General features: G+C 37.5%; 4 protein-coding genes across 11 annotated transcripts in view; 3 read left to right on the top strand and 1 right to left on the bottom strand.

Moving 5' to 3' along the window:
* PLEKHB2 (pleckstrin homology domain containing B2) overlaps positions 1-9,985 on the top strand; it is a 21,653-nt gene extending 11,668 nt beyond the window's left edge. The window contains exons 1-8 of one of the 2 annotated variants that reach the window (XM_072407750.1): positions 1,357-1,450; positions 3,737-3,784; positions 5,354-5,506; positions 5,786-5,888; positions 6,530-6,569; positions 7,542-7,622; positions 9,063-9,162; positions 9,521-9,985. In XM_072407750.1, the coding sequence (XP_072263851.1) occupies positions 1,390-1,450; positions 3,737-3,784; positions 5,354-5,506; positions 5,786-5,888; positions 6,530-6,569; positions 7,542-7,622; positions 9,063-9,162; positions 9,521-9,648 (714 nt within the window). In that variant the 5' untranslated portion in view covers positions 1,357-1,389 and the 3' untranslated portion in view covers positions 9,649-9,985. Of the gene's footprint in view, positions 1-1,356; positions 1,451-3,736; positions 3,785-5,353; positions 5,507-5,785; positions 5,889-6,529; positions 6,570-7,541; positions 7,623-9,062; positions 9,163-9,520 lie in introns of those variants that run through there. The other variant, XM_072407751.1, reaches the window with a different exon arrangement.
* Positions 9,986-15,502: 5,517 nt separating this feature from the next.
* LOC140328278 (claudin-15-like) lies at positions 15,503-39,873 on the top strand. 2 transcript variants are annotated; one of them, XM_072407748.1, is made up of 6 exons: positions 15,503-15,651; positions 16,713-16,955; positions 29,993-30,157; positions 37,338-37,419; positions 39,015-39,128; positions 39,536-39,873. In XM_072407748.1, the coding sequence occupies exons 2-6, from the start codon at positions 16,736-16,738 to the stop codon at positions 39,630-39,632; spliced, it is 678 nt and encodes a 225-aa protein (XP_072263849.1). In that variant the 5' UTR covers positions 15,503-15,651; positions 16,713-16,735; the 3' UTR covers positions 39,633-39,873. The 2 variants fall into 2 exon arrangements, with proteins under 2 accessions (XP_072263849.1, XP_072263850.1); XM_072407749.1 differs by lacking the exons at positions 15,503-15,651; positions 16,713-16,955 and adding an exon at positions 27,402-27,753.
* Positions 39,874-47,619: 7,746 nt separating this feature from the next.
* Positions 47,620-66,094, top strand: ANKMY1 (ankyrin repeat and MYND domain containing 1). 6 transcript variants are annotated; one of them, XM_072407742.1, is made up of 17 exons: positions 47,620-47,702; positions 48,731-49,140; positions 50,042-50,188; positions 50,555-51,024; positions 52,187-52,403; positions 53,754-53,918; positions 54,657-54,832; positions 55,255-55,426; positions 57,708-57,848; positions 59,339-59,494; positions 60,646-60,753; positions 61,331-61,462; positions 63,845-63,958; positions 64,096-64,249; positions 64,935-65,013; positions 65,098-65,252; positions 65,909-66,094. In XM_072407742.1, exons 2-17 carry the CDS (start codon positions 48,787-48,789, stop codon positions 66,061-66,063), a joined length of 2,895 nt encoding a protein of 964 aa, XP_072263843.1. In that variant the 5' UTR covers positions 47,620-47,702; positions 48,731-48,786; the 3' UTR covers positions 66,064-66,094. The 6 variants fall into 6 exon arrangements, with proteins under 6 accessions (XP_072263843.1, XP_072263844.1, XP_072263845.1 ...); XM_072407743.1 differs by having other exon boundaries at positions 47,634-47,702; positions 48,734-49,140; XM_072407744.1 differs by having other exon boundaries at positions 47,686-47,820; positions 64,935-65,001.
* A 3,506-nt stretch (positions 66,095-69,600) lies between these two features.
* Positions 69,601-119,671, bottom strand: GPC1 (glypican 1). Its single transcript, XM_072407747.1, has 9 exons — positions 118,869-119,671; positions 83,003-83,161; positions 79,425-79,819; positions 76,148-76,313; positions 75,706-75,836; positions 74,240-74,359; positions 73,383-73,516; positions 72,368-72,543; positions 69,601-71,841 (listed from the first exon to the last, which is right to left on the bottom strand). The coding sequence occupies exons 1-9, from the start codon at positions 119,032-119,034 to the stop codon at positions 71,624-71,626; spliced, it is 1,665 nt and encodes a 554-aa protein (XP_072263848.1). The 5' UTR covers positions 119,035-119,671; the 3' UTR covers positions 69,601-71,623.
* Between the last annotated feature and the right edge of the window lie 23,742 nt (positions 119,672-143,413).

Below are 143,413 nucleotides of genomic sequence, written 5' to 3'. Positions count from 1 at the left end.
AAAACACTTTCCAGCCTCTCACAAGGCTAAAAGCTGTCAGCAAAGTTCAGTGTTACCACTACAATGTGTAAATACCCATAAATCATGCAGAGACTTTCTATGCTTTCTTTGCATGGTTTATGGGTATCTACGGTACACATTGTAGTGAAAGAAGAGGCTGGAGAGTGTTTTACACTTTGACACATTACGGTAAATGTTATTGCTAAATAGCAGAAAGTCTCCGCATACGATATACCGGTATGAAGTTTGTAGATTTGGAAAGTTACCGGTATAGTATGATGGGAGAATAGGGAACTTCTGCTGTGCTTACAGTGGCGCTGTGTGACGTAGCGGTGTGACGTCCAAGCAGGGCATCCAGCGGAGGGCGGAGTTTACTGGTGGGCGGAGATCTACTGTACGCCTACCCAGTAATCAATCACGGCATCCAACGGAGGGCGGAGTTTAACCGGGCACGGAGGAATGATCGGGCACGGAGTCTGCAGCCGGCAAGGAGTGAGGGTTACGGTATGCTCACCGCAGTGGAGCATTTACCGTACACCGCAGCTGGGCTGACATGGAGGCATGGCTGCAGCGGGGGCATGGAGGCTAATGAATCACAGAGCGGGGCAGACACTCTGGGCACGGAGGAATGGACAGTGGCTGCAGCAAGCACAGAGAGACCACACAGAGCCGGGCAAGTAAGAAACTTTTTTTTTCCAGCATATGTGTAGGCTATATTTGGACCATAAGACGCAGGGACTTTTTTCCCCCACTTCTGGGGGAAAAAAAGTGCGTCTTATGGTCCGAAAAATACGGTAGTTATTTTGTAGTTTCACTGTCAAATGACTTTTCTACATGCAAGACAAAGTTGTATCTATGACAATGTCATCATTCTACAAATATATAATCATTGATGATGTCATTATTCTAAATAAACATACTACTCACCAATTATAAAGGATATCATTTTGAAGAAAATTTATATGTATATGCATGAGGGTCTAAAAACAACCCAGGCAGGCAAATTAGAAAAGCAGGAAATATTTGTAATTGCTGAAGCTGTATAGCTGTTCTATGTCAGATAAGCTTTGGTATTAAAATATAGGGGTAAAGAGCTCACTTACAAAAGGGTTAAAATTCCATGTACAGGCAATACGTAAATATATACTTTCAGAATTTGTTCTTGTTAAAATATAAGTTTCAGTGTAATTCATTGTATTACATCAACTATCATGTGATGATAAAGAGTTACCCATGGAACAACAGAGCCCAAGGGTGGCAACTCTGTTATGTAAACTCTCAGCCCAACAACATGACTGTAAATACCTGATTCCTAATTGTCAGAATATTTCAAGCACCTCAATTCTGCAGTCATATTTGTGGATTCTACAAAACCGCAGACGCTTGAATATGACCACCAATATGGCAAAAGGGGACCCCGATTTTGCTCTGAGTCAGAAAATGAAAAAGGGTATGTATATAGCAGCTTCAGTTGGATTAGGGTGGTTCAAGAACGATGTAATCCTTATCCACATATAGATGTATTCAGACAATAAATTATCTATTTTGATAATATAATTGGATACTTATATATCGTTCTTGTGGTCACAACTGCATCTGGTGGATTGTTCTGCAATTATATTGCAACTTAGGTAGTTGGGTACCAGAATAGATTTAATCAATGGCTTGCCTGAGATGTCGAGTTTGAAACGTTACCTTTGATCAGCGAGCTTTTACAAAATCTTCACAAAGATCCAATTTTTATATATATATATATATATATATATATATATATATATATATATATATGCAGAACTGTTCACCAAAGGTCTGAGATAAATCACACAAAGGAAGGGCCGCAGGACTACTTCTAATATGAAATAATTTAAGCAATATTTTACAATACAATTCATTCTCATAGATATCTCATTGGACAATGAAAATTGAAAATCTATCACCTGTGTATGTTACTGATGAACAACAGACGTCATTTTATCCGAATCAGTTTGCAAAACCAGGATCCGTGGGAACATTGGATTTCCCTTCCTGGATACCTTTTTTACGAGGTATATAAGTTGTGAGATATATATATATATATATATATATATATATATATATCACAAGTGCTGACTACTGGTGGATTTGACCATTTCAGGCTTAGACAACAACTAGCATGCATAGGAATGTCTTAAAAGGAAACTCCACTCCTTTATAAACATTCTGGATAATTACATATTGGAACCACGAGAATTATTATTATACATTTGTACAAACTGTTTTTATTACCTCGTTTTTCCATCATGCTTGTACCTTCTGCTGTGCAAATTTTACCATAAAGGAGGTATAGAAACAAATGTAATTCTGTACTTTGGTGAACATTCTATATTTACCTGTTGACTACAACTAAGGCATAAAACCAAACTTTAACAAAACCAGTAGGACCAAAAGCATGTTCAGCTTTAAAGTGTAACTCGTACACTAACATTTATAAGAATTTAGCTAAGTCTTCTTCTTCTACACAGAAAGCAAAGCTCTTACACTGCGGCTACTGGGTGAGGGATAGGCTTTTTTACTTGGGCTGTAGCTGTTTAGAAAGAAATCAAATTATTGGGCAATAAATGCTGTTTTGGTGCACCCAGAATGTATTTGGTGGATCTCAACTAAGAATTTATTTGGTCTATATTCTAGCATAATTTAGAAAATTTTTATATTGATTTTTTTATACATTCTAATCTTAGTTCTAATCATCAGAAAATGTTTTATAGTGTATAGCTAGCTTTACAGGTCTTGTCCATGCTCTAAGCACTGGGCAGCCAAATCCAGGTATTTACTGCTTGTAATAAAGACAAATGTTTATATGTATATATTTAAAGAGAGAGAGATTTATTTTAGATCTGCCTAGATTTTAAGTGAAAGAGAAAACTGAAATTGTACTTATTTCTTGTGTTCAAAGTATTATTGATTAATGTGATTTTACTGTACAATAATAATAATCTCTAATATACAGATTCATTGTATTATGTAAAAGAAATGCAGATGATGCATTTTGTTTCATAAACTTGTGAGCTGTAGCTTTGCCTTACCTAGCAACAAATTCTCTGCCCCAGCAGTCACTTATCTCAAGGGACAGCTATGTTTTTCATTGCCTTTATACAATGTGTATGGATATTTTTTTATGAAGAATTGCAAAAAATGCTGATGTGCAGAGAACATTTTCCATAGTAAACAATGGCAATTCAGTTTACTGGAGTAGAAACATGACATTTGTTTGCTAATATTTACTGCACTTTTTTCTTTGGCTTATAAAAGGTTGTCCTTAGACAATGTTAGTGACATATGACTATGGTATGGACATTAGATTGTGAACCCCATTGAGGGACAGTTAGTGACATGACTATGGACTTTGTACAGCGCTGCGTAATATGTCTGCACTATAATAATACTGTCTAATTATAAAATCAACATATACTTTGTGACTGCAAAAAAATCTTTAGACTTCGAAAATGACCTCATTAAAGTCACCTCCAAACTGGGGTGATGTTGTAATTTCTTGCCTCAGTGATAGGCAGTCACCAGGAGCAATGGTGTTAGATCTGATCTCTGTAACAGGGTGTTAGACTGAATTAAACATGTGACAGAAATGCTCACCTTTCCCCTGTCTATCAATAGAATCTAGACTATAGTTCTACTTTTAGATATTGATAATGTCATTGTATGGCATGAGAACACATTTCAATACTCTTCTTTTTGTTTTTAGAAGCTGAAGATATGGCTTATGTAAAAAGTGGATGGCTGCTTCGACAAAGTAAGTACAATATGCAATATGTATCCTTTACTATTAACAATTTTTTGTAAAGTGTATTTCAAGGCAAAAATAAAAAATTGCAGTACATCTATGCAATACATGTGCATTTTCCTCTGTTAAATCCCCTTCTTTTGCACTAATCTTACAGATTGATCAAAATGCTTAAAGTAATATATTAGTGATCATTTCTGTCCTGTGGTGAGCCAAAGCGTTTAGTCCGCCTTCACCCAGCCACTTAAATGGGAGAAGTTTTTGCACAGCTGCTAGTGGCGCAGTTCCTAAAAGTGACATGTCACTTTTGGCCACGTTGAACTACACCACCAGAAATCAGATTTGCATGTGGCTGCGGGTGAGCTGCTAACCATGTGATCCCATTTTTTTAACCTTAGAGCAAAGGTCCCCAACCCCTGGCCGTCTGACCGGTGGGCAGCGGCTCTGGGCTCTGCACCGGCTGGAGCTGCGGACATCGTCTCCAGTACACATCACAGGCTCAGGGCGGTGGGAAGGTTGTGTCTCTGGTGGCTTCTGGGATCATGACATCACTCTGGGGGAAGTTTCTTGAGTGACACACGGCTCCCTGCGCATCTCAGTCCGCAGTCCATGCACTTAGTGGTCTGCGTGCTCCAAAAGGTTGGGGACCACTGCCTTAGAGAATATCATTTAAGCACAGCTTAAATCCTGTTCTTCTGTTTTGAAACCCACCAGACTAACTGTCAGGGCCACGTGTCTTCTTTCACAAAAAAGATGGTGCAACTGACAACTGACACTGAAAGTTATATACAACATGCAGCATACAACTGCTTATTATCACAGATTTGCTAAAATAGATATTACTAGATTTTTTTTTTAAGAATTTAGAAATAGGCTCACTGTTACTAGTACAGCTAGTAGTACATTCAGTTGTACTTGCTGAAGACGTAATGTTGTAAATATCTGTTATTGTATATGGAAGAATTTCAACCTGTGTGGCATGGTTGGCGCAGTGGCTAGCACTGTTGCCTTTGCTAGGTCGCAGGTTCAAATCAGGGCATGGCATTAGTTTTTATGTTCTCCTTATGTTTGTATGGGTTTCCTCCCATATCCCAAAAACATGCAAATAGTTTATTTAGCTTTCTCACATAATTGTCTCTACACTGTGTTACTAACATATGACTATGGTTGGGACCCCCTTTGAGGGACAGTTAGGGACATGACATTGGACTGTGCTGAATTGTATGTCAGTGCTATGAAAGTACAATAAAATAATAGTAACCAGTTCCATGAAATGTGCATTTCCATCACCAATCTATTTCTCACATTTTACACCTTTATTATCAATTTGTTCAATAAACCTAAAAATGTTTTGCCCCTGCCTGGAGTATACCAAACTAATCTTAACAGAAATGAAGACACCACTGTCCATGAGTGTCAAAACATCTTTAACATTACATAACAGGTCATATTGAATATGACTAAGTACTATTACCTATACTAAGACCTGGATAAGTGAGAACATTTATTTAGGTAGAATTTATAAACAATCAATTTAAAATGTATAAGCTAATCACTGTATGTTGTTTTTCTCATAAGGCACAATTTTAAAAAGATGGAAGAAGAATTGGTTTGATCTTTGGACAAATGGATATTTGATTTACTATAGTGACCAAGAGAGAGAAGACTTGGAAGATAAAATTCTTATGCAGTTAGACTGCATGGACATTCGTGTGGGAAATGCCTGCAAAGGTACAAATATTTTTTTTCATTTTAATTTTCAGAAGCTTGCTTAAAAAAATGTTTTTGTACAAATATCAGTCATCACTCTGGAGAACTTTATTCCGACTTCTCGTGGATTGTGTGGCTCGCCTTCTTTATAAACTTGTGCCTGATAACACGAAACACTGCTTCACACTCAGATGTACAATGAGTGTGTACAGAAGCCCTAAACCTGTGATTGCACTTAGACATATTATCAGAAATTCATTGTGTGGGTTAATTTATTGCATCTTTTTTTTCCTGCTGCAGATATCAATTTGCCAGAAGGAAGGTCAAAGGACTGCTGCATACAGATTATCTGTCATGAAGGAAAGGTCATAAACCTAATTGCAGAAAATACAGATGACTGCTTGTATGTATATATACATATTTTATTGAAATTATAATGTTGTAAATATCTTTTATTATCCATTTCACTAATAATCTATACCTAATTTTTGAGGTTTATTTTACACTCTAATTATTACCTACCTGCAAAAACTATTACAATGCTCCTTCAATTAAAAAAAAAAAGCTCAACTTATCTCTTTTTCAGTAAGAAAATCATAATTGCAAAGAAGTGAACCCTTACTGGAAGGGGGGTTATATATAGTCAAGGCATAGCCCTGGCATGGTAGGCATCGTAATCATGTCATTGAGGTTAATTTTTCCTGCTGTCATAAAGCACTACATTGTGGCCAAGGACCCATCCCAGCCAGCTGGGAAATACAAACTTATCTTTTTCAATATGTATCTGAGTCACACAGATAGAAGCAATGTGTCTATATACACATTTCACAGTTTGTTGTGCATTAAGGGAAGTGCAAATGAAAGCTGTTTAATGCCAATCTGTTCTGCGAGTGATTATCAGTGCCAGTATGGCCAGATCAGAAACTTGTAGTTTTATATCTCTTCTACATTCCAGGGAATTGGATAAAATGTATTCTCTATCAGGGGTTTGTTGAATATACTTGTAACATGTTAGCAGATTTGACTGTGAATTACCTTTTTCAGGGCCTGGGAAACAGCTCTTCGGGATGCCAGAACAAAAACAGTAAGTACTGCATCTATGTATCACATTGAATGTATTCAGGGTCTGTGTTGGGTTATTTGATTTCTTGACATTTGAATATATACATTACTTGTATTCCTTTTATAAATGTTTATCTATTTTAGAAATGCTAATTCATTTTACCAATAGTAAAAAATCAACTTATGCCACATCCTTATTACTAAACAGCGTCAAAACCAAACCAAAAAGTTGTTTTTGGGACTTTTTAGGCATGTTTCTACATAATGGTTACAATGAACATTCACCAATAAAATTCTAAAATTCCATTTATTTAAAACAATTAAAATCTATAAGATTCACATCATTTTTGTGTTTAGCACATTATGTACATTTCCACACTGTCTCTTTATACTGTTGTTCTACGTGTTTCGCAGAACAATGTCCACTTCCTAAGGAACACAGAGACAACTGTCTCTAACATCTGACAACTGTCAGACTAACATCTGAACACAAGTGTCTAATGGTTTCAATTGCTCCTGAAAGCTCTAGCAAACATACTTTCCACAATGTTTTAGTTCCTAACTTTATTAGTAGTTTTCTAATAGGAACTCCATTATCCTACCCTTCACTGCATGGGTGTCAGCTAAATAGGGAGTGGTTCAGAGCTGTATTTTAAAAAAGATATGATCAGTGGAGCTACTAGAATACTATCTGAGTAGTATCCATGCTACTTTTTTTTGCACTAACAGTTAAATTGCCAGGAAGAACTTTTGTGGGTTCTATCCCTACTTCTTCTTTGGTCCAATTGGAAACAATGTAATTATACCATTCATTAAAAAAAGCTGGCTGCTGACAATTGTCTGTGTGTGGTTGCACTTTACCTACTACTTGTTGCCTCTTGAAAGGTCAGTGTATACTATAAGTGGATTTTATTATAAACAAAATTTTGATGTAATTACTGTTTTCAGGGACAGTTACATTATTGTAACACTTACTTTATCTTTTCATTCATAGAATATTCTGCCCCCACCAATGATGTATGATGAAGGTATTCTTGGTCCTGTTCCTCCCTATTCTCAGTTTGATGCTCCTCCTGTAAGTGTTTAATACTTTTATTATACACCCATCCTGTTTTTCTTTTATTTTTTGACATGCTCCTAAGTAATCCTAATATTCATTTTTTAATGTGAGGGTTTTTTGATAAAAACGTTATATATTGTTAAGGTTGTACAGGCCTGTGCTATGATAAAGGCTGGTAAGAGAGTCTTGCCATTGATTCAAATATTCTTTACATTAATTATAGGAATATGAATTAACCAATCCTGATTCTACATGCTTTATTTAAAAGATGCCAAGTACTAACTGTTCAGTAAGAATCAGTACAATAATGTGCACCAGAAATCTTTTATGTTTTGTAAGCAACAAAAAATATATCAATAACTTAAAGGATGTTCAAACTCAAAAAGAAAAATGTAATACAGTGCAGGTTATCATTCTATAGATGTGGTGGCTGCATCCCTTTCATTCTTTAGTCTAAGAACTTTTTTTCCTAGTGCATAAAACTTTACAGATTCTTTACAGAATTCCAGTGTATTTAAATCTTCTTGTGTTCTGAACTGAAAAATCAAACCATCCCCATCAGTTGTTCCAGCTACTTTTTAGGAAAAGGGAACACTTCCCTATGTGTTTTACAAGGGAACACTTCCCTATGTGATGAAGATCAGGAGCGCAGAAGGTGTTAGTAGGCCCAATTTGGAAAGCATCTTAATAATATTAATATGGCTCCCTTCGAAGAGTGAGTATAGCCTCCTATGGTTATAAAGTGTTTCAGTGGCAAGATAACCAGGTGAAAATAAAGAAACCTAAATCTACAATATGTTATAATTTTATTTCTGGGTTTAGGTATGCTCTTTTCACTGCCCAAACACAAGCATGTACATCTACACTAGTAGAATGAACACACAGCTGTCATATAAAAAATTCCTCCCTCCTAGAATATCATGTAGAAGTTGTCTTTTGCATGTTGCATACACACTCTTACCTGGGTCATATGTATTATATATATATATATATATATATATATATATATATGCACCCTGCTAGCCTGGATAATTTACAAATTCTGCTAGAATGTGCAATAATCCTTCAAAAAGTATTGTGTTTCTGAAATTATACAAATGACTCTAGATAAAGCACATGATTGGTAGAATGAATGCAGTTTTCCAGCACTTCGTTCAATACTCTAAAGCTGGAAATTAGCCATACAGCTACAGTTTTTCACATAGTTTGCATAGTATGCATGTGTTAGGATGGTTTTGGATGGATGTGTTAGGAAGGTGTTTGCTGTTTTTGTAGTCACATTCCCCACATTGATGGTGGGCTTTATATGGTGCCAGGCCTCAACATGAGCACTATTTGGTCCATACACAAAGGTTGCCAGTGTAAAGCTATTTTATTGAGTAGTAGTAGCAGTATATGAAAATATTTTCAGTGAATTGAAAAACCTAAACATATTATTCTTCCATTTTTATTTAGCCTTATGGATATGATCAATATCCCAGCGCTTACCCAGTTCAAGGGTCACAGGTTATCTATACCAGAGATGGACAAGCTTATACTGCATATCCAGTACAAGGTAAGGATTCATGCATTTTAACATTGTTCTTACTAGTATTATAAATATATAAATATATTGAACATTTAAATGAGTTTTGTAGTCTGATGCTCTGATCTATTTTTTTACTTGTTAGTTAGTTATTATATAATCACAACACATTTTGGGTCACAAATCCTGTACAAGCATGCAAAAAATAAAAATTAAAGCTAAATTAGAACTCCAAATTTTCATTCCTGCTCAAGATCAGTGACTCAAAGTTATACAGTAACAGAATTAGAAGACAGACCGGGCAATTAGCACTTTCAGAAGTAGCTTTAAATATTAGTTTCCTTTCATGTTTATGTATGCTGAAAACAGTTTTTTTTTACTTGTACAGGTCCTGGGACCACCAATCATGTCATCATCCGAGAGAGATACTATGACAATGATGGGGACATGGCAATGGGAATGCTGGCAGGAGCAGCTACAGGAATGGCGCTGGGGTCCCTGTTCTGGGGATTTTAAACAGCTTCTAAGTTTCAAAAGCACTATTTAAATGCACTAAATGTATTTTATATAAAAACTAATGTACTAGGTCTCCAAAGGGAGTTATGAATTTAATTTAGATGGAAAAAATTACATTTTTCTATAAGATGTCCATGTGACTGGTTAGAATTTATTGTAGATGATTTACGGATGTGTTCAATGCAGCAAATTATGAGGTAATATTCATATTTGGAAAACCTTTTAAAGCTTTAATAAGTGATTTCTTCAATTTGCTATTTGTTTATAACTGGGTTATAATAAAATGTAGTTGTAGATAAACTGGTTCAATTTTATAAAGCAAAATCTGAACAATTAACTTAAATGTGTTAAATTTTTATTTATACTAACTGTAGTGTTTTAGAATATGGTGACAAGAGGTCTAACTTTTTATCAGGACAATCAGAAAATAATCAAACTACAAAATATGCTTAGACAGAAACTGCTTTCTTTAACTGGAATTTTTATTGGACCTCAGTTCACGCCAAATCCAAATCATTTCCAGATTGATTTACAAAGGGTTTAAACTTGACTGGTGAAACATGTCAGTAGAAATATAACTTTTCATGTTTTGTAGGTCATAAATCAGTGGTATTAGTTTACTACGGGACAACAAAGTAAAATATCCCCTTGCATGTAATTTTTCGCTTAGCTTAGTTACAGAGGTGAATCTCTTCATGGTATTTATCTAATCATGTACATAGAAAAATACTTTTACATTGCTTTTTAGATTTCCTTGCATGTGATTGGGTTTTTCTCGCAACATGAATTTTAATTGTATTTATAAAGTTATGTGAATTATCCCTTGCAAGTTAACAGCCAATGTTTTCTTTAGTGAATCAACCATACCGTGTTGTCAGCTCATGTGAAGAAGGTAGAAGCTTACTGGGGTTCCGGCAAAACAGCTATTTTTCCGGATTTACAGTTTCTGTATATCTAAACATGTCAAGAATATGTTTTGTTTGCACTGTAAAGTGGAACTGAACTTTAAAAGGAAAATGTTCTACATTACACTGAAATATACTAGGGGATAGGGTTGCAGTCACTATAAACACATAGGCAATAATTAATCCTGGGTGATCAAAGCCTGAAAAAAAGGTCAGCAGTATTACATTGCAGAGAGAACCAATAAACCTGACTGATTTGCCTGACAGTAATGCTGAGGTCAATATATCATTGTTAGGTTTATATTGATCTAGCGTAGCACATAGTAAACGTTCCTGTGGTGTGACATAAAAGAGAAACCTAAAAACATACATAATGAAAGTCCATTGTCTGAAAAATATACTATAGTGCAATAGATACCCATATAGTATGCAAAACATACTATAGTGCAATACAATTTACCCAGAATATATTGGTGCTTGAAGAGAAAATCTATTCTATTCCCTGAGATACTGGGTCTGCCTAACACAGTGGTAGAACTGTCATCATCTGGGTCATACTATATTGTCAGCATTCAGATGGCAATGGCCATTCAAATAAGACATACATCTGCTTCAACATAAAGAACAGAGCAGATCTTATCCTAGACATTCTTTTTTTCTCTCCATGTTTTATATATACCAACCAGAATACCAAGAGATCATTTGCAATCCATTATAAAAACATGTTTGATATTGATCTGCATTATGATTGATTTCGCTATTATGTTCACCATTATGAAAAAAGTGTCTGAGATGAATATTCAACTCGAACATTTCATCTTTAATTATTGTATTGTGATCATTAGGATATCGATCGTGGCACAAAAAGTGGATTCAATTACAATATGATGGATATGATGGATAACTAAGAAGCAAAAAAACAAACAAAGAAAAACAAAAAGAACTGCCATACCTGTAAATTTTAACAAACATTCTGGTGATCCGGTATTGTTTCTATAGGCTACTACTTAACCGCAATAGATGAGAAACCATGCTTTTTGGCAATGCAGCACACCTCAATTGATGTTATGTGCATTAGGGTGCACTGCATTGCGTTGTGCATTACTGGGCAATGCACTGGGGTGACCTATCTATAAATGACACCACAATACGCAAAGTGCAGGAATGCTGCCATGCATTGAGAAAACATGCTAGGATAGATCAATAAATAGTCTAGTGAATATTGGCAGCAATGAAATTTAGAGTTGTCTCATAAGACTGTGACTTTCGTGTATGTAAAGGTCAAATGAAACAATATAGATTATATAATTTGCATGTGAACTGTTTGCTCATTGTTTCAGGTTATAGCATTATAGAAAACATTGTAACTAAAATAAATACAATTTACCTTTGCATGTTAATGTAATATATGAAGCTTGAACAATACAATGTACAGCTGTGCATATATGTCAGTTAGAACGATTCCTTAATCTGTAAGGACAGAACAATGACAGCGGACATATTCTTAAAGGTGAAGATGTGCAGAGGCTGTCATTGCCAACCTGATAGTTGATGTTATTTCGGTCTGTCAAACTGATCCAAATTCTTCAGTACCTCCAAATATGCAAACTACTGAACTTCCTATTTCATCTCCAGAAGGCTCAACTCTTATCATTCATGATACTCAAATAGCTCTCATTTAGCATCATAAATGTGAATGGTAAAATCTCATCTCCGGTGTTAACTGTCAAAAAACACAACACAAGATGATGACATTGTTTATGTTGTGAGGGATCACTAAACAACTGACCAGGAAATACAGCTACCATTTGTCTGGAGGAAGATGCAGCAGGGTGTCTCCCGCTTGTCCTCCCCTCTCTCTTCTTTGTGGAACAGGACAAAATTTTGTGCACAGCACTCATTTATCTGTCACTGGAAACAATCACGAAACATAATTTCCAGCAACATAGATTTGACGAGTGCACATAGTTTAACTGTGGCTGGATCAAGGAAGGTGTCAGTGTGTGTTTAGAGAAATAAAAAGAGATAGCGAGGCTTCATGCAGGCTGTGCTGGGAGAGCCTACAGATCAAAGCAGACTAAAAACTGCTCAATCCCAGCCAGGGGGCCGAGTTTGGTGTTGCTTTACTGGATTGGGCTGACACAGATCCCCTTCAAGGGTATCCCTCAGTGCTTTGTGTTACTGTAAAAGAAGAAAGAGGACATCGGCACTATTTTTTACAAGCTGTACATTTCAGTCTGTCCTGTACAATTGGTGCCTGGACGTGGATAATTTCCAAGAGACAATGTGCTTAAGAAGTAACTCTCTTAGGAGCCAGCTTTCTTAAAGAGACAATGTCCCCAGCAGAATACAAATCAATTTCTTTTGGACACTACCCATGCTGCAATAAAAGAGCACAAAAAGATTATGCTGCAGCTATAGAGACATATATAGGTTTTCGCTGAATAATTTTCGCAGGTATGAGACACTTCTGTTGAGCATACAACAGAGAATTAGCCCTGAGAAAATGTGGAAGCATTTTATATGATATCTAAGAAAGTAAATAAATGGGAGGCTTAGTGGGCTGAGTTTGTCACTCTCTTTCTAATAATAATCCACCCCCCAAAAAGATATCTTAATTTAAACAATATTGGGGCCCAGCAATACCCAAAAGGTAAAGGGGGAATCCTGGCCTGACTCGGGTTAACTCTGGATGTAAGGACACAATGGGCCTGATTTATTAAAGATCTTCAAATCTGGAGACAATACACTTTCATCAGTGAAGCTGGGTGATCAAACAAACCAGGTACAGATCTGGTCCAGGATTGAAAACATTTGCTAACAAATAAATTACTTCTAGGGAATCCATTCCAGGTTTGCTGTATCACCCAGCTTCATTGGTGAACGTTTATCCTCTCCAGCCTTGGAGAGCTTTAATAAATCAGGGCCAATATGTCTACACCTTAGACTTTAACAGGCTGGTAAGGTCTTGAATGTGTGACATTATACATTAGCCCAGAGCTATAAAGCCCCGGAATTACAACATATTACTACCGTTATCACTATTTGTTAGCCCAAAAAAGTGATAAAGGTTACCCTAGACAATAATGTGTTTGCTGTGCCACCACAAATACAATGTTGTGCCAGGATTGGCCAATACCCAAGGACATAGATCAGCTTGTGTCTCTGTTGGAACTCTATCTGAAAATTGAGGACTTTCCAGAGGGGCCGGCCTCCAGGTGCTCAATGACTACTCTAGGTTTCAAGTGCAAAAGGGAGCTATTTTTGCACTTATTGTACACACAGTAATCATTTTAATGGAATAAAGATTAAAGAAAATCAAATAGTCCCAGTGTTGAGAAAAACAATATTGATCTGTCAAGGTTTTCTAAATGTATTGCTCCTTTTGTTCCCTACATATACACATTTTGGACTGTTGTACACTGCCCTAAAGATTCCACACTGATCTAGACAAAAAATGCCAATTCTGGAAACTGTCATCTGATGTCTGCGGTCAGCTTTATAGTAACCTTTTAAAAACTGTGCTCCGATGAACAATATTTCCTGAGGCAGATGAAAAGCCCAATTGTTATTGATTTGATAGCATGTTTCAGATAACCTGAAATAGCAACAATGTATTCCCTGCAGAAGACTTGCAATCAATAGATGGAAAACTAGCTGATGTATAACACATCCAATCAGTGTGACAGCCAGAAAAACCAATAACTGTCTTTGTCACCTCTAGCAAAATTCACTCTATTTTTCCTGGCGACTGGTGGCATATCTCACATAATTGACACCTGGGGTGTATTCAACTTCCCCATCTCATATTCTCTTCTTGCAAATATTTTCAGTAGTTGTTGTGAAACTAAATAGTGCTAATTACAGGCAGGACAAAGCTGAAAGTTAGTAAAAAGAATAAATAAAAGTGAAGGTTTAACAGTGACAGAAAAGAAGGAAATGATCTAAAACCTCAGTAAAATAAAATCTAAGGACTCTATTTTAAAAGCAGTGAAACTAACATTCACTATACAATGGACTGCTAACTTCATAAGGGAAACAACCTGCTGTTATAAGCCATCTGCAAAAGGACTGTAGAGTGTTTCCTGTGATCATTGTAAAGAGATGACTTTACAGTAAAAGAAATACAGAGCAACATAAAAACTGATTTTTAAAGGACATGCACATAGTATAGGCATTGGTACACATTAAATTTAAACAGTATCTGCTTATTTATTTAAACACCTACTTACTTACAACATAAAACTGGACAAAAAAGGTTAGTAAATATGCTTACTTTACCCAACTTCCATCCTGCAGGGAGTGATGTTACCCTCTACCTAACAAGATATTCGGCGATGTTGAATACTTCAAATCTTGTGAAAAAACACTCCAGCAGAGTAAGAGATTTGGAACAATCAATATTCCCTGGGATGTCACCAGAAGAATGAAGAAGACATCACTCATATCTTGTAGATGTTCCTTCCTATGCAAGTGGATACAAAAATGACAAAAAAATGTTAGGATCTCTTCTTCACTAACCAGAAAGGGTTTTGGTTTGTTGCCCTATCATATTTGTCACCCATGCAGGCTTCATAGTAAGAAAACTGTAATTTTGGTCAATCTGTGGTCATAAGTGCAGCACTAATTGGCCTAGGGGGAAGAATCATTAAAAATAACAATAGTACATGAGCATAATAAATGGCAGTATTACCAATCATTTTCTGTATATAAGTTATTGAGACCAACAACTGCAGAATGAATCAGTAAAGTCTGGGTAACAGTTCTGCTAATAGCTTCTGTGGACTTTATTGACCTGCTAAACCCAAACCCCTTATTTTAAGTAGGAATATTATACAACTATTATATTACAACTTTGAAACAATGGCTAGACATATCCTAAACTAGGCTATATGGTATTTGTGACAAAGATGTGTTCTCTGTGCATTTAGTTGGTGCAGGGAAACTGTAAAGTACACTGACATAGAGGTCTCTGATGTTTAACCCTGAACCGCTCTGATGCAAAACAAAGTTTGTACAACAGACATTCTGTAACTGCTGGATGGTAGCAAAGTCCTGGTTTGGCCATCAGGGAGCAAGGATATCAATCCCGAAACTGGTAAATTAAATTTTTATCTATATCTACATTTTTTAATGTGTTTTTTTTAGTATGGGATGCATCATTTAACTATTGTGGATAGAAAGGATTAAAGTTTATCTTGTAGTAAGGAATGGACCTGTGTTCTTTAACTTTTATAAAGCTAATGATAATGGACGAGTCTTCTTCTCCATAGCATAATGATTATAATATATTATATTTAGCATATTCATTATATTAAATAGGGAAATATTCCAGTGTGTAATATTGTTAGATCTTTGCAGAGTAGTTAGGTAGAACATTGTCAATATGTGACAGAATAACTAATTTAAGTAATTTACTCACCCCTTAAAAAATCAATAAACCTGTAACAAATCTGTGCTGCTTTATACAGTACACAGATTGTTCATATCTGTCAAAATATCAGACATGTTTTTAGTCTATAAGAATAAAGACCACTGAAATATTTAAAAATACGTTTCAGAGTTTCCATCATGTTCTATAGAGTTATATGTGTTATCACAAATTTCCCTTTTTATTCAGCAGAAATATATTCTGTAGCTTAAAGATAGGAATCATTTATGTTTTTTTTTATTTCATGTATGATACACTATATATATATATATATATATATATATACACATACATACACAGAGACAGAGAACGAGAGAGAGAGGGGTAGGCATGGTTCATGTGAAATGTTCATGAGTTCATGTGAAACTGAACATGAGTTAATTTAAAAAGTACTGGTAAATGTTAGTAAATAAGGTAAAGCTGTGTTCACTATGAATAACTGACTAATCACTAGCTATCTCCAAGCAAACTTTTTGTAAAGTTTTGAAAAGAAACAGGAAAGGTGAGACCCACTGTTAGATTTTTATTTCAGTCTGTGTTCCCATTGTGGAGATTCACCACTACATTTGTACTGGTGACCACTGTCATGGAGAAACAAAGTATTTGTGAATCCAAAAAGTTAGAGCTGCCCTTGGAAGAAGAGGTAAGGGCACATTGTTTGGTAAAATGTAGACAGTAAACTGTTTAAGAGGAGAATTTCCTTCATTGGTGTCCATGTGTTTATTTAGGCACAAGATACATACAGCTCATCATGACCAGAACTCCATTCCAAGTCTGTGCTTTGCTCCTTGCTATGGGAGGGATGACCTGCGTCCTTGTATCCACCGTATCCACCAGATGGAAAGTTTCCAGTTCTACCGCTTCCATCATCACCTCCACCTCTGTATTCGAGGGGCTCTGGATGAACTGTGTGGGTACCTCTACGGGCTCTGTGCAGTGTAAGAAGTTCTCGTCACTCTTTAGTCTGGCCAGTAAGTAGTTTTTATTTTTTGTAATATTACAGAAATGTAATATGTGTATACTAAATTCTTGTACTGCAACTGTGCTAGAATCATTATAAAGTAATACCAGATTGCCAATCTATATTTGAAACCAAAGGTTTAGAACTATGGCTTGAAATGATGGAGGGGGCTGTTCTGGGTACTTCAAAGTAATCATATTCGCTAGGAAGCTCCAGAATACATTGCAAATCAATAGGAAAATGTTGAAGTAAGCATTTCAAATACTTTATTTTTTCTGTGCCTGCCTGTCTAAATGGTGGTACACAGGGCTTCATTGCACTTACGCTTCCTACTTTTTTTTCCTGTGAACTTTTACTACAGTATATTGGGAATAGAATCTAGCCTTCCCAGTAAAACTATACTCATTTTAAGATCAACCTCAAATCCTAAAGGCTTTACATTTATGGTCCATTTCTAGCTGTGCATTATGGGAATGCACATATGGACGCATATGTTACCACACTGTATGCTAACACAGGTTATGTACATTATTATTATTATTATTATTAATAAACAAGATTTATATAGCGCCAACATATTACGCAGCACTGTACATTAAATACATTATCCAACACTGATGAGTTGCTGCTCACTACAATGCATGCTCGTGCAGAATTGTGTGTTGTGGTGTGCTGAATTTGAAAAAAAATATTACATGGATGATTCTTTTTGTTCATTCTGGTGCCTTATTATGTAATGTGTTACAATGAGTTGTGTTAGGACCCTAACACAACGAATGTTAACATGGTATACAATGTGCAATATTTTGCATGAATTGATGCAATGCACCAGGAAAAACAGTTGTGAATGGGCCCTTATAGACAGGAAGAGCACATGCTGAATCATTTAAACTGAGTGCTAAGTGAAAAGAACAGCCTTCAGTATAAAGGCATCATCAGTCCTAGTTCAAGCAACAAATTATTTCCATAGTGTGCCTTAACACATCATAATCCTTCAATAAATAAGACATTGTAAATTCAGCGAAGGACATTGGTTAGGATTTGTGTAATCTGACCTCCAGGAAAAGCAGTAAACAATGAGATAACAGTCTAGGATATCTTGTCTGCAAAATGAATATATGATGAGTATATATATATATATTATAAAATGTATCTTTCTCTATGAATTTGGAATGTTCTCGTTGTGCTGCAAAGAAATATGTATTTTTGTAATAGGTGACTAAAAAGCAGCACATAATTCAGGATAATTTATTTTAAATAATTGCCCATACAATAGGAGAGAAGAAACCAGCAAAATATTACCAGAAATGATATGCAGGGAGAAAAGTTGTGCTGTCCCCTTACATTGATGGTAAATATAGATATGCCCTCTTACATCAGTGGCCAGTGTAAATTCAAGATCAGTTTGCCACTGCTAACCAAACCCCATAGCACAAAAGGAGCCCTGATTAAAAAAAACTGCATTAGTGTCTGTTGTATAAAGTATTCCTCTTCCCACCAGTAACAACATTATAGCAATAACATTCAGTTCTAATTAAGCCCTTAGGTATGAATTTTAGGCTCTGAATTATTAACCACCTTTATACCTTAATACATATATTGCTACATTAATACCCTTGTTGCTATGAAATTGTGCCATTCCCTAAGCCACAATTTTGTATGATGTTGTGGTCAATTAAACTACGGCTAACTAAGCCATAGAAGGCTAATTAATGACATATAAAGAATAACTTTCCATAAAATAAAAAATGTGTCTGTTGACTGATTTTATTACAAAGATACTGGCTTTTCCAAATGAGGTTCTTGTATGTGAATATGTGATAATATGCGTTGGTGTGACAGATATTGTGGAGTGGGCGCAGTATCGGTGTGTCACTGTCTATGTGGCTTAGTTAATTAATCGTTCTACTGAACCTTTGGTCAATCTCCAGGCATTATGAGTCATGTGACCCCATGATAAAATACACGGTGACAGAGACTGTTTACTCAGGGATTAGATCAGTCCTACTATATATCAATATTCTGTCAAACATTAATTGCTTCTTTGTGCTGTTTGTTTTGTAAGATTAGGAGGATTATAGTTTACCAATCAGGTGCAGGTATTTTTAAACCTAATACCGAAAGTCTTTAAATTTTGTGCTTTTTTTGCTGCTTGTTTTTTTTTTTCAGTTTTCATAAACATGCAAATGAGGTCAACTTTATGGAAATAATTCTATTGTTTTTCTTTTCTGTTCTGAATCATTACCAGTATCATGCTGAACTAGAAACTAGGTACAAAAATAAAGAACTGAATGCTAGAGAGGTAGAAATGGGAAGAGAAGATAAAACAAAAGAGGAGGTATTTTGAGGAGTGGGGGAAGTAAAGAGTCAACAAAAATGCAGAGAGGGAGAGAGATAGGCCAGGTTACATAGTTACATAGTTACATAGTAGGTTAGATTGAAAAAAGACATAAGTCCATCAAGTTCAACCACTAGGGAAATAAACTTATCCAAGATATAAACCCTATAAGACATAGTTGGTCCAGAGGAAGGCAAAAAAAACCCTGGTACAATTTGCTTCAACAGCGGAAAAAAATTCCTTTCTTATTCCATGAGGCAATTGGATGTTCCCTGGATCATCAGTCAGTTATTTTTACTTTAAAGCCTTAACCACCTGGGCGTTACACTGATGTCTAGATTTCTGTACCAAAAGCGTTACAGGTTTTCATGAACTTTTTTTTTTTTAAATTGTAGACCTGTAACTTACAGAAATATGCCTGAATAGGGGTCTAGTAGATATAATGAATATAAAAAATGTTTGAAACACACAATCATGTAAAAAAAAAAAAAAAAATTACTTTTAATAAAAAAAAATAAATTAAATTAAAAAAATACTGAAAATGCGATAATTCGGTATACTGTATAGTAATATATTTTTCTAAAACACCTCCCTAGTGTCCGTCACATACCTATAGACAAAACCACATAAATATATTTTCTATTATTTTGTATTGGATTGGATACAGGAGTTTGTATTCAATCCAATACTGAAAATGCGATAATTCGGTATACTGTATAGTAATATATTTTTCTAAAACACCTCCCTAGTGTCCGTCACATACCTATAGACAAAACCAAATAAATATATTTTCTATTATTTTGTATTGGATTGGATACAGGAGTTTGTATTCAATCCAATACTGAAAATGCGATAATTCGGTATTCTGTATAGTAATATATTTTTCTAAAACACCTCCCTAGTGTCCGTCACATACCTATAGACAAAACCAAATAAATATATTTTCTATTATTTTGTATTGGATTGGATACAGGAGTTTGTATCCAATCCAATACAAAATGAATGAATGAGTTTCAATTTGAATTTTCCGCACACAAGCGCCGATGTCATCGCGCACGCACGCACGCACAGGAAGCCGGCTTTTTTTTTCCTCCGCCGGCCGGCTTTTTTTTTCCTCCGCCGGCTGGCTTCTTGTTTCAGAGAGCACCCGGCGCTGGAAGGAGAACGACGCGGGACGATCAGCGGGACCAGGTAAGAAGCCGGCCGGCATCTTGTGGTCCGCCAGCCGGCATCTTACCGGTCCCGCTGGTATAGGAGACGGCACCCGACGCTGGAGAGGGAGATCAACGCTGGAGGACGACGCTGGAACACGGACCCCACAGCGGGACCAGGTAAGTGAGATTTTAATATAGTGAGAAAAGTACGGGGTTAACGATAATTGCAACTTTTTTTTGCATGGAAAAGTACGGGCTTAACGGTTGGGAGGTTAATACCCAGTTATATTCTGTGCTTCTAGAAAAACATCCAGCTTTTTCTTTAATCAATCTATAGTAGTTTGCTGAAACTACTTCCTGAGGGAGCTGATTCCACATTTTCACCGACCTTACAGTGAAGAATCCCTTCCTTATCCGGAGCTTAAACTTCTTTTCCTCCAGACGCAAAGAGTGCCCTCTTGTTCTTTGTAATGATCTCCAAGTGAATAATGGGGAAGAGAGTTCTCTATATGAACCATTTATATATTTATACAGGGTGATCATATCCCCCCTTATACGTCTCTTCTCAAGGGAGAATAGATTCAGTTCAGCTAATCTCTCCTCATAGCTGAGCTCCTCCATTCCTTTTAATAATTTAGTTGTCCTTCTCTGCACTCTCTCCAATTCCACAATGTCCTTTTTGTGAACTGGTGCAAAAACCGGACCGTATATTCCAGGTGTGGTCTGACCAATGCTTTGTACAGGGGCAGGATTATGTCTCCATCTCTGCAGTCTATTCCTCTTTTAATACAAGAAAGTATTTTGCTAGCTTTTGATATTGCAGGTTGTTCATACCATTTGCATCTGTCTGCCTTTCTGTGAATGTATTGTATTGAATCTTACTACTCTTTGTTGCTGGTTTTATGATTTGGCCAACCCAATAAAAAATATTATGAGACATAATGGGTCTGATTTAATAAAGCTCTCCAAGGCTGGGTGATCCAGTAAACCTAGAATGCATCTAGTCCAGGATTGAAAACATTACTATATCGAATTACTTATAGGAAATCTATTCCACGTTTGCTGGATCACCCAGCTTCACAGATGAAAGTGTATCCTCCCCAGCCTTGGGGAGCTTTATTAAATCAGACCCAAATGGTCTAAATCATTGTCTTCCTAGACGTTAAAGCTACATTCCAATCTGTAGCAATTTATATTCCGTGTACTCTTACATGCTGCTATTTTAGCTGGATGACACATACAGTTAGTTCTTCATAAACCCTCATTCACATGGATGACTGTGTTTATAGGGTTGTTGGTCTTCTACCAAGTTACCCCTAAAGATAAGTTCTTACCCAAACCTAGCCCCCCTGTAGATATTGCAGTTATAAAGGTAGAAAACCTTGTGCAGATGCAGTTGTTTTGTCTGGGATGACCTACCCATTTCAAACCACAGGTAGGAAAAACAGAAAGAAATTACAGAGATACATAAAAAATCACATTGGTTACAGGATTTAGTTAATATTTAAATGAATGCATACTTTTGTTAATAAATTATAATAGATTTAGAAACTAAAATGTGTCCATTGCACAGTCGGTCACCTAATTTGTAGCAATTACCCAACAGCATTGTGAACTTTAAAATATAAATTCTCTGAATGTCCCCTGGAAATCAAATCCATTAGCTCCAAGTACAGAATGCTTAAAGGCAATATGTACACATAATTAGAAAAATGCTATTACTCAGGAATGAAGAGGTCTGAAAGTATGGCCCTACGCCTACGTATAGCATTTAGCACAAAGTACAACAGGTTTTTTACAAACCTATTCTGTTATATTTAATAGATCTGGTTCCTCAGTGAGAATTCTATAATCTAACAGTATTTCCCTATAGGTTGCCATCAAACAAAAATCTATATGTTATCTAAGTTTTCTGCTAAAGAAGAATTTTAGTCTGCAGCAATTTATATTTTTATAATTACCCCTGCATGTTATGTAGTTTTCTTCACCAATTTTGATTTGCAGTTTTCTACCTTAAAAACGTCATCTTTCTGTGCAATGGCCAATCAGAGTATACCTGTCTAATGCGGAAAGTATGTAATATTAGAAATTTTTTAAAACTGTATTTATAAACATATATTACGCAGCACTGTACACGAAATAAGGGTTGCAAATGACAAGCAAATGATAGACAGATACAAATAATGACACAGCAGAAGGAAAGGACCCTGCCAGAGTAGTGAGGGTTTAGGAGACAAATGAAGATGGATAGGCAAGTTTTATCAGATGGGTTTCAGAAACCTGACAGCTATCCATGATGAGATGGCTCACAGACAGTAAGAAATGTTATCCAGGACAGGGGTGAACAGATAGATTTGAGTGTCATGAGCATACAGATGGTACTGTAAGCCAAAGGAGGATATGAGACTACTGAGAGGAGGTGTACAGAGAAAAGAGGACCGGTCCAAGGACTGACCCTTGGGGAACACCAACAGGGAGGAGAGTGGGAGAGGCACTGAAAAAAATTTGAAAGAAGGAAGCATAAAACACAAACCAAGAGAGAGCAGTGTCACTGACATCATTGATATAGTGAGGAAAGATCTAGGAGAAGAAGGAGGGAAAAGTTGCCATTAGCTCTAATGAGGTCATTGGCCACTTTTATAGGAGCTGTTTTAGAATGTACAGAGTTAGTTGGCTTTTTACCAGGCACCTAAAAAAAATACAAAATTGCAAAAATTATATGGAAGAAAACACTTTACAAATTGAAAAATAAGCCAAGTGTTTTGTTATGGCACTAAGTGGCTTACATTCCACACTGTTCACTTCTAAAGTTCTGCAACTTTTACAACCAAGTATATAACCTATGGGTCCCAACCAATCCAATTTTGAATTCCAAGATCTGAGGAAATGCTATTCAGATTTATCTTAGGTTATCTGAGTCAGGTTTGCAATCCATTACACCAGAGGAACAGGGCTTAAGGTGCGTACACACTTCCAATTTTTATCGTTCCAATCGAACGACGAACGATCGATTGGGCAAAAAATCGTTCGTAAAAAAGTAACCAACGACGCCGACGAACGAGGAAAGTCGCTGGAAACGAACGACCGGACCGACGGATCGGATTGGACGACGATCGTTGAACATCGTTCGTGTGTACGGTCGTTCGTTGATCGTCCATGTTCAGAGCATGCGTGATGAACGAACGTCCGTTCACTTTCCTGTCGTGCACATAGTTCCTCTATCGCTTAAACGATCGTATCTATTGTGTGTACAATATCTACGAACGATCGTGTCGTTAACTCTATGTGCAGGATCGGTGCTATACGATCGTTCATATATATCGTGCATGAACGTTCGACGTTCGTTTTCCAACGATAATAATTGGAAGTGTGTATGTAGCTTTATGGAGACACCTTTATCTCCCAACAATATAGAATGTAGAATTAGCAACCAAAATACCAGACCAATGGGCTCCTATCTAATATTCTGAACACAACATTTACTATTGCTATTACAAATGCTGTGGAAATGTCTATGCTATGCAAGGCATACACTATTCTATTTTCTCTCAATATAATTTTAAATGGATGTAATATATTGCAATTATGATTGATTTATATAGAGCCTTTGGATTGACTGCAAGTATTTGATCAATTGAACACAAGTTCAATTATTGAATGGTTTAACAATTTTTTAAATCTTTTAACTGATTGAAATATCAATTGTGCTTTCAATTTCCATACCATGGTTAACTATTGGACAAATAAAGCCTATAAGCCCTATAAGTAAGTACACTCGAGGCTGTTCCCTTTCTTTGTCATATCTTAATTCTTAACCTGCAAACTCTGACTCTGATCTCTACTCCATCAGACCCTACTTTCTTCAGCCATATCCACCCTATGTTTTAATCCTTTTTTTAGGCTAAAAAAAAATCAAATCCAACCTAAACAACAGAGGTAGGGGGAAATGGATTTACAGAAAGTGCTCTTTATTATGCTGCATCCTATCTCACCAGGGTATTAGAGTGGTGCTGTCCAAACACCAACACCGATGATGGAAAAAGGGAATCATTCCTGTACCTGGTCTTCACTGATATTCCTCCTATTACCTCCATGTTTAAAATCTCACCCAACCATTGGGGTAGCAGTCCATTTTTGTAAGATATAATTGTGCACCACTGAGTTGCCTTCCTTACCCTCTCCCTTAACACTTTTTATTGTAGATACAGCCTACAGGCCTGGTGAAACTGTTTCAAAACTGATACAATGCTAAATTTGTCGCATAGCGTTTATAGGGGAAAAAAAACATTCACAAGATTAGTTTACTGACCAATCTCTCTCATAAATATTGGAGCTTTAACTCCTACAAGTTCTTTAATCTGCCCCTAGATTACAGGATATCTGGTGCACACTTACATACTTTGAAGAACAATAAACGGTAAGACCTCTCGCTAAGTTAATAGAGAAACTTTTGACTAATCGGAAAAAGAAAGCATATTGTATTTCACAAACAAATCCTTGAAAGAAAAAAGTTTCCCACTATTGGCCATGCAGCTCCAACTTAACCAACTCTCCATCCTTATCCATATAAACCAATCCAATATGGTAGAACTGGGACAGATTAATAGCAGCTTATCTTCTTTATATGACATGTATCTCCTATTTATAACTACAATAATCTGATTAATGCTTTCAAGGCAAATATCCCACTCCTATGGTTACAAACCAATCCATTTGATAACCTAATATATTTATATATACCTCTATATATAATAAAAAATATACCTCTATATTGTCCATCTGGTTATTTTTTCTACTTTTTTAGATTTCTTAAGAAGGTCCCTATGCTAGAACTACTATGATCACTCATTTCTCTTATCCCACTTTCAGCCCCTCAATCTCTCCCCTCTGTTCTTCTAAAGCTACTGTTCCCAACTTTCTTTAATGATACTGTCCGCTGATAGGGTATCCGCCCTGCTCAGTTAGCAGTTAGGGTCACAAAAAAAAATCACTAAAATTTCCCTTTTAATATTCATGTATTTATCTTGACCTAAATCATTTCTAGTGTTTTTGGTACATTCAGTCTTACTACTTCTGAAAATGGTATTTCCTGCATTGCGCATTGATATCTAAACCACTAGCATTGAAAAAAAGTTCACGTTTCTAAAACCTTTTGTAAAAGCAAATATTTCTTAGTTTCAATTATTTGCAGAAACTGTTGACAAATAGGAAATATTCAGCATTATCAAGTTGGACTGATATGAGTACTTAAGATTATATTAATAATTTCAACTTGCACAACATTTGATCCGGGAAAAAAGGACCCTACGGCATTCTCTGAAGCATAAAAATGCTGTAAGAAAGTGTAAGTTTTTGAGCAGCGGGACTACAAAGAAGAAGCAATAAGCCTGCACTTGGCAGAGAAAACACCATTACTAAAGTAGGTTTAGCCCAAAGTTCCAGACAGCAGAAGAAAGGATTATTGGCATTATTTTTCGGTCCCTGTTGCTATCCCCCTAGCCTCTGGGATTCCTTTGTTATATATTAAATGTGGTTTGTAAAACAAAGACTGTATATGGTATGATATCTGGGGGAACCAGGATCAGTGAGTGCATTACACATCCCACAGGCGTACACTCTAATAGAATAATTTTATTTTATTTAAACTCAAAATAGCTTCCTTCAGCATACAGAAAAATAAACTTAGTTTTTTCTTCAGAAGTATGGTAACAAAACATGGTCAGCAAACTAAACTAAGTCCAAACTGGCAACAGTCGCTCACATTAACATTCCAAAACACAACCAAAGGTTTGCAGTCCCTATTACAGTGGTGCTTTTCGCTTTGGTCCCAGAGACTTAGCCCCAAAATATTGCTGTCTGGTTAGCACACCTGAATACTCATTTTCCCTCAGGGCTCTGCCCGTCTTTTTTTCCTGAGCCACACCAGGTTCCAACTCCTAATTTAGAAACACAATCCCTTTTATTATGTCTGGCAGGTGTTTCAGCGGCATCTCCAAATCCTGGCTTAATTCCCATATTTTTAGGAAATTTAAAATAAAAGCTACTACAGATCTCATCCAAAACCATGACACCATATAGCACCAGCATAGCATTTTAAATGGCAACGTGTTTGTTGCACAGGAGCACACCTCATACACACTTTTAGTACAGTGCACCACATAGAAAAATAACTGGTACAAGTTTATTGTGGTACATTGGCAACACAAATAAATGAATAGGCTGCCTTATCGCAGTGCATGTTCACACAAAGCATAAGACACATGAAATTTGGCCCAAGATGCATATATTTGCCTGGCCCTTTGTAGTTTTCCTGGCAAGATTTGTTTATTTGTAAGACAAGACAATCATATAAAAGCCCTAAGGTTGTACCCATGTAAGTTTGACCCCTATGTAATACCTTGTCCCGCTCACTCCTTCAGTAAATACCAAAAAGGCTATTACGGATAGATATCAGTAAATTTGTGGTGATGAGCTGCACACACAAACTCAATACAGAACATAAAAAGAACAGGTTCCTGTTGTTTTCTGCACAGGCATTCATAGAAGATCATTTGTTTCCATAATGTTGTCTGTGACTAATGTAACTGACTTTTTATTGATTGCCTGCATACCATTCACTTATTGTTGGTGGCGCCTTACTTTTTGCATTATTATTCAAAATAAAGCACAGTGTGTGGGTAAAAAAACTTCTAAAGCAGTATAAATGGGAATTATAATAAAAGCCCCAGAGAAAGAGGACTTTGACAAAAAAGAAGGCCTGTGACTATGTAATTGAGACAGTCTAACACACAGCTCAAGCTGGAGAGATAAGAGTAACTTTCCAGCTATCACCGTCTAAAGCAATAAACTCCACAATGGGAGAGGCATTTAGGATGGGCCATCACTGAGCGCGTTTAAGAATATCTGTCATATTAATGATCTGCATGGCAGTCTTCCTTATCACCTACTGTAGTGCCAGAGCAAAGAGCAAAGGTTTTATTTAACAGGAATATCCGCAATGGGAAGTTGATTCTTTCATTTGAGACAACCATAGCGCATTTGTTGTCGTAATTTTTTTTACATTTTTTGTTTTTCTGGATCATTCAAATCAATTGCAAAAATGTCTACAGCTTTTGAACTGGTTGGATTTTTAATGGGAATGGCTGGAAGTTTGGTTTCTGGAATTTGTTTGGCAACTGAGAGATGGAAAGTCTCCACGGTGAGCGGCAGTGTGATCACCACATCTATCTTGTATGAGAATCTATGGAAGAGCTGTGCTACAGCGAGCACCGGTGTGACCAACTGCAAAAACTTCGATTCACTACTGGCCCTGTCTCGTGAGTTCATTATACCGAGAGGGAAATTTGGTGAACTTACCAATTTCCTGTAATTTACCTTGTGGTCTATTGTATTTCTGGGTGTGGGTTTGCTGTTTTCTACCATCCTACATTTTTACTTTGGGATTTCAAAATTGAATACATCTAAAAGCAGAACTTCTTGTTTATGCTCAGCAACCAATGAAATCATAAAATAATTCTATTCTTTAGTTTTGAAAATGAATGGAAGAATGGCTGCTTTTAGAACTCATAGAGGCAGAACTTCTTGAGGACAGTTTAATCAATAGTGTATTTTGTGCTTTGGGGGTAAAGTACAGATGGGATATCTACTCAAAGTTGCCTTAAGAGAAAATGAAATTTGCCATTCTAGATCCCTCCCTTTGAAAATGCTAATTGCCTGGATGTCAAGTCGATTCTGTGACATTAATACTTTGATTAATGGAATTGGAAAATTTGTTGGGTACTGACATTTCCCTGACTCTCCTGAACTGCATATTTATTTATAGCTCAGTAATTCAAAAATTTTGAGACAGTAAGGTCACTAGCATTGTAAGAAGGGGGTCTAAATAGGCAAGTTTGCACAATTCTAATTGTTTAATACCAGGGGGTTAACACCCTGTTGGATATGACCTCACAACCGCACCCTGACAATGGGCAACAAGCAATTAAGCACCTAAATTTACTGTAGTCAGTGTAAAGTACGTGGCAGAACCTTCAAATATTCTCAGTTATGTACCACAGCGAACTTTCTAAAGCAGGGTTCTTTTAACGTTTGCCAATGGTTCCTTGACCAGTAGTGGGGCTAAACTGGCCATCAGTGTAAGAGGAAGGGGCAACTGACATCCATTGACATCCAATGTGTGAGATCCTATAAATGTAGGTAGACAATACATTGACCTCTATTGCAAGAAGGGACTTTCCTATTGACCACTAATGCAAAAGGACATTTTACCACCAATATAGGAGGGTAGTACTGGCTAATAATATAAAGGTGATATTCCACTACTGACCCCCAATGTAAGGGGGGCTGCACAACTTACTTATAAAAAGGGGTAGTATATTGATCTCCAATGTAGGGTGGCTCTGTCTCACAAATCATGGTGGAACATTTCTACTGGTCATTGGTGAATAAGGGGGAATCTTACATTTTACCAGCAGTGTACTGTGACAACCACTAATTGCTGGGTAACATAATGTGCCATGAGCTGTTAATATGATAAGTTTTACCTAGAGTTTCTGAAAAGATTTTAATGTTTTTTCCAAAGGTAAAAAGTCTGAAAAATGCTGTTTTAAAGCATGTTTTAAACCCCAAATCCTGGAGTGCCCCCACGTTGACACGTGGAACTTTCACTTCTCTCTCTTTCTTAAGAGATAAAGCGAGCAAAAAGGTAGAAAAGATTGCTCAACTGCCATTGTTTTGGGGTGGTGCCAGGACATTCTGCAGGAAGTGACACCACCCCTTCCTAATCATTGCAATATGATAAACAAAATGGAGTATTTATCAGAACATAGTAAATATTAAAATAATTTATAGTTTTGTTTAAAAAAATTAGGGTGAATATGGATACACAAATATGGTAATTTGTATAAACAATTGGCCATTTCTTTGGTAACAATCTTCTAGTAGGATTCTCCACTACACTTTAATATACAGATATGACTGTTCTCAGTCCTTAAAGTCAGACAAACTCTCTCCATGTACAGAATATATAATTGCAGCTGTATATTTGCAGCTTTTTGGGATCCAGGCCCGGAGTGTCTTAGAAGCAATGGGTGAGCCAGACACTCCATCCCCTTTTCCAGGCCAAATGAAGATGGCTCTGATGCGCCTGGCCACACCATACAAATACAAGCTGATTGTAGTAGCATCCCTGTCAGTGTTTTATGGTTTGTCCCAGCATATGTTCTTTGTCTGCAAAACTTGGTCTGACAAAAAAAAGGCATGTGAAATGCTGAATACATTTATTACATGTACAGTTCCCAGGATCACAGAATATTGTACATATTGTATGGAAAAGGAGGGGACCTGTAAGTGAAAGTGAAACTTTTCCCTGCCAGACAGAGCTGTAAAAACTTTAGGATCAGGCAGAAGTACACAGTTTTAAACAGGTAAAAAAGCTCTATGCATTCCATCTACATATTTAGTTGTGTGCCTGGATTCTAGCTTTATGGTAAAAATTAATATCTTACTATTTCTAGCCCATGGACAAAATAAATCTTCTCATGTCTATGTTTGCAGCTTATGTCCAGGCTTGTCGAGCTTTGATGATCATCTCTCTCATCCTGGGCCTTTTCGCTTGTTTAATCTCTCTGTTTGGACTAAAGTGCACCAAATTTGGAAGCAGCGATGAACACACCAAGGGGAAGATTGCTCTGTCTGGAGGGCTGATTTTCATCATAGCAGGTACCTGATATACTACCTAAAATTACCCCTATACACTCTCAAATAATGCTTTTCATTCAATACAGTCAAGAGGTTCACAGAAAAAAACATTTGATGTTAAAATGTTTTATGTCCTAATAATAATACATTTCTTCCTGGTGTTCCTAAAAATCTGTGTTTATCTAAAAACCTTCTATCCTTTGCAAAGAAATGCATATCTTACTGCCTTTGGCTACAACTCAGCTCAGAATGTTTTTATTTGTATTTGTAGCCACCCCATTGCACTGCAGAGAGCTGAGACTGCAAATGTAAACACCCCGATTCATGATTCACAATGCAAGGAATCATGGGACATGTAGTTTTCTAATATGCAGACTTGTGACTTTTATTATTTTTTAGTGTATTCTAACTTACTAGGAATAAGTATCGTTATTGTGGTATGACTCACTACACATAAGTAAAGTGTACAATATGTAAATACTGACAATGAATTTCTCTTATTGAAAGGGACATCGCCTGTCCTTTCTTCAATAAAGGACCTGCCTGATTGCAAGTTTATGAATAAAGGGTTTGGTTCTTCTTTAAGGCAGCTTTAAATAAATAAATGTGCTACCAGTGCACCTTATTATGCCTACAATCACACATGCAATGTACTGGATTGTGACACGCAAGCATGTTGTCTTAGTAAATCAAGCAAAATTAATGCACAAAACACAGAAATGTGAAATGGTTATTCTGACCCAGATCAAGCCTTGGCTTCCATCTTTTTTTCAATAGTTTTTTTTATGAGCAGAAGTTATACTTCAGCACAGTAGGGGCTTAATTGACTGTCCAGGGCAATTTCTTTACAGTCCACCCTAGTCAAAGCTTTCTTTGCTCTCCATAAGCTCCATGTGCTTGGTTTTATACAGAATATACAGAGTATACAGAAAAGGTTTCTTTGAGATGTGACAATAGCCCAGAGAAATAGCGGATACTTCGGGGTTGTAATAGATGCTTTAACATGTCTAACTAATGAATGGAATATAGCTGGAAGCACAATGTCCTAAACCTCTTCCAGTGATCGCAATAACCTTCATAACCTCGGGCTGTAGCTGCTGCTGGTAGTTACTCAGCTCTGCTACTTTTCTGTTCACCCCAGAAGAATATAGTCTGAACCAAAAGTTCTCAATCATCAGTATGTGATAGTTATTACAGTTCATTGCAGTGAAAATGACTCCTAAACTAAATACATAAGTTCTCTCATACTTACATAAGTCGTACTATTAACAGCTAAAATATGTAATGTTCATTATGTGTTTATATGGTGTACAAAACTAATACTGCAAAAATGTTTGCCGCTTGTCTGGTTGTATCCTACCATATGCATTTAAAGCCAAGGCAAGAACTTTGGGCCTTTTTTTTTAAAGCGCTCCAAGACTGGAGAAAATAGACAATTATTGGAGAACCTAGGTGGTCCAGAAAAGCTGTAATGGATTTGCTATTATTTGGCAAATGTTTTCAATCCTGGGCCAGATTCATTCCAGATTTGCAGGATCACCCATGTTCTCCAATACTTGCCTATCTTGCCTATAGTCTTGGAGGGCTTTAATAAATCAGGCCCAATATCCCTAATAGGATTATTTAAAGGAAGAGTATTGTGTATTTTCAGGATCCCATATTTTCAGTACATATTGCAATGCTTACTTGGAAGTGGCTGTCATATAGAGATTTACCACTAGAGGGAGATCTGGATTCCTCTGTAATGAGTCTAACATGCTGAATACCAGTCACATACAGATGGTTTTATTTCCCATCAGGCGGACCTGTCCAGTTTATGAACATTAAAAAAAGCAATAAGGCTTTGTTCAGCATTATAAAGCAGAAAGCAAAGGCAGATTCATATGAATCTGAAAACTTTTTTTTAATTCTTTTTCCTCCTGAATAGAATGTCTTCTGTTTAAATCAGGCATGGGCAAACCACAGGCCCAATCGGTGTATTTCTGCGGCCCGTTTGGTGGTCCGCGGCTCTGGCCGGTGCCACCATCAGATCGGCAATGGAAGAGTTAGCGGGGTTATGTCTTACTTACCTCACATGTTCAGTCCATAGCAGTCCATAGCAGATGAAAAAGCTAGTGGAATTAGGCTTGTGACGTTATTGTGGAATTGAAGAATTGAAGGATTGAAAGCTTAAAGTAGGTTTATGAGTGTTATCTCCCTTCTAGCCCTACATAATGAATATTTGCATGGTATTTTTTTTTACTAAATGATGAATGGAAAGCTCAGATTAAGCTAATGCACTGCTGCTCACTTCAATACTCCATACATAGGCTTGCATTGTGCTGCACGGTACCACAAGTGCATTGGGTGCTATTAGAAACAAATCAGAACCAAGCATAAATCGGAGGAATAGAGTGCCACTATTAAAGTTTCTCATGATTTTGGAAAGTTTGCCAATGTCGGGATTAGATTTATTTTAAATCCTACCTAATGAGTATTTGTTTGAGTCAAAGCAGAAGTAGGAGCGATTAACATGCAAATCATGCCATAATTCTAAGCTGCAGCTGGATCTGTGAAATAATGTTTGTGTTACTAATAGTTATGTGCAAACTCTGAATGATTAATGAAGGTAAATGATGGCAGAAAATGACAGGACAAAACAGTTTTCCTATTAAGAGGCTGAGAATTTGTAATGAAGCTGCAGCCAAAGTTATTGTCAGTTTTGGTTTTCCACAGAAAACAGTGTATGTGAGTAGAGCTCCCCCCATCAATACAGATGCAGCACTTGGGGATTATACTTGTGTATGGAGCTGGCAGCAGGAGATCAGGCTTATTCTCTAAAACAGTGCTATGAAGTCCAGTACAAGATTTCTTTGTATTTTCTTTAAGTCCAATACAAAGAAATCTTTATATAATATAAATATAATATATATATAGTTATATTATATATTATACATGCTACTGTACAGTTATATTACAGGTTTTAGTATTTTTTTGCACTCTTGTTTTAACAGATTTTTTTTTATTTAAAGTTTATTATTAAATTTAAAAATATTGGACACATTTCAGAGAATTATGCCTAGGATTTATATTATAATCATTTATATATATTTATGTATTGCTACCTGACAAGGGACAAAATCTTGTCCGGCCCCTGGTTCAAATTTTGGAACCCATTGTGGCCCCTAAATCAAAAAGTTTGCCCCCCCCCAATTTTAAATTAATGGGCATGAATTCAGTTTTCCAAATGTTATACATACCAGACAAAACATATCTTAGTATGTCCTTTAAAAGAAACTTTGCTTTTAATGTTTCACCCTCAATTAATGTTTTAAAGTTAAAATGCCAAAAAAGATCTAAAGACTTTGTCTGACAATCACAGGCAAACTGAGTCAATGGGCCTGATTTATTAAAGCTCTCCAAGGCTGGAAAGGATACACTTTTATCAGTAATCCTGGGTGATACAGAAAAGCTGAAATGGCAAAAGTCATTTGTTAGCAAATGTTTTTATTCCTGGACCAGATTCAATCCAGTTTTGCTGGATCACCCAGCCTTGGAGAGCTTTAATAAATCAGGGCCTTTGATGGAAAATGCCCCAATGATCAAGTTTGAAATAAACAAAATTCTCTTTAGGTTTTATTATCACCATATAAACAATAATATACAGTATGTTAAACTGGTGCACCACATTTATTGACATTTTTCCCCATCTCTAACACAAAGGGCCTAATTTATTAAAGCACATCTAGACTAGAAAATATATCCTGTCATGGGAGAACCTGGGTGATCAAGCAAACCTGAAAACTAATAGCAAATTATTTTCAAGAAATCCATTTTAGCTTTGTTAGGATCACCCATGATAATCTATTCTTGAAGAGCTTTATTAATCAGGCCCACAGAAACAGTATATAGGTGTAAAAAAATCCTTGATGTCTTCTCTTTTCCGATAACTAAAATATGTCTGACCTGTGTAGTCATTGGACCATAATACATTCTATCTAGTTGTCATTCACCCACCCGCATACCCCCAAGTTTGGAAGATGAGAAAGACTTTAGGGCATGATGTGCACTGGTGTACCATACTCGGAATGGACACTAATATAGGGCTATGTGGTATCTGAATTGTCCCCAGTGATATCTTTGTAGCTACTGGATCAGCTTGGGTGAGCTTTGAGACCGAGGGTCAAGTGGTAACAACAAGAAAAAACGCCAGTGGTTGGCTGGCCAACAAATATCGTCTATCCATGAAGCATGTCTTATGTCCTTTGAATCTCAACAATCTGGCAGAATATGAATCATAGAAAGCAGCAATTTGTTTATCTGTCACTTCAGTCACTGGAATGATCATGAAAGATTTCCAGCAACATAAATTGAGTGTGTGTTCACAGCCTTAGTCCCAAAGTACCGTCATTTGTTTAAAAACATAACTCCCCCTATTTCACAGTTAGTGCCGGAAGTAGACACATTGCATATCCTGTTCAGAGAAGGAACTGTTCATGTGTGAAATAAAATGTTTTATACTTGCAGTCATTTCATTTGTCACTAATTGTTATCTTGGTTTGTTTGCACTGCAATTAGAATATTATCTTGTATATCAAAGGACCTACGTCCAGCACATTTCCACTCAGTCCCCGTAAAAAAAGTTGAACCCTTTCAGGTACTGTTTTTTTTTTTTAAATAATGTTGGAAATCTATAGAAACAGAGGAGAAATTTCTACTTTAAGCAGGCCCTAGGGAACACATCCAGTGTATATTTTTATTTGTATATATATATATATATATATATATATATAACTATATAGATAGATATATATATATATGTGTGTCCTATGCTGACCTGGAATATTTCCTTTAGAGTTACCTGTATCTCTCAGTAGAAGTTTCATTCATTCTTTCGTTCATTCATTCATTCATGTATTCCATTTGATGAAGCATTTCACTTAATTTCATATAGCATTAGCTTAGGAAATCAAATTAGCGTTGAAGGATTAAACACTGTGCGCATGCTGCAGTATTGCTCTTTCATAGCTTCTAAAGTTTAGTTGTTTTATAAAACAAACTTTCTGATTTTGCTGTGGGAAATCCATTCCTAGGTCTGTTAGAAAGGTATAATAAAGTAAAGGTAATTTATTGTTGCTGTAGGTCTGTCTATCACTCAGGCAGCAGACCCGGCTCCTGGATATGTGTCTGCTCCTTGCTGTATGCAGGTCTCACAATTTATTCTTCTCTGGTCTTCTGGCTATAAATTGCAGATTATACAAAGAAAGACATTTCAGGAAAGCAGAGGCATTGCTAAAGTTCTGAATGATTTTTAAGTGGTGCATTGCAATCAATGCCAGGTAGACCGGTATGAGTAATGTTTAATAAATAAATCATATTCCTTTTAGATCTAAAGTCTATACATTTCTATGCAGCCTTCCTGTCAGTATTCATTTCAGAAAATGCTTATGCCACAAACTGATTTTTACCAGAAGACTGTGGATGTACCAGAAGGTAGCAACCCTTCCGTGATAAGGGGTACAGAACATATCTGTAGAAAAAAATACTTAGCTTAGATTACCAGAGTCAGACATAGCTAGACTGATGTGAATTAAAGGGAAATTATAGTATATGGTCATAAACTACACCTTTTCATTTCCCCCCCCCTGTTTGATGTTATATTAACATTCCTAAATGTTTTCTGTTGGATATTTTGTTCAGTCTTTCATATGCACACAGTGTTTTGAAAAATGTGCTAATTTTTGCAATTTGTTCTTCAATTAGTTAGGTAAAATTATAAATGTTAAGGTGGATCTGAAGCCACAGTCTCCACAATAGGAATTAATAAAAAGCAACAAACGCACAATCATATAAAAGTAATATATACTGTATATATATATATATATATATATATACAGTATATATTTTTATTTATATAAAAACATTTTTATTTTGCAAAATGTTCAATAGTTCAGTCCATCTGTATAGAGGTTGCTGGTGGTTTTCACTATTTCTGATTGAGCAGCTGCATTGTCAGCATTCTACTTATAAGAAAACTACATGTCCCATAATTCCTTGCATTGTGCTTCGTGGATGGGGGTGTTTACACTTGTAGTCTCAGCTCTACACTATGGAGTTGCTACAAAATAAGACATTCCAAATGAAGCAGTAAATGTAGCCACAGGCCTTAAACATACAGTATACTGTTCTCTAAAAATGGTATAACATGGAGATTAGCTAAACAATTGTTTTTAGAGTAACAAATTATTTAGACATAAATACGATTTATATTTTGTTTTCAGTGCGACTTTAGACTTAAAGTTTATGTCCGCTTAAAACCTGGTTACCAGAAAAGGGAAATTAGGTTAAATCTGTATCAGATATACAAACAAAAACAAAATTGTAACTTCCAACTTTTTAAACAATATTACTGCCATCATTTCAAACAGAAAGCGCCTAGGCTGCTCCAGATCCACATGTTTTAATGGGAGTAATTGATTCAAACCAGGGAATGTTTGAGGGAATGTGATTCCCTGTTTTATAGAAAGAGCCCTAATTTGGCTATGTATGAAATATTGTAAATAATGTTGGACATGTGTATACAGTACATGCATTCATTTACAAATATCATCAGACACAAAAATGGACATTTGTGGAGGAAAGTGGAACCAATGCATAAAGGTCTATAGGATAGGGGCTACATTGTAAGTAAAGTTACACCTTTAGTTACCTTTAGCACTGTGTTATTGCTTTCATGAGTTTATGCACTGTAACAACATTTATTTCCATTGTAAGTTTAATAAATTATTCAGCAAGATATTGTATTGATGATGGGAGAGTCCCTGACAAATATCTTTTCCAGCACATGCCAATATATGATAAGGTCTGGACTTCGCTGACTAATCCATGTGTAAAAATTATATTCCATGCTCCCTAAACCACTCTTTTACAGTTTAAGTCAGATGAATTATGAATCCTGGAATATGCTTGTGTCTATGATGAAAAAAAAAAATCCACCAATTAAAAAACCCGATCATGCAGTTTTTTCAGGTTGTCAGTGGTTGTCAGCATATATTGCTGAACCTAAACCTGACATATGACTGACTGGCATGGCTAAATTGGAAGCTAAGTGAGCATTGGAAGACAAATAGATCCCATTACTGGCTCTTATAATGTGTTTAGTAAATACTACTGTGCATATTTTATATTCAGCATATGTAACATTATGTTTCTGCACTCATAGGGCTCTCCTGCTTAGTGGCGGTATCCTGGTATGCAGCCACTATCACCCAAGAATTTTTTAATCCTCTCTATGGTGGAATAAAGTAAGTGATTTCTAGTTTACAATGCTTTTGTATGTATCCTCGGTTTTTAAACAAGGTAACAATGTTCAATTTGTCTCCAAGAGATATCCCAGAGGTCCAAGGGACTTTTTAGGCAATACATTTTTCTAATACTCTATTGATAATTCTCATTAAAAATACATTTGTTATTGTAACTTCATAAAGCACAGTATGATGTGGCAATCCAATATAAAAATACAATCCACATGTTCATATGTACTCAACGCGTTTCACAGATATCTTCTCTGCTTCCTCAGGACTGAACAAGAATATATTCATATTCTAAACAACATTAATTTATTTGTTAAATATTTAGAAAATTGTACATTAACACTATATAACAATATATTATTAATAATATAATTTGAAAAAAGTAATTAATAATTTCTCTGTTATGAAAGATACAAAAGGATTGAAAATTCTGATGCATAATTATCAATAAAACAGCCAGGCAACCAACATTTGCTGCAAGGCGCAAAGTCTAAGCAGTAACCAGGTTTTCTGCAGAGACTCTGATGGTGAGGATGTTGCGCTGCTGGTTACTGCCAGGTTGAAGTACTTGGGCACAACAAGGTGGGCAATACACGGTACCAAATCACAAAGCAGAAGGATAGTCGGGGAGAGCCGGGGTCGAGGCAGGCAGCAAGCAAGAGAGGTCAGGTCACACGCCAGGGGTCAGATGCCAGGGATCCAGGAGACAAACACTAGTGGCACAGGGGCCACTGCGGGCACAGGGAACACAGCCGACACTGGGAGCAACAGGAGGCACAGGTGACACAGGAATATCCACAGATAGACAGGAACACTGGAACAGCACAGGGAAGTTGGCTGGGAACTAACAGACTGAACAACGAGGGGTTAACGCAGGAGCTGGACAGAGCAAACACTGAATTAGGCACCAGGTGAACAGGAATTAGCTTAACAGAACTACGGGCTCGGCACAATGGAGACACGTTGCACGAACACTGAGTGCAGTGTGTGAGCTAGCTAAATACCCAGGGCTGGTCAAGAGGCTATTTTCTGATTGGCCAGTGGATTGGACAGAATTGATAAAGCTTGGAAACAGAGGCATGCCCAGCATCAGAACTGCCTGCATACGCAGGAGAGAAGCGTCTGCGCTTTAGTGAGGAAGAGGTAAGTGTGACAGAGAATGTACAAACTCCTTGCAGGTGGAGTCCTGGCCGGGGTTTGAACCTGTGACCTAGGGCTGAAAAGGCAAAAGTGATGACCACTGAGTCACTGTGCTGCTCCTCAGATGAAAGATGTTGCCCCTGTGAGATGAGAGATGTTTGTTTCCCTGCCAACCATTGTCTTAGATACAGAATGTGATGGGATGTCTGAAATTGTCATCAGAACAGGAGTAGAGTGGACATTTTCCAAAGTGGTTACTAATAAGTGAAGGGAATTCCGCCTAATGAATGAGGGAACAAAGACAACAAAAAAGAGCCAAAAAAAAAAAAGGAGTTTTAAGCAATCCATACTACATCTAAGACCAAAACATTTAGAAAACAGTTGCAAGATCTAATAGATCCACCATTGTAAGTTATGTCTTAATAATGGATGTTTTATCATCTTAGATATGAGCTTGGTCCTGCTCTGTATATTGGATGGGCTGGTTCTCTTCTAGCAATTCTCGGAGGTTCTTTTCTGTGTTGTTCATTCAGAAAAAAGAAAAAACCTGCCAAGAAAGGGTATGTATCATTTATCACAGATAAGTATGGAGTGACTTTAAATGGATGGAATTTTAGAGCAGCGTATAAATTAAGTAAAACTCATTGATAGTGCTTGGAAGGTCCAATGAGATGCTTGAGATGGTGAACCTGATTGCAGCTTCACCAGGGGTTTTTAAGTTTATCTGTTGATCAAAGAGTCTCTTTCCTTATGCATTATGAATAATTAACAGGCGGCAGGCAGTGTATCTCACACCCAAAATGCCTTGACCAAGACTTGAGTTGGTGTCTGTAAGGGTTGTTAGACATCAGAGTTATTATGACATATGCAATAGCAGCTCCTGTTACAAATACACCTGCAGAAAGTCATGACTTTGGTGATGATGGTTAGGTACTACTGGAACTATTTCATGACTTTCTTTTTTCAGAGTCTACAAATACAACTACCCAGAAGCACCAGACAATGAATTCACCCAATTCAAAGAGAGGAAGGATACTGCTTCAACTGGAAGAGCTTACGTTTAAACTAGAATCCAGACTGACTTTATACTTTAAACATTTTAATGTATGTTTTTTTGTTATCCTGTTAAGCAGCATAAAAAAGTGTGTTCTGTGTACATAAAATAGGCAGAAATAAGGAGCAATATCCAAGAAAAACGCAACGTGAATTACAAATAGGTTTTTGTATAAATTGTCTTTGCTTGCCTTATGTGTTTAGTAGAGTGTAATGTTTTTGGGACCAATAAAAACATTGGTGAAAAAATGATATTGTTTAAGATTATGTACTGTTGAATATTATCTGTAAATGTCATATTTTCTATTGGGAAACTTAATTTTAAATTTCTCGGGGCTCAGATGGAGTAACAATACCATGTTCAAAACCCCGATCCATGAGTTGGTGGCATTCTGTGACTTCTAAAGAACTCTGTTTGATGGAGCGCTTCACTTTTAGTGATGAAAATAAGGGGGTCTATTAATGATTCTGATATTCCCTGAAGCATATAGACCTAGAAGTTTCACCACCAGAGAATGTCAGATTCACTGCTTTATAAATAGACTCCAAAGTGTAGCTAAGTCAAACTAATGTGGTACATTATAGGCATTATAGGCACAAGATCACAACTGAATCACAGACAAATACCAAAAGAAAAAACCTTAAACATTTTCTCAACCAAAATAAATAAAATTCATTGAGTTGTAGTTCACCATTCATTAACTTGAGTGAGTATTTTTCTATTATCTTTTCTATTAACTAGATAATGTATTTGGGGATAAGCATGACTGTGCTATCACTTTATATCTGGAGTGTACCCATGTCCACATGGTTCTCATCCGATAATTGGCTCAGGGACGATATCGGACGGGAATTTGGCATGTGTACAGCGCCCGTGTAATATTTGTCGCTGGAAAGTATCTTTCACGATCCTTTCCAACGATTAGCACTGCACGATGCATGAACGACTGCTGTACATACAGCACCATTCTGCTCTATGAAGAGGGGAGGGGGAGAGCGACAGAGCGGCACCCGCTGTGCTCTATCCGCTTTACTTCCATTAAGATCATTTGTCGCCCATCGTCCGTGGATCCTCCAGGACAGTTGTTCGGACGATGGGCGAAAAATGATCTTAATGGAAGCAAAGCAGAGAGAGCAGAGCGGGTACAGCACTCGTTCATGCATCGCGCAGTGCTAGTAGTTGGAAAGGATCGTAAAGGATCCTTTCCAACCACAATTATTGCACGTGTGTATGAAGCTTTACTAATATAGTTATTATTGCTAATAAAGAGGCCACCAGCCACTGGCTTAGACCTTACCTAAAATTCGCCATAACTGCACCTGCAATTCTAGAGAATTATGTATGGGACTTCTACATTGGAGACCCTGTATTTAATGTAGAGTTGCCGTTGTGTGTTATGGAGACAGTTACAAGTCAAAAAGGAAAGAGATGAAAGAATTCTAACAAATTCCAACAAATGTTACATTGCAAGTAACTGGGATTTCTGTTTTTACAGTCACACCCTAAATCGTGATTAAAACTATATTGCAGCACAGCGGTATATTATTGTGTAATGTACAAACTATCCTGAGAGATATATCTACTCCATCTTACCGTTACTGTTTAACTGCTGATAAAATGTGTCCTTGAACAATGGTTTATTAACAAGCAATATAAATATATAGCATGTTTCCAAGTCCTGAATTTACCTTTATGCTTTAGGCGTGGCTGAATACAAAATGGTCCATTCGATTTAATGACTCACAGAACCATGAAGCACAATGACTTATGGTGGACAAATTTTATTATTTTGCCCCAGTTCCTGTTAAATAAACAATGTTCTACTGATTTTCAGTGCTCTTCACACTTTGTGCAAAGGCTAAGATTATCCAAGTGATCAAGTATTGTACAATTTAATCTTAATCTTTGCTGCACCCATATCTGTATGAACATTTAAAAGCTTGTTCTAGTTATGCCTACTAAACTCCAGTGTTTGTTTTTACCTATTGTGCTTCCTTCTTTTGAAATATACAGGTTTGGTTAAAGCAATATCTGATGAGCCTGCAATCAAAGTGCTTTTTCAGTCACTTTCTATTATTCTGCATTGTCACTCGTCACATTTGCATCTGCCGGAGGCTATAATTATATGTGCCAACACATATTGTACAGGTCTGCTCCTCAATAGTCAACGTTAGTAAACCTACTCTGAGTATTTACCTGTTGCAGCTACATGTACATAGATGGGAATAGGCTAAAAGAAGACATAGATTGGTAGTAAAAAGATGTATGCAGCATATTCTACAATGAAAAAAATGGCCAATATGCTCAGTGCTTTAAAAAACTAAATGTCACAGCTGGGTTTGACATCTATTTTAAAACAGTAAGCTTGAAAATCATTTCACATCTCCAATGCAATTTTTGGCTTACCAAACAAATAAAAAACACCATTTAAATGTTGTCAGTTTTTTTTTATTGTTGCAAATACGTCAATGTATAAAGGGTAAATATTAAAAGGTTCTGGCCTCCATTTCATTTGTTCCAGAACATAACTGTATGTGAAAAATCACATTTCATGCAATGTCAATAGCTCCTGTCCCTGAATTTGACAGGTCATTTTTTTATTTCCTTTTTTTGGAAATAATGTTCAAGGGGAGACCTAAATTTGCTATTTTTTATCACTCTGTAGCATAGCAGTATTGTCCTGTTGACATCTACATATTTTCTAAAGTATACTCATTTATAATATGACATATTGGGCCACACAGTATTTCTGTATTTACTGATTTCTTTGAAGGGATTTTTCATATGATTCCAACTGGGACCAGAATCCGGCATTGGGCTCTATCGATGGTCTTACTCGTTTAACCATCTGCAGAACAGAAAATAAATTGTAATAAAATAAAATGTATTAACATAAGACTCATTTTATTAAACTTTTACAGTGCTCCCTATATCAAGTGCTGTTCATATCAAGACTCAATACCGGTCATGGAAATTCCAAATATAAGTTTTCAGTAGAACTACTGAAGTACAAAACCAAATTTGGCTGGAACATTCAAACCATTCAAAAAATATTTTACATATATTTAGATTATTAGACTAAAGTAATAATCTCAAAGTACACTTTTCTTATAAATGTATGCTAGATCATCAGGGTAGCAAATTAAGTTTAGAAACCTTGCAATGATTGTGGGTCATATTGAATTGTATACTGTAAGTTTTTTTATTTAACTCATGGCCTGTAACTAGTTAAATGGTGATTAATCTGAATGCTAAATTAGCAACACCTAGAGAATTCTCCACCTAGAAGTGTGTGGGATGAGCATTCTTTGGCAGCCTTAGTTCTTTATTAGAGGGAAGATAGCAGTCACCACCCACTGGAAAGATAATAATATTCAGCTTTTACATAAAGCAATTTTTGAAAACTTTTTTTCAAGCAAGTCACTTTAACTTTAACATAACCCTAACTGTAAACCAAACCAGTAAAATAAACTAATAAATGAACATAAATGTATATGTATAGATAGTAATAGTCAATCTCATATCATATGATAACAAAAATAAAATATTTAAAATCAAATTTCTGGTTAAAAAAAATAATATGTATTATTTTTGGTAACTTGGGTTTAGTAACACTTAAACATGATCCTAACCTCTAATATAGTGTGAACAAAGACATTTTTTTTCTAGTTTTTGATATAGTAGAGGGGGATCAGAATTTTCACTAGGCTTTTACTGCTATTCAGAGATTTACCCTAACTTCCTGTCCTGTGTTTAATACAATCCCATATTGGGGAATATCATCATTTGTCACCTAAAAAAACAGTGATTACACCATGCTTGCCTCATTGACATCATATCTATCAGTTTACAAAAATAATTTTCAGCACAAGATGTTTTGACTTCTTTCCCTTAGCCCAAGTTAAGTTATATTACCAGAATGCCTAATAGAAAAAACAGACCCGTAATACCTATAGAAATTAAGTCATGTACTCATACTGACTAAAGAAAAGTTTCATTTTACTCCATGAAACACCATACATAATTGTTACTTTTCCTCCTACCACTCCAGTCCACAACCAGTGGACCAAGCGTCCATGATTTATAGGGGTTTGTAAGATTTATAGGGGGTCTGCAAACCTGATACTTGGGCATCCAGAACTATTTTACAATGCCCACAATTACTGGTTGTAGTTGCAGCAAATCAATGTGGCAGGGGATTGAGTAGAAGGTAAAGGAGCCAAACAGTAAACCAATGACTATTTTTACTATTGGTAATACAGTATGTCGATTCATCTTGTAAAACAACACATTTGTAAGGTTATGGGGATACTAACAACAACTAACATTAGCAAAAAAATAAAACAGACTGGAGCTGGTTTTCAATATTATTAAAAAGTTGGATTTACACTCTCTGCGTCCTTAGGCTAAATGTCTTGTTTGGTTCTGACTTTGCCCAGTCACCTGGCTAACCTAAATGAACCTCTTCACTGTATGCAATGTTATTTCCAGCCATCTATACCTGTAGATAATACACACTCATCTTTTTAATCGTCTGTACCAGCAAGCTTTGATGCTCCTAAATTATTCATTTAACCAACTACTCCGGTAGTATCAGTTTCTTTGGGTCTCCACAGCTCCCACTCATTCCTTCCTCTGACCTCCACTCAATATTGGAGACGGCAGAGACATGGAGGTCATCAAAAAGAACAGAAGGTCCTTCTATAAATGTAGGTTTACATGCTATAGCCTGCTGATGCTAGGAGTAGAGAGGTAGAGTAGAGAAAGATTCTGTCCCACTAGTATTTCACTTTCAGTTTCAAAGAACTCAACTGGATTTTACTGGCGTGCAGGGTGGTAGTCTGGCACCTTTCATTTGACACTACAATGCAATATGTGTAATGCCCATAGCAGATCTGCAGATTCCTGGGCAACAGCCCATGTTGAGACTGGTTGGCAATGTATACTTTTATTGTATTTGAAAGACATTTTTATTATCAAATTGCTCATCAGAAAAAGAGAATAGCTCAGAAGCAGGGCCAGGTTTATGGTAAGGCATACTGACCAATTACCAGGGCCTCAATCTTCTTTGGGCATCCAAATAACATAAAGTAAGTGCTACAGGGAGCTGTAATGTGGAGCCCTACTTCTGATTTGCCAGAGCCCTATTTTTCTAAAACCATTCCTGTTGAGAAGGTAAAAGCTTTGGAGTGATCTAAGTAAAAAAAATTATACCTGTCATTCAAAAAAAGATGGGGAAAGGTAGTTTCTTTTTTTGCTGATAATAATGCAAACATAGCTGTATGGTTAATGGACTCCAAAGAATAAATTCACATGCAAACAAAAGACAAATACATGTCACTGTTATACCTGAAAAGCTTCCATCAGAGTCATGTTTTTACATCTCATCAGGTAGGCAATACAGATTGTAGCTGATCGACTTCGTCCATGTTTACAATAGACCAGACACTTCCCCCCACTGCGAATAGTGCTGTCTATCAGATCCGTACAATGGTCAAAATGTTTGGACAGGTTCTGCAGTGGGTGGTCGAAGACAGGAATCCGAAGAGTGTGGAGATCATGGTCTGGGAATGGCTGCCTTTTGGAAATGTTGATGCAACACGTCACTCCCTCTGTTATAAGAAGTTCCTTCTTGCAGGCAGCTCTAGCATTGCTTATCAGTAGGGAATCTATAACTTTACAGAGTTCAGACATATCACCTAAAGTCTACATATAGCTAGTTCTGTACTGGGCAGCACAGGAACTTGGGAAAAGTTCATTCCTGACATCTGCAGCAGGCTTATACTACAAGCACAGCCTCTGCCCTAGCCAGATCTTCTGTGGTTATTTTAGGATCTGAGCCTCTGACAAGATGTCCCTGTCGTGAGGAAAGCTTTCCTTGTTAGTTACTTGTTAGAAGCCATTGGCTCCATTCAAAAAGCTTTACACAAGGATAAGGATCTTTATTTTCAATTTTTTTTTGGACTCAGCTAAAAAGCACACCATATTTTTAAAATAGGATTCTTCATTCTCATGTTTTAGCTTTATGAGTTGGGATTATAGCCCATCATACCATTGTGTTTCAGTAACACATTCCTACCAGTGCTTTACTGCTGTGCATGGTAGTAAATCAAGCTTGTTGTAATACATTACAATACCACTAAATATATTTAATATCATCCCAATGCATGTACAGAATGCAGCGTTAAAGAGCATTAATGTGGTATGTTTGCATTATGCTGTGTTACTTTCAGTAATGTAGGTTTGTAAAGCAAATTTGGGCAGTGATTTCCCTTAATTGCAACAATATTCAACAAATGTTTCCTTTTTTACTTAAGAAAAAGTTGCTTTAATTAGTAAACAAGTTCTACGAAAGACAAACGTGGGGCAGATACAAAATGTATTTGTCTGTGAAGGTTTTCATTTTACTGGATCAATATATATCTAGTAGTAATTTAGTCCTATTCAACTGGACTTTGGACATTGATGAAGCACCTTGGAAGGCTGCAAAACGTTGTCAACATTATAAGAACAAGGCCAGCTGTGAAAGTACTACATTTAGATAAACTATATTCATACACTATACCAATACATAAAAGTTTTTCATTTATTCAAATTATCTTATTTTAAAGTGAACCCACCAACTCTGCGTCAACCAATGGCAGAATTATGGAAAATTTAAATCTACTGTCCATACATGGACTATATGTACATTGTTGTGAAATATTGGTCAGATATTATAAAGGCTTGTCCCCACTCTCTCAAAGACGACTCAAAATGAAGGATGTTGTCATCCACACAGGAGTTACGATTGCCACCTGACTGGTACTATACTGGCCTACCTGATAAAAGTTAGACTTGTTGCCAATGTTATTAATAGGAAAAAAATAAGGCTGGTATATTTATCTGAGATAAGGTGACAAGCACAGTTGATGTGTTGTGTTGGGGCACCCCAATGCTGCTACTTTGGCTGCGATGTGTGGACAATCTGTTTTTGGGGTGCTCTTAAGAATGAATGGTAACCCAGTGCACCAATGTTTGTGCTTTGCCTCCCTTTGTGTTAACACAACACACTAGCAGGAATAGACCAATGAATGTGTATGTATTTACTAAATACAATGTTTTCCTAGAAACTGTGCTTATGTGAACAAAGAAAGCAATATTACATAGATTTGAGTCCCAGGCATCAGTTTTGGAGCCGTTTCACACAGGTGATTTGTTTGCAGCATCCTTTTTTTTCAATGGGAGTTATTTTTTGGGGGGAATTCAGATTTCACGGACAGGTGCATGTTGATATGGAGTTGATCGTATGACCTGCATTCGACCTGTATAGAGATACAAAACCAATATGAAATAAATAAAAGTTTGCTGACACAGGTTAAAGGCATTTATGTATATATACTATAAATAGGGCAGCACGGTAGTTCAGGGGTAAATGCTCTGGCTTTTGCAGCAGGGGTGTGGTCGTAAAAAAAAGGGAGGCACGCAAGTGTACAGGGAGAGCCTATATGGAGGTGTTAATCGATGCTGGCAACCTTGCTAGAAAAAAATTGAGAGCATGCGTGGGCACCTCTAACTACTTCTTTGCAGTGCTAGGTCCCAGGTTCAAATCTCGGGTTTGTATGTTCTCCATGTCTGCATGGGTTTCCTCTGGGTACTCCGGTTTCCTCCAACATACTAAAAACATGCAGTTAGGTTAACTGGCTTCCCCCCAGAATTGTTGTGTAATATGTCAGCGCTATATAAATAATATGTAATAATAATAATACACTATAATTTACCAAAGCAATCAAGTCTTAAAATAAAATCACACTATTATACTATAAATAGTTATCTGGGTGACATATGAAAAGTTATTTACAGGACTAATCAGAATATAAAGAACACAGTAAAAACTGACTTTTCCCAAATCAAAGATGGATGCCAGCTGTAAGTTACGTCACTCTTCTTTTCCGGCTTCCATGGAGACGCGTCTATCCGTGGTCACGTGCTGTACTATCAGCCAGTCGCATTATAATATCGCGTGTCTCTATGGAAACAGGACAACGAACTGAGAATCTTGGGTTGGAGTTTTCCTAGGAAGTGGGCGAACAGTAGCAAGGTAACACGTGTGCCCACCGGTATCACCCGCTCCGGGTGCGAGCATAGCCAGAACTGAGCGGAGTTTAATGGAGTAATGTAATGTGGTCACATTACTGTGTGATAGAATGTATACTGAAGTATGTTGTCCTGCTGCTACATATATATATTGTATGTGTTCATATGTAATGTATAGAAATAATGTATCTATAAAAAATATATATATGTGCCACCCCATACAAAGTTTGGCTTGAAGATCCAGAAAAAATACATCAATGGCCTCTATTTATAGCAGTGAAACTGACATTCTCTCATACATTATTATTATTATTATTAATAAACAGTATTTATATAGCGCCAACATATTACGCAGCGATTTACATTAAATACATTCCCTAGTGTGAATAAATTATTGCCATAGAAACACACAGACCTGGAAGATTCCCACCAGGCAATGTTTGTGGGAATGTCAGATTCCCTTGTTTGTTATTGAATACAAATACATTTTCTGCTCCATCATGTCCCTTCAAAGGCTGGGTACACACGTGCAATGGTTCTCCTACGATATTCGGCTCAGGCCTGATAGTGGATGAGAAACTAGTGTGTGTACAGCGCTCGTCCATCGTCCGAACGAACGTCCTGGCGGATCCACGGACGATGGAAGACAAACGGTTGTAATGGAAGTGAAGGGGAGAGAGCACGCTGCTCTTTCATTCTTCCCCTCTCCATAGAGCAGAACAGTGCTGTATGTACATCGCTCGTTCATGCATCATGTAGTTGTTGGAAAGGATTGTGAAAGATTCCTTCCAAGGACAGTTATTGTTTGTGTGTACATAGCCTAACCTCAGCAATGACCCCATGCTCAGTAGACCGGAAGCACTGTCAGGGTTTATCATACAGACAGCAGGAAATCTATAACTGTCTACAGATCATATCTGGGAATTATACTGAAGGATAAATCTGTTCTATTCGTCTCCATGCAGTTACAGCCTACTAATAAAGTGATATCTGAATGTCTGATCTAAGTAATGGAATGTTTTGCTTCTTCAGCAGCCTTCTGATTTGGCCCAATAATGTCACCCAGAGGTGTTTGACAAGACAGAGACATGTCTGATCCCGATACGCTGGTATTACCCAATGATTCAAATCCACATGAAGGACTGGAGGAGTCAGATGCAAACTGTAAACAACAGGAAACCCCATGCAGGCAATGTGTTCAATGTGAATCACACCAAGAGACACATGAGGATGAATCAGAAAACAATAATGGAGCTCAAGATCTGGATAGAGAAGAGGTAGTAAGCCCAGATCCTCAGCCAGGTCATGATAACTTAACATTACCATGGGATGCAAAGGAAGATGTGGAAACCCAGCAATGGTCTGATGGCTCCAGCTACAGAGGAAATCTTACTATGAACATGAAGCTGGGGGTTGGTGAATTCAGATGGGCCAATGGAGAGGTGCGTGGCTGCTGTCTAAAATAAAAAATTGGCTAATGAAAATCCTGAGTTCCCAGAACTTTTAATGTTTCATTACAATCATGAAGCAGCTTGGAAAGCAAAGAAACTTCTTCAACATTACAACAGATCCAGTTGAATGCGACTAATACTAGAAAAATACAATAGTTCCCAACTAGATATCATTTGGTGGGGACAGCTTCTGTTTTAAATCCAAATTTATGTGTTGCTTTCTCTGCCTAAAATGTCACATTTTACGCCCTATGTACAGACCTGTATATGGATACAAACATAGTGGAGAGAGAATCTCGTTCATGTGAGCTTACAATCTAAAGCAGCAATCTAGGGTTCCTCTAGAGGTTTCTAAGTTCTTCAAAGTTTCCCTTTGCCTTTAATATAGGAGGCTTTATTTCCCACTGACCCCAAAAATTGTTTTAGTTGGGATTCCTTGAGACCTGAAAATGATTTTAGGGGTAAAAAGTTTGAAAAAAAGCTAATTTGCAGGGTTGTGTCTACACTTACTTTGCCACTGTGTCTATGGAGGGAGCCATGGTTGTCACACAGAATTAGTAACTTGGAAAGAGAAGATTCCATTTGCTGTTTTTTCAGTTCACAAAAAGTGACATGGCCACTGTGTTTTGAAGAAATTAATAGGGTTTTTTTCTGCAAATAGAAGCACTAGTTATTTTCAGCACTAGCTGAAAAACAATGAATCCTTTTTTATAGATATATGAGAGAGTTAAAATGAAAAATACCAAATGGAAAGCTATCAGCCCACCTATACTTGCACAGAACTTGGATATCAGTTTTGAGCAGAATTGAAAACTGTTTTAAACATTTAGAACTAAGTAATGAAACATAACTTATTGCCTGCTTGTCATATTATTTTTATTATTTATTTCAGAGTTATATTGGTGAGTTTTACAAAGATCATCACCATGGCAAGGGGGTGTACTCCTGGCCTGATGGCTCCAGATTCACCGGCTCATTTTACCTTAGCCGTAAAGAAGGTTATGGGACCATGGCATTTCCTGATGGCAAACGTTACCAGGTAAATGTGTCATTATTTTGTAAAATTTCTAACTGTAGCCATTAGACTGCTGGATATATATATTATTTTACAAAGAATATTTATTTAATTTGTATTTATATAACACTGACATATTACGCAGCACTTAACAGTCTATAGTCATGTCACTAGCTGAAGGGGCTCACAATCTAATGTCCCTGCCATAGTTATATGACAAATATCAAAGTCTAATGCCAGTTTTAGATTGACCTACAATACAGATGGACCTACATACCCAGTAAAAAAAATCAGATTTGCCTTTCATCATCTGGGGGTTCCTATGAAGTGTTGATCTCTTATGTGAAGCTCGACATCATCTCATGAGTTTTTTTACTTTCCTGCCAACAGGGTCTCTACAAGTCAGATGTGCGCTACGGACCTGGCTTTGAGACTTACAGCGATGGATGCCAGGATGTTGGCATCTGGAAGGGACAACACTTATTCAGGCTGTGCATTGTTCTACCTGGCTCTATCTCCATCCTTTCTTTCCCACAGTTTAATCAGTCTCAGCATCTAAATAAAAGAAATGGTAATGAAGATCATGATTCTGTTACTAAGGAGGAGCTTGGGAAGGCTGAGGACCCGTTTCTGTTTAGCTATAAGTTACTGCTATTAGAGGACAGTTTCACCCTTCCTGAGAAGATTTTTTCTTATTCTTCTGACACTGATCACCTTCCTATCACTCCTACACTACATCTAGAGTTTGATCAACACTTTTACAGGGACAGAGAGCAGCAAGAGATTGTCAATGATGTACCTGATAATGTGCAGCCTAACAATGGAATGAGGGAGATTTATCTGCATGTTAATAAGCACAGGTTAGTAAAAAGTGTATTGGATACATGCAATGCACCTTATTCTGTACGTGTGTTGGTCTGTGGCCAAATACAGAGCTGTAATATTTGTTGATCCACCATTGCAATGACTAACTTTATTAGGACTAATGTACAGAAACTGGTTGCAGCAACCCAAATATGCTGCATTGTCCTTTTTTTTTTTTAAATCTTTATTATGGCTGTTCATCATATATGGAGGTAGTTGGAGCAGCAAACTGCCCATTGATGCTACATGCAGCATCTGAAAAACACACAACACAAATACAAGCAAACTTATTTTTAAAAAAAAACATTTGTTTCAAAAATAACCATATTTTAAGGGCAGTTGAAAATGGTGTACAGCAGTTAACTGCAGTGGTATATCTTTAGGAATACAGATAGTCTAAATTTGGCCTTAAGAGAGCTGTATCTCAGCACAGAGGTAAGAGTAGTTAATTTATTACATTTAACTCCTATAGTCTTTTTATAGATAATACCTGGAGCTCTCCTTTAACTTGGCCAGTCATGTTACATACAATTGTACAACTTGATACACTCATAAAATTGTGTAGTACTATCAGAAGATTCATTAAAATGAAATTTGCTTGGTATAGACATAAGTCTAAAAGCCACATTTGATAGGGCACTTGCTTTTCTATAGTACATGTGTGCTTTCTTCTGTAAACTCATAAAAAGTGGATAAAATTGCGTGAAGAGGTGATTGGATACAATGGACCTGATTTATTGAAGCTCTCGAAGGCTGGAGAGGATAAACTTTCATCGGTGAAGCTGGGTGATCCAATAAACCTGGAATGGCATTCTTCAATGTAATTTGATATTTGCTCGGAAATGTTTTGAATCTAGGACCAGATTCATTCCAGTTTTTTTTGGATCACAAACTTCACTGATAAAAGTGTATCCTCTCCAGCCTTGGAGAGCTTTAACAAATCAGGCCCATTGTATCCAATCACCTCTTCACACAATTCCAGGTCCAATATGGCATTTTAATATTTGTAAAACTCAAAGAGCCAGCCCACTGTTTGCATTAGGACAGAGGCTTTTCGAGGCGCGAACTTAGGCAGGTAGTGCTGTTTCCAGGAAGTCATGTACCCTTCCAAATTTTTCTAAAATAAAAGTTTTCATTTTTTTGTTTTTATTTTGATAGACACAGGCCAGAGCACTTGAAATGGGAAATGATTTCTGTTATGAATGGAGACAGATACAAGTTTGGTCCAGCGGGTCCACGTGAGCGGGTAGCAGAGCAACTGATTGTGGCAGCTGGACAGGGAGATTGTGATACCATTTCTACAATCTTGAGACATGATCTGGCCCATGTGGATGTGTCTGACAAGTGTGGGATGAATGCTCTGCAGGCTGCAGCGGTACGTAACAAAGTGAATTCAGTTGTATTCATTCTAGAAGTGTTCAAGTATGTGATGTGGAGGATGTAGGGGGTATTTTCAAGTGACTGATTACATACGAGATTATTTTTGCAAAGATCCCAAATCTTCCAGCTGTATGAGTGACTTCACTTAAAGATCTGTCCATCAAAAATCCAGAATTCTTCAGCGTACATCAACCAGAGTGACTCCTCTCGGAAAATGTCAGAGAGGGTCAGTGATTCTGTCTTCTTTGTTGACGTGGCAGTGCGATGGAGCCACAGCACATTGCTCTCAGAGAATTGCCACCTTCAAGAAGTGTCTGAACAAGGACATCCATAAAGGTTTACCAGCAAAAAAATAAAAGCTGTGCAATTTAAAAGAAATAAAAAGTTTTCAAATGACGTTAACATGATAATGATTATGTAAAATTTTAGTGGTTGGGTTTGCATATAATTTTGTGTTCAAAGAAAAACTTCATGTAAAGATTAGCGAATAGCTAATCTTCCGATTTTGGAGCCAAAATGATGAAGCTAAATGTTTTCAGCCTGATTATTATTATTATATAGGATTTATATAGCACCAACAAATTACGCAGTGCTATACACCAAATAGGGGTTGCAAATGACAGACAGATACAGACTTTAGCAGGAACTAAATCCTGGGCTTCAGATAAAGTGTTAACTAAATTCAACAAAATGCAAAGTGATCCAACACTGAATTCTTTAATTACATAAAGTTGCTACAAAGTCATTTACATTTAGTGCAAGCAACAATGCAGCTTACAATAAAGCATAGTAAACCCTTTTTTTAAAAAAAAATTGCAGTACGTCAGGTTTTTTTATTGCAGAAGAGACAAGCTATGTTGCTTTTGCAATAAAAAAAACCTTACCTGCCTGATCACAATTTTAAAAATATATTTACCTGTCGTAGTTCTGTGAGTGAAACCTACCAATCATGTGCAGTGTGTGCATTTACTGTTCTGCCCTGCATATAGTGTATAGTACCATCTGTTTTCTGTTAAAAATAGGCCCATAGGTAGAGAAAAGAGAGAATGAGGTTGACAGGCAGGGAAATAGCACCTTCTTACTGAATTAGGTAATCACAGAACCCCTATTTCTATCATGACAGGTTCAGCTTAAGAAAATCAGAAGATCAATCTTTGTTTGTCATAATGGTCTATTGCTGCATGAGGTTTTCACACCATCTATCATGAAAGTAATGGAAATGTTGTACATATAGATTTGGATTATAAACGTCCCTTTTATTCACACAGTGGGACAATAACTCATTTCTGACAAGTAATATATAGTGATATACCATGATATATTATAATAACAAATTCTGTTTCAGGTAAATGGCCATAATAACGTCATTAACCTTCTGCTTGACAATGGAGCGGATGTTAATAAGAACAATGATGAAGGATTGTCAGCTTTGTCCTTGTGTCTGATGATTTTCTACAGCTCCAAACCATTCTGGCCAAATGTGGCTGAACGAAACCCACCTGTGATAAAGGTTGGTATTATTCTGCATATTCATATCCATACACTACTTATATTTCAGCTGGGAACCTGTGTGACTTATCAGCCTTTCAGTAAGATCAGTAAAGAGGATTCAAGCAATATTCGAGAATCATTTCCATCTGTTTTCAGGGATTTCATGACATATTATGCAAGTATATAGAGCATACTTGCACATGCTGACTGCTGTTTAATCTACAGTATTGTATTTTCCCCAATTTTCTTCGGGATGCTGTATCCTTATTATTTAGTCATTGGGTAACCAGTGATGATGTCCCTACATCTTTTCTCCCCGCTTCATTCTTGGTGTCCTGCATATGCCAGGTATGAGCTGGGAGTGTACATTGCATAAAAGATGTGTCACAGTGCGATTACATGGTGCAAGGATAAAGAGACTTTTTTTTTTGGAGGAAGACATATGTAGCTGTGAAAAGGGTCCACTGACACTCACTCATATTGCCAATGTTGAGAATTTAAGAGGATTTGCTGAGATATGCAATGTTGGATAAAAACCTTACACGAAGAGGAAAAGAGACCACAACAATAGTAGATAGATCTTGCTGTTGGTGTATGCAAGACTAGAAATAGGATTCAGTTGGCTGATTGTGCTTACTTAATTCCACATGTTACCTAAATTTTACATTTGGAAGGGCTGTCTTTTAAGTAAAGGCAGTTGTGTAGATTGAATTTCTGTAACAATTTGTGCAATCTAATTTATTCTGTACAAGTACAGGAAGAATTAGGTGATTTCACATCGAGTATTAATGGAAGAGAAGGCAGTGCTGGCCATAAGAAGGAAGTAAAGCTGGAAGTCAGCAGGCATACAGTTTTGGAGACATGTCCTGACATTCATCATAATCAGACTGGCCCTGGACTGGAAGCATTGGATTCCACCTCTGGTTTCTGCAAGTATGGCTATCAATTGCTTGACCTCTTTTATATTTCTGCATGCGTCTGACACACCTTGCAACCCTTATTCTGATCAAACATAATTTCAAGTCTGTACATTTATTGCACAGCGGGAATACAGTGAGATTAGCCATACATGTTATTGCATTTATATGGTCACATGAAAGCCTATGGGCATTAATATGAAATGTTGGGAGTTTTGTTACTGGAAACTTTATTAACCAAAATGCCAACAATAATACCTTAATAATTATTATTAATTACATTTCCCTGTTTATCCAATGCATGTTTGACTAACACAGATGATCCCAGGTGACCAGTGATTTCAGGTTAAGTACATATAGCACATTTATAGTTTCAGGTACACATGATTTTTTCAAGTTTTTTTTTTCAAGGTAATAACAATGTTATCATTTATCTAGGGATAAAAACCTAAGATCTACCATCAACCTTCTTCTCCTGCGTGGTGCTGACCCAGATATGTGCTCTATCCCCATGCACCCTCTATTCTTTGCAGTCAGAGCTGCAGATGTTGAAACTGTACAGTTACTGTTGGAATGTGGAGCAAGCACTGATGTCCGTCTGTTGACACCGGTAACTCTGTCAGCTTAATATTGTTCCATACCAGACTCTGTATAACAAACAACTTCCTATAAAACATTCACTTTCTGGAACTAACATGATTAGCTGGGGAATGCTATTAGTACAAAGTTAAATAGAATGATAGCAGCGATCAGGCTTCCACATAATCACATGTAGGCATGCACTGTAATTTCCTTTTCTAATTACATTGTGTGGATTTAGCTGCCAGCTTCATGAATCCTAGATCAATGCATGTCACAGTGGACAGAAAAATGACTTTGTCTTCGTTAGCCATGGAATATAACTCATGTCGCTATCATAATAATGGATTTCATTAATTTTCTTAGAGGACCAAAGGTTTTATCACTTGGTTCTGTCTTTCACATTGAAAGAGCATTTGGACAAGCAGCATGTAGTAATAAGGGTAAAAGCTTGAAAAAAATGAATGCCTCATCACCCCCTTATTTTTCTCATTAGATTTGTCAATAGAAGTGGAGGCCTCAGATGTAGGCAAACCTGTTTGCTCACAGCCTGATCAGCGATCATGTCTTTTATCAGCCTCTGAAAGTTGTCATGTATGCACTAGACCTGGCCATAGAGAATGGCTGCTCCTTTGTCTTAGATGGTCATAGTTTTGGGCTCAAACAGAGCTGATAGGTTGGTGGAATGAGGGAGATGAATCCTTGCTTTTACTCTGTATTTGTGTGTAAATAGAAGTATAAACTATTGAGCTCTATAAACAACCTCTTTTCTTTTACAGAGCAGCTAAAAATAGACAGAAAATCCTGACAAGAGTTAGAAAGAACACTCTTAGGCTGGACATACAAATGTTCATATAAGTAAATAAATAAATATATTTATATGCACAGTCACGTGAAAAAGAAACATCCTCTTTTTAAATTCTAAAGTTTTGCATTTCAGAACATAGTGAAAAAAGTCATCTGGTCCTATAATTATTAATATTACACAGTATATATATATCACCAACATATAATGCGGGGCTGTACAAAGTCCATAGTCATATCACTACCTGTGCCTTAAAGGGGCTCACAATCTTATGTCCCAACCATAATCATATGCCATTACCACAGTCTATGGTCAACTTTAGAGGCAGTCAGTTAACCTAACTGCATGTTTTTGGAATGTGGGAGAAAACTAGAGTACCTGGAAACCCACACAAACACAGGGAGAACCTGCAAATTCCATGCTGATGGTGTCCTTGTTGAGATTTGACCTTGGACCCAGCGATGCAAAGGCTAAGTGCTAAGCTCTGAGCCACTGTGCTTCCCCTATAATTTGGTAAATACAACCTCAACAACAACACATGACATATTACACCATGTCATTATTTATTTAATGCAGAATGAAACCGGAAAAAAAAAATCATACTTGCCTTTTATTCTGCAGATCGCACTGGAGAAGTCCTCGAACTGGTCCCACGCTGTCCTGGAATTCATCTTCTTCTGGCTACGTCACCCAATCTCAAACTGCTCAGGTGTGAGATCGGGTGACATAGCTTGCTGTAAAGGGGAAAAAAAGAGTGCCAATCTCATTGCGCATGCATGAGATCGGCATCTCTTTCCCCACAATTTAGAAAAATGCCCCTTCTTCGCATGACATCGATTACCTTGACTTTTTACTGCTAAAGGTGATTTTACAAGCTGTCAAATCATGGGTGTATTTAAGATTTCCAAACATGGCTTCTTTATTTTGGTTTCATTTTTGTTTTTCATAATACATATTCACAATCTGGAATCTGTTGTGTGTTTTTTTAAATCTGAGTTTAGATTTAAAGAACCAGATGATTTTCTATTATGTTCTGGTAAAACCTTGGAATTAAAAGATGGTTTATTTCTCCTTCACATGACTATATATTATGATTAAAAATATATAGTTTTAGTTCTGAAAAAAACATATAGATAGATATATATGGGGACATAGATGCTTTGAGTGCTTGAATCTCTCAGCGGCTGATGGAATTTTGAATATTATGCTTAGTAATCAGACAGGGAGCATTCTAAACACCTCTTTGTTCTAGAAATGAATATGTAAAGAAAAGGCAGCAATACTTCAAATATTCCAGTACACATTGCTTAGTTGGTGCAGCAGAAATGAAAAGAGAATGTGATTTCTTCATTGTTTTATTTTTCTCTCACCACTGTAATCTGAGACTGTTTCTTATTGCAATAGTCATTTCTAATTGACTACACAAAAAATTTGATTGACTAGTGTGTTTTCATGAGGCTTGCATTGTTTTCTGAGTGGTAATTTGATTGCATGCTTTATTTCATAGTATGGCTCCCTGACTCCTCTCCACATAGCAGCAGCGTTGCCAGCAGCTGAGGGAACTCGGATCACAGAGATTCTACTATTTGCTGCCTCAGATCCCAATGCCAGCGCCGAAGATGAGGACTATGTGTATGATCCCGACAGGGTACAGTATATCAGCTACACTTATCCTCACAGGGACATCTAATTAGTGTGCAGGAGATAAATATAGAGCAAAGACACATGTCTGTCTGTCATGAAGATGACAGAGCACAGCTGAGCCGCTCCTCGCAAAATGTAGTGTCTTCGTTCCTGAAAGTACTTGAAGCAAGGAACACTGATGAGTGTCACATAGGCACCGTTAGTTGACAGCGGATATAAGGGGCTGTTTGTAACACGGGCAGTTTCTATTCATTCCTGTTTAATTTACATTTTACAGTGCACATCTGTAGAAATGATCCTAATGGTAGCTTTTCGTAAAACAGGCCAACTTGGAAATCAGATACTTCTCTGCCTTCTTCTGTTAACTATTCTTCTAAAGTGTGGGCTATGTACTACCCGTAGTTTGCCCCCTCATTTTGGGTGGTACATTTGCAAGGCTTGGCATCTGAATGAAAAATGACAAAGACAAAGAATGTAAACAATACTGTTATACATTTTATTTGTCTGTGCTAAATCTACTATCTGGTAACTGTCAGAGAAGTTAAACTTGTTTTTGGTGTAATTTAAAATCTTTTTTGTAGGGATGTTTTTCGGGCACAATGAATTTAATCAATTGAATTGTTGATGGATGTCTATGAGTGTGAAGGTTTCTGACATGGGAACTGAGCCAAAAAAGCAAGGGATTCAGGTTGTAGGCATAGGCTAGAACATAGCTGGTATATTAAAGACAAGTGGTACCTATCTGTAATACCTTTTATATGAACAGTAAATTAAATGATCGCAGCAGGCACTCAGACATAAAAGAATTGCAATGGTGACATACAACTAATTGAATTTGAGAAAAACTATTCAATGAAATCTTATGACTTTCTAATACACACCAGGGGAAAATGTCTGAGCTATTTAAACAATCCATTTTAGTTTATCTGTTCCGGGTGAAACATAAAAACCTATTATTAGGATGGTTTGTGGGAGCAATAAAATAATTTTACCTTTCTTCAATTGTTCCTAAAATAACATCACTGTAATTAAAATATTATTGTGGGGTACATAACTCGGTTTCCATATAATATACAAAAAATAAACAATATTTGTAACTGTAATAACTTTTTTTTTACTCTATTAACACAGCGGTTTACTTTGTTGTAAAGAATAGACATCCCTTTAGAACAGTGCTTTGGTTAGACATCACTACTTACAGAGCTTTGGTAGGACTTCACTGCATTTGGGTTTTGTGGCCATACTTACTGCCTTGCATTGGTGAAATAGAATCCAGGGCAATAAAATGGTTTAGGTTCTAAAGCTCAAAGTAATATCTTGTACTTTATATGTGTAGAAATTAAGTGGATAAACAGAAAGGACAGCATGACTGTGGCATGTTCATTTGCTCAGCTAATAATACCCCCTTCCCCCACAAACATATTCTTTAATTATCTCTGCACTGAGTTTCTAGGTGTTCCCCATGGACATAAATTGTATTATGTATATTCACAGGGGGAGATCCCTGGATCTGTTATAGGATTTTCTATGAAAGGCTGCCTTGACTTAGGACTTCCTCTGTATAACTATTATGAGAAAAGCCCCCATGTCCCAGAAGAGGGCGGCCGCACCCCTTTGCACGTGGCCTGTGAAAGAGAAGACAACTACAAGGTAAGTGGAAAGTGTATAGGGAGACAGGGTAAAAGGTTCTCTAAATAAACATTTATTCAGATCTAAAGCTGCGTACATACGTGCAATTTTTGTTGTTGGAAAGGATCTTTCATGATCCTTTCCAACGACAAAGGACTACACGATGCATGAACAAATGCTGTACATACAGCACTGTTCTGCTCCATGGAGAGGGGAGGGGGAGAACGACGGAGCGGCACCCTGCTGCGCGCTCTCCCCCTTCCCTTGCATTAGGATCGCTCGTTGTTCATCGTTCGTGGATCCGCCAGGACGGATCCACAGACGATGAACGACACCGACTGTACACACACCAGATTCTCCCCCGATATCTGGCCGATGCCGATTATCGGGCGAGAAAAATCTGACGTGTGTAAGCAGCTTTACATTCAGGTCTGTGCTGTAATGGTAGGGACCACTCTCAATAGATTGATAAGAACTGTGCTTTAAAGCTGGTGACCAAGGACTCTATTATCTAATAGTCAGCTAGGGATGGCCAGCAGCATGGCGATGCAGAAGAACCAGGGATCCACTGGGATGCTATGTTCAAATTATGATAGGCTTCTATGACATGATCATGAATAGGACCCTTCTTTATTTCAGTGTCTGATCCGATAATTGTGCTGTAAACATGCCTAAAAAGGGTTAAATTCTGCTTTCTCTAAATCAGTCATCCTGGGTTACAACCATTATGCATTATAGTATTGAAGGATCTGCCATAGATCATGCCATTTCTCTGATAAGTGCGGAATTGTTTTATAAGATATATACAGCCCCAGAGAATATAAAAGCAAAATCTAGCTCTAATTACAGCATTTTATGCTTTTATGTGCTATCGATTTGAACCAAAAGGAATGAATACATAGAGCTGTTCCAAATATTAACTGTAAAGGTTAAGGTTATTTGTAGTCCTCATGGAAGGTTTTGGTTAATGTCAGATTTACTGCCTTATAAAAAGAGTCTATTGTGATTGTGTAAAGTGCTAAGCTGTTATAGGTGAGTCCTCAGTAATGGCATTGAGATTGTGTTTTGACATGAGGTCTGATTGGCTACACTATTTTCATTATAATTATTATTAATTATATTTCTTTATTACATAAGCCCACAGTAATAATATGTCTTTATTTTACTTTAAGCTTGCCAAGGATACAATTTCTTTACTTCTGTCTCACAATGCTAACCTCAACACCATCTGGAGTGGGCACTCCCCTCTCTCCTTGGCCATTGCCAGTGGAAATGATATGGTAAGATGCTTTTAAAATAAAAATCTAATACATTTTATTAGTGTCCTTGTACTTTTAAACACAATGGTCCTTTTCATTTTATTTTTGTAGGTTGGTTGTATTTCAAACTTTTTTCCCCATTGTTTGACTGACACAGAATATTGGAGGACACAACATGTTTAATTTTTTAGATATATGTGACAAAGATATAATGTTAATAACCCATTCAGTTTGTGCTTTTACTGTGCATGATTTAATTTTCTTTCTGTGTATGTATGCATGTCTTATCAGCCAATGGTTCTCTTACCCCTCTGCAACTATCTTATATTTAGTTGGCAAAGAGTACACTTTTTGGAGATTCTAATGACATACCAAAAACCCATAGTGCTAGGGCTGGAAGGCTTTTTTTCAAGTAAGACATACTCAAAATAATTGTGATTTGCTTGTGGTGCGTTTAGTATATTGCATCCAAACAAGGTCTTCACACCTGGCATATGCTTTGGGACTTTATGTGCAATTCTGCAGCATGTAAACTATCCTTTAATTTCATTTTATCAGTCAATGTGTTGACAATGTGGTGTTTGCTGCCCGTTTCTAGGCTGTTAAGGAACTGTTAGCAAATGGTGCAGATCCCAACCTGGCTCTGAGCAGAGGAGTGGGCAGTGCTCTGTGTGCAGCTGTGAATACTGCATATGAAAAGAAGAGGACTCTTCCTGCAAGGATTGCATTGGTAGGACCACATAATAATTTAAGAAATCTTTTCAGTGTAAAACCATTGTTATTGTTGCCATCACTCACTTTTTACTTTGTTTTACAAATGATCTTTACTTTTTTTTTGTGTGCATTTAGGACCCTACTACATCATTTAACTATCTGTATAAAAACTAAATACACTACTATTACCTCCTTGCAGAAATCAGCATTTTTTTGGTACTACATATTTTTCATGTATCTTCTATTACCAGATTTGTCAGCAATCTAGTTTCCTTGTTCCTGAAGGCTGGCTCATGTCTTGATTTATAGTTTTCATTTAAGAATATTCCCAAGGTCATTTAATGTAATTGAGCTAGTCAGTAATTAGTTCACTAATGCTGAGACAGGAAGGTATTTAATACATTGTCTGTGTGGGACTATTAAAGGTACTATGCATATGCTCAAACATTAGAATTATAATGCATTTGTAGGGGATCTTAATCAAAATTAGATGACTGGTAAATGCTGACACACTTAATATATAAAAGAAAACTTTTCTCTGAAAATGTCATACTTGCAGACATGATACCAAAACATTATCTGACCTTGCAGCTGAATAATATACTCCCAAGTTGGTTAGTTTTTTTTTACTATTACCATAAAATATGGGAACTGCATGTCATGTAAGTACCAGTAATACACAGCAAAGACAAGTGTGCAAACAAGTCAGTGGATTATTTATCAGTGAGTGTCTTATAGTGACAGTATATGTATCAAATATGGACCTAAACAAAGACATCTATCCTCCAGATCTGTACTTATATGTCAGTTACTATGTTTCATCAAGTAGAATGCTAAAGTGTGCTTAGGGCATAGTAAAGATTCGTAGCCAAATTATTGCTCGCCATGTTAGCAAGGTTCATAAGCAATATTACACATTAAAAAAGCATCTCTCACAGTGGTTCCTAACACTGCAGAATAACCTTCCATTTACTGAATTAGTACTGGCGTATTTTGTTTAGCGTTATAAGTGAAAGCACAAGTAACTTCTGTAAATTATTTTGCAATAATTCAGATTTTTACCTATTCATTGAAATAATCTTATTCACAAACAGAAATTTCCTAGTGTCATGGAATAGTGTCCTGTCATTCTTGTAGAGAAATTTCCTTTTTTTTCCAAGTCATACAATGATCACTTTGCCTGGCATGTCATTCTTTTAATTACCATTACACAGCTCCTCCATGGCAGCCTATGACATTTTTAAAGAGCTGCACTGCTTACCACAGACTGACATTTTTTAAGTGTGGTGATGATACAGTCATGTTCCTTTTACTTTTCACAAACCTTTTCCTATTATTCCTGCATGGGGGAAAATTGAGACTTGCAGATACATATGTGTAGGGAAAATATTTCAGCTGTCAAAATGACAGCAAGTAATAATGACAGGTCATACAGAGTGCACATACAGTGTAGCCAGTAAAAAGATACATTTTATTGAAAACAAGGTAGCACAGTATATAGGGGCATACCTATGAATCATGGGGCTAACACATTTTGATGGAGCCCTTATGCTAACCCTATCACTGCTTGCGGTGTAAAAAATGCCAATATATGCCATTGATTCTAACATAAGGACAAGGCAATAGGATTGCTGTCAGAAAAATCAGAGCAATACAAGAGACCAGTTGTATGGATAAAAGTTGGAGTAGCAATAATAACATCCATATCACCTTTACATCAGCTGTGCTAAAAGGTTTAATCCAAAGGTAGACTCTAGGATTTTTGCCTTCATTAGGCATCCAGGGTAGTTTCTAAAAGTACACTACTAATACAGCTAAGCAAATATGTCTTAATGCACAGAAGGGGATCTGTGAGTAGTGATGATTTTCAGCCCTTATGTACCAGAAATGTACAGTTTAGTTTTATATACCAGCCTACCCCAAAACAGTTTTGTGGGCTGCTATGGCTATTGTTATGTCACTGGAATTATAGCGAGTGGAGGTTCTGAAGTGTACTAAGCCTTCTTAGCATCCTAGGTTTGACAAATTTCGAAATTGATTCTTCAACAAATGCATTGTGACAATACCATTGAGAAAATGTTTTTTTGGGCTGTTCCTACTTTTAATTGACTTAGTAACATTAGTATAGATGAGAGATGCACAGCTCTTTTTTTCTCTGTTTACAGCAAGGCACTTAGGGAAAAAAAGACAACTCAGAACTTAAAGACTCCCAGAAATGTCCTATAGCACCACATTTGGGATCCTGACGTGTAGGAGTTTTTAGCTAGGGTCTAATCAAGTGTTATGTTATATAGGGATAAAGGACATAAGTGATCTTGAGTTTTGTCTGTAGCTTTACAGTTAATGATCACACATACAAATGTTCCCATCTCTTATGATACATAATTGTCTCCCATAGGTAGACAGACTCATTAAAGCTGGAGCCAATATTTTGATGCCGATCCTTTTAGGAGAAGGGAAGAGGACTGCACTGGGTACAGCTACAGACTATGCCTATTACAAGTATTTCCAGGTAGAGTGTATCTAAATTTCTAAGGTAGTGATCATACTGCAGAATGAGAGAACATATATTCCTACAGAATGGCACAGGTGGTATAAAATTGATATGTGTGAAAACATTCAAGCCTCAAGATCAGTTGTATATTGCAGGATAAGAAGATAGCACACACACCATACCATGCATTATCACCAGAGGAGAGGGACATTTTTAATGCTCGAAAACAGCTCTTGGAGCACCTGGGAAAACTCACTAGAGAGGCTGTTAAAGCAAAAGAACAAGAATGGTCAAAGGATGGCATAGTCCGTAAGTACACATCTGTAAAGCAATCAGATTTTGAAATGCTTTACTTCTTTAAGAGGATTATTTTATCTCTAACAGAATTGTCCGAGGGTTACTTGATTACTGGCAATTTCCAAGAAAACGGTACAACCTATACTCATGTCTTTTTTCCCCTATTGGTAATGGGACGGGAGTGCGGTTTCTGCAAATGACAGTGGTGTTAGGACATAAATATATATGTGTATATATATTCTGTATATAGAAAGAATGTAAGCACCACGACACAAGTATTTGGACAGGAAGTGAAGGGTAAGTAGGACACAGACAGCAATAAAATACCATTAATTATAAAAGATTACAATTTTTAGATTTTTATTTAGTTCAGTGTCCCAGTGTCAACTGAAGTAAAATGTCCTTCAACATTTAAAGGAAAAGGTCCTAAATGTAGACCCTGACAGCAGAAAAACCTGTGAAGTCTAAGTATTCTTCATGGAACCAATGTTAACCAACACAGTTTTGGTTGAAGATTAATTTAAATTTGCATGTTGCTAGATGTGGCAGAACTGTGTTATGGTTATGTACAGTGTTTATGCTGTATTGACAATGTACTTTTTTATTTTTTTTATAGATAGTTGTAGTGATATAATGTGCCAAGAACAGGTCTCTTTAGAGGTGATTATATTTGTGTGTAATGAAAGTATTTTTTCAGGTAGCTCTGATGCACACAGAGATCAAGAGAGAAAAGTGAAATCACATGAAGCTTTAGAAGGACACATGTATGTACCCAAGTGAGCAATCTGATTTTCTGTGAATTTAATTGCATATGCCATTTTTTTGTTAGGTTTTGACACATTTTATATTTGTGTGTTTAGAAAAAAGTTTTTCAAATACTGTTATCAGTGTGGCCGTTCTGTTGGAGTCAAGCTGACCCCTTGTTTGCGCTGTTACTCTATATACACATGTAGCAAACAATGCAAGAACAGATCGTGGACTGAACGACATAAAGATGAATGCCTTCAGCTTTCAGGTAAACAGCAGCAGTAGTTTTGCCAAATATTGCAGAAAAATAAACAGGTTGGATTTTGAACCTATTTTGTTTTCAGATTGATTTGCCGCTTAAGAACCAAAGTTTTGATAAACCCTATTCACTCCTTCAAATGACAACTGCATTATGTTCACAAACTTTTAAAACAGTAATGTGATTTTATATGGCCATTTTAGAAATAAGTACTTACCTACAATGTTCTTTAAAGAAGATTTGGGAAACAAAACGTCCCCCACCTCTGTGCTGGCATCATCCAATACTTCAACCTTAACTCAATCCCCACAGCTGGCCAAAGGGTTGCTGGAATATACTGACAATAGCTAGTAGTGGTGAGACTTTCACAATATATAGCACACGTCATATACAATATATAGCAGTGGGCCTGCCAATTTACTACTGCACTACATTATAGGACAGCGGAGGGGGAGGGGGGGATTTCCTACATATGGTGTCCCTCAATATCCAGAAGCATTGGATCCAATTGGTAGGCAGAATACGTGGCTAATAGGGTGCAATGGAATGTGCCTAGTGCAAAATGGGCATAGATTTGGGTTTTATGTTTATTGGTAGGTTTGCTTCAAAGGGTTCTCTGTTGCCAATAATATGCAATTTAAAATATATTTCCTTACTCTTTGCAGGAAATCTCAGCAGAAAGATGGTTTCAGCCCGAGGTAGGAGGAGCAGTCCTACAAAGAGCCTGCAAATGGACAGAGAATCTTCAAGTCATGGCTTCAGACCTCAAACTTATGGGCACAGTGTACCAGCCACCAGTGAGAACTATAGCTTTAATTAACATGAATTTAATAAACAATATTGTGACATTGTTTTATTTACATTTTATTTCTTGTGCTTTAAGCCTAACTAAACACAGCTCAGATCTCCTAAAAACATTCCAGATGTAGCAAAACAAAACATCCTGTAGAAAAGGTTGTTACATGTCAGCATCATTTTACAGAACTGTAACTGTGAGGTTTTGCACAATTCTTATTTTGATACACCTCTTTTTGAGAGACATCAGACATCAGAGCTGCCATTGTTACCATCCTAAAATTCTAGTTACCTGGTTATGTTGACTTCTTCCATACTTGAGTCACTGCTCAGAAGGAAGAATGGAGATTAGGAAAGCACTTTGTTGAGGTCAGTGAGTATGGATGAGCTGCACCTATCAGCAGAAACAATTGAACCTGCAGCTGAAACTGCTTTTCCACACTCAGTCGAATGGAGTGTATGCAGAAGGTCACCATGACAGGTAAATTAGATCATCGGAAAAGACCAGCAATTGCAGCCTCACATTGCTCTTATGTCAGCTTTCCTTTCTATACAGTTCTTTTGGTTTTATTTCTTTATTGGTGATGGTAATAATAAAAATGCTGGGAGCCTGATAATATATTGAGTATGTGCAGTAGATCTCTAGGTCCGCTATACATTAAAACCCATTTCCTGATTTATTGCTTCTCTGTGTAGCTTTGCCACTTTAGAATGCTCCTCTGGGTTATTTCTGCTCTGACTTGTTCCATATATTAGAAGTGAAAATATTATGGCAAGGTTTCTTCAATTTATAAATATTATAAACTTTGTTTTCTTGCCAAAAATGTTGCCAAGAATTTTCAGTACCATTAAGTGGCATATTCCTTTACTTCCAATAAAGGAAAGCTAGACTTAAAGCACTATACTCCAGGCAGTACATTTTTTTTATTTCAATTTTTTTCAATCAATGTGCTATTCAGCATTACTTTGACATTTGGTGTATTCCAATGTTTGTTAATAATACCATAACAGCACATGTTTTTCAGACACTGTACTTGGTAAGTCATGTGACATATCTTATACAATATTTTATGTGCATTTTATATTATGAAAAACACATTCTGGAAAAAATGCTTTTTTATTGGTTTACAATTCACAATGATCAGTTATTTGTGTCATGCCAAGGACTGTAAATTCCCTAGAGTGACTGTGGCATAAACTGCCCCTTGGTCCAGAGGCCTAACGAGTAACAGCAGGGTCTACTTATCTACCACCTTAATTTTCACATTACTCAAATCTGTACGGGAAATTGTCTCTTTTCTCATCTGTCATCTCTGCCTAAACCCTTTGGCAGGTGTAGAACAACTGAAAATGCCAAATTACATATCTTTGTTAAGAATTTTCCTCTCAAGCACACAACACAGTTGAACCTACTACTTGAAGTTGTGAGTGGTAAAAGTTTATATTTTGCAGTGGGGACCTAAGGTTTTAGACAGGCCTCGATACACTTAAGTTCTAGCAGCCTATGTGAACGTTTCAGGGACCCAAAAGCACATAAGACCCAGCAATGTCTGGTTACAAATAATGTATTTATAATTCAGGAAACCTTTGCATAATTGCTGAAAGGCACTCCATGCTCCCTATTTCTAATAGAAGTGCCTTTAGGATGGCGTTTAAAGAAGCTGCAGGTCCCCTATTTGTTTTAAGCATTACACATAGTTACAAACCTGCCACTGGCCCTAAATGCAGCATACCAGAAGTAGTGCATAGCGATCAGGTATTATTAGCAAAACCCTGACCTGATCTCTCCTGTGTCATGCAGTTTGTGCACTCATGTAAGCTGTGTGTTCGCTCCACTGCTTTCTTAAGAGAGCACACACAGCAGAATTAGAGTTATTGATCCCTCTGAGACATTTGTTTGTTTCTACACTTCAAAAATGCTGAGTAGCAGAATTAAGCAGTAAAGCTTATTTTCCAGATCACCAGCCAGGTGTGGCAACTCATTCTGAACAATTCACTGGTGATCCTCTGAAGAAAACATTAGAGAATAGAGCTGATATTCTGTGTACAAAGGACCTTTAGGATACCTACAAAAATACTGTGGTAAAAGCAAAACTACTATTCCTCCCCTTTGCACACTCACTTTTCCATGTAGTGGGTCACTCATGGTACCCACAGAAATAATTTTAATTATAATATTTTTGTTCAATACATCTCCTGTGTAACTATTAGATCACAACACTGTGCTTTTAAAGCAGAAGTTATTTATAAGACCTCAATTCCATCAGAAATCATTATTACTTATTCCCAATCAGTGCCCAAATGTGCATTAAGAAATGCTGAATTATAGCAACCTTTTTTTTTTATCTGGCAGAAGGCTGTTTCAGGCTTCCTAGCTCTAATCAGTGAAGAAAAGGGATCCATAGCTTCTTTGAAGCAGGGCTTTGGAAACAAAAACCTGGATTAAGGTATGGGGACTATGAGGGACAAAAACTACTACATTAACACAATTAAGTACAACCAAGGGGAATCAAGCATAAGAGGATGGTTAAACCAACAATAAATCCCCCATTCTTTACAAACACACCAGAAATATACTACATGTAAACTATTGTGATGCTTTAGCAACATAGGAGAAATCTATTTTATAGAAATCACCAATAAAAATACACCAATAATGTCATGTTATATACCGTTTCCTAATTCTTTGTGAGCTGCTACAGTTGCGCATTTAGTGTTGCACATCCCTCCATCATAGATGCAATGGGTTCACTGCACAATTAAACTGTTCTGTGTTTAATGGATACTATGGTTGCTTTGAACCCAGATAAGCAGGGCATATCCTGATACATTTCTAGGTACAAGCCCAACGTTCTTTTGAACATTAATTTGACTTATCTAGCACTATAGTGACTTTTTAAAACCAAAATAGTGCTATCCACGCCCTGCTGTCATTACTAAAATCCAGAGCAGGGTGTGGAGACTAAATTGTCTGTAGAAGTGACCTATGGATATAATTTCAGAGGACACTCATGTGACAAGTACTCTCCTCCTGCCCCCTTTTATTTTTTAATTTATTACAATTAAAACATTGCAGCAGATGGAACACTTGTAAATCATACCACTGTGCTTTTATAATGCATTTGGTTTATATTTTTATTCAACAAGAGTGTTCTATTGTATTAGCTATAGAAAGCATTAGTAATAGTAAGACGGTAAATCATATTTTTGTTGGCTAATGGAATCTATTTTAGGGTTTTTAAAATTTTCTTTAATGAGAGTATTGTAATAGCCATAGAAAGCATCAGCAAAAGGAAGAAGGTAAACCATCTTTTTGTTGGCTAACGGATCTATTTTAGGGTGCAGTATCTTGAAAACACAAGATATTATTTCATACAAATAACTGAAAATGTACATATACACGCACATACACATGTACGTCGAACATTAAAAAAAATACTCTGTTCTGCTTTAAATGCGAGTACAATAGTTGATGTGCCAAGAAATCCCATTCAACCCCCATCAAACCCACTGCCAGCAGGCTGTAAAGGTCAATAACAAACATGAAGACAGACATGCTACCTATTTGTAAAGCATAAAAATGCCTGTTTATTAGGATTATATTACATTTTTTTTCGATAGTTTGAATCAGTGATATGTTTGGTTAAATCAGAACAAATCACAAAAGGATTTTTATGTCAACAAGCAAATGTACACGTTGGTCCTAGACCAGAGAAATCCCTACATTTCTCCAGATCTGTTTAATACAAAAGAGTCCAAATTAACCCAGTTTAGCAACAGAATGCAGCAAATATCGGTAACCCCTATGTCACCAGAAAACAAAAATATGCAGACCTTTATCTGCCTTATGTCTTGTGTCAGCAAATTCATATATCACAAGTGGAAATATGGGCAAAATTAAAGCTGAGGTCTGGGTAAAAATATTTACCCTTGCAGTGTTCCCCTTCCTACTGAAAAGGTTAAGTTCTATCAACCCTGAAAAGGGTTGATAGATTAGGAGTAAAACATCCCTATTCTGCGCTACCCAACCCTCAGGTCTGTGGGCAAGGCAATGGCATCACCTTTTACAATGCACCTGCATTGAAGAGGTCAGACCGGTGGCTCAGTGAGGCGTATGAGGTGGTTGGGGGGATCGGTCTTGTGAAGAGGAAGAAAACACCAGCTGTTGGGGGAGTGAGGGATAAGGTATGTTTTACTCCCAAATATCTAACCCTAGGCAAAACAAGCAAGAGTGGGGGATCCAATGCAAGTGTAAAAATGATTTTACCCACAGTTCAGATTAAAGTCTTTTTATTCTTTGTTGATCCTGCCTGTAGATCTGTTATTTTCCATGTTTGTTCTGCAATAAAATCCCACAGTAGTGCTGCCACCCCATGGACAGGGTAACCTTAGATGGACATAGTTTTAGATGGAAAAACACCATAAAGCCCAGTGTACAGCAACAGGTGTTTTCTCTTTTCTTTTGGTTTAAACCATATGAATAAAAGCTGACGAGTACAATAAGGTTACAAGCTGACAAGTGTAATAAGGTTACTCCTGTAACTCCAGCTTTTGCAGGGCAGATTGGCTCATTGAAGAAAGTGAAAAAATAACGACAGGTAACAAACGGTTAAGAGGGGAGCTCAGGAAAACAAAACTAAATGCAATTTATATATATGTATTTTTATTTTGCCCATAGTTCCACTTAACCATAAAACAAATAAAGGTTTGTACAGTCAACCTATGAATTAGTTATTAGTGTAAGTAAAGCTGCGTGATTTCTCAGTAGTAGTAGCAAAATACGTTTTACATCGCCTCCCTTGAGCTGCCTTTGCGGCCAATCACTGAGCTCATCTCTTGTCAGTCCCGCCTCTAACTATGATACAAATTAAGCTGGGGAGGGAGGAAACTGCAGACCATTGGCTGCAGCCTATGAAGCACAAGTAGCCAATAGCGAGTGAGGAGCAGAACAAGCTCAGTCTGATTTACAGTTTTGTGATGCAGATGACTACAATACTGAATAAGTAAGCAAGCGCTCTTTTCTGTTTCCACAAAGATCTTGTTTGCAGTCTATTTACCCATTGTACTACGACAACCTCTTAAATAGACTAAACAATATCTGTGGTGACAACAAGATAGCTTCTCATGCCTCTCTTTTGCTGCCTGGTGACAGAAATAAAGAGAATCTTTCTTTATATAGAAACATAAAGAAAACTGCATCCATTCTCTGTATCTGTCAATTCTACAGGCAGACAAAATGTTTTCTCACTAATAAATATCTGACATTTTTCCATGTGTTTTATCTTTTAGAGAAGAGACATATTAGTGAGGCATTATGCCACTTATAACAATATTGTGCTATTGATTGAAGAATAAAAAAACAGCCCTATAAGGTTTATCTGTACCGAAAATAAAATAGACACAATTACAAAAAATGTACAGTTATGGAGACATTGTGAGCCTGTAGAAGAACACAGTGGTATAGAGGCCTCATCTCTTGCACGTCTCCCTTTCCATTGTCATCTACATCCAAACTGAGAAGGTCAAGTTTTTTTTGGGCAGGGTGAAGTAAACAGCATTCCCTTTTATACCAAAATTCACATATGTTACCATCGGGCAGAAAGTGCCACCATCAAAGCCATGGCAAGCAAGAGGAGGTTCCAAGAGTGAACATAACCACTGTTCCCTGTGTTTTCTGATGATTTGGAATTGTGATTTATATGTGTTTGGGTGTGCACTACGGTGGCATCTCCTGAAGAAGCCGTTTTGACGCAGACGCTGTCTGTGCAGCCATCTCCACTCCCTGATCCGCTGATATCATCACCTGCAAAAATACCATAGTGATTAGTAATGGGTATCCTGGCTTTTTTACCCTATGTGATCTCTATGGCGCTCTTTAAATAAACCAATGAGCCTGCAGCTGTGTTTACGCATGTGTAAGATCACCATGTGGGTATCATTGTTGCTTGGGAGAGATGGCGCTGCCTATGCTGGTATTACCTCCACCTAAATAGTTAAATGTCAGAAGGAAGAGATCATTTTGCTTTTACTTAGAAGCAGTCTAGGCCATGTCAACCTTGAACTTACTACTGAGCTTCATATCTAAGGAACGTTCCAAACACAGTAAACATTTTCCTAATAAAATAAAACCACCAGCTACATCTAAAAGTAATACAGGAGGTGACTATTCTGCATTAGGATGACATGGCATATCCACCTTCTGATAATTTTATTGGTCTGCTGTAGAACAAATCTATTTTTATTTAAATCAGCCAAACAAGTTGGAAGAATTTTTGCTTTTCTAAAGAGCTCAGTGAAATGTGGGCTGTCATTTCACAATCTGTACTTACTTGTGTCCTGGAAGTCCACATCATTTCCATTGTAGGCATTGCGGAGACGGTTTGTCATGATTTTAAGCTGCATGATCTGCTGACGGATGGTCATATCAGGCTTGGTAATATCCACGTCAATCTCAGGATTATTTATTTGGTTGGCAAGGCCGCTGCCCATGCGTTCTGGCATGTACCTTAAGGCAAAACAAAACTGCACTATAATCTGTCTTGTACAAACAATGTTTTATCCAAAGACAAGAAAACTAGTGAAAATGAATTCTCAAACTGGTATATCCAGATTTGAATAAGAATTATGACATTAAAATAATAAAAAATAAAACCATGCTGCTCCACTAATCGTTCATTAATTCACCAAGGTGAATAGTCATACTAAGTTTTTCAATGACAATCATCCAGTGTGTGTACATAAATTGTGTGCAATTTTAAGTGTGTGCTTAAAATTGCACAACGTAATTTTTTGTAGCAACCAGGTTTATAAGTAAATAGAAAATGTATAGAAGCAAAGTGGTAAATATAATATTTGTTTAATGGACCAAATGCGCATGCACACCCCATTACAGCATATTTCCTCTTAGCTCTGAATGCAGCCAGTTATAGGGGCAATTAGATGTTAGATGCCAGACCCACTATATCTGCATTACAGTGGAAATCTTGGAATCACACGAGTAAGGGCAGGACCAGGATATCCAGGTTTGAATCAGAACTATTGCATTATAATTGAAGGATGATTCAGATCACTTGGGGGATGTAAAGACATTTCATTTTTTATCATTGAGGTTTCTGTATCACAGCGTTTGTGGATAATAATTGGTGTGTGTGGCCCACTGAATATTTTACCATACCATAGCTGGAGCATGGAGATATTTCGGTTAAAATGCAAAACTGCAAAAATGTTGTACACGTGTCTTACTGTAAAAACATTAATGCTAAAGGCCCTCAGACATGTTACTCAGCTTGTCTGTACACATCATGACAATGTTATTTTCCATCTGCTAGAGACAAAAAGATATACCTAGCACGGGCCATTCCATTCCAGCACTTGTCTTCATTGCCTTGGCCAGCGATAGTCTTTTCATTGCAGAACAGATTTGGTAAAGATATCCAGTAATCCTGAATGTCAGTGAGTGTTGCTTTTACATCTAATACCTATAAGAAGAGCATGGGATGGTAACACAAAGTCTTTGATCTACTGACATTATAGTGCACAAATATCTATCTATTCTATTGATATATTTGGCTCAGGTATTTTCTCCTGCTCTATGTTAAGAAATCATAATGCATTCTTCTTTCCACTTTAGTCTGGTACATAATGGTCCATTACTGTCATTTATAAGTCTGGGCTTACATCAGTTGCAAAGCAGTCCTATTGTCAGGCATATATGTCTCTAAGGAGAAGCTGTATAAATATATGGGTTGTCATTGTGAAACTGTACTTCTATACAATATGCAACTCCTAACATGCAAGCCTTTCTGTTCTTACTGAAGCTAAAGAATGAGCATGACAGTCATGTGCTTTGCCATTGCTGACTTCTTTCAAAAATGCTAGATGTCTTCCATGCTCATTTTCCAGCTTCACTGTAGACTAATATATATGCAGGTTGGGTGTTGTGGAGGGAAAACAAATTTAAAATACACATTTAGATGACCATGATTCTGACCTTTATTAACAGCATTTCTATCTCTAGCAAGGCATTAAAGCCTGTAGTATAGATATTTATTATGTCCTGACTGCAGCTAATAATTTAATTAAACGTCTGGTACAGGGCCCTGATGGGAAATGCCAATGACCTCCACATAGGAATAGCCCAATATTACTTTTTAAAAATCAGGATGTATTGAGAATTTTTCTCCAGCTCTATTATTACTCACCAGGTTTTCCATGCTGGGCACTGTAGATTTATCTTCTTGAATAGCTTTTCCTTTTCTCCTTTTCTCCTCTACTTTGGGAGTCTTGCCACCCTTTTTGGGGTTTCCACAGCTTTTAAACACCTGCATAAATAAAAAGAATTCCTATAACCAAATACTTAATACATTATACAAATAAAAACACAGCTAAGGTTCAAGGTTTTACATATATATCCTGTATCTATTGCAATATATAAAAAATATATGTTTAGGAAATGCCATGCAAACTGTTTTATCCCAAAACCTGACAACTGATCTACAACTGCTTGATAAGGGTAACTGGAATAAATCCACACTTGTTCTGCAATGTCATAGACAGTGTGAATGTCTTACTAAAGCTAAAGCCCTGTAAAGCTCCAGGTTTCTGTTGTTGGAAAGTACTGTTCCCAGTGACAGTGAAATGAGTGCTATACGCATGGCACTGTTCTGTCCCATGATGAGAGATAGGCAAAACAAGGACAAGTAGGAGTCACCTAACTACAGCTTAGATGTTCAATAATTCACCAAGGTGAATTTAATGCTGTAGACATGCTAGATTTTTGCCAAAGACACTTGCAAGCTTTCATCACCAGCATGTGGGCCAAATGTGCATTCACACAACATTACAGATTATGTCCTCTTAGCTCTGAATGCAGCCAGTTATAGGAGCAATTAGATGTTAGATGCCAGAATAAAATTCCCACCATTGCTGCATTGCAGTGGAAATCTTGAGTTCACATTAGGACGGGCAGGACCAGGACTTGTAGTCACATAAAAATAATGATGAGCAAAATTGTAGAACCTCAATCTGGAAATCGGGAAACCAGCATGTGCTGTTCTGGATATGTGCATACATACAGCCTCCAACATAATTGCCCTTATAAATGCCTTTGAGTCCAGTTGCACTTTAAAGGGACCCTGTCACTTTCACCCAAATAGTTAAACAATGACGTGCCAGTACAAAATGTCCACGCCTACAATCCTATCTGCAGATCTATTGCTGGCAGAAGAATATTTTGTATGTGACACTTTCAGGGATGTCAGATACCTGATCTACCACTGTAGTGATTTAGGAACCAGAAGAAAGAACTACACTGCTGAGTGAGAGACCAGGTATCTGTAGTGTGTGGCATGTAGTAGCTTCTTTAGTTGTGGTATGGAGTGAAGTTCAGTAGTCCAAGCAGCCAGACAAGAAAAGAATTGCCTGCATTCTGTCAAAAGTCCCTGCTCTAATTGATGTGATGTTGAGTTCATTCTCAGTAATCTATTCACATGCAAAACAATTATAAAAATATGGTTGCTAATGCATACCACAAGATATTTCACAAATGTAAATGGGTAGACCCATTTGTGTAGCAAAAGTTTCCATTTTCCTGGAATTTACATATAGAGTACCTTCAGTGACTGTGTTATACTGCCTGATACAGGCTCAGTACGTTGCCTGAAAATACCTTGTTGGTTATCAAATCCTTGTTCTCCTGCATGTAGATTATGGCATCGGAAATCTTTGTATGGATGGTTCCCACAATGTATTCCACTCCAGCAGCTCCATTAAACTTGCCAGCAACTAGCAATAAGGACTCTGAAAAATCACAAGAAGAGATAACAATATTTGTATAGACTGTATGACATAACAGCATAGCATCACCATATTTTTTTTTATCAAAATAGCCCACTCAAAGTTTTATCTTTCATTGTCATATGTTCTGAAATAAGTTTGTTATTCATTCTAACTATATGCTATTCATTATAGTCTACAGCTCTAGTTTAGGCTGGAATCATGCTTCTATATCTTTGTCTAGGTCTGTGAGTCAGAAAACACTGAAGCCAACCGGTAATAATAAAAATGCTTAGCTCCATCTGTGAACAGGGAATCATGTGTTTTTTACCCACCAATTAGATTTCTCCATTCAGAGTCCAAATCTGCCTGATTTGCCAGACATCCCTGCATGACGTTCAAGCAGTAGTTATCACACAGCTTTGTGGTGGCATGGCCCCGGCACAATGGACAATACATGAGTTTCATGACTTCTCTTGTGCACTCTTTGCTCATAGGAACCTGGGAAAGAGAGGAAACTTCATAACAGTTGTTTTGTTTTCATTAACACACACAATATGTTGTGGGGAAGCTGCATTAGTCACAGTCTCCTATTTTGATAGATCGGCGCACATTTGGTCTTAGGCACAAATGGGTCCAATTGGTTCTTGGTTGGACATAAATAGTTCTTTTCCTTTCTTTCTCTCCCACTTTTTGGTGTTGTGTTTCTGTCTGGTAACCTCCCCGTTGGACCCAATCAGTGCCGTTTCTTGGTTGTTTTTTTGTTGCAATTAGAAGCTTATCTCCTGCTCTTCTACATCAAAGACTAACATTGGGGAGCTGAATGTGGCACACTTCTGGTCAGCTAAGCCATTGAGGAAAAGTAAAGAAATATCAGTTTACCCCATTTTTTAGAAAAATCATTCTGTTCCTAGAAATAATGATGCTATTACAAATCCTACTAGACTGTAAGCTCTTCGGGGCAGGGTCCTCTCCTCCTGTATCACTGTCTGTTTTAGTCTGTCATTTGCAACCTCTATTTAATGTACAGCGCTGCGTAATATGTTGGCGCTATATAAATCCTGTTTATTATTATTAATAATAATAATAATAATATTAATAATAATAATAATCATCAAATAGGGAGAAATACTGACTTTTTTTTGTTTTAAAGAGTATATTTTTGGCTTTAAGACTGATAAATTGCAAGCATAGATAAGATCCATAACAGGAAGGAATAGGAGAGGTCTAGGAGATAAAAGTGCAACTAGATTGTAAAAGAGATTGTGCATCAGTCTGTAATGTCTTACAATGAGTAAGGCGAGGTACACACGAGCAATAATTATCGTTTGAAAATGAACGATCAATGATTATTCCCAATTATTTTGAACAATCGTATTGTGCACAATTCTGTACATGCTGTAACTATACGATCATTCAAATATAATCCGCCAATAATGTACACACTAGATACGATCGTTTGAACGATGCATGAAGTGACATGTACAGGTGAAAGTGTATCACAGAACAATCCACAATCACTGAACGACCGTACACACAATACTGTGGATTACGAACGATCGTCGCCCAATCAGATCTGCTGGGACGGTCGTTCGTTTCCAGCGAGATTCCTCATTCATCTGCGTCAGTGACCAGTCGTTGTGCACTTTTTTTGTTAATTATTGAACGATCTGTCATGGATCATTCGTTTCCAATGACAATTATTGCACGCAGCCTAAGTCTATGTATGGAAGGGTAGGGTTCGAAAAAGCCTGATATGCTTAAGTTATCATTTTGAAATGTATTCTCGATCCAGTTAGTTGAGGGACTGACAAAAGATCATGGGAGCGAAAGGAGGGGGAGTTCAGAACACTATAATTCCCTACTTAGCCTCCATCACCAACACACATTTACCAATTAGGAGAAATGTAATTTTTAAGCCAGCAGGTGGCTGCAGAAAGCTGTTTTTTTAATGGACAAAAAGCTTATTACTATCGACTTGGCCTAACTTAATACAAGCCAGAAATGCCACATTAGATTAGGCTGACTTGCATTGCAGAGGATGCTGCATTTTGTCAAAAAGCCTTGTTAACTCCTCAGAGTGGTTCTTGTTACCTGTCACACTGTCAAGACATCATAACACACAAGGCTTAAATAACATATAATTTGGTGATGAACTGACAAATATCCAGGAACCGTTCTACAGCCAGGGCTGGTGTCGTCATTACTGGGAATATGAACAATAAGGCTGTGATGATCATTTTTATCTAAGCTTTATGTACATGCAGGTAAGTTACTATTTTCCCTAAATTCTTATATTACTTGAGGACCCCACCAAGGAAATCTCCATTCCACTGTACCTTGTTTTACCCTTCATATTCTTTGAATTTTCACCTAGAAAACTCCTATTCTCTGCTTGCATAATCAGTAATAGAAAAGGGAAATATGGAAAAGAATATACATATATATACATTATACAGTACATACAATATACAGTATATACCTATAGACTTCTATGTGGCCGTTTCTCCTGTATCGGGAAGGACAGTGTAGATATCACTAGGGGTCTACTGTGCAGGCATAGGCAGGAGAGAAAGAATATTTTGCCCAGAAGAGCTAAAGATTCAAGCTGTAGTTTATCTGGTGTGGAGAATGAGGGTTACTTTAGATCAGCAAGGGGCAAAATTGATTACTTTTCTCCCTATGAAAATAAAGTTGTCTTTTAAAGGATATGCAATACATATTATGATTATTTAGTAGGTTTTGTATTATATTTCACATCCATCCAAGTCCAACTAGAAGTGTATTAGAACATCCTACACTTGACATATCCATCTTATTACATATTAATATCATAAATTACAGCAGATTGATTCTAAATGTAAGCTTGTCTCAAACCTAGGCAATAAAACTAATTACATAAAATTGAGGTTGCCGTCAGTGAAAATACATGTCAAAATAATCATTAGATCCATAGATAAAGGCAGCTGGAATTAAATGCAAATTTCAAATGTAAAAGTGTAATCTGCACCCAGCTCCCTTTCATCTTTCCTGTCTTCCAGTTGGTCATTGAAAGGTAATATACAGCCATATAGATCTACAGACCCTTCTGAGGGTAACATCTGCCATTTTGCATCATAGGCTATGTTTGTGGAGAGCGCTGGAATCTGCTAATATGGCAGGCAGAAGGCTGGGGCCAAGTCACTTGTATTACCTATGGTCCTCCTGCAGAACCCAATATTTAGGAGGATCTCACTATCTTGGTAGTAAGCAGGGATTTGCTTCCTTATGTTAGCAAGTACATTGAGCAGTGTCATCACCCAATCTCACTACAGACATACAGCTCCAAGGATGTTATTTCCTAAATCAATGTTGATATTTCTAAATTTCCCCCATAACTTTCCTATAAACTGTGCTTTGAAAAGAAATATTTTTACAGTAATTAAACATGCAATAGGTTAGCATTTTTTATTTTTATGGTCACTTTTGATTTGTGACTGTATGAACCAGGGATCCAGTCGGTTTGTTTTGCAGCATTGATTAACATGTTGGAGCTAAATAAATACTGTTTATTATTAATAATAAATAATATTAATAATAACTATTATAATAATGACAATTGTGGTTACATACCTGGGTGACTTTCTTGACAATATCTGCAGCAGCTGCTAGTCCCTGGACAAAGGAACGGGCGGCAATAAATGCCCTGGTGGCCTTTAGTTTCATTTCCCGTGGAATGTCCCCGAATGGCTTAAGCTGGTCATAATGCTTCGCCAAGCAGTCCATATACTCATAGGAAAAAGTGACCTGTGGATTCTGTGACTTGAACACACGCTCCAGCAGATGGCTCCAGAACTCCGTTAATGCCTCCTCCAAGTTAACCCCAGAGCCACGGTAATACTGACGCAGCTCCGAATACAAGTCTTTAAATATCTTCCCATCGTTCTGACTATACAGCTCCCCGTATCGGCCAGGGAAAGTGTCCACGAGAGTCTGCTCCGACTTATTTAACAGGTCCTGGAAGTATCCTGAGAATGATAGAAAAGGGGCTTACAATATATTATAGGAAGAAACCTTATATATATTATCCAGCCACAAAATAATATTTGGGGTATACTGAACAATAGCCACTGATATCTTACCATTATAATATTATCCAGCCACAAAATACTATTTGGGGTATACTGAACAATAGCCACTGATATCTTACCACTTTACACCATACACTCTAACTTAAGACTTCCTCTTCATTATAACCATTGGGCCCCATACACATTGTATTAAAATGGAGTGTTTAGTGCACAACTCTGTCACCTACTTAATGCTTTCTTGGCAGGAAGGGTATACTAGGCAAATGGATCCACACATCCTTTATGAAATGTACTATATTTGCTGTACACTATGGCCCTGATTTATTAAAGTTCTCCACGGCTGGGAAGATACACTTTCATCAGTGAAGCTGGGTGATCCAGCAAACCTGGAATTGATCTGGTACAGAATTGAAAACATTTGCTAACAAATAGCTAATGACTTTTAGGAAATTCATTCCAGGTTTGCTGGATGACTCAGCTTCACTGATGAAAGTGTATTCTCTCCAGCCTTGGAGAACTTTAATAGGTCAGGACCTATGTAACAATTCAGAGCCATTAAAGAGACTTGCTGAGACTCTGTGTTGGGCAAACAGGGCATCTGTCCTAAATCCCAACCACCAGGGTTCTGGTAACTGGATGCTACTCTTGACGATTTCCTCTACCATGTCTGTTTTCTGAAATAAACCTGTAAACATTTTCACAAGGCACAGTGAAAATAGACTTGCCTACAGTTACAGGAACTCTACTTTAAAGCTGCACGGTTGAACTACCGCCTTTGCATGGTTGTATGCGCTGCCTATTAAAAAAGTTTTAGAAGCTGGAGCAATTCAGAGTCTAGTTAATTTCCCAAGAAGCAAGACAATCAGCAATATCTAGCCCTTTCCTCCCCAGCAATACTGTACCTGGTCTGCCCCTTTCATTCATTGGATTTCAGTATAAATTGAAGAATAAAGTGTGAATAAATCAGAATAAAGTGAGAACTACCATATATTTCTATTTTCAAGGATCAAAGCACCCTACTCACCCCTCCCACCAGAATGATGTCTCTAGGTCTACTATCAGGTGTATAATGAAAACAGAAAGGTTTAGGTAATTATTTTATTGGCATGTTGATAAGAGGCAGAAAGGTGGAATAATTAAGCTTGCATTTATCAAATCAGGATTCAGATTAAACTTTAATGTTAGGATTTTAGGCACCAGATGACAACAGTCACTTCTTATTGCTGGTATACTAGAGGCACATTGTGTTTTAGCTCCAGATACAGCACTTGTTTGCTCTTTGTTTAATGTGAGAATTTTAAGGATTGCAAAGTAAAGACAAAGCACAGTGCTGCTCTTTTGTTGTTACCAAATTACTTGCCCGACCTCAATAATAAATAAATTACTTTTATGTGAACACTCCAGTAATCACACTTTCACTCACTTTGTTAGTTACAAAAGTTTAGTTCTTGTTTTCTAATAATAGTTTTACTATATATTAGAAATGATACAATAGAATACGACTGAACAGGGGAGGAATTTGTGTTTTAACCCTCATGGATCACTAATTGTACAGCTTCCTATCTAGTTCAGTTTTTGCAGCTGCCATCTTTTTGTGAAGAAATGTTTATTGTTAGCTGAATGTCTAATATTTACATTTACGTGTAATTACAGTGTCATTAAAGAGGAACTACTGCTTTTATAACATAGCTATTAGAAAGTTCATCATAATGAAATAATCTGATAAAATGTAAGTAAGCCTATTAAAAAAACATTATTCTATGTATAAGGTATAATTCAATATATAAATGGAGCAGATAGTTTTTCACATTATATCTGCAGGCTTTTTTTCCTGTACTGCTGAAAAATGTTTGTGCTTTGCTTATCCTCGTACGTCATTGCAAATTTACTAGACAGGATCTGTGTGAATAAAGAAACACTCTCCATATTCTCTAATGTTGTAAAACACAATTCTTCTGTTGGCCAGTCAACTGGAGCTCTTTGCCTAATCTAGGGTTACTTAAGTGAGAATTCAGACATGTTATTTTATATAAGGAAAGAAGAAGGTACATTTTTTTTTACTCAAAACAGTGATTTCACATCATTGGAATACTTAAATGTCCTCTGTTGGGCCATATGAAGAGTAAATTTTGTTAACAGGTCAGCTTTATTTAACAAATAATATGTTCAGCAAGTTGTCAGCCCCACATTTTTACTGTCAATTTCTTGTCTTGCATGTTTATAGTATGGCTGTTTAAAAAAAAGTGCTTTCCTAATGTCAAAGACATAGTGGGTGTCAAATATATTTCTTCATGGCAGGCACATACAAGGATTTGGAGTGATGGAGATTGTATGGCCATGAAGAGATTACATTGCTCATCTGAGACCTGGGACAAATAGTGAGGTATAACTGTCTGCATCTCTAGTCTGTATATTCACAAGTTGGAGAAAAAGAGTAGAAAAAGATGTTTCTGAGTACACTTAAATATCATTTGTTCTTGCATTTATTAATAACATTGTACAACCCTCTACTACTATAAGGGTATCAATGTGGAATCTTTTAGTATTAATTAAAAAGTAGTCCCTTGCTACAATGATTAGTTAGGCGATAGCCACAAAATATCTACAATGACGACCTCTTATTTGCATGGGCAAACTACGGCCTGCGAGTCATATATGGCCCAATATGGATGTTTCTCTGGCCTTTTGGGTGGTCTGCAGCTCTGGCCAGTGCCACCCTGAGCAGGGTCAGGAGAAGGACCACGCTGTGGGGAGGGTCGTACCGGTCAAAGCCGTGAATAACGACCCCCGGATTTGAACCTGCGATGGGAGAGTGGGCAGGCTGTGATACTGCACACAACCCACCCACTCTCCCAACTCAGGCTCAAATCTGCGATGGGAGAGTAGGCGAGATTATGCCATCATGACGTCATGGTCAGTGGCGTCACAATGGCATAACCCCACCCACTCCCCCATCAGCCCAGCTCCTCTGTCAAATTTTATTTCAGATTGTGGCCCCTGACTAAAAAGTTTGCCCACCCCTGCTTTAGGGCCACTCCTGAATATACAGTATTTATTTTATTGTACCATCTGGTGAACACAATAATATAAACATGCATGCATATTGATAAAAGCTCTTACTATCAAAGTTCCTGTTCTGTGATATGAGCAGGCCTTGGACCGACAGGCTGGAGTCTCGCAATGAGTTGTCAAATTCCATTTTGCTAATATTGGCGAAATTTTCCTCCATCTCCGAAGTACAGCAGGTGTAGCCTTGTGGACAGATCCTCAGATGCTCACCTGCAAGACATGACATGAACATGACAACATGTCTACCAAAACATGATATATGTATCCATTAACAGAGCAGCCCTAGAGCACAAACTACATAATACCACACCCATGAACAAAGACCCACATTGTCATCCTACCCATTAAACATTAAATTGTTTCCTGAACATCACCACACATGACAAAAAATGTCATTAGCCAGCAAGTACTAATATATTAAATGGTCAACAGTTTGTGGACTTCAAATGAGTTTAGGTGCACAATACCATGTATAATAAAATTGACGATGCTGGTGTGGAGGAAGCTGAGCCCTGACCTCAAACCTTACTAAACAACATGAAAGTATGAATGAAAGCAGGGTCTTTGTCCAGCACCAGTAACCTAACCTCAAAAATTATTTTTCATCTCAAAATGAAGTAGCAGTAAAGGTGTGATGGTCAGATTATGGTCATATTACAATATATATATATATATATATATTATTATTATTATTAATAAACAGGATTTATATAGCGCCAACATATTATGCAGCGCTGTACATTAAATAGGGATTGCACATGACAGACTAATACAGACAGTGATACAGGAGGAGAGAACCCTGCCCTGAAGAGCTTACAATCTAGTAGGTGGGGGAATTTCACACACGATATATATATATATATATATATATATATATATATATATATATATATATACACACACGGGATTTCGGGTATGTTATTTTAATTAGAGATGTCTGCTGATGTGAAAGAAATATCCAGCTTAAAGCATTGAAGCTTGTTTTGCACATTGTTCTGAAATAATGAATCATGAAATAATTGGTGTAACCACAAGGCATAGCTGATCCTCTTGTTATTATCATACACAATCAGGCATAGTTGATCATTTTGTATGTATTTTTTCTTGTACTGTGTCCCATACACATATTTAAAGGTTCATATAATTTACCCAACATACCTGAGCTGTATATACAGACAGTAGCATGTGTTAAAACATCAAATGCATTTTAAACATTTCAAAAAGAAATCTGCAGTAATTGACCCAAGTTCACCCAAGGGTTGTGAACAGATTTACCTTAATTAAATGTTAAAATTGCCATCTATGTGGGACCTTACTGGAAAAACTAGCAAAAAAATTGGCACCAAAATAATGGATAAACAGTCAAAACGATAATAATTGTAACCCCAGGATACTATAGTCCTAGTACTGTGATTACTTTGTCAGTGAGCCATGCTGGGTTGCACATCCAATCTTGTTGTAATCCTAGTTTGCTGAAATCACCGTTTGAAAAGAACCTGGCAGGCAGTCTCTGGTGCCAGCAATTTGCGTTGGAAGAAGAGCTCAAGACAGTTGGGTTTGGACCTGAGCCAGAGAAAGAAATGGTGACAGGCTCTCTTTACAGCCTGCAAAAGTGATAATGAGGTACAAGTCTTTCATTTAATTGCTATTTTATGTTTTTGCTACAATAATTGTGTGCTGCATGATTTCCAGTTCTAGACGTTAGTATCAGTTCTAGTATGTTCAGTGTCAGTCAGTTTATAAATACAAATTCGGCACCTTTTATTTTTCTTATTCAAGCATTTTGTTCCATTGAGGATTTCTAAACTAGTTACTAACATTGAATAATACATTGTGAAAAAAGCAATGGATGTACAAATTACATCAAAGCATGGTGCTTGCACATTACTGGTCAGCACAAGTCAATACTGATCCATGTTAGGCTACACGTCAATAAATGCTTTAAATATTTTTTTTTGCATCAACACAAATATTTGATACGTTTTATGGAATGAGCCCAATACAGAGATAACCAGAGCGCTTTGATATGGCTCCAGCCAGCGAATGTGTCAGCTGGAGTTTTCCATGGTGCTGAAACTCTTAACACTTGAAGGGTTAGAGTAAAATGATTTTTCTCAACTTCTTTTTGTATATTACATTTAGCTAAATTTAGGCACATAAGCTATGCTGGTATCTCCATGGAAGAAGACAGTAGTATAAGTAATATTAGTCCATATGACCATTGGCATCAATTGAAGGTGAACCCAGAGAAGTTCTGCCAAAAGGGTCCCTCTTTATAGAACTAAACCCAGTGCTGATGGACCCTTATCCCGCCACATCTTTTACATATTTATATAGGCAATAAGTAGATTGAATTATTCACGATATCTTCTATGGCAGGCCTTTTTTTATATTTCCTCCAATAGAAACCGTCTGCTCAACAGTGAAGGGTAATCTGAACAGAACAGTGACCTTAAACACATAATAAACTGTATAATATACAGGCACACTTATACCCCCATCCAATTGTCACTGTGCTGACTTGGGGGTGGAAGCACAAGCATGAAGAAGAGACAAAGTAGAGGTAAAGTTTGGCAAAAACCACTCAAAGGGACTAAATTATACAAAGGAACAGCCCTATGTCTCCTATTTAGTCTACACCTTTTGAGGGAATCTACGTAATGCTGAAGCTATTATTAATATGATGGAAAGCCCAACGGCTTGTAGGAATAACATCCCTTAGTATTTAGGAATTATGTAACTGGAAACAAATACATACTAAGGAATACGGGAATCTAAATTTTAGCAGATTGTTTTGTTTTGCTGCTAATCCCAGCCAACGTCTGAGGTTCGTGAATTAGTTCATGCATCTCCAGCAGATTATAAACGTTACTACTTGTTGGTTTGCTGAAGTACTTATAGAAGTCATAGATGCCTTTAAAGTGGGCTACACCATTCCCAACGCACAGCTGACAACGTGGCTAGCACTCTTGCCTTCACGGCACCAGGTCCTGGGTTTGAGTCTGGGCCAGAACACGATGCGCAAAGAGGTTGTATGTTCTTCATGTGTTTACATGGATTTCTTCTGGGTACACCAGTTTCTTCCCACATCCCAAAATGACCTTGGACTGTGGTTATGACATATGACTATGGTAGGGGCATTAGATTGTAAGCTCCTTGGAGGGACAGCTAGTAATATGACTATGGACTTTGTAAAGCGTAGCATATGATGGAACAATATACATCCAAGCTACATAGAAGTGCCTTAAAAACTTATCTAATAGCGGTTTCACATGCATTTGCTCATTTTGCAGAATGTCTTATTAGCATGCAAATTTTGACTTTTTTTCAGAAGTCAGAAGCTAAGCCCCCAAATTCAGCCAAGACCCCAGGCAGCTCATTTATTCCTGTTGATCTGTAGAAGTCAGTCGGTCGTAGAACAGAATTAGGAGACTTTCACATGAAGGCTGTGCCTAACTTTACCTTTTATGGTGGCATCAAACTGTGGCAACTTGGTCTCTGGGGATAATTTTTCATAAATATAAAATTTGGGAAAATTATCATCAAAACTAATAAGGTGGTTCAAATACAACGGTTACCATCCTTTAACAAAAGACATCCATGTGCATGAGTTTGGAAAGCAAACCTCCCAGGTGAGGCCGAAGTTGGAAAGAACTCCTTTCTTTGTTCTTTTGGCTAAAAGACTGCAATCGTCTTGTCTTCTGAATCAAGGATTCCCTGGCAGGTAAGTGTTAACACGCTGGTTATTAGAAGCACACATACTCTCTGTTTAATTAAATCCACCCACAGAGATGTGTTGATTTTAATTTCCCTTTAGACAGTTTTTCATCACCAGACACTGTTTTTCTCTGACATTACAATATTTCTTTGTCCATTAATAGAATCAGATCCAATGCAGCCTCTAAAAATTTATCAAGGACAATTATCTTTGAGACAGTTCATTGTGCTCTTTGATCTAACAGAATATCATGTCTTCCGTCAGCTGCTGTACGGTAACTCAGCACAATATTATTACACTAGAAGTTTATTAAATCCTAATGAAATGTGAGGTCAGAGTTTCAAGGAAACTGGTTTCTTAAAGTGCAGAACTTCATCGTAGACGAGAGCTGGATGACCCATTTGTTTGACATTTACGCACTTACGATTAAATCTGAAAGCCTCTTTGATTCCTGCCCTAGCTTTACAGATATGTATGCGTATCACTGTCTGTGGAAGTTCAGATTCCTTTTTATCTATGATGAGCACAGTTTCTGTTGGAAGGAAAACCACAGTTACTCATTCTAAATTACCACTTATGAGCCAGTACATAGGTACATGGTGCAAGAAGGTGCAGGATCAAAGCACAAAGTTACAACAGGCCTAATTTTGTATTTTTTATATCTTGTCTGTGTATGAAAAGGTAAACCGAACAACAGCACTGAAGGTGGAAAGAGATGAGACTTGTGAAGAGGAACTGCAAGACTTTTGCTGAAGTAAAACCATCACCAGAACTCAGATCCTCCGATTGACTATGGGATTGTACAGTTTATCAGTCGTTCTGCTTATGGAAATTTTGGTGGTGAAAAATTCCCGTTTGATCCCAATCCTAAATTAAGGTACTGCACAAAAGCTACTGTCAGCATTGGCCATAAATTGTGATGGGTTACGGTGCTGTAGAGAGCTGTTCAGAAATAGGCAAATCCATAGCTTTCAGGAAACCTGTCAAGAGGTTTTAAGTGTTTTCTAAGTGGATGAAATACATTTTGGAAGCATTTAGGAGAATAAATTATGTTTCTGTTTTTGCTTTACTCCTCCATTTCCTGTGCAAAACAAATGCAATGCTTGAAAAAAAAAAGGGATTTTTGGGATTAGCTTAAGCACAGCAAACACTTGTAAAAACTGCCTGTAAGTACAAAGAAAGTTGATTTTGTCCATCAAACCAAATAATTAATAAATAAATGAATAACACTAAATTCTTGGGACATTTTACTTATTGGATTGGTATTAGATTGCCTCCAATACCCATTCTACTCTTTCTCTCCTTATGCAGTATGTATATATTGCTTCCTTTTCCAGAAAAACAGATTTGCTGCCTTGACTCCCAAAAGCTCTCATACACACTGGGCCTGATTTAATAAAGATAGACTGTCATGGGAGAACTTGGGTGATACAAAAAAGCTGCAATGGATATTGTCCAGAATTTAACATTTTCCAAGAACAAATAATTTTTAAGAAATCTATTCCAGTTTTGTTGGATCACTCAGATTCTCCTGTAAAAGTCTATCTTTTAGTAAAAATAGTAAAAATGTAAAAATGATCTTGGGAAACACAGTTCCGGGAGAATGCCTACATTATTAGAAATTGACTTACCAGAAGATGTCCTTGCGAGAGAATAATGAAAATAAATAATAAATATAATAAATAAAGGAGAGGAGGATGGTTTGGGAATAAATATTGGTCATAACATAACAAAACATAGAACAAACTACAGCCTGCCTGAGAAAAAAACGTACCGGATCCATAAAACTGTATATCAGATGCTAAGCAAAAGAACTTTATATACATTTAGAATACATTAATACCAGTTAGTACTAATCTAGAAGAAAAACTTTATCTGTAATAACAGGCAAAATTGGCACAATTAAGTATTCCATTATTCTTAACGTTTTAACCCAAATTACACGAGCAACAACTAACCATGCAAATTAAGATGTTTGAGGAGCATTGCAGTCTACCATCTCATATCTGCTTCATTAAACATGCAATTAATCCCATTACTGCTTATAAATGATAAATGCATTCAAAGTAAAACTAAAGAAAATCTATTTTAGAATGCAAATCTACTTATTATCTGCAGCATCAACATAAAATCCAACAGTAAGGCAATGGGAAGAGGAGGCTGACTGTGTCCTCCATGTGATCTATCATTTACATTCTTCTTCGGAAGATGCTTCATGAATACTAATGAAGAACAAATGGGGGGCTGGTAAATAATAAATATGTGTTGGTTGTTCTTATACATGGTTGATCAAACAAGCATCCCAGATCATTTCTATACATTCTTTTTATGTCTACACTTTTGATAAACCGTTTATTTTTCTAGTATGTAAACTTTACATATTTAAATAAATTCTAGGTATTCTTTCACTTTAATTCTGTTCTCTCAGTAAAAATTATGTGCACAGAAAGTTATTTAATTTTATTTATTGCAGAAAAGACACAGGATGTTCCTTCTGCACTAAAACATACCTACCTGCTTATACCTTCTGTTTGCGTGCTTAGCTCAGCCTATGGGCTGGCAGCACTGAATGATCCCCTGCAAGCGTACGCAGAAGTTACACCTTCCACCCTGGCCAAGAGATGACCAAATATCAGGAAACAAGGAATAAAAAGAAGATGGCGGCACTGTTGGAACAGGGGCAGGGGAGTGTATTCAAATTGTGATATTAGCAGCTATGTTTATTTTATTGCATAAAAAGAGACCTGGCCTGACACTTCTACAAAGTCACTTCCCGGTAACTTCTGCTTTCAGCATAGTAAAGTTCAGTGGTGCAGGCATCTTGACAAGGACGTAATATTTATTTATTTGCAGGGTTCATTTTTTTTTAACAGAGTAGCTTAAATACTCATTTCAGGTTAGATGTTTATTGTTAACATTTGTTTAATATTACCATTTGTGACTGCTATTTTTAATTCCCACTGATTGAAAATGAGGGTAGTTTTGGCAAAAAACTATATTCTTAGCATAGAGAATTCATCCCCTTATGTCTGTTTAAATCTTTCTTTCCAGAAGTTGTTTTCAAGCAAGTGGAATTGAATTTTTAATATAGATTTTCCCACTATAAACAGAAAATCCATAACTCCAGTGGAACAGAGAGCAATTTAAAGTGATTATCCAAGAGTAGTTTGTGTCAAGTGAGGCCAAGAAATTTTCTGCCCAAAGCTTTCTAGAACTATGCAAGAGTGTGCAATCCCACAGAATTCATACATACAATGCACCTCCTCCTTTACACAAATACACAAATTAAAGAACATCAAAACCCCAAACCAAAAACTTTAATATATTGTTGCATGACAGCTCTTAGAAGTGGTGGCTGCATACATTTTCTATTTTGGCATTTTTTTTTTTTTTTTACCTGGTGTTTCTATCAGAGAGCAGATAGGACTTCATTGTTAAGGTTTGTATACCTTTCAAGGAAAATTATTGGTTTCTATAAAAGCAATCTTCTTTAAATATAACAAACTGACGCGTTTGCCCTTTCTACTAAAAGCAGCTTTTATATATATGAGCTTGATAGCAGTTTTGTATGGATGTCCCAGTATTTTGCAATGATGACGTGTGCCCTATTAATTCATGCAAACTATGAATTTTCATGAACACTGTAAGTGATTTAAATATTTTCAAGGCAATAACTAATGTTTCTAATGTGATCTTAAATAATGAATGAGAGAGTGTGCTGTCCTGAGGGGTTCTTTTTTAAGATTTCTTAAGAGACGGAGCCTAAAATGAGTAGTCTTGTATAACAGTTGTTGTATAATGCATTATTAAAAATCATAAATGGGCCTTGGAAGCTAAGGAAAGTAAAAATAAATCTGGATAACCCTACAGTACATAAACTTATCTCTTCCTATATTTCCTAGGCAAGAGGAAACACCTTGATAGGTTTAAAATAAGGCAAAATCACACACGGACAAGTGTCATATTTCTAATTTTCAACTGGATTAATAAGATATAAAAATTCTTAAAATGACAATGACGGGAAACATGGATTCTACAACATGAATTGTTAATCTAACAAGTGAACTGGAGAACTAAAAGTGGAGGATTTGTCAGTGGAGTGAGGTGCCCACCAACAATGTAGAGTGTAAAATAATGCCAAAGAATAACCCTTAAAATAGAGTTATCCCTATAATATAAAAGTTGGCTGTCTAACTAATTCATTAGCACAGTTTAATTTAACATAAATTTTTGCCAGGCACACTTTGCTCTTCTACACTTAGAGGAGCCTGCCTGGAGGGTAAAAGTGACAAAGCAGTTCTGCAATAAGTGTTAAATCATTGACATTAACTTATCTTATGTTTTTTAGGAGTAAGGTAGCCCAGTCCATTTTCACTAGCAATGGATAATAACAGCCGTGATCCAAGTATCTAATGCCATCTGCTGAATGTTTCAGGAAGGGTAAGATACATGCAGAAAGTTCCAGTGCCCGGCAAAAAGAGATCTCAAAGTTTTTTTTAACCTAGCCAAATAATTTTGTTGTTCTGTAAAAGTGTTGGATCAATAACCAATGAAACCAAAAAGGCCAAATTGGCAGACTGTCATCCAAAGCCTACAGACACCTTCTGAGACTCTCTAATCATAGATCTTGGATCCAGGTAGCCATTTACATTCCCTTTTTTTATCACACAAGGAAAACCCTTAATGTCTTGGAATAGGAGGAACACATTGCACATATGACGTAGAAAATATCACATCCTTTCCCCGAACTCGTACTCTACATAAAAGAGCCGACTCTTTAACTTGGCTTTCTAGGACAACCACTATGCTCTTTTCACCTTGGCACAAGATCTACAAGTACATATATAATTAATTCTGCACATAATACACAAACGCAATTCTATGTGACAGTTACCTGGCTGGGCTTAATTCCAAAGGTGCTGCACAAACTGTTAATAAGGCAGAATCCCTAAGGGGCACTGAACAGAGCAGAGACAATTGTTTTGAGTCTATCAACATAAACAGAAAACAGAAGCGCTTTTAATAGCTCATCAATCAATTAAGAACACCCTGGTATCTGTAATTAACTGAGCCAAGGCAATCACAGAAACAGATCCATTACAAGTTAATATTTATGCGACAGGATAAAATGTCTCACTACACAAAAGAAGAGAAATAAAACACTGAATTGTGTTATCCACTTGTAACCACCACTACTAACTGTGTATAAATTACCTCCAGCCAATTTTGTTTTGGCCGAAGGATATTGAAACTCCAAAAACAAAAATGTAATATACTGTTGCTCATCAGTCCTTGGGTATGTTGGTAGTTTAAAGTAAGGTTGGGTTTTAAGTAAGAAGCCAATATTTCTCCCAAGGCAAAACAAACACATAGGTAGTAATGATAACAATGAAACAATGAATAGTCACAATGCTATTTTATAACGAGAAAGTGGTAATATTATTTACTATTACTATACAGTATTTATATAGTGCCACCATATTACGCAGAGCTGTACAAAGTCTATAGTCATGTCACTAGCTGTCCCTCAAGGGGGCTCAAAATCTAATGTCCTTACCATAGTCATATGTCATTATTACAGTCTAAGGTCAATTTTGGGGGGAAGCCAATAAACCTAACTGCATGTTTTTGAGCATTAATCCTTGGGTGGCATAATAGATCAGCATAATCAAGCATGCATTTCAAGTCAGGCCCATTACATGGACATACAATTCAAGGACCAGGATGATTTGTCCATCTTTGCCTAATGGCTTCATCCTGTAGTGCAAACTGATGTTGTCATTCTACTTTGCTGTTCGACTTCCCCCTTCTGTGGGCTGCAGGGTACCAACACAGTTCTGCGTATATCCCCAGTTAGCATTTTAATACCTACATATCATATACACAAGGGACATCATTTGTTGAATTATAATAAGATGGTGGTAAAGCTTTGATGGTTTATCCTCATATTTAAAAGCTTTTTAGTGTCAGTCCAAACACTGATAGCAATATGTTAACAAATGACTTAAGTTCTTCCATTCTCCCTGCCCTCTTGAACAATTGACTGTTTGTGATCATGTACCACACAGGTATATGAAAAAATTGCTAAAATATTTGGAATCATCCATATTAAACAGAACCTGGAAATTCAGATAATTAAAGTGCATCAAGACCTTTCTTTTCTGCAATACATTAGATGAATATTTAACAGATACAACAGAAGATGTGATTTTATTATACAGTGAAACTTTCCATGATGCCACAGTTGCTGCCCTAGGTAAAATATTCTCAGCCTTAAAGTTCTGTCAATCCATAAACACATATGAAGGGTTCACCACTGAATATTTGATTACTAAAGAATCTGAACGATTATCTTATCGAGATATTTATTTACAATACTGAGATTATTATTGTCCCATCCTACTGCAAATGTGCAACACTCACATCATTCATTCCTATGCTAATCTTTATTTATGGTGGATAAGAATGAATTCTTATAGCAAAGACTATAATCAACCACAGATAGAACTGCAGAATGGAGAACTTTGAAATGAGGCCAAGTGGACAAGTTCATAAGAAATGGGCAAATTATATCCATGATTTATCATGTTAAAGCTCAAAACATGAACAGAAAAGAAGCGTCAGGACTAACACATAATATGACCGCTACTTTAGGTGAGTAAAATGGACATTTTATTTGTTGGCTCTTTTGTTTTCTAAAGTCAGTAATTAGTTACAAGTGGGTTAAAGTGGATGTGAAGGAGGCCCAACATTTGCTCAAAGAATAGCGTCAGGCTAGAAACTGTCTGCTTTGGTTGCATCTCAAGCTCCATAATAAACTTTTAGAGCTCAAAACACCAGATGCATTACTGGTTCAGCCCAAGAGAGAAAGCCTTCATTTTCAATAAACCTACTGACGTCAAAGTGTTGTGCTGTGGCTAATTGGAAAGTTTCCTACATATGTCATGTTTTGGTGTGAACAAGGTCTTACTCATTATGTTAGTACAAAGAGCAATGATGGTGTTTAGCCACTAACCCATAACAATTAGAAATATCCTTACTATAGCCAGATAAATCCAATGGCCTGGAGGTTACTACACTGAACAAATCATTACTGCTCTTTGCACTGACTTGTTCGGAGCTGCCACTTAGCAATGATGTTTTTGCCCCTTTTCCAGGAGCTGAAGTCTGTCAACATCTGGAGAGCAACAGGCTAATTAAATTTGTCTTGGAAAGAGCAGCAAGACCTCTACGCAAGGACAATCTTATGACTGGGCTTCTTGCCATGCTTGGTATAGTATATGCTCCTGGGAGTGTGCATGACACGTATAAAATGTTTAGAATGTTTATGACTCATTTAAAGAAGGAGTAACAAAGTGGATCAGCCATAAGTGAGGTAGATTGACATGAGAAAAGGGTGGTGCACGCCAATTGTACCACTTTCACCAACAATGCTTTATTTTATACATTATTAATGATGCAGTTGTTAGCTATGGAGGAATGCAGGAAAAATGATTTTTACTAACTCCCCCTGACATGCTGTCTCTTGCAAAACACTTATATCGGGCTTTACAACATTGGTCACAACCTTGAATGTGCCATGAGAAGTGATCTGTCTGCATTTCTGTCGGTCTAATAATTCCCATTGCTGTTTTATATTAGGGACACCTCGCTGCTGGAGCACTGGGCCTAAGCTGGTTATACACAGGTCATTGCTAATGAGTTCTATAAATCAGAAATAATGGCGTTCAAAAATTCTGTTTCTACAAAGTTTACTGTTTTACCACTTTTATTGCTAGGGCAATTTTCTTATACATATGCTAAAATGTACAAGTTTTACAAATTCATAGTTTCTGAAAGTAACTTGTGGATAAAATATTGGTAGCTACAATTTCTATCCCGTACAATATTTGTGATACTCCTAAATCTATAATTTCAGAATATATTCAATTCCCATTTTTTTTTATAAAATAAAAGGAATTTGGTTGAGAAAATTGATGTGTCAAGGTAAATGATACTCATAATATCAAGATTAAAAATTTTGTTTCTCCTTTGGGACGGCGACAACCTAATATAGCAGAAAATGTCCAATGGTTAATTATTTATTTATTCAATAAACATCCCTGTAATTTCTTATCTTCTAAGCTTAGGCAGAGCAAGTCAAATTCAAGTCAAGTAACTTGAAAGTTTTGGGTTGTTTACCATTACTTACCTGCTTAAAAAATCCTAGTTCTTTATCACACTAATCCCATTAGCCTGATTTATTAAAGCGCTTCAAGGCTAGAGGATACACTTTCATCAGTGAAGCTGCTCGACACAGCAAACCTGGACTGAATCTGATCCAGGACTAAAAACATTTGCTAGCAAATAGCAAATGACCTTTAAGAAATCCATTCCAGGTTTCTGGATCACCCAGTTTCACCTGTGAAAACTGTATCCTCTCCAGTCTTGAGGAGCTTTAATAAATCAGGCCTATTGTCTTTACTTACTGTATGTAGGTCAGGAGTTCTGACTTTACTTGTCTCATGCTTGTTCATCCAATATTAAAGCCAGAGGCATAATTATTTGTCAGAAAAGGCAGCTTGCATATTTCACTTAGCACTGTTTTCACACTAAAACGGCACAGAATTATTATTTAACCAGTCTGATTTACCAGTTTTTTCCACTCCTCATTTTGAATATTTGCATTTTCTTTCAGCACACAGTAAAATGGAACTTGGAACAGAATTTTGTCATATAAATCTGGAACATTAAGTAATTAAAGTGTTTTTCCCCCTGGTAATGTTTCGCTTATGTTACACCCTGAGAAGTATCAGCCAGATTAGATCATTACAGTTTTACAGAACGCACAAAACATGGCATTACATCAGTTCAATAGGGCAGCTCCATAACACAAACAGGAAATGATGGCATTCATGGAGACAGTAGTCTATGATGTAGGATGAGTTAAGTGTGTAAATGTATACGAGTCAGATGTGACTGCAATGAAAGGATTATTTTAGTACATGTCTTGTGCTGATGCAAAAGAAAATTTTTGGATAGGGCATTGGATCTTCAAACTCTTGCAAAACTACACCTCTGGAAGAATCTTTTGGTGGCGTCAAATGCCTGGTCCCCAGCTACATGCTATGGTTCTTTCTAATAGCCCCTACGTCACTACAGAACACAGCTGTGACATAGAGGGTAATGGCCCCGGAGAATATTACAAATGATGCATAGGGATTGTCAAAACTAAGAAAATAAAATAGTTTAGCCAAATGTTCATTTTTGGGTTGAAAAGCTGAGCTGTATTTGTGCAGTATTTTAATGCAATGCTTTTATGCTCATTTAAATTCAGCAACCGAACCCTCCTCTCTTTTCCATCTTTTTAGAAAAGTTGAGTCATGTGTTCCAGATGGATTGAAAAGAGAAACCCAGGTTAATGATTTTTTTTTGAAGTGTGGGAATCATATATCATTACATTACCAGTGTATACAAAGCAACAAATTGTCAAAATCTTTGAGCAGACAACATGGTACTTATATAGGTTATTATCCAATGATCCACCCAGTTTTGCTTTAATTAGTTTTTGGATTACTGTTTCCTCCCTCCCCTTCTTTTTTTTAACGCTACATTATGTAAAAGTTGGTAAATGCTTTTCTTTTTTTTTCATTGGTTTAACTTTGTCTTTTCCTATTTGGATGTAAATTTCAACGTCTTTCTTATTTCTCCTTATGTGATACTCACAAAAATGATTAAAAAAAAAAATCAGCATACAAAATACATTCACCTTTTTTGGGCTAAACAAAAATGCAAACTTTCACTGGAGACCTGTTCTCACAGGTATCACAGGTCCGCATAGTAACTTTGGTGACAACACTTGGTTATCTATTTATAAAGCAGGATATTTGACATTCACTGAAACATTCCCTTGTGGAGAATCAATAATACTATTGTAAACACAAGGGCCTGAAATATTTTCCACCAGATATTGTTTCAGTCAGAATCACTGAATTATAAATAGATACTTTTGTATGGGAGATTTGCACAGGACTAAAAAAGTTGTCAGGGCTTGTTTGTGTTTTCTCTATACTTTACCTTTAAGTTACCCTCTCCCTCGGGAATTTTTATGACAGTAGCATGGGGCTGTGAAATAATCAGTAATTATAATTTGTTAAAAGGTGAAACCTAATTTTTGCCTAAATTTGTCTAATGTTGAAAATAGGGCAAGAAACAATTTCACAAAAACCTCCTGCTCACCCCTACTTACACATTAGGAGGTTTTATACCACGGACTGTGTTGGTAAGCTCCTAAATTGCTGATGCTTTATCATCTCTAACCCCTATACCATGCTCACCTTCTGGCATTTACTTTTTTGGTGATTTTTAATATACTTATAATTTTGTTCAAGGAAAATTCAACTGGGCTTTAAAGAGAACCTTTAAAGATAGACATGAGGGCTGCCATTTGTAGGTTGTTAATGTAGAATTAAATTTCCCTTTTTAGGTTGCAAAAATGGCCAAGATAGATGCCCCTTCTGCAATAATCTGTGTTACCTGCCTGATTCATTCAGGTTTATGGTGTCAAAGTGGAGGTGTGCATACGCAGGGTCAGATTTGGTTGCCAGGAAAACCCGGCATTCTCTTCTTTCATTGTGTGTGCTGGGATGAATGAATTCCCGTATGTTACGTCACCCGGCACGACCAATCAAAATGGCTGAAGATGGAAAGAAAGGAAGGAGAATGGCAGCACCTGGTGCTGGAATGCGGGTAGGTAAGCAATGCAGATGTCTTATGTCAGATATCAGTGACTGACTGGTTAAAAAAGCTAAGATCAGTCAAATCTGCAATGGAAGCCCCCATTTTTTAATTTGTTGCAATATCTCTGCAATATAATATCAATTGTAATATAACTCAACACAATTGTTGGATTCAGAAGCACATAAACTTGGCATGCCTTTACTAAAAAAGGGTATTTGATATGGCTTGTTCTTTATACAGGAAGACGGCAGTGGGGTAATGGGAGCAGCAATGTACAGTTTGTCAAAGAATCACATGTCCTTGGTTCTCTATAATGAAAGTATAAACTGTATAACCTGACAACAGTTTAGCTAAACAAGGATTGCTAACAATTACAGCTACATGTACCGGCTGCATCAACAGCATGTCCATCTAGAAGTAATCATGTGTTATTTCTATGTGTTTCTCTGCCATTCAGTGTGAACCTGCACGTTGACCTCGTTTTGTCACTAATCTCTTCCTCTTAAGTACACTTTACTCATCTAATTCACTGAACCAGCGAATACATTTCACTTTCCAGTAGGCTTGAGAGCAGAGTCCAGTGGGAAGGAAAAGTATAAATGTTCAGCAATTACCTGAAAAATACAGTATTTGAGATGCTGCAAATTGTGATCTCAAGGGATCTAGGATACTATATAATTTTCAGTCTTCTCACAGGTCTCCCAGTAATTGTATTGGATAATCTCAGGTCAGAGGTGATGAGCAAACTTTCAGTATGAGCCACAAGGTAATTTCTTCACTTGAGTTGATAGGGTAGTTATTCATGACTCAATGGACATAAAGGTCTATCTCACAACAGAGAATATCTGGAGAAAATGAATTTCAGATAATTGAGTTTTGTCAGGAAGAACTATATACAGATATGCGGAGCAAACTCCTAGGCTGACAGCTACACACACAGTTGAATTACATATATAAGAACAGGTAAGGGATGTGTAATGAGGTTCAGCTAGTCTTTTAATTCACACAATTCTGTAATAGGCTTTGTTCTTATCAGAACTTCCAAATGTCTACCCATTAAAGGCAATTGAAAAGTCAAAGGAGATTGAAACAGGTCAAATACAGGTAAGAATGAGGTCAGCTACTTGTCAAATGCATCTTCTATAAATTGTGACCTGATCCCAGCAGCATCTCATGGTAATGGTAAAAGGATGCGGTCAACCTTGGTCAAGAGCTTTGTGATTCACAGCATAATAAAATCATACTCACTCACTCACAATATCTATCCACCTATAAAAATCATGGTAGATACTGCTATCTATATAAAACATCAAACAGGGCCCCTATGCTAACCCCGCTAATCTCTCTTTCCCACTCTCTTTTTTTTTATTATTTATACCCTTCCTTGCTCCTACTTGCAGGTCTGCGTGTTCAGGGCCCCATGGATGTGCAGGTCTCAGCCAGCAGGGACCCCTGGCACAGTCCAGTCGTCAGTTCAGTAAAAGATGACAGCACATGTCCCCAGTGTACAGCCTATACTGCAAGAAGTCAACCAAGTACGGGCTTACAGGCAAGGGCTGCGCGAGCTGCTGCAGGGGCCCTGCTGGCGGAGGAGTGCCTGGGGCCCAAATGCAGCTGCACAGACTGCACCATAATATGTCCACCTCTGATCCTATCTGATGGCTATGTCCCAATATGGAAGATATTTTGCTATATTTATTCCAGTCTTGCTTCAAATTTAGCCCTTTTGGCAACCTAAACTTTAAATCACAGATAAATTGGGAGATCTTTCTTCTGCATTTCAATATTATTATCAATGCAGCTAGAAAAAGATTGCAAAATTCTGAAAACAGCATACGCCCACTGTCCAGGATTGGTGTAAAGAATTGAACCACATTTTCAACATGGAGGATCTCACTTCCCTAACAGAGCAAAATCGGTACACAAAACATGTTACCCCAACTGATTTTCTGATTTACAGATATCTACACAGTGCTCATGAGTAATTGATGGCAGGGTAAGCCACTTACATTTTTGTTCCAAGGATGGAACATCAGCTCAGACAAGCTCCCTTTCCCCATCTTCTTCCCTTTTTTTCTTCTACTCTGCCTCTGTTTTTCTCCATCTTGTCTTTTTATCTTTCTTTCACCCTTAGTATTCACCCACAGACATCCCAAGTGTACCTCATGGAGTACCACCCATATTACATCCGACCACCAGATATAGTCATCGTGCCTCTGGCATTCTTGAAATTCATACCACTATGTTTATCGTATGTTGTATTTTACTGACTCTATCGGTTTTCTTTTTTTTAATAGTAAAAGAGGGTGAAATGGAAGTCCTTATCATTGTATTTCTTTACTATGTGTATTGTAATTTTTCAAATACATTTTAAATTATAAAAGCCTGTCAATGCTGACCCCTACGGAGTTCAGAGTCTTTCAACGTTGATAATCAATCTGAATTTTCCCCTCTGTCCAGGTTTTATAGAAAGCTTATTAGGTTTTATCCAAGGTTTACCAGAAAAATGTGGAAAGATTAATATATATATATATATATATATATATATAGCAGACGTGTGAATCACAAGACAGTCGTGTCCAAGACTGGACAGTCTTCTGCTTGCTGTGCCTAGAGGAAATTCCTGTGGAATAACAAGCAGCTAAAATCTCACAGAAAGGCACTCTTTTAATGGACCAAATTATCTTCTTGTGAGATTTCAGCTGATCTCATCACCGGGTCTAAGTCTACCCAGAAGGACAGCACCCGCAGGGTCAATGATGCAGAAGATATGAGTATAGTTACATTTAGGTACATTTTTCACCAAATAAGAGAAGGTGATATGAGGCAGAGAATGTGCAAGTGGACCCTCCATGTATGTTGAAGCTTTAAACCACCAGACTGTGTTGGAGAGATCTGTGTGCGGAGTTCTGTGCCTGAACAATAGCCAAGCCTATTAAGGGGTCAGTTTCGACAGGCCACCAAGCTCCCCCAAACCTGTGTAATCAAAAATGATCCATTGTTCTTTTTGATCATGCTTATTAAAATGTAAACGGGTGTGCCCTCACTTTTTTCGGGGATCCCTGTATAGGCTTTCCCTGTGCGCTCGCCACTGATAGCCTTCATTATTACCGTGCCCCCTCTTCTTTTTTTATGACTACACCCCTGAATGTAAACTAAGTTTCTTGTCTAAAGAACCTGCCAGTAGGAGCATTTCTTGATGCAGGTTGACAACACAAAGCCACTGCCTTAAAACAAGCAGCAGAGCTTTTACAAGGTAAGCGGACAACCCTGCTGCTAGTTGTAGGGTAGATGCTTAGGCTTAGTATATATATGAACAGGTTCAATGCCAATTCTACAGTCCACTGACCAATCTGGTAATTGATCAGTACACAAATGTGTATAAGGTGTATAATATTCGATCCTATGGTAGAAAGTGATCAGAAATCTTATTAGAACTTGATCTGATCATTCCTACAAAGAAGATGATGTGTACTTACGACTAATATTTACCAACACATTCCATTCATCTGTTTGGAAACTCCATATTCTGTAGGTTGAGAATATATAATCATCACCCATGGATCCTAAGGCTTAACAACTCATTTATTAAAGCTCTCCAAGGCTGAAGAGGATACACTTTCATCAGTGAAGCTGTGTGATCCAGCAAACCTGGAAGAAATTTGCAATTTGTTAGCAAATGTTTTTAATCCTGGACCAGATCCATTCTTGGTTTGCTGGATCACCCATGTTCACTGATGAAAGTGTATCCTCTCCAGCCTTGGAGAACTCTAATAAATCAGGCCAACATCCAACAGTGTTATTATTAACTGGATTTCCAAGTAAGATAGTTTACAAATTCAAACAAAAAAGATTTTTTCAGAAAACTGTATATAGGTAGATGTGATGCAAACCTACTAAAACATTTCGGGTTAGCATAACACTTCCCATTCACAGTTAGAAGCAATGTATGTAGCTCCCTTTTAGATTCAATAAAAAGCTAAAGAACAAAGACACTTCAAAGCAAATTTTGATGCACTGCTAAGCGGCGGATATTGTCACTTCATCAGGCTATAGGAAATGCATGAACATGTATAGAATTCTGATACTGCTCCAGTGTTTAAGAAGATGAAGGGTTAAGCTGTGTATGGGAAAGATTGATGCGAATGTAAAGGGAACTGCTATCCATACTGACAGCTTTGAGAAATCTGGGTAATGCTCTTTTATTTCGAGCTATTTGTGTTAGAACGAGCAGCAACGTGTTTTGCACAGATGGAATGTCCTCCCCGCTCCTCTCAGATCCACGTCAGGGAAAAGAGAAACCTTCCCATCCAGCACACAAAGAAATGCCACATTTAATTGTACACGGCTTACTTACCAGGACTGATGCTACAACACAATGCCAATTGGAAATTTACACACAAATCAGACTGAAGAAGTGAATTTCAGAGCAAAGCGGCAGAAGAAAAATTAAAAGGAATACTCTCCAAAAAGAACTAAAGTGTAACATGGCCAGTACTAAGGCAGTAGCATTAAAGTGAACCTGTATTCATGCAAACCAATTCAGGCAAACACTTTTACTGTGGACAGGAAACAGTAACATTGGAAAGCGGGCACAATAAGGTGTCATTCCTTCCGCTTCAATAGCCATCCATGCAAAATGTCCTTGCAGTATTATGCAAATTCTGACTTACTGAAACTTACGGAGGGCATAAACCTTGGCAATGCTCAGGGGCCCCATCTATGTTCTGATGATTAGGAAGATGGCACTTTAGAGGGGCTGTGAGATGCTCCCTAGGGAAATATAAATAAATGTGTAACTTGGTGCCATTTCTCCAGGATAAATATAAAGTATAAAAATATAAAAGGTTGCTTTATAGTGCACCGGTCACTTACAGGCAACGAGATGGCATTTTGTGGGACTGGCCCCATAGAGAGATAAAAAATGTACAGATCAACAATAATAAATAAATAAATATACACGGTTGAAAACAATGTATACAAAGCAATCAAATACATTAACGTAGTAATACAAAGTATTAGAGAACATTTATAGTAACCAAAAACAAGTCCCGTAGAGAGTTTTAACAAAGTGAATGTTCACATGCCAGTCATATTTTTACAAAGAGGACTCATCAAGAGATTGCAATGGTTTCTTTTAGTGTAAAATCACATTAAAATTCTGCAGAAGGATAAAGCTGTAAAAACAGCTTTATCTGCAAAGACTGAGCTTGTGCTGTGGACTCCTGCAATTTTCATACTGTATGGCAAACGATTTAATTCAAATACTTTTATTCTTTCTCAGCTAGAATAGGGATAACTGTAATATACAGTTACATGTAGAGAGAATTGCACAAAAACTGTGGTCATATCTGCAGCAGTACTGCTTCTTGCTGTTTGAAGTAGAATGCCAGGAAAAACTAATAATTTCATAATTTCATGACCTATATTTTCTACTCACTTGTGTAACTGCAAGCATTCTCCATATGTACAATTTAAAAATCTTCTCCCCCTAAAATTATAGTAAGGTTAGCCACCCTTCTGATGAGTAACTATAGGACTTTAACAGTGCAGCACTGAAAACCAATGCAGATCAAAGGCAATCTAAGAACAGTCATCCGCACTGCATCATTAAAGTACATGGGGATCCAGAGACTTTCATTTGATGAACAACTCAAAAAAGCAACATCTTCACAAGCTCCAATGAGGTCATCCTTGTGTTTTATCCTCTTTTAAGCACGTTCAGGGTTAGACCGGCAAGCACTTTGCAAACAGTTGGAGTGCTAATTTGGCTACCAGTGCCAACCATAATAGAGACTAATAACAAGACAGAGCCTGGTACATACCTGGCATGCAAAAATAAATGTATTATTATTTTGAATAATTATACCAATAAATATATATATATATATATAGTGACACAAAGGCAGGATTGGAGGTGGAAGGGAGATATATTTGCCCAAGATTCCTCTTATGTATATATGCATATATATGGAATTCAGCTTTAGAACAAATACTTGTACTTGTTAATCTTTATGTCTATATGCACTGATAGAATTGCCTTGCAACTTTCTAGGTACACAGCAAATCAAAACATCCCAGATAAGGCTGAACACACATATTCTCTCCATATACAGTGTGATTTACTAGTTATTTAAACTAGAGATGTCTACTCCCTTCCTATTGTGTACTGCTCTCCCCACCTCTTAGATTGTAAGCCCTTTTGGGCAGGGTTCTCTCCTTCTCCTTGTTTGTATTTGTCTGTAATTTGCAACCCCTATTTAATGTATAGTGCTGTGTAATATGTTGGTGCTATATAATAAAGTTTAACAGGCAAATGCCAAATTCCCATTACAATGCACAGCTCAGAAACATTTGACAGCTGGAAGACATCATATGGCTTTTATTAATAAAACAGTCCAAACCATGGCCCTAAACACAAACTATTCATACCCTCCAAGTAAATTAACCTTACCTTCTGAAATTTGTCATTTTCATTGAATATTGTGGAGCTATATGAGCACTGACTGTAAAAAGCATCTTATACTGCTATGTAGCAAGTATCTTAGATAGAATATATTTCCTACACTGCAGCTTTGGTATTGCATAAATATATTCATACACACATACATACATAGTTAATTGCTCACATCCAGTGATTTAATATTTAAACTTCCTTACATCATAAAAATCCCCATTGATACCAGAGAAGGCCAATAATCCTTAGAAAACCTGGTCCAATTTGTATTTTCAGAAAGAATTCTTTCTGATCCCTAACAGCGGCCAGATAAATCCCTGTGTCAACATACTACATACAGAATATAGGATGAGACCAACAGGAAGAAAACATCTCATACCACCAACGTAATCCTTTCAAGATATTCCATTTTCTTCTTCTGTTATCGGTGTCAAACCACTGCGCAATATAGAAAACTCTTACATACTCTACATGCTGTAGCTAAAACACTTACTTTATTTTTTGACTTTGACTTCACAAAAATCAACAGGTAAAAGTGACATCGGATGGATTGCTCAGAGTTATGACATTGCTTTAATTGTTCCCTATTATTCAGTTGATGGTAAATTGATATATTTGCTTAGATTTTATTTTAACAACTTGAATGTGGGTCACCCTGAAAACTCACAGGCTTAAAGCTGCTCTCCAGGATAAAATAAACCATTCTCCCCACTTCCCTCTTAAAATAAATCTAAATGCCCCTTTTACCCACCTAAAACCATGAGTAGGAAACTCATTAACAGATAAAACCTGCTGGTGAAAGCTGGTACTGCACAGAGGTATAGTGGTTCTCAATTAGTAGAACTTGGTCAGGAATCACTGACAAGAGCAGTATACATTTGGGATGTCATTTGTGAGGCTACAAGAACCACAGCAGGCCACCAGGCATCCAACATTCCTGAGAGAAGGCTACATGCTAAAGACTCAGCCACCATATCTTCAAAGGATTGAGGATCAGCTGCATGAGCAGTAGGACAAATAAGTAATAACCGTTTCTTTACAGGGACTCATTAAAACAACTCTCTTTAATCTAGGGACACATTAGGTATTCCCAGGTGAATTCTTGCATACACAAGTAATATTTTTTTTAGAACTTTAACAAACTCATTCTTATCTGAATAACAATCAGGGCATTAGATGACTGCTGTATTGATCACATGCAAAGTAAAGTAAAGATCATATAGAATTTTTAAGTGCCATGTTGAAGACTTTGAACCTGAAGGTTTCTCAGCAGCTTGACACCAAATGACAGGCCACTAAATGTACAGACCCCCTCATCAGGGAATTCCTAGCCGTGCACTCCTTGGTGTGCCAGCTTTCTGCTCTCTTGTCCCTCATAGTTATGGATCGAACACTTAGTGCTCCATTTCATTACACAGAGCACCGTAGAATTCTAGAACCACTAATAATTAGCTGCTCTTGAGATCCATAAATATGACCCATAACTCAGCCCTCGGCTCTATTATATCACAAATTGCATTTCAAATTGATTTCCATGACCTCATCCAGCAGTCTACAGCTCCTTGCCATGCAGACACCATTAGCTCACACTGGAAGACTTCAAAAGCCATTCTGCTAGCTTTTCATCGCTTCATTCTTTAAAGAAAACCTCCCAGATGGTTCTGAAAATACAGAATAATTGTCATAAAACTGTTTGAAATTGGAGTGAAAGGAAGGCAGCTCCGTAGCCTGCAGGCAAGTTACACATGAACCACCAGTGACATGAAAGTGTCAAGACGGAGCAACACACCCAGGTGTATCTGAGAGGCGACTGTACAGTATGTCCACTCCCCAATCATCTTAGCTGACAGATTCCAGAGTCACTGAATAATGAAGCTTTACTGTGATACTTCACTTTCCAGGCTAATTATATCTGGAAACATATTTATAAAGATTATCAGTTAGAAAATCTAATAGTGGTCAGGCTAACGTCAGCTAATCAGAGGTTAGTTTTTGTTTTCCAACTTGCTGGAGAGAAAGAGTCTGATTCATTTTCAGGAGAAAAAAAATTTACTTGTCCATTGTTTATCCCTCAATATCAATAGAATAACAAATTGTTTATAGATTCTTCATGGTCCTTGGTGGACCTCAGATGCTCTGGTGTGCTGGAACCCTGTTTGTACTACTTGAAGCTAGTCTTAAAGCCACACTCTTTTCAAAAGTGTTCATATGCTGAGTATAACTAGGAACAATCGATAAAGAGAACTAAAAGCAAAAAAGCAAAAAGAGTTTTCCCTAGAGAAAATGCTGTTTCATTAAAGTGCAAATCTGCATACCCAAATGCCTAGGCATTCAGCTATGCAATCTTTGTTGAAGAGAAGATGCAAATTTCAGACTGGTGAAGATCAGAGATCAGCAACGCTCAGGCCTTCTGACATGTGGACAGTATTAAAAAGAACCTGAATAGTATTTACTGCAGGAATGGTATTTCACCCTATCAGTTTTATCAGGAAGACATAAAGATTGCCTTCTCTGGCACACTATCCATCTTTATATTATGTGACTATAGGTCTGCTTTAACAACAATTATCCTGATTTATTAAAGCTCTCCGGGGCTGGAGAGGACACACTTTCATCAGTGAACCTGGGTGATCCAGCAAACCTCGAGTGGATCTTGTCCAGGATTCAAAACATTTACTAACAAATAGCAAACGACTGGGATCACCCAGCTTCACTGATGAAAGTGTATCCTCTCCAGCCTTAAATAAATTTGGCCTATTGTAACAACTTCTCTTTCCCAGTCCTTCCACTTCATCCCAGATCCTTTCCCTGCACTTTTTCCGACTCATATTTTATTGAGCTGAAGGCTGTAATTCTGCAAATATGCAATTTCACAGAAGGACACAAATACCTGATTAGGTTGCAGGCAACAGAAAGAATTTTGCAAAAATCTGTAACAAATTTATTAGTGCAGGTGAAAGATTTTCATGCAAAATAAATATGTGGTCAGGAACCTGTTTTACATAGTGTCTTAGTGTTACATTTAGGCAGAAGAGTGAGGAATGCATAAATAACACCGAATGCCAAACAGATATGAATGTAATGTAGTACTGCTGGTAGAAAGAGAGATCAGGGTGACAAAGATTTATGCTCATCATTCTTATGCTTCTCCTATTACTTTTTAGCCACCGGCAGATTAGGGCGAAGACGTGTTAGTGTCACAGAAAAAAATAAAGGTCGTCTGCCCTGACAGCTGTGTAAATTCTAGGACTGTACAGACAGAAATACAAGTCCTTTGACAGGTAAACAATCTCCCTGAATATCTTTCATTGGTGTATTTAACAGTTTGCCTACAGTTAAACTTTAAGTCTAGATTTTTAGTAAATGTCTCCAAATCTATCTCACGGTCATGCCTTGCTGTGAGATAGAATTTATCAATTCCCCCCATTGTGCACTGGGCCCTGAATACGGAACTAGCGCCCATTAGTAAAGAGCACATAAACCTTATTACATCGAAGGGCTTGGCAAAGCCTTGGACTTCCAACTGTGTGCCGACATACTATATGAACCGCAAATGTATCAAATCTTCTATTAGCATTGTGACTAAACATCTCCGATGTGCCCAAATCTGACCATACATTGGATTTCTGGTTTGTGTGTTTGGGTACATTTGCAACACAATAGACACACACACAAAAATTGTATGCGGTCTCTAAATTGGAGAGATAGAGTACTGAAAAGCAGATGCCCCTGAGGGGAAATATTGCATTCAGTGACAAAAATAAATAATGCAAGACATGGATCAGGTTACCTGTATAGCACAAAATAAAGAAAAGCAGCTTAAAGATGTGTGTATATGTGCACGGACACACACACACACTTATCTAATTAAATAAACATGGCCTATTTTGGAAAGCACGTATTCCTTTGGTAGGTAGGTATTTTTATCCACCTCTGCTGTGGTACAATGATGCATTATTTGTTCCAGGTTACATCACGTTGATAAGGCCATGCTGCACACCTGAACATCTCGCCATCAACAAACTAGTAGCTGAAGGTGATTACACGTTATCTATCCATGTGTCGGGCAAAGCTTGTCGACATTCCCTAGATAAAATCTGAGTGTCTGTCCAAACACATGTCTCAGAGGTATGCATACTTATTGAGAGGAACATCTGATAGCACAACGTTACCTTGAGTTATGACTTGTTGATTACTGTCTCAATTCTACAAAGAGTTCCTCACCCAGCCACGATTTATAAAGGAATAAATGAGAACGCTTTCTCATGCCATAGTGACCCCTATTATAAATATAACAGGTGATGCATTATACATGATTTAGAAAGCATCAACCAACATTACTCTGTTTGATGTTCAGTTTTACAGACAAGGTTGATCAATAAAGACCATATATTATTTCTTATAATTCTGAACCCTCCTGGTAAAATTCAGAACATTTGAACACAGATATCATGATTTTACAGAAAGACCTTCACAAGTGAATGATCATTCTATCACAAATGACATTTTAAAATCCCATTTCAATCGTTTGAAACCACACCTCAGATCTTCAGTGTTGTGTGCCCAGGAATCTGACTGATTTTTGACACATCTGCACAGCAAGATTTGACTTGCTCGGTGTAACATGAGCAGCAATTACAATGTCAAGGAAAAGGTATGATGGCTGTGAAAAAGAAGATGAGGAAACACGCTGATCTGGTTGCTCAACAGCGAAGTGTACAGAGCAATGACAATTTACTGTAAATTGTTCAGTAATCTGCAGAATTGAGAAATGTTTTCTTGATATTAGTGACTAGCATTCTTGCCTTTGCAGCACTGGTTCATAAGTGCAAATCTTAGCCAGAACATGGGTGACGTCTGGATTTTATCTGGGCACTCCGCTTTCCCCCTCATCCCAAAAACATGCACTTAGGTTGAATGGCTCCCCTCAAATTGACCTCTGAGTGTGTGCTACCGGGTGCAATATGAATGCATGACTATAAAAATTTAAGAACTAAAAAATTGTTCTCTTTATATGACTACAGTAAAGTAAATTTTGATTGGATGCTATAGCTCCAGTAACCAAGAGATGGATACATTTTGGGATCTTGTGGTCACTGTGGGTGGATTTGACGTATTTTTGCACTATTGCCTGCTTTAACACACTTGCCATTTTTTATTTGGTAGCTTAGCTATATGTTTATTTTAAAGTAGTACTATATTCTAAAAAAAGACCAAATGTTGTTTTTGTAACGACATTGCAATGACAAATTCAATGGTTTCCAAGTGACCATTGACATGGCTATGGCCTGGGACGGTGATATTTGGACAAAGCTGGCCAATCACTTTTACTACTTAAAAAGTAGAGCTTCCCCTGTGATAAATCACATCTCCAATGGCTTAGTAATGCTGATGTGAGAAGCATTCTAAGAAGGTCCTCATATCATTTAGAATAGAGAATGTATGAGGATATAGAGCGTGACAGCTGTATTAATATACTTTTTTATTTCTGACATGAGCTGTATTGCTGACACTAGCCTTGTTCCCTACAAAAATCCTAAAACTATGGTAGACTCCTGACCCTAAATAATGGATGACATGCAGCAAAGCTTTGGCTGGGTATCAATACTAATTAGATTATGAGCCTAAGCTTGCTTGCTATCCATTGTCAGTGCTTTGCCAGAGAAGAACGGTTAGGAGACATCTTATATTGTGCATTACACATATCATATGTTGATCCTTCCTGTCTCAGACATTTAGTTCTAGTCTTCTCTGGTTTAGGCACTTCATAGTCTAAATGATCTATTCACCCCTAAGCATAATATAGGATTAATTGAAGTGAGCCACTGGAAAACAAAGGGGTCTGTCAGCCATTGTATCAACAAGCAAGAACACAATGCAGGGTGGAAACTCAATAGGATGTATGAAAGGAGGTATTAGCAACAAAAAAGGAAAGCAATGAATGGCAGGCAAACCATCCCTTTAAGAATTTATTAGAAAAGACATATTTTTTTTTATTCCCTCCTGATGTGAAAAGCTTGACAGGGACTCGTCTACTTTTTAGCAATGCTGAAATTGACTCTTGTTTCTGAATTACACAATCCAATGTCAGCTATTTTGTATCCAGCACAAATCCTAAATTTTCTATAATTTAGGTGAATATTGAGATAACAAAGGAGTTGTATTTATTATATTTGGCTCTGGGACAATGGCATCAATAGGACATTAGTTCAGGCAGGTCTGAGTACATTTGATAGGCTGGGCAGCATAATGGCTCAGGGGTTAGCACTCCAGTCTTTGCAGCGCTGGGTCCCAGGTTCGAATCCCAGCAAGGACACTATTTGCATGGATTTTGCAGGTTCTCCCCGTGTCTGCGTGGATTTCCTCCCAAAAACATGCAGTTAGGTTAATTGGCTTCCCTCTAAATTGACCTTAGACTACATTAATCACATATGACTATGGTAGGGACATTAGATTGTGAGCTCCTTTGAGGGACAGTTAGTGACACGACTATGGACTTTGTACAGCGCTGCCTAATATAATGGCGCTATATAAATACTGTATAATAATAATTTGATCGGCTGTTCACTTCTTTCTGACGTGCATTTCACTGTAGATTTGGATGCCCATGTATCAAAATGCAAAAAGCCTGTCAACCCAGTCCCTTGTCTATTCATTATCCATTCAGAATACATTTAAATAGTGTAATAACTTACACAGTTTGAATATTTTATCAAAGTAACCAATAAAATAACCAAAACTATATTTAGTGTAAAGACAATAACAAAAATTCAAGAAATGTCTCCTGTAACACCCCTTCCCAAGTTGCTTTTTGCACATAGCAATGTCTGAATTGAGCATTCGAGAAGTTTATTGTGGTTGTGGTTAGGAGCATGTAACATCTGTGCTCAATGTTTGCTAACCTAATTCATGTCTAGTTTCGGTCTTTTTATTACAACATGTCTCTAGAAAACTCATATACTGAATCACAACAGTCTTTGACATTGTTACATTTGCATACTCAGGTTGCATCTGATATTTCCAACTAATCAATCAATGTAAAAATTCTCATTCTAGAATTTTATATATATGCAATATATACCCCATTCCCTGTAATAATGAAGCAGCTAATATGCAGCACTTCATACTTTGAAAAAGTTTTGGGAAGGAAACTCTGTATAACATGCATAAAAATCACTAATAAAGACTTAAGACAAAGAACAGCTTCTTGAGTGACTTACTATTTTAATTCTTTAACATGTACCCCATCATTATATCTGTGGTAACCCTATAAATAGTAAGTGTGTTCTTCTATACCAGTGTTATAACTATATTATCTATGGCCTTGGAATCCAAACACACCCATCTCTTAACCAAGTCGTTTGTGAGCGGTTACTGTGAGTGACAAACTCTTCTATATAAATACTTATTGGATGCTCTGTACAGCTGACATACCTCTTCATAAGGCTATGCTCAGAATGGCAATAGAGTTGCAATGAGGTTAGTACTTGCTCATGCCAATTAACTTTTTTTTAGAAGGGGACGCTACAAGTAGCTTCTACCCCCGGCAGCCCTATTGAGAATGAATGGGGCAGGCAGTGAGCAGTACAGTACCACTCACTGCCACCCGCTGTGAAATCTGAAAGCAATGGTTCTCTAGGAACCAATGCTGCAGTACGAATGACCAAGCAAGGTGCCAGCCAATGGGAGTGCACAGGATCACTTAATCCTAAAGCAGGTCTGAACCTTATGATTCTATAATTTTATTAGATATTTATAAATGCACCTCTGAACTTGCTGAAAAGCACACCTATCCAGGACAGTCAATTCTCTAGCACAGCCTCTCTTTCTGACACGTCTTAGTCATCTCCTCCATGCTGGCCAAGCTCCTCTGTCCTGCCCCCTCACCACCCTACATAACCTTTACTAAATTTGGGGGAAGAAAAAAGCACAATACAAGAGTGTCACTGTATCAGACAAGTCTGGGGGAGTTCACTGACGTTCATATCCAAGATAGAAGCTCCAAGCGGCAGTTGCAGGTCATTTGGATGTCTACACACAAAAGGCTTTTCCTGGTAAATAATACGACTAAAATGAATTAAATGTATATATAATGGGAATGATCTGAATATTCTTCTTGAAAAAGTCTGGCAACAGTAGAAGGGAAAATAGTAGGAAGTGTAGGGAGATTATAGAATTCGATGTGAAGTTTAGTTTTGAATATTGTTGACCTGACACACGTGGTAAAACATTAAATTCAAACTCATAATGACCATTAAAATAACTTGCACAAAGTATTGGTTCCTAAACTGGAGTTACTGAAAGGTTATATGAAGGCTTCCTTGCTAAAAACAGAAGCTGAAATATAACACAGGGTAACCCCAAAGGTTAAGTAAATTTAGCTCTTCTCAGGGACACGCTAAACTTATGGACAATTATCCCATACATCATAAAACAATGAAACTTTCCTGCCCTTTCATGCTGGTGTGTACAGCCTTTAAATACAACAGTAAAGGTGGGTATTACCCCAGGGGGCATACAGCTTAAGGTTTGAGGATTAGGGTCATGAAATGTAAGACATTTGAACCCTTTTATTTGTTATAGGTTGTGTTTGCTCTTTTCTTTTTTGTTTTAGTACTTGTTTTAACTTATAGTAGACTATTAAAATTCACATGGCACGGGAATTAGTAGGGCAATGTCTTCAATTAAGCGGAGCCAAAATGCCAAGATAAACATGAATAGTCCATTAAGAGCTAAAATAACAAACAGCTCTCAATAAATTATTGCTCTTCAGTCCAGAGCCTTCCCTTACAGTATTCCTTTACTACTTAAAGTTCCTAGTCTGACACCCAACATAATTTACCCTATTTCTCTGAGGTTAGGTTGCCATAGACTTGATACAGCCTGTAAATGGACATTGAAGGGAAAAGCAGCACAGTGCTGCCACTCTTCTTTCCCTATGTCCATGCATGTGTATTCTGTGATAAAACAGGGGCATGCAGTCCCTACCAGAAAGCAGTGGGATAGGATGACAATACAGGAGAACTGGAAGACAGGTAAAGCACCTGTCCACCCTATAACAAAGTGCTTGAACAAGGACCCTTCCTGACGATGATCTTCTGCCATCTTGATTGGCAGTGCCTCCATGACATAACTCCTGTACAGTTCATCCCCGACACATACAAGAGAAGCCGGGATTGCCGAGTTTTCTTGGCAAGCAAAGGTGAAGCTGCACATGCCCAGCTTAGCTTTGTGGCTAGAAACCTGTGGTGATCAGGCAGGTAAGAGCGATTAATCCACAAAGAACATCGCCTGTCCATTTCTGCAACAATCACCTGCCTGATCAGGCATTGTAAATGTGAGACTTTATCTCCACTTTAAATAAAAGCTGCACATTTAAGAATAATGAACATTTTATAGGAAATTGTATTGAATATGTATTTTACTGATTGGGTTTACATAAGATTTTAGTGGGAAGATGCTAAACAGCTTCTGCTATAGAACATTACAGGGAACAGAAGCAGCATTTGCTATTCTCTCCGTTTAATATTTATTATGAGTCTTCCAGTAGTGTGCTTAATATAGAAACACCTATTTTAAGCTTTCCAAGCCCTCTGTTGACTGCTCTGCCGATACAGCATATTTCTATATCTACAGCAAGTCAAAACCGCCACCCCTATTGTACCACAAACAGAAAGCTGATGACAATGATATTGTTACAAAACTGCAGACGGGTATCTAAATAATGTTACACTGTATACCAATGAATAGATTTGTAAAATTACAGACATTTACACGCATTCACAAGCATGATAACAGCTGTATTTGCAGTGTCCACAGAATTAAACTGGGCAGGAAGAAGCTGTAGGCGGGTGGTGGCCCTGTATTGTGACCCAACTTTTTAGTATCCACCCAAAAACAGCCGGGTGGTGCACCCAGCTGAAAGGGACTGGAGAGCACACTGTAATTGTTAATATTAGCATGCTTGTATCATCTATATTGTGCCACAACAATACAATAGAACTTTTAATGTGGACCTAGCATCAGCTACTATATTTATCATCTTTCAGAGAGATTTCAGGGCTTCCCCTGTCTGTCTTTATCTACTTTCCTTTCCAGAAGGTTAGGGCCAAGAGACCCTTATAAATGTCACATTATTAACTTTACTCAGAAAATACTAATACAGCATATACATAGATTATTGTATAGGGTATCAGACCAACACTTCCAGGGGTTTATAAATGTTTCAACAACCTTTTAAAAGCAATTCCACATGTAAATTCCACACTCCTATAAATAATTGGCAACCCAAAGAGATAATTTCTTCGTTCACATAATCTCCATCCAGACAAATGTTTAGGTTGTATAATAGAGTTATCAGCCCTACTAAATGTATCCATGAAAAGTATTTAAAAAGCTAGTGGTTTATTCAGTCTAGCAGTACCCAACCCAATCTGTTGAGGTTTTTCTAAAAACATGATGTTAGAATGGGTTTCCACAGTTTTCATCTTCTTGAGTCATTGATAAATAGTAATTTTGCATGCACAGAAACTAAACAAATCCCATTACACCAAATTTTCTGTAGCATTTTATGAGTGTGATTTTCAAATGCCCCCCATGTATCTTTAGCCTTAAGATGAGCTGTCTACCTTTACCTGCCCATTGACTGTTCTCTATCTCCTGTATGTGTGATCTTTGACTCCTTAGTCTCCATTTTCCAAGCATCCAGCTATTCTTCTTCAGGCACAGAAAAGATCAGTGACTCACACATTCCTTGCACCTCTTTCACTCCTCTGATAACCCCAGGGGGAAACCTCATAGCATTGATGACTTCCTTGATTACAGATTTTTCTTGTTTCAACTGTGTTCACCCCTCAAAGCTATTTTTCTTCATTAATCCATGCACACAAATCAATCCCGAGTACCTCTGATGTGTGATGTTATTCTATGCCATTTATTGCAATGGCTCTTTCATCTGGTATGACACAATGAAGGGTTCAAGTCTTACTGAACTCAGTCAATATTTCATCTAACAATTCAAAACCTTTATATTGGTATCAAAAGAATACCAAAATATGTTGTTTCCAATGTAAGCAATTTGTCAATGCCTATTCTGTCTTATAAAGCATTGGTAATGCGTCCATAGAGATTTGATGACTATATTGAGACCCAACCAATTACCACTGGATAAAAGGACAATTTACCATCCATGGCACACATGGACAGTGCTAGGCTGATAAGAGAAGCAATACAGTAAGTTGAAAAGCTGGTGCCAGAGATGTTTGCAATGAGTTTCCAATTGTTTGCAATAGATCTTTCTATAAGATAATCATAAATGATCACAAGTTATAATTGTTCATGTTAAGGAAGCACCAGAATCAGATGTCTGAGTACAATCACATTGTTCATAAACATCCAACCACTCTCTGAGTGTCCATACCAGTCTTTGGGTTTTGAATGTCTTTCTTGAATGAACATATAATGAATTTCTTTTGTCCAGTCTTCACTGTTTACAGAAGACGGGACCAGTGGGGTATATCCTTACATTCATGAGCAAGTGAGATAGGCAATAATAGAGAGCACGCTCATACACATATACTCTCCTTTAGAAGAAATTGTCATCAGATGGACAGATACTATTGTCTATTGCTAGCATAGGGACCCAAACAGTGGTATTTCCCAGTATGATTCAGTACTGAGTGGTATGGGAGATATTATAATGAAATGATACACCAATATTAGCAACAATTTGTGCTTCTCTCCAGTTAATTTATATTTACTTTTAAGCATAATAAGCAAGACAAAACACTCCTATCCATTATGCTGAGGACTTTTGCCATCTTGGCCACTATTTAGATCTTCAGTAGCCTTGGTGCTGGCCATACAACCAACTATGACAACAACTATTTGAGAGACTGAAGGATAAGTGGAGAATTGACATCAGCACACTGGCAACTGTGACAGTTATTACTATTGGCATGCATTGATTCAACCTTTCTAACCTGAATTTCTTTAGGGAACCCATTAAAATGGTGAGTTTAGTTTCACTTCAGCAAATTTTATTGCAGAACCTTATCTGACACGGACATGTACATGTCAATCACTTCATCCATCCTAAGCATCAATGGAAACTAGGTATTTGTGTACCAGATATGAGGGGCTGATGTTTCCAATATTCACAAAGCTTAGGGTTTTTACAGATGCCATCCACTACTCTTAGTTTAATTAGGCATATCAATGTTAAATTTTAAAATTCTTGTGATTTCTCAATTCCAATTAGTTTCCCCAAGAAAAACACTGAAAGTTAGTGGCAATAGCTGACATTCTTTGCCCAAGATATACCATAAAGAGTGGTATATTTTGACTTCTCAATATGAAACCATGATTTTATGTGTAGGGCTCCTCCACCAATAACATTTGTAAGGACACAGGTAATGGTTTCTTGCCCTGCTGAATCTCAACATTATTATATTTTCTAATGTTGACTTTATGCGTTCAGGACTTGAAAACATACTCAGCAGTAATTTGTAACTATTGGAAATGACAGAGCTAGAACAGGAATGCCAATGATGTAGATGTATTAAGGTTGGTACTGGAATTGATGAGATCAATGGCAAATACACTGGGGAGGCTCCATCTATCTAAGATTTTATAAAGTCTGATGATTTGTAATCTTTAGCTAAAGTTGAACTCCAGCCTTACATTTCAACTTGCATAGGTGTGCAGACTCCTCTCCTTGACTGATTTCACTGCAGTCATTCAGCTTTTCACAATGTGCATTTGAAGCTGCAGCAAGTGAGATAGCCACCCTATTTCCTGGTTTGTTGACATCCAGTATTACGTAGCCCTTTTCCTCCACACACATACTGTCCCAGGCCTTCCCCCTCTAATGCGTTGTCCTTAGCATCACAAATGGGAATTACAGAAGGCAATTCACATGGCGAAGGCTGCTGCAATGTTTTTATGAAGCTCTGTACAATACTCTGCACCCCTCTCATTAACCATGATCTGCCTGCACTGCATAGAGAACCTCAGGAACAAAGGGAAGATATCACTGAGTCTAAAAAAGGTTCCATTTAAAATATTATTAGCATGTTGATGATGGGAGAAAGCTTGCAACCAGTGCTAAGAAAACATTAGCAAAAAAACTTCAGCTTTAAGAACCCATTTGTTGGATCTCTGCGTCACCAGCTTCCAACCTTTACAATACCTTTGGTACCATAAATCTGCTTAAACAAATATCTGCCATATAATGCTGTCCACCAGCATATAACACTGTCTTCAGAACTAAAGTAATCATTAAACAGTGCTAGCTAACACAAATAAAAGAGGAAGAATGTGCAATAACAATCACATTACTGCCTAAGCAGTAATGATTCTTAATGTCTTGCTTTATTCATGAAGATCATATGCAGATTTATCCGTTCCACTGAACAAAGGGGAACTCTGACCATTGGCGGACTATATCACAGTTTTACTTGTTTGTTTCACATTGTAAGACGTTTTAGCAGATGTAATCATATGACAGTAGCAATGCTTTCTGATGTGTCACTGACCTGAGAAGTCAGACTAAGGCATCTGTATAGCATGTCCTAACAGGTCTCAGCTCAGAAGACTCATCGGTAACACCTGCAGGCTTGGTGGAGAACTCACTAAGCTGTCAGACTTATTGTACCGCTGAAATCTTAATACTAGGCAATTACGCTTGAGGATAGATATGACCTGGCCATGGAAAATTGGCTACAATGCCAAGGCACATGAATGTGACACCTTAGTTATGAAAGTATGATAAACTTTCTATAGGTTAGTAAACAAGAATTGAATATTTTGTCCTAAGTTTCTTTTTCTCAACATAAAGCACATATATTAGTCAGCACATGGTGCAGCTGGTATCCTTTCTAGGATAGTAACATAATATTTCTAAGCACAGAACAATGAAGTATCAAATTAACATTGCTGTCTGACTTCAAAACTCAAACTACCCAAGCTCTTGTGCTTCCAGATTATGTTACAGTTGCTTGCACCCCATCAGATGGTTCTATGGAGGAGCCACAATACATAGCATTGTACAGCCGGGCTCTTCATAGCAAAGAGCAAAGATGACACATCACATCAGACTGACATAATAGTGTTTCCAAAACTTTCATGTTTTTACCTGTTATATTTGTCACAAAAAGTTTGTTCCTGACTCTCTTATTTATACAACAATTGGTGATCATAAATACAAAAGTAAAAAAATAAATAAACAAGTGTAATTAACTATTCATCTTTAGAACACAAAGATCTGCAGATCACAGCTGTCCATTGGATCTCTAGAAGGTAGACAGTTCTGCCCAATTAAGACATTCTGAAATTAGAAGACTTCAAACATTTATTTTCCAGCTCCCACTGTCATGAATTTGGATAAAATGTCTTAATTAGAGCAGAGCAAAAATTTTGCATTCAGCCACTGGCAACCAAACAGAAAACAGCATTTAGCAAGTTGGAATGGGTACACTAATTAGGAGCTAATTTCTGGTTGGTGGTTACTGCATGGGTAAAATAAGTCCAATTATTTTGAGTCCATTGATCAGACTAACGGTCCCACTTCAACTAATACTGACTAGGAAATACAATAAGTCTTTGACATTAACATGCACAGATAAGATTCAGAAATACAAAAAGAGACCTTGACCTGCTGGCTTATAGTCATAATCAATGGAAGTGTGTGACATTTCATACAGGGTCTGGAACAATGACTGTATTGAAGATTCAGCAAAATGCAATTGATATCCAGGGTATAGAATGAAGAACATTTTGTGGTCACCTCTATTACAAATAATAACCTTTAAACTATTGAGGATGTATATGTACCACCATGCTGGCTGCTAGAGTATGCTTGGACTTTTAGTTCCTCAATAGCTGGAGGCCACATGCTGTTCTTTTGATATACCAACCAAGAATTGGACATTTGTTTGCAATGGCTAAAATTGTGCAGAGCAATCTTATTTTTGGATATTCCATCCTTACTGTTCTAAGAATTGGAGTAAAGGAGTAACACTCACCTGAGATCTCTGATTGGGGCACTCCATTGAGGTTAAAGCCCTTGGTACTGTACACCTGTCTCACCGATTCACAGCTCTTGGCTTTGCTCCCTGTATCCCCTGCTACCCAGTGAACAAAGAAGACAACTCCAAGCTGCCACCATGAGTATCCACACATCCTCTCCATGTCCTCTGTGGTTGAGTTTTATTTAAAAGCCAAGAGATGCAACTGGAAGAGTTAGAAAGCTGGACCACAGGCAAAGGAAGCAACATGCACAGCCCAGCTGGCAATGGAAGAAGCTCTGAAGATAGTCCTCTAGGCTGGTGGTACCTGTGGGGGTAATGACACCAAGCTAGCAGGGTGATGTGCTCCTATGTGCTAGTAGGGGCATACAGGGGCCCCAACATACCAAGATGGTTGATAATGGGCATGTCCAAGATGTAGATGCTTCTACATGACACAGTGGGCACAGCTCAACCCACAGGCCAGGAATGCAGTAGCTGCAATGGAATGAAGATACTTTGGATGAAGGGGTGTAGTCCTGTATTTGGCTACATAGACTAATGATGAGCAGGGAAGGATTCCTAGAGCACACACAGAATTAGCACTACTATTCAGCTCCAATCATCTATTTCAAATATTGCAGCTCTTGTTCAGTGCTATGACTCCTTGCAGTGGATCTCTACATGGTTTTCCTTGGCTGGGGGTCAGTGTGCGGTATCCTCCTCCATTCTGTGTCACCCAAATCTTGGAGATGGCTGCAGAGCCCGGCTCCCCTAGCTTGATGCTGCTGCTGCTGCCCCGCACCTCCCGTGCACACTGAGCTCCCCAGTCCATCCGCACACAGCACATTGACAGCCGCCAGCCAATCACAGCCTCCCTCACAGCCTACGTCACAGCCCGCTCCCTACAATACAATTAGCATCCGGATTGGGTGTCACCGCCAGGCTGGGGAGAGCTGGGGATCTGCTGGGTGCAGAATAGGGAGAACATCTACATCCCTACTCATCAGCACCTTACTATTCTACGATCACCATGTGCTCATACTCAATGGAAAAAGTGTTTTTATAGATGTGCTCCGACTGCTTGCAGGAAAAAAGGAATTTTTATACATGTGCTTCTACTAAATACTGCACTCAGATCAGAAAAAAGTGTTTTTCTAGATGTGCTAAAAAAATGATTTTTTATGTATGTTTTGTTAATAAATGCTGCAATCAGATCAGAAAAAAAGCTTTTATATTTGTGCTTGCTTTAGAACATCACTGTCATTATTCAATAAAAAGCGTACCTAAACTCAGAAATGTCACTTTACATAAAAGGGTAGACAAGCCTTTAATATAAGGCCAAAATTCTGATTGTTTTTTTAAAGTGCAACACCAATTTTTTAAAGGGTGCAGCACCGCCCCCTAATTCTCAAGAATGAATGGGAGTGCAAAGCCTGCTGGGATACCTACGTCAGGCATTCTGGGAGGGTCTTGGGTGCTCTCGGGCATGTGCACAAGGAGCCTTTTCCTGAAAAGGAAAAAAAATTGCCGATTTTGCGCATGTGCAGTGAGATCGGCAAGTTGTTTCCCCAACCTACGTCACCTGATCTTGCGCCTAGGTCTGGTCACATAGGAAGAAGAACCAGGAAGAAGAGGCGAAGATGGTGGCACCTGGAGCGCTGGCATGAAGACGGATGAGGTGGGACCCAAAGGAAAACACCTCTGGACCGATCAACTGTGCTGTGGGATTGAAGGTAAGTGCATTTTTGGGCATTTTTCAGTTTACTTCCTCTTTAATGCAGCAAGCCAGCCAATTAAAATCCAGCTTGTGCCAGCTTAATTTCAGCACAATACATCAGAGTAAGAAGAACTATAGTTAAATTAAAGGATTCTTTACCTCCTTGTAATACTGTTAGTAGCCGCCTCTTTAAGAATTGTAAATAAGGAAACAGAGAGAAAAGAAAGCGGTTTGAGGCTCAAATTGTTTGGAAAAACATTAGGTATTGATTCATATTCAAGTCATATCGTACCACCAGTCCTATTACAAGTTCACAGGACTGGAATATTGGTGCTAGACAAAAGCTTCCTAACAAGTTAGAGGTACATGACCATTTCAGTCTTGGTAAATCCGACGCGTTTCGCCAAGATTGGCTTCTTCAGGGGTATATTATTTTGAGGACTGTACAGATTAAGATTGTGTATAGATTAAGATAACATATATTGAAACAACAAATCAAATAGGAACGTGTCTATTTCCAGGTTATTAGCTGAAAGTCTAAACACAAGGTGGAATGTATGATGGTGCATAACATTATTGTACACATATATATTTGTACCCTAATACATATTAACACCTATTCTGACTTATTAACATGACATATGCAGACAGTGACGCAGGAGGAGGAGACCCTGTTTACAATCTAAGAGTTAGAGAAAGAGTACACAATTCAGACCTCTTTATGGAAGTGTTCTCATTTCATAAACCACTTTCTATAATGTTAACTCGATGCAAAAATATTTATTTCCTATCACAGCAATATGCCAGTGCAATGTAAAGAATAAAATATTGTACACCATAATGTCACTTATTTTTATCAACTACTGCACGGTATGAGAAAGTAACATTCACACCTCTGCACTTTTCATTTTTATAGAGAATCAAGACTTCTTTTTAAAATATTAAAATAACAGATGAAGTTTATCAAAACTGCAGCAAAAGTTCAGCACAGTTCAGTTTTTTTTAAATACAGCATACAAAAAATGTCCCCATGATAACTATATGTATTTGATGGTAGAGATGTGTTTGTTTCCAAAAGAAACCCCAAAGTGCCAAAAAATGAGCAAGAGTTAACTGCAGAAACGATATATTGTAAATTCCTATACTATACTTAATATACTATAATATATATATATATATATATATATAAAACTAAAAAATACTACATTTTATTTAGTTTAGTACAATAGGATAATATATATATATATATATTATGTTTCCTTATTAGTAGTTTGTGACAGTGCTTTTTGTGGTGCAGCAGACCCCTGTAGATGTATAGGATGACCCCTGTTGGACTCGTTTCTATGGCAATAGCATGAGCACGATATGTCACATCCAGGTCAGGTCACAGTTTTCAGTACTTGGGCTTTGATTGTCACCAGTTTTTTTCAGTTTATTCTTTTTCTAAACTCAAGATTTTCCAAGAAGGAGCTCCAATCCCAGATGACATTTGAAGCTTATATCAAGAGAAGGAAACTTTTTGTATTGTATATGTTTTATCTAATATGCTTTTTTTTGTTTTGATCATGTTAGTTTACACATATGTTGCACAAGAAAGTTTTTTTTCCCCAATTTCAGGCTGCAGGCAGAATATCTGATGCTTCCAAAATTGAACCTACAGTTCCATACAATTTTCTAAGGGTTTACAAACAGGTAACGATCTAGGTTTCTCTGAAATTGAACATTATTCTGGCATAACCACTTTTACCCATCAATATGCCAACTAACCCCCACAAACTGTCCCCCAATGCCAACAGGCTAATGTCACTCAGTGGAGCGTGCTCTCTAACAACCAGCAGCCACTGGGAGTGTACCCTGCTGTTTACTATAACAACAAGCAGAGCTTGATTGTTATAGTAAACAACAAGGAGTCCCCTCATTGGCTGCCGGTTGTAAAAGAGCACTCTGCACTCCTTAGACTGTCAAACGGTGCAGAGTTTGTGGTGCTCAGTCTGTTATAGATGGGCATTGCTAATCAATGTTTGATCAATATATCAGTCAGGGATGCTGTTTTCCTTAAAAGATTTTTGTTCAATGTTTTATTGAATGTAACAGCTAATATTATGAAAACATTGCATTGCAACTAACTATGACATAAGCAGAGCATTAACAAAAAAATCACTTGACACATACACACAAAGCTGTGTGAAATCAGAGCAGGGAAATTCTCCCTCCTTCTCTTTTAGCAAATATGGATAGGGGTTTTCAATTAGACACAAGCAGTAAAAAGTCTTAGAGGCTTTTTTCCTAGCAAAACGAATGTCAGTGAATAAGGTAGTGCTATGTTTACATTGATTACCCAATCAATCTAGGAAACACCATGTTTTTTCCTCTTGCACATGGGTAATATGTGATGACAGATTCATCGTTTTTACCAACATTTACACTGGAAAGTAAACATGGATTGGCAATGTAAGGTGAACGTTCTGTACTTTTAAGAGAAGTTCTTTACTTCCATGGGAAGTTCTCTACTTCCATGGGAAGTCCTCTACTTTCATTTGAAGTCCTCTACTTGCATTTGAAGTTCTCTAAACCCAGACGAAGACGTCTGCTTTCATGAGATGTCCTCTACGCTTATGAGAAGTTCTCTACTCCTTGACGAAGACGTCTGCTTTCATGAGAAGAATTCTACTTTTATGAAAAGTCTTCTACTTCCACAAGAAGACCTCTACGTTCATGAGAAGTCCTCTACTCCTATGAGAAGTCCTCTACTGCCATGAGAAGCCTTCTACTTCGTTGAAAAGTCATCTACTTTCATTATAAGTGGTCTATTTCCATGTTAAGTCCTCTACTCTTATAAGAAATACTCTACTCCCATAAGAAGTCATCTACTTCCACGGGAAGCCCTCTACTCCCATGAGAAGACCTCTACTTCAATGAGAAGACCTCTACTCCTATAAGAGTCCCTCTAATTCTATGAGAAAACCTCTATTTCCATGAGAAGTCTTCCACTCCCATGAGAAGACCTCTGCTCCCTTGAGTAGTCTTCTTCTCCCATAAGAAATCCTCCACTTCCAAATAAAGTACTGTAATCCCATAAGAAGTCCTCTACTCCTAAAAGAAGCCCTCTACTCCCATTTGCAGTCTTCTACTTTCATGAGTTCTCCACTCCAAACAGGAATGTGCTAATACAGTGAGAAATCTTATACTCCAAGAGGAAGTCTTTCACATTCATGAGAATTCTTCCCACAATGGTTCAACCCCCACTAAAGCTAGGAAAGTAATATTTTAGGAGGACGATCAGCAATGGCAGCCTCCATATTTCTCTCTGTACAGGTTTCTTTAGTGTAAGGTCCTCATTAGTAAAAAGCAAGGCCTGAAGCAAATGGCTCTTAGCTGCCCTTGGTTGAAGTGTCACAGTTCTAAGTGATCTAAACTTTATCTATAGGAAAACATGTATGTACAAGCTTTTGTGCCTATGCAGATTTTATCTCAATACAACAATTGTAGAAATACACAATCGAAACTCAGTGTTGCACAGAATATTGCTAGCAATCTTCAGGCTTCAAAACAGGGCTGTCTCAAGTCTTCCCTGACACAAATGTCTTGTCTCATCCTCAATCAGTCAAGAGCTATAAATGTGAAGATATAAATATAAATGAATGGACATAACCATGCGGACATTTCTGGAGGACTCTTGGCTCCAGTTAAAAAAAAAAGTTTGCCCCTTGACCGGTCCACTAGGAACATGACCTTCCAGTTTCTCCACTGACCTTTGCTCTCTGACCTCCCTCCGCTGAGTGTGGAGGGTAAATAGTACAAATAGTTTCACATTAACTGAAGATGTTCCATGGTATTATTAGTTAGGAAATGCTAATTGTGTATTATTATGTTTTCATATTGACTATACTCTGTAATCATATCTTTCATTAACAAAATGTTAGCACATATTCATGAGAGACTTAAAATTGTATTTAGTACAAATATATATTGTATAAAATTGTAATAGTACTGTAACATTTTAAAACAATTTAAGCTAAAAAATAATGGTATAAGTGTAGCCAGTGATTACAATGAACTGTTGTGGGACTACATGTTCAAGCATGCTATCATTTTTTTCATAAATTATATTCACACACAGGCTGGCTAATAAAATACTCATACGCAAAGGTATGCAGCTAGGTTTATTGGATCCCCCTCAAAATTGGCCTTAGATTGTGTTATCGACACATGACTATGGTAGGAACATTGTCAGCCCCTTCAAGGGACAGTTGGTAATATAACTATGGACTTTGTAAAGTACTGCTTAATATATTGGTGCTATAAAAATAAAAGTAAATGAGTAAAATAAACAATGTTAGGAAAATGCAAAACGTTAAAATGCAAATGAAAATAAATTCCTACTTAGGCTTAAATAAAATGAATAATTATTTGCTGTTATGGGTTATCTAGTATTTGGTGTAAGCTCTTCGAGGCAGGGTCCTCTCTTCCTCCTGTGTCACTGTCTGTATTCATTTGTCATTTGCAACCCCTATTTAATGTACAACGCCGCGTAATATGTTGGCGCTATAAAAATCCTGTTTAATAATAATAATTTAGTGCCAGTGCTATTTGCATTACCTTCTTAATGAAGTGACTGTTGCTAGAGTTTTGTTAGAAAAGCTTTGTTAGAAAAGCAAAGCACAAAAGTAAAACTATGCTACGTACACGTCAGATGCTTCTCATCCGAATCTCGCCTCGGGGTTAGTATCAGACGAGAATCTGAAGTGTGTACAGCGGCCGTCCAAAGTCGTGAATCTGTCCTGGTGGATCCATGACTGCAATACAATTGAAGTGGGCAGAATGCAGCGGGGTGCCGCTTGCACGGTCTCCCCCCTTCCATCTCCATAGAGCAGAAAAGTGCTGAATGTTCACCATTCATGAAAGATCCTTTCCAAGGACAAAAATCTAACATGTGTACATAGCATTACTGTTCCCACCTCCTATAACTATAGCTTTGCTTTACTGGAGGAATACAACTGCCTTAAGAATCTTTAAAATCTGCCATTTCTAGTTGTATGATACCCCTGGTCCCCTGCAGCATACAGTGGTTCAAACCTGAGATCAGGAAGGTGGGGGAATTTAAAGATTTATCAGTGGTATTATCTTTCAAAACAGCAAAGATTAAACTTTTATTGTTATATTGAAACTGTATAATATTGTGATAAATAAAACTGATCTCCAGGCAAACATGGAACAACACAGTAAAAATTAGTTTGCAGACATAACTATTAGGGTGAAAAGGATAAAATAAACCCGTAACTATTTTACCAGTCTCTAGCACATGTATTCCTATACAGAATTCCTTTCCTACAACTACTCCCATTATAAAGGCTTGGATGCATTATTATTCACCCATATATTGCCCTCTTTTTGTTAACTCTACGGGATAAGATGCTGTTCCTGCTGTTTCAGTATCTCCTGCTGAAGCAGCCAAAGTATTCTCCTCTTCGGTCTACCTCTCGGCCCAACCCTGTAACAAATATGAATAGTCTTCTTTACATCCATACACCTCTGCAAAACAGTACAGCCAGAGATTTTCACCACTTTCCCTGGAGTTGAAGGGTGTGTAATCCTAAACAAAGAACTTCTCTCTCTCATTTTAGTCTGATACTATAGAAAATGTTTACTTATATCTGTTGGATAAAAAAAAAATGTTCATTTAAAAAATGTATTGCTGTCCTGTGAAATTAGGAGCATATTGTACCATCTGCAAATTTAAAGGGTTAAAGCTCAGGTTTTATCAGCTTCTATATTTTTATATTTATGACACACCCTAATAAAGACCCAGTGACATAAATTCCTTTATTTGCTTCCCTTTGCAATGCAGACAGATCAAGGCTGTTGGTAGTGGCCGGACGGTTGTTGTACATGGACTTCCGACAACAGAAAGCTGGGGTAATGCTTACATGTGGTGTGGATCCTCTGTGATTGAAAAAAATGAAATGTAATAAGTGAGGACAACAGTGAGGACACTAAGTAAACAGTGAGGACAGGATGATGCTGGATGTCCATCATCCAGGAAATAGTTCGGGCACTGTCTGACAGGCGCTGATCACTAATGTAAGGGGGTGCAGACACTGATCACCAATGTAGGAGGGCTACATGCTTTGATCACCAATATACAGGGGCACAAACAGTGACTGTCAATGAGGGGGCACAGACACTTACCACTTATGTAAGGGGGGCACGGACTTTGATCACTAATGTAAGAGCTTACAGACACTGACTATCAATATAAGATATATAGTGATCACTAATGTAAGAGGCCACAGAAGGTGATCACCAATGTAGGAGGGGGCACAGACATTGACCACCAATAAAATGTGGCAAGGACATGGACCATATATCTTAAGTTATGCAACTGCATTGATGCAGAGATGTCAAAAGACTGGCTATGCAGAATGCAAGTTTTCTGGCAGGTAAAACAACAATGTGCAAACCTTTTTATACTGTATATGTCTATGATTCATATGTCGGACATCCCAGAAACAAACAGTCCAATAAAGATAGCCACAATTTATCCAAATTACTTCTTCAGTAGATAACTCCTATCATTGATGTATCCTGCACCTATAAAACACATTGTAGTTTTATTTGGTTTCTTGAATATCATTGTTTCTGGAACCCCTTCAGAAATGGGAGACAGATACAGTAACAGAAACCAATGCAAATTTTAGGTGCTAAAAGAAACACCATGACTTAAAACCACAAAGTTTCAGAATCTCTATGTAAAGCAGAACTAAAGCCTGGTAATAGAATCTTATGGCAGATATAATTTTTTAATGGAATAAGAGATTGCTAAATCTTCTTGTCAGCACGTTTTGTATTTGCGCACACTGAACCACACACATAAAGATTAGTATCCTGTGCTAGAACAAAGTAACTTCTGTGATCATGTCCAGAAATTATATGATCCTAACCAATGAGAAGGTGGAAGTCTCCAAACCTGGAAGAAGGCCTGGTGAACCTGGAAGTGCCAGAAACCAGGATCTTTTTGGTGGGTAAGTCTGCCTTGATGTGCATGTATGCATTATGGCAAGATCAAAGAAATCAGTGTAGCAGTTTAAAAATTCTTAAAATGTGAAAATTTAATTTAAAAAGTCATGGGAAAATACCAGTTGTGTGGCCAATAAATCTTTCAGGATCATTTCCAGCGATAAGCGCTATACACACAGTTCAGTTCTATGGAGAGAGGAATAGGGGAGGTTGAGCGGGAGACACCCTGCTGCGTTGTCTTCAGAAGAAATAACAGCAGCTAACCTTGGTTGGTCATTAAGTGATCCGCCATGGTGGATTGCTAACCGACATCAGGGGACTGCTGTACACACGCTATATTTTCCTCCAAGATGATGCAACATGAGCAACAATTATCTAACACACTTTAGATCTGTGTGTACACATCTAATAGTGTGTAATGAAAACAGCAAGAGCACTAACAAGGACATAACACAGGATCATGTAACAAGAGGCTGCAAGTCCCACCTAGATGTGATTGAATGCTTTGACTATAACACTGCTGCAATGTTCCCTGTTTATCACTGACATTGGGGGCAGATGGATACAAATGCATAATCTCATGTTACTGTAACGTGAAATGTGCACATACACAATGTACCACAACGGACCTGTGAATTAGTACACGTCAAAGCACAGATGTGAACCATCTGCACATTGTGGTATGGTTAAAAAATGTATTAAAAGGTCTGTTGCATTCAAAAGCTACCTCACCACAAGAAGTGTGAACAAATTATTGGTGACACCACTAAGGTTTGTCCTTGGCCTGAATGATTTTGCTATTTGTCTGGAGCTGCTGTTTGGTGCTTTGAATAGTCACCACCTGATGTACAGTGTCATTTAATGCTCAGGATATAGAGTAACAAAGGTCATTTGTCCAAGGTCACAAGAAGCTGGCTCAGGATATTGGTGGTCATCTTTGGATCATCATTCTTTGGCAACGGGAATGGGTAAATGCAAACATTTTTGAATTTACTGTTTTGCATAAACATTCACCTTTATTTCTACCCCTGGCTGGATAGAACACAACACCACAAAGTTGTTGGATCCTTCCTTAGATATCAACATCATTTACAGTAATTTTCTAAAAAGAAAGCTAGCTTTTCCCTTAGAAAGTTGTATTATCTTCTTGAACAGGAGTTTTGTTTAGTGAATGTGATAGTTTGCAAACAATATTAAATCACATGCAAGGAAATCTAAAAAAAAAAACATATGTTCTTGCATGTGATGGTGGTTGTAGTCTGCAGAGCTTGATTTTGTTTCCTGTACTAAGTCACCTTGGTATATGAAAGTCTAAGTGTTTCAGCTCAAGTGTTTAAAGGCATTTAATTGACACTGAGCAGGCTCTCATAACTCCTATATGAAAAAGTATTTTGCATAATATGTGGATCTACAACAGTCTAATTAAGCACCCCTAATTACCTAATCAGAATTGATCAAACTAATATGATTAATGTATAAATGACGAACCATAAACTCACATTTTCCTACATATGCACAATACTCCTATTAAAGCACAACAAACGTAGAAACCTTTACTGATGCAGTGTTACAAACCAACCTTTGGATATTCACTGAGTTACCAATTCTCCATTACAGTAATACCCTTCATGTCTTTCATTTAAAAGAAGGTGAAACACGTTAGGACTATAAGACGCCTCACAAACAATTTCCAAATTTGCTGACCAAATGTGAAGACTTACACACACTTTCTCTCATAAAAAAAACTTCCGGTATGTTACACACTTGCCCCTCTATTTTTCTTGTTTTCATTATATTATATTTCCAAAGAATATTGGACAGTTCTGAATTGTTACCTAAGCAGAAGAATGGGGATAATAGGGATTATTTCTAACAATGTTCATCTCCTAATATCACATGGGACTGGTTTTTACATGAAGTCAAACTAAACACGACATATCTGTACTTGTTTTGGTTATTTTCTGTATGGGCACTTCAGGGTTTTATAGACACGGAAGTGAACTTCTTTCAATAAACACCAGACTTTATCTATATATTATCATTGTCTGATTCACGCCATGGCTGGCTTCCCACAGGGCCTCTTTTGATGAAACATTTTTACCCTTAGAACACAAAGAGAAAATTTGTGACCTTATGTTCATATATAGAAGATGAAATGCAATATCTAGGAACACATAAAAAGATAACTAAATATTGAATAATATTGTTTATAAAGTTAGACATACTCAAGAGCATTCCAAATAAACCACAGCAGCTATTTATGAATCTGGGCTGTTCATAAACATTCAGCCCGTATGTCTGCCTAGTATCATTCCGTGTTCATTGCTGTTTGTTTATTTCCAGGGCTTGGAGAATTAATCTGCAGTTCTTGTGTGCTCTTCAGTCTAATGGTAATGGAAAAGCAATGTATTAAGCATTATGAAATCTAAAAATAAATTAAACAGTGCTAGCAGCACAATAGCCTGGGATATTCTCATCCTATTACTCTCAAGCTTCTATGGGTACCAGGCTGATGTACACAGCTGAGCTACTTGTGATAAGGTCGGACAACCAGGGTGCTGTTTTATAGTTGTGTTATATAATTTTTGCACCATTGATTGTCATATTTAGCTTTTACAGAACTGCTCAAAGTTAAAAAAAAACATAACTTCTTTATCAACCAAAGCAAAAATGACAGATGACATTATAATGGAACCAGTTGATGCTAGGTGATCTAGCACATTTAAAAGATATTTTTTAGCATTTTTAATGATGAATGCAGTTTAAATACTATATAATTTGTAACTAAATTTTCTAAATTTTTCATTATTCATCTTAGGTTTTTTGAAATACCGAAAGCTGAGTTTCCCCTTCGTCAGCATTTCTCTGAAGTATATATAAACCTCACCCATTCTCTAGCAAAGCTATGCTTATCTTGATAAAGCAGAAAAAAACTAAAAAACAAAAAATAACTAGGAAGAAGATGTTTTTGGCAGAAAGGACATGCAAAGCCTTTTCTCTGCCCCTGGAAGCTTGTTTTTGCTTATACACCAAATAGTGTAGAGCTGGGTTCTATTCCTGGCACCTCTAAGAATAGACCTAGATGCCAGCAACAATGTATGTCCTGGGTGCATGCAGGAGTTACATCATCAGTGCCCATCCATTTTGCACAGTAAGGACATCCTGGCCTTGGCAGGACCACCTACATATTGCAGACCCCTGAATATATATAGAATAGGAAAGTAATAATAGCACAAAGAATTTAAGATGGCACACATGTTGTGACCCTTCCATGACCATGGGATCACCGTCTGTTTTGACCACACACTTTGACCAGAAGAATTATACTTTCACTATTAGACTACAATATTTCAGATGTCCTGTAGGCTTCTCACATTGATTTACATAAGGAAATGTCCAAAGTTCTAATTGATCTGCACAAGTACTACTTGAGAAAAAGCTATAGTATTACATATCATTGTCAATATAAGTCATCACAGTATCACAATCCATAGTCATCTTTCCTGACCTCCAGTGACAGTAGTACACAAAGTGCTGTTCAGTACTATGGAAAGGGGAGAGGATATGCAGGGGAACACCTCCATACAAAATTATAGGGATTGTCCCCAGTTGATCATTTATGGTTCTGCCAGGATGGGCCAATTAAAAATATTGGGAGACCGCTGTACACGTCACAATCACAATCATTTGTCTTTGCTGAAAATGTCTAGAATACATACGTAGCTTTAAAAACATGGTGCAATTTGGTCACCGTGTGTAACACAGTTATTTAAAAAGAATTCAGCTTATGTTTTCCTTATGGTGGCAATATAGGTGTAAGTAAATATAATAAAAACATCTCTTGTTCATGTAAGACTCTGCCACCACATTAACTGTAGCTGTCATGTACATTAGGTGTTTGAGTGTATGCTCTGCAATTGTTTCTTGATATATAATCAGGTAAATGAGGAGTGTCACTCGCTTTAGGGCACTGTTGATATCATAAACAAGATGGCGGTCCAAAGGAGTATAATGAGTGACCTTATCAGCCATTTCCCCACCTTTACAAAAGGTAGAAGCTATGCTGTAGAGCAGTGGTCGCCAACCTTTTCGGACCTCACGGACCACTAAACTTACAGGTTTCGGACCACGCTTGCGCGGGCAGCCGTGTGTCACACAAATGGGAAGAAACTTCCCCCAGAGTGATGTCATGATGCCAGAACCCACCCACTCTAATATCTCAGGTCAGAGTCTGCCATGGGAGAGTAGGTGGGTTGTGTCCAGATACACAATTTGCCCACCGCCCTGAGCCTGGGATCCGTAAGGGGGACATGGTCAGGGGCTCTGGCCAGTAGGCCCCCCAGCAGGGTATTTCTCCTGACCCCGCTTGGTGGTGCACCGGCAAGAGCCGCAGACCACCAAAATTTTCTTGGGGACTGGATCACAGGTTGCCGACCACTGCTTTAGATGTTTTGAATATTGTTAATGGAAAACCTGGATACTGCACTTCTTTGTGGTAAGGTAGCTCATTAATTTTTAATGGGCTCCCAATGCATTTTGTTTTATAGCCGCACACATGAGTTAACAATTTGTGCATCTTTGTACACTGGCTCAGTTGATCATCATGCCTATAAAACAGGCTTCATTTAATTTCATGCATGCACTATTGTGTATTATTCAAAGTAAGGATCCTTCTATCTATTAATCTGTACTGCTCATTAATGTGGATTGCCCTGGACAGGCAAACTACAGGAATGCCATTCTACTTCCTTTAGGCTTCTTATTTGTGGACAGGCCACACAATTCCTGCTCATCATGTTGAATCCACATGTAACTAAACAAAAGAAAGTTTATGAAAATAATAGATTGTATAGTTTTGGTATTATACCAGTGACTACCTGTATGCAGTTTAGCCTCACAATCTGTATCAGACATAGCAGTTGGCATTGTGCCTTACAGTCAATATCAGACGATGCATTCGGCATCATACATCACAGTCATTATCAGACATTGCAGTCACTATCAAGCTCTGCAATCAATCTCAGGTACTGCAATCAACAGCTGGCACTGTTGTTCTGACAGCAGACAAATAACCCAGCGAAGCTGCAGAGTATATGACCATAATTATATCCACCGGTTACAACCAGGTTGATTTGTGCAACCCATTCCCAAGGGTGGGGTGCCAATCAGCGGCTTATGCTTGCAGCTTGTATTTGGAAATACCATATAATTCTACACGTACTGTTGTCAGAGCACAAAGAGTTAACAACAATGAAATACAAAAAACCTGATTATGGTATCTGGCTGACAGCTGAAAACCTTCTAATGATGTGAATTGCAGTGAGTGAACTGGCTGACTGGCTATGCTTCAGTCTGCATTTTATCTAAGATCAGCCCTTCTGCTAGTCAGCTGCTAGCATTAGTGTGCCTGGAAGTCAGCTGCTTCTGTGGGATTATCCATCAGCAAAAATAGAGAGCAATGTCTATGTGCTGGGGGAGGAAGCAGACATGGTCACTGGTGCATTCTCTCATCTGTGGAGTACTGTGACCACCTCACCACATGTTTAGAGAAAAAAAGAAGTCCAAGGAAGCTGGCAGAACACATTACTAAGCACATGAAATGAATGAGTAGCCATAATGACCTTTGTTAATTTGCTATATCAAGGTCTGAAAAAGACTTACTGAAATAATTGCTGCTGATGTTGCGGATCTCTTTACCTAATGTAAATTGTTTTGTTCCCACGAGTCTTGTCCTGGCAGGAGGATCACAAAGACTCTATCAAGCCTACCAATGTCCTTATATCACTTATTTAAGTCTTAAGGTTGTGATGTAATGCTTTGACTGCCAATTAAACCACTTCTATAGAGTATTATCTTAGTTTATTTTATTTATTTTACCAATTTAATACCATTGCTTTTTTTCCAGAATTTTACAAACAGTATTGAACAATTACCATTAGTCATTGCCACTGATCTCATGTTTAGAACACTCCCATAATACCTCCAATATCCTAGGGATGATTTAGGTCCACATAGTAGAATGATGTAATGACCACTGGGGATGACCGAGCGAGATTTTAAAATTCGATCTTGCGGCGAATCGGGCCAGTCTCGCTTACCGAACATGTAAGCGAGAATGGCCTTTGTAAATTCAGACGTAGAGATTGAATTTTTTGGGGCTTGCCCTCATTTACCCTCTAGTGCCCAGGGATCGCACACAGGAGGATTCCCACAGCTGCATTCATGAATACTGCCGCAGTACCCCCTCCTGTCAGTGTGAGTACCGTAGCTGTGCTCATCAATGAATGCAGGTATGGGAATCATCCTGTAATGATTTCCTCGATCTTCCAATGGGTGCGCAGAATCAGTTCACAGACCCATCTGAAGTTGGGTCCGTGAAATTTCACGGACCCATCTGAAGTTCAAAGAAATTTTCGCGAGAATGTCAGGGGCATTCTCGCTCATCCCTAATGACCACAACTCTGGCTTCAATTTTTTACCAGACATTGAAATACACTATATATTAATTAATTAATATATTAATTAATTAAAGCCTAAAAGAGGTTCTAACTATTCCTATAAGGTATGTGTTTACTTTGCCATCACTGTTACCAGGTCACAGCACAGGGACAAATGGGGTGAATTCAACAACACAATGTATATCTAAACACATCGGTTTTATTTTTTCCTTGTATTAAGCTGGAGTTATAACTGGTGGATCAGACCTGAAAGGTGGGGGCTGAAGAAAAGGAGCCGTAAAACTCCAGGTCCTTGTTGGTAGTAAAAGCATTTTGCACCCACAGCACTACAGCCAGCGAGTGTCTTAATTGGATAATATATCCTGCCAGCTTATGCAGTCTTGAGAAGAAAAATATGGGCACTTGATGCTTGATGTAAGAAAGAACGAGAGTACAAAATTCACAGGTTGCCAGACAGAATATGGATACAAAATTAACAAAATAGCAGATTGAAGATGGGCACAAAAACACTAGGAAAAAAATAGGCACCTAGGGGAGTGTGATTGCAAACGCCACAGGATATCAGAGAGAGAATGTAAAACACGCTTGATGCCAGGGAAAATATGGGCACAAAAAAATCCAATAAATGCCAGAAAGTACACTGCATGCTAGGCAGAATCCAGTGTGACTAGGAGCTCCTTCTGTCTACTAACAGAAAACAAAAAACCGCATCTCTATGTCTCGGCACAGACGAGAAGCACTAAGCTTTAACTACTGAAAATTACTGGTCATAAATGTCTGAGGACTGACAGGCCTGCATGAACAATCCAAATTTCACAAGAGACAAGACTGTTGAAAAATCTAGCCAACAGTTATCTTTTTTCTATGGCCAGTTTAGTTTTAAAAAGTAATATTGCTGAGCCTGTCTATTGAAGTCACATATTGTAAGGCTTTAATCTGATATAAACTGGCAAATCACAAGTTTTGCCCGACAAAACTATATATATATATACTCCACGTGTCTTTGTGTCTACAAATTGGTTCCATCAACTTTAACTGCTACAAAGGATACAATGAGAGTTTAAATGAAAAACTTTTTGCCAAAAATAACTTTTTAGCACATGTGTCAAAGTACCTAAAGCAAAACATATTTAAATAGATTTGAGGAGAATTAAAACCACTGTCAGCTTTTTTTTCTTATTGCTGTCTGTTTTTAATTTGTGGGATTGCCCTTTCATTTCTGTTTTCAAAAGTGCTCAAATATCTCTCCAAATGGAAATCCTCATTTTTTTTCTAACAAGAACAAGTGCCTCTATTGGAAGATTTCTCATTCTGTCCTTTTCCAGTAACAACATTTTGGATTTTCCCAAATTTTTAGTTTCAATGACAATGGTGACCTGAAGAGAATGAAAGATTAAATTATGAAAGTGTAGTCACTGACAGCAATAAAACCTCCTAGGGGTTTAACCCTTCTACATTCTATGCAAAACCAACAAACAAAGGTTTGTATTTAGATGCGGAGTAAACAAGCCTGAATAATTAAGAGTCACACACTAACCCCTTTTCCTGAGTACCAATGCAAAGTAACCTATACACCAAACGCTAATCCCTAACCCCTTTTCTTTCTGTAAACCTTCCTATCTGTTGTTTTTTTTTTTTGTGATCCTTTTAGCACTACTTCTGGGTTGGGGGACTGCTAATCCAGTGCTGCAGATGCACCCTTTTTGGCTGGACCCCTACTGTCTCCTTGCGTTGATGTCACTGCTGCAATATCTTTTTTTCTGGGGGACCCCACCACTGGACAGCCAATAAGTAATGTTCCCATCACACAAACACTGACATGGACACCCAACAAAAAATCATGCTTTTTGTAAACTAAGGAAGAGAGAAGACTGGAAGGCCACATCTAGATATGTAGATGTGTATATATGTATATAAATTATTACTCATTTTTTATAATTGCATTTCAAACTTCATGTCAAACTTTTTTAGTGTGATGTACCACAGGCCCATCAGCAAGATACCTTGAGATGCCATTCAGAATAAATGGCACCATAGTGCATCAACACGTGTTTCACCCATTACTCCTATAATATGTAAGAATATGTAGCACCGATATCTACTGCTCTGTATATTCTTCCAATCAAACCCTGTAACATACAATAATAGAGATAGAGGTGTAACAGTTAGGAAATTATTTGCATGAAGTTGAATATATTAAAGTATAAATATGTATTGATCTTAAAGTGAATAGGAACTCAAAAAGCAAAGATTGCTGTGATCCAGAGAACTCTTAGAAAGGTTATTTGTGCCTATGGAGAACCTAGATCTGAAATTCCTCCTAATGGCGCATTTCCTGGTGTGCGAGAGAGCCTAGGCACTCCGGTGCTTTTGTACTCCAAGCTGCATATTCACAGTATGGGATCTAATAGCTATTTCTGACTGCTAGTCCGCGTAGATTGGGAGATTTGATGGTATCAGTACAGTGCTGATCAGGGTTCTCTTTGCTGGAGGTCATGATACAAGGAAGCACAGTCCTGTTTCTTTCATGAGGGTCACCTTAAAGCTAGGTACACAGGTGCAATAATTGTTGTTAGAAAACGAATGACTAACGATTATACACAATTATTTTGAAAGATTATGTTGTGCACAATTCTGTACGTGTTGTAACGATACGATCGTTCAAATATAATCTACCAATAATGTACACACACTAGATACGATCACTTGAACGATGCAGGAATTGACATGTAAAGGAGAAAGTGTACTGCAGAACTGTCCACGATCACTGAACGACCGTCGCCCAATCAGATCCGCTGGGACAGTCCTCCTTCATCGGCGTTGTTGTGTACTTTTTTTGTTAACGATTATCAGACGAACGGTTACTAGTTGTTCGTTTCCAACGATAATTATTGCACTTGTATAAGCAGCAATAATGGATCAAAGATTAGCAAAAACAGTCAATATTGATGACGAAGCTTTTACCCTCTGTCTGCCATTTCCTTCATTTCCTCTTGAATGTTGTCAATTGAATAAAACCTGTAAAAACATGGTAAATCCACCAACAGATCCAGATCTGGAGATTTTTTTAGGTACACAATATCTAAGTAGAACCTCTACATTTTAACACTGTGCATGTATCAATATTGTGCAAGAGGTTTGAATATACTCATAAGGGATGACTATTTCTACTAATAGCCACCTTCTTTTTTTATTTTTAGGATGTGTACAACTTTAGAAAAAAGACAGCTTCTAGTTCACGAGGGAAGCCACCCATATTTGATTCTCGTGTTTATTTTAGAAATCAGTTCACACAAAGGTACCCATACACTATGAAACAAACATGCTTGTTGTTCTAATGAACACTGAATTAGTCAGTGGATTCCTGCAATATTTGTCAATTCATCCTCTATTCACTTGACTGCCTTCATTCATCCTGGGTTAGGATTTGACAGTTTTAAATTGTCAGTGTTGCTCAGATTAACACATTTATTTGGGGATAATACCATGGCCAAATGTTAATCTTTCCTGATTATTTCCTGCACGGTTACCAACTGTTGAGATCACGGTCTAGCTACCAGCGTCAGCATGTGAGGCTCCAGCACAAAGCGACACACACCGCGCTCTGCTGATGTCCTGTGCTGTCTCCGGCCCACATTAGAGTGGTTAGAATCCCTGGAGTGTCCTTGAAATAACTAAGACAGCTGGGCTGGTGGGCATTTCAGAATTATAATGGCCTGTCAGTGGAGGTGCATGTGGCCAATTCATGTATTTTCAGGTGGCAAGATACACACATCAGCATTTTTCACTTCTACTGAAGGGCAAACTAGCTGTTTCCTTTTGCTGATTGCAGAATAATAATTGAGCACAATAATGTGTTATCAAACTGGCATTTCAGGAGGCAGAAGGTTTGGTGAACTTTTTCAGGACAAAAATTATAGTTCTTAACAAAGGAAACTTTATTAGGGGGAAGCATGGAGGTTCTGCTTTACTGACAGCCAGGTAAGCGGTATTTTCTAAAAGGAAAGGTCAGCAATAACAACCCAACATTTCTTTTTTAAAAAGACCATTTACACCATGAGTGCTGGAATTCATTTTTACGGCATTCAGCAATGCATCGCAAAGCAAGAACAAATGAATATGAAAAGTTCGCATCATCACCCCATGTTAGTGTTTGCTGGGAGAAAACAGAAATGTATCATTTGTGTACAACAACCTGGATTTTTGGCCCCAGTTGCAGCAATGATTTAATCTAAGCCTACAGAAGCCTTTTTTATTTTGCAGTTTTAATGGTTACAGGGGGCTGGCAACAAAGAAGAAAAAAATGCAATCCATTATAACAATACATTGCAGCTTTGTATAAATGAATGCAAATGGATTGTATTTAACACACCAAACAAATGCTCATGTTGTGAATTCAGTTATGAAACTGAAAAGTAAGTACTTACCTCTTCTGCTCCCTATAGCACCAAATTTTACTCTGCATCTGCAGAGAAATCACCCCTCAAATCTGCTGAACCCTCTTACTAATATGAACTACAGATAAGCTTCCCTCTTAATTGTTATAACATAGGAGGGGGTCTGTAGATCATAGAGGTGAACTGGGTGTGGGTTGATTACATTGATTGAATATTTAGTGCAGCACAGGCATATTGCAATCTCCCTGGAGGATCAGTGCTTGTTTTTTTTATTTATTTTACAGATATAAGAAAACATCTTCAGTGATATATTACATTTACCAAGAATGGTTCAAATACAGCAGTGTTTCTTTTTTTTCATATTTTTTTTTTAAATGTTTCCATTATTACAGGGATAACAAAACATACCATGACACAATGTGGGAAAAAACACACTTGATGTTTACAGAAGAAAACACAATAAGACTTTATATAACTCAACAACATTCACCTCTCGACTATGCCTTTGACTTGTAATCTTATGCAAACCTTGTCAATATTAGAATAAAAATGTTAGCTTATTGAGCTAAAAAGTACCTGCCTCAATTCATTAGTTATTATTCTCCTACGTTGTTAAGGTGTGCTCCCTAAGATTGATAAATTATTACAGATCAGCCAACGCTCCAGCAGTGTTTCTCAGCCAGGGCTGCATAGACCCCTAAGGTTCTTGGGTTCTCTAGGGCAGTGGTCCCCAACCTTTTGGAGATTGGGGACCAATAAATGGATGGATTCCGGACTGTGCATGTGTAGGGAGCTCAAAGTGTCACTCAAAGTTGAAGAAACGTCCCCCCAGAGTGACATCATGATGCCAGAACCCCCCCATTCTCCCATTACAGGCTCAGACCTGTCCAGAGGCACAACCCTCCCACCGCCCTGAGCCTGTGATGTCCCCGGAAGACATGGTCCACGGCTCTGGCCTGTGCGCCCCCCCCCCAAGCATGGTCCTTCTCCTGACCCCACTGGTGGGTGCTGGGTCCAATCTGTTAGACGGCCACGGGGTTGGGGACCCTACCCTAGGGGACACCAATGATCTTTTTGGCTATCTGTAAGAGGCATTCTTCCACTCACACACTAACAAACTGTGAGCTGTGAATGTAGCAATTATAGCAGTGGTTCCCCAAAGTCCCGAAAGTGTTTCTCAATGTTAAAAAGATCAATAAAAGGCTGAAATAAAGAGAATCATTGTTAGAATAAAATACTTTTTAAGTCTGCAGAGGTTATCAAAGAATGCAGGCCATGCTAGGTGTGGTTACTGGAAATTCAAACATACTTTGCAAAATAAGTGGTAAATATTTATACTTAAAAATATTTATTGAATTATCTAAAACACAAATTTACACTTACAAACTTTTCAAAATGAATTTGACAAAATGAAATCTCTATTCAAAACTCCAGTCATTGTTTGTAGTTGTTTGCCATTTTCAACCCCTATTTAATGTACAGCTTTGGGTAATATGCAAATGTTTTATATTTAGGTTGAAATAATAATAAAACTAATTGGAATTTCCTTAGTTCTAATACTGAAGATGACATTTTACTGTAATCAGTCGTTTTCTTGCACAATATCATGACGTTGTCTTGGTAGGGAGTCCATTGTTACAGACTTTTACAATCATTTAGATTTCTTTCTGTTGTTTGTTACAGGAAACATTACTGGTTTACATTACTGGCCAACAACATCCGATTGTTTGTGTCAGCTGCATGCAATGTTGGTAATGTTCTGTAGATAAAAAGTCAATATTAATCATTGAATGTTTCCAGTATTTTGGGAAAATCTGTGTGTGATGATGACCATTACAGAGAATGGGAGTTCTTACATCAGGGTTAACCTTTACTTAGTCATAAACAATGCTCTGCATATTGCAAGGTCTGGACATGTGGAGTGAATTTACTTTAAGGAGTTAAGGTAATTTACTTAGAAAAAATGAATTATCACGTGGGTAAAATTAAAGAAATAAATGTGGCTAAAATGAGGCCAACATACTTTCCCTCTGAAGCAAGAACATTTTTATTATGCCATAGCACTTTCTTTCATGTATCATGAGCCATCACCAACAAGGCACACTCAGATGATATGTTTGAGATTGATTGCTAAAGATCAGTTGTTTGAAGTTTTTTTTTTCCTTATATAGTCTACTCTATTGGGAGCTGCTGATGTGGGATCCAAAGATGCAAGAAATATTATTATCTGGTCAAAGCCACTTAACCAAAGTTTTGTTGTCAAAGGAAGTCTCCGAGAAAGGGAATAAGATTTGGGATACTCATACACAGCACTAACCCGTCACTAGGAGTAGCCATGATTACAACCACATATTTGGATCTGCCATATAAAGAAAAGGTTGCAAGTCTTATACAGAGTAATAGGAGCCAGGTAACTCTGAGCAAAGCAGTCACCATAGTACTAGCAGCTGGCTGGTCTGTCCTAATTCATGGGCAACGCATAATATTTTTTCCCTTGAAACAGTGTCCATCTCCTGCTCTCCCTGGACACACTTTGCTACACAATCTGTTTCTGCATCCAGAACCCGGGTAGTTCCTCCAGCAAGGAAGAAGAGAACATTTATAGATGACATCCTACAGTCCCAAACCTAAGAAAAAACAGGACAGATTGGACTATAGGGCCCATGACCTCGGCTGGGCAAAGTCTAAGCTCTTAGACTGGTTCTCCAATATTTATCTTTGCTCCCTAACCCAAATCAGAGAGCAACATCCTTTGGGTGAGAGACAAACTTCCCTCACTCTGGATTGGCTCTTAGCTCCCTGTTTGTTGGTGCACCACAACAACAGCAAGGCGAAGCAATCTACCCGTGAGCCAGGAGAGACTTGTAGAAAACAAAAATTGTCAACACAGTTCTCACTGGCTAACTACAGCACAGCTTTCTATTAAAATACCTACATCTGGGCTAACAACTATCCAGCCTGACAGGTTTCCCAAACTGACTTTGGGGAGCTTTACAGAAAGCAGAATAACTGCAGCCATTTTGTGCTGTGAGGACCTACATTAACTACACTTCCTTCCTAGGGTGACAATGCTGCATCTCCATAAATACATTACATAAAGGACATGACTGCACCAAGGCAAAGACATACATACAGTATTTCGACCCCCCGCCAACGTTCCAGCTTAAAACAACCTCCCCCCAAAATACAAATTACTACACAACTCCACTGGATGGTTAAATGGCCCATAGGCCTCTTTTTGTCAAAATATATATACTCAATAAATAACAATAATACCAACCACAATTAAACAACATAAATAAACCAAATATCCATCAAATTTATATATATAAAATGTATATATACCACCATGGACCAACATCCCTTGAGGACCTCACTGCAACACCAACCCAACTTCCTTGGAACCACCCAGAGGCGGGCAGGTTTTTTTAAAAAGGGTGAAGTCAGATAGGCAATTCCGCTGCTAATGACACATAGCCAGTGGCAGAATCCATGGTCTTCTCCGTCACTGGCCTGGAACACATTGATAGGGTCTGGATTGTTAGGAAGAGACTCCATATGAAGAAACATCTATTCCTTTCGCTGGTTTCGGTGCATGCAACATGGTTGTTCCTCTGACATTGACCTCAAGGCCTAATGTTAAAAACTAAAAGTACACCACCCAGAACATTTGGCGTTGCAACCAATCAGACTCTTTAAATGACGACCTCCAATCTCTAGAACTGTCAGATGCTAATTGTTTGATATAGGCAATAGGAAATATTTTCATAGCATTCTTTCAGTCATTGAGTTTGTGCTAATAAGTGCAAACTCTGCATGTGGCACTTTTTTCATAAATTCAGGCCTAGATGTTTCAGTAGCTTCTCTATTATTGTAGCATAAGTAAAACACTGTGTGCCCTCTGCTGCATCTCTGTCAATTAGTGGTAAAAGCTGTGATTTGAACCCTGGCAACACTTTGGGCCTGTCAGGGCTGTTGCAGGTACAGACAACGTCCAACCACATCCTCTAAAAGATGCTATTGCCTGTGCCCATATTCAGAATAACATATCATCTTTTGCTAGCGTATGAATTACACGCTGCACGTTCCCCACAAGGCTGGTCTACCCCTCTCACATGGAACAACTTGTCTCTCTGTAATTTAAAGCTTCAGCAGCTATTTCTAATTTTACCAAGTCAACCGTTTTTTTTCCTCTCCCCTTTGGCAGACATTGCTGCTGAAATCTATGGAATTTCACAAAGCCTCAATCTTTTCAAAAAAGACAATTTGTATTCTGCTGGCCCATCTATTTCTGTGTGCCACCCTTTAAAAACAATAATTACCAGGAAATTACAGGGTTCCATAGAAAAAAAATGAATTAAGTAAGTGCGGTTCTCATACCTTAAATATTTCATTGGTTGTGTGCTCGGAAAAGATGCGCTGTGTGCTTTCATTCCTGCAGACAGCCTGGAGAAGTGGTTTCACTCTGCTGTAGATTTTCCATCTTTCCATTTGTATATTTAAACTGTGTCCATGTGGAAAGAGTTTTTTTTTCTCTTAGCTTGATAAATTTTATATAAGATGTTGCTGAAAAATAAAAGCAAGAAAATGTCATCTTGCTGGCAGCAGAGTTGAGCTAAAGCTTTTGAAGGGATTGGACCATACAAAATCTGTCTGCAAGCCCCAAGCCTTTAAGGACACAGTGCCGGAGCTGCTACGTGTTCTGCTCTATGCCAATGTTCACTTGCATTAGGCTGCCATGATAGATCTTTCTATTGATGGTTGAGGCAATACACTGATCAAACAGATACATACATGGATGAAATACATGCGAGCAAGCCGTTTTACCTTCCAAATGATTTATATTTCTGTCTATTAATTTCTGAGATTTACACAGTCCCACTGACAGCCAGCATGCAGACCTGAATATTCTGTTATGCAGGTATGTAACACAATTAGCTATTTTCCTGCCAGCAAGTTCTCTCCTATTAC

This window comes from Pyxicephalus adspersus, chromosome 4 (genome assembly GCF_032062135.1).
Source record: "Pyxicephalus adspersus chromosome 4, UCB_Pads_2.0, whole genome shotgun sequence".
NCBI lineage: Eukaryota > Metazoa > Chordata > Amphibia > Anura > Pyxicephalidae > Pyxicephalus > Pyxicephalus adspersus.
This window is presented reverse-complemented; position numbering and strand designations above follow the sequence as displayed.

Bases quoted from the DNA above. Each gene is read 5' to 3' on its own strand.
- LOC140328278 (XM_072407748.1), top strand. From the start codon at position 16,736: ATGACCAGAACTCCATTCCAAGTCTGTGCTTTGCTCCTTGCTATGGGA. The intron at 30,158-37,337 runs GTACCTGATATA...CTGCACTCATAG, and splicing joins GCTGATTTTCATCATAGCAG to GGCTCTCCTGCTTAGTGGCG. The intron at 39,129-39,535 runs GTATGTATCATT...TTCTTTTTTCAG, and splicing joins AAAAAACCTGCCAAGAAAGG to AGTCTACAAATACAACTACC.
- ANKMY1 (XM_072407742.1), top strand. From the start codon at position 48,787: ATGTCTGATCCCGATACGCTGGTATTACCCAATGATTCAAATCCACAT. The intron at 64,250-64,934 runs GTAAGTACACAT...GTATTTTTTCAG, and splicing joins GTCAAAGGATGGCATAGTCC to GTAGCTCTGATGCACACAGA. The intron at 65,014-65,097 runs GTGAGCAATCTG...TTGTGTGTTTAG, and splicing joins GGACACATGTATGTACCCAA to AAAAAAGTTTTTCAAATACT.
- GPC1 (XM_072407747.1), bottom strand. From the start codon at position 119,034: ATGGAGAGGATGTGTGGATACTCATGGTGGCAGCTTGGAGTTGTCTTC. The intron at 75,837-76,147 runs GTGGGTAAAAAA...GTGATTTTTCAG, and splicing joins TGAATGGAGAAATCTAATTG to AGTCCTTATTGCTAGTTGCT. The intron at 74,360-75,705 runs GTATTTTCAGGC...TTATTTATGCAG, and splicing joins AGGATTTGATAACCAACAAG to GTGTTTAAAAGCTGTGGAAA.